The sequence below is a fragment of the Canis aureus genome, chromosome 36, assembly GCF_053574225.1.
Source record: "Canis aureus isolate CA01 chromosome 36, VMU_Caureus_v.1.0, whole genome shotgun sequence".
Lineage (NCBI taxonomy): Eukaryota > Metazoa > Chordata > Mammalia > Carnivora > Canidae > Canis > Canis aureus.
In genome coordinates, this window is record NC_135646.1 from 20939527 (window position 1) to 21045277 (window position 105751).

Below are 105751 nucleotides of genomic sequence, written 5' to 3' on the forward strand. Positions count from 1 at the left end.
GGCAATACTCATAAATTGATCTAACAATTCTTTACTTATTTGAGAGAGAGAGAGAGGGAGCACAAGGAGGGGGATGAGCAGAGGGAGAAGCAGACTCCTCACTGAGCAGGGAGCCCGACGTGAGGCTGGATCCCAGGACCCCGGGATCATGACCCGAGCAAAAGGCAGATGCTTAACCCACTGAGCCACCCAGGCACCTCTAATTATTCTTATCAAAATCTCGGCTTCCGGGACGCCTGGGCATGATCCCGTGGTCCAGGGATCGAGTCCCACATCAGGCTCCCTGTGAGGACCCTGCTCCTCTCTCTGCCTATGTCTTTGCCTGTGTCTCAAGTAAATAAAATCTTAAAAAATCAGCTTCCTTCTTTGCAGAAATGGATATGCTAATTCTGAAATGTATATGGAAATATAAGGAACCCAAAATAGCCAAGAAAACTTTATTTAAGATTTTTATTTATTTGGGAGAGAGCGAGCCAGCGAGTGAGAAGGAGCACAAGTGGGGAGAGGGGCAGAGGAAGAAGCAGGCTCTCCACTGAGCAGGGAGCCCAACGTGGGACTTTGATCCCACGACCTGAGCCAAAGGCAACCACTTAAACTGACTGAGCCACCTAGGCACCCCTATTTAATATTTTTAATAAAGATTTTTATTTATTCATTTATTTATTTGAGAAAGACTGCAGGCAAGTGTGGGGAAGAGCAGAAGGATAGGGACAAGCAGACTCCATGCTGAATGTGGAACCTGACATGGGGCTTGATCTCATTACCCTGAGATCATGACCTGAGCTGAAATCAAGAATCAGTTGCTTAACCAATGAGCCACCCAGGTGCCCCCAAGATAATTTTAAAAGAGAACAAAGTTGGAGGATTCACACTTCTCAGTTCCAAAAATTACCACAAAGCTACAGTGAGAATCAAAACTGTAAGGTACTATCATAAGGATAGACATATAGATCAATGGAGTTGACATGAGAATCCAGAAATCGGGCAAGTGATTTTTGAGAAAGATGCCAAAACAATTCAAAGGGGAAAGAATAATATTTTCAGGAGATGTTGCTAAGACAACTGGATTTCTATATGCAAGAGAGTGGGGTTGGATCCCCACCTCGCATCACATATAAAAATTAACTAAAGCATAGGAATGTCTTTATGAACTTGGATTAGGTAGTGGTTACTTTGATATGACAACAGCACAAGGAATAAAAGACAAAAATAGATAAATGAGATTTCATGCAAATTCAAAAGTTTTTTTGCTTCAAATGATGGCATCAAAAAAAATGAAAGACAACCTGCAGACAAAATATTTGCAAACCATATAAGGAATTATGCCCTTATATGGAGAAAAAAGCTTTACAACTCATAATTAAAGGTAACCCCACTTAAAAACAGGCAACAGATTAGCATAGACATATCCCTAAGGAATATATACAAACAGCCAAGAAGATACACAACATTATTACTCACCAGGGAAATGCAGATAAAAACCAAAATGAGATAACACTTTATACTCATTGGGATGGTAATAATCAAGAAGCCCAATGATAATGTGTTGAGGATGTAGAGAAATTTGCTAGTGGGAATGTAAAAATTGTGCATCCATTCTGGAAAACATCTAGGTTCTTTTCAAAAAGTTAAATGTGGAGTTGCCACGTGGCCCAGCAATTCCATCCTAGGTATACGCTCGAGAGAAATGACATTTATCCAGACAAAACGTTGTACACAAATATTCATAGCATCATTATTCAAATAGTCCAAAAAGTAGAACCATCCCAAATATCCATCAACTGAATAATGGATAAATGAAATGTGGTATATCCGTACAATGGAATATTTGGCCTTTTAGGGAAAGGAATGAAATACTGATGTGTGGTACAATCAGATGAACCTTGAAACCAGTATGCTAAGTGAAAGAAACTAGATATAAAAAGCCACATATTGTATGATTTTATGTGAAATGTCCAGAATAGGCCAAATTATAGAAAGCAGGTTCATGGTTGACAAAGGCTGATGAGATGAGAAGGGGAAATGGGGAGTGGCTGCAAAAATGATTATGGAGTTTCTTCTGAGGATGAGAAAATGTTCTGAAACTAAGTAGTTGTGATGGTTGCACAATTTTGTGAATAAATTAAAAAACAATGAATTGTACATTTAATACATTAGATCTAAAAAACATCTGAATAAACCAAATTCTTTTTCCAGCCTTTTGCACATGCTCTTTCCTCTTTCAGGAACACTCTTCTCCATACTTTTCCCTACCTCCAATAGTATGTACAAAATGTAGTCTGCAGAGTTCCAGCCCCAGCATCCCATAGAACAAAAGAGTGTTTGAAGCTGAGAGATAACAGCTTAATGGCACATTACCACTGGATTTTTTTCTTCTAAGATGATTGATCTATTCAGATTTTCATCTTGTCTATTTTGAGTCTCTTTCACTATTTCTTTCTATTTCTAAACAGCTATTCAGGATTACATTCGGCTACATGTAACAGGAGACCTACCTAGAATAAAAAAAAAACTTAAGTTATTTTATCACTTGAGAGAAGTCCTGAGGTCAGTTGTCCAGGGATGGAACACCGAATAAATTCATGTCATGAATCTATTTTGTTGCTCTGTAATGCTCAGCCAAGTCATTCACTTTCATGGTCCAAAAGCCCTGTTTGAACCCTAGTCACCACACCCATTGCCCAGCTACAGGAAGGAAAAAGGGAACACATGGCCTCTTCAAGGGCACTTGAAATAGCCAGTCCCATCGTCCGGAGTCCGGAACTTAATCATGTGGCCACACTTACAAGGGAGGCTAGGAGATATTTTTTTGAGCAGTCATGTGTCCAGCTAAAAGTCGGAGATTCTGAGAAAGAATCAGGGAATAAACATCAGGGAGCACGATTAGTCTCTGCAACATAGGTGTACAGTGCTAGGAATCTATCCATTGTATTGATTTTTTAAAAAGAGAGAGAGACAGAGATGAGAGAGGCGAGCGTGAGCACAAGTAGGGATGAGGGTAGAGGGAGAGGCAGACTCCCTGCCAAGTAGGGAGCCCGATGTGGGACTTGATCCCGGGACACTGGGATCATGACCTGACCGAAAGCAGATGCTTAACCAACTGAGCCACCCAGTTGCCCTCCTGGTTTTTTGTGTTTTTTTTTTTTTTTTTTTTTTTTTTTATGATAGTCACACAGAGAGAGAGAGAGGCAGAGACACAGGCAGAGGGAGAAGCAGGCTCCATGCACCGGGAGCCCGACGTGGGATTCGATCCCAGGTCTCCAGGTTCGTGCCCTGGGCCAAAGGCAGGCGCCAAACCGCTGCACCACCCAGGGATCCCTCCTGTTGTTTTTTGAATCTTAACACGGTGCCCTCAAGCTTACCTGGGTCTGGTATCCACGTCGATATCCCCCAGGCTCTTTTCTGTAACTTTCTTCTGCAGATGCTGAACCTTCTGTTTTCTGCTGAATTTAAGGGCAGTCACCTGGCAATGTAAGTTAAGGGGAGCAGAGAAGGTGGCTACTCCTTTTAAAGACTCCAATAAAGTCATGTTTTCAGCCTTGCCCCTTACCTTAAAAGAGACCAGTGCCCCCAACCTCTGAGCCTTCCTTGGCCCCGTGATACTGACCTAGGTTAGCTCTCCGCTGCACCACAGGCGCTTAGCCGAACAGAGAAAGCTAAAAATCACACTCACCTGTTGGTCACCTGCCTTCCTTCTTTCAACGTATTTATCACATACCATTAATTCTTTGTGGGTTTATAACTTCTGTGTTATTAGAATGGACTTTTGGAAGACATGGACTAGGTACTTGACCACCCTCACAAAACGTGGCTTCCGTTCTTCCTACTGAGCCCTGGGGATGTTAATTTTGTGTCTCTTTCTACAGTGCTAAAGCAAGCATGATGGTTTGGGGGACTTTTATTACCTTCTTTTAGCTTAAATCAAGCAAGAAACCTGTATTCAGGGCTTTAGCAGTGTCAGTAGTTTTTCGCTCTTCCACAACACATCCTTGGCAAACAAAAACAGCCACAGTTCACAGGTGATTAGGACAGGTGCTGTTTTTAAGTACCTTCCTTTTATTGAGGTAGATTATTTTATTGTAAACTTCTCAATCATTTCATGAGATAGGCATTATTTAAGCATTGTAATTCTTACAGATGCAGTAAACAAGGCTCAGAGGTTGAATTACCTGCCCAGTCACACAGCTAGTAGATGGGAGCTTTCCCCAGCCGCTCCAGGTAGGCATGCGGTCTATTTTGTTCAATGTTAGGGACTGCAAGCCATAGTTGAGTGTAATTGGCCTCCCATGGTGGTTCTAATGATTTACAGATTACCTAACCCTTGAAACCTGACCCTCCAACTTGCCAGTACCTACCATGTCCTTGGTTTTGCCTTCACCTCACTCTTGATGACCTACCTCCTCCTGGAAGCCTGAATTTTGGTATCCAATCCTGCCTGTCACTGTAGTGCTAAATAAAGCTCAGCAGAGTATCTGACAACATGCACTTACAATTTGTTGACTGACAGGTTCTTAACCTAATTTTGGTCACTTGTCATAGCAATCCTAACCATGGAACAGAAATACCTTGGATTTAACCTTAAATTGCTTTTAAATATTTAAATATTTCTAATTCACAGAACTTTCATGGTTTGCAACACTTCCTCACTTTTCGTATCAATTTCAGTATCCTAAACCCACAAGTATTACCATGTTCTCATTTCTTCACTTACCTAATATTTAATGCTTGCTACCTGACAAGCACTATTGGATGCTGGGCATATAGGGGTAAGAAAAAAAGGCAGATCAAGCTAAAGAATTAATCATGCAGGTCCAATCAGACAAAAAGGTCTTAAACTGTTTTATTTGCATTCAGACTAAGTCTAGCTGTTGAGAGATGCTGGTGGCCTGAATTAGAGTGGTGGCATTAAAGTCGGGAGTTGAAATGGACAGAACTTAATCCACAAGATGTGAGGGCTGAGGAAGTGAGCGGACACTTTCCAGGGAGGGTAGATGGCACTAGTATTTTATGAAGTGAAACTTGAACAGTTTTTGACTGGATGATTCTGAGGTATGTGACCCAAAAAACGCAAGTGGCCTGAAGAAAAAAAAGTCTCTGAAGGAACAGGCCTTTGGATGGTATTTAAAACACCAAGGTAAAACTGAAAAGACCAGGAGCCATAACCAACTCCAGCACTTAAAGGTTATTATTGTACAACGACCAATGCAACAACAGTCATTGCTTCTCTCTTTACGTTAACAAGGAGTCTCATGAAATTTTATTCAATTTCAAGGGTACAGACAAGAAGCAGATTTCACAGTTAACACAGAAATAATGCAGCAATGTAATTATTGGTTTGGATGGCTGTACTTGAGGTGGTTCTGAGTGCCAACAACTATTTGATATATCAGCTATCCAGTTTTCTCCGTTCTTCAACTGTTTGCCAGGGCGGGTCCATTACTCCTAACTAGAATGGAAATGAGGTGTATTTACAGAGAAAATATTCTTAAGATGCCAGAGAACACAGAACATCTTTTTGAATAGAGGCTTCAGTCTATATAAATGGGTCACTTATTCCCCCAATAAGTTTACCTCTAAGTCAGCCGCTAAAGCAGTCTTCGGGGTTTCAGCTTTAAAAAATGGTCTAAAACTCTTTCTGTCCTTAGAGATTGTAAAATAGTTACACTGACTGGAAACTCTTGAAATAGAACAACTCAATTGTATTTGACAACTTTGTAACACCCCAAAGTCATTATATACATTTAATGCAGTTCCCAAGCCTGCACTAAACCACCACCAACATTGTCATAGTTTGGACAAGGTACTGGTCCCTCCAGATAGTCTGGGAAATAAGACTCCAGTGTTTCTCTATGGCGCTACAGTGGGCACCACAAGTGGCTGAGCTTTTCATTTAAATAAGGTTATTGAAAATACTCAGTTGACAGTGATTGAGTGCATTTGTAAAGTATCCTCCATCCTTTTTTCAATTCATTGAGGTGAGATTACACTCCCAGAATAAGAAAAAAATTATTTTAAATGCATGGAAAATCAAGACTGGATTTGATATGGCTGCTCACTGCCCAGTTAAAAAGGGGGAAAAAAGTTGGTAAGGAAAGGGTAGTTGGGAAGCCTTTCTAATCCACACCAAGTGTCATACAATTATGCATGCATGATTGGGTTTAGACACAAATCCAATGCAATTCATTTTTAAACAGAAGCCAATTATAGATTGATTATTTTGAAGTCAAAAGTACTTATATCTTCTAGTCCACTTATATAAAGCCTACTGAAAAATTATATTTTAAACCTTTAGACCTCAGTAGGCTGAATAAAAACAACTTCTATCAATACTAAAGGACTAATACTTCACATAAAAAAAAAAAATCAGAGCATGGCAATTTAACCAGAATTCCCACAGAAATGCTTAACCTATTTTGCATGCTACCTGTAAATAGCATCTCAGGAAAATTTTCAAAGATTAATTCAGTAGTCCAAGTAATAAAGCACACTAAAATTTTGACCATGTATTATACTTAAAGCCAACCAATATTTCTGTCAGTTCCTGAATCTCCTGTAGTTTCCTTGGTAAAATTTCAAAACCATTATCCATGTGTTATGCCTAACAACTTTAATTAAACCATCACGTAAGATTTTAATTGATTTTTATAGATTAGGATTCCAAATGATTCTATTTATGATAACATTTACAGTCAAGAATCTGTTAATACCTTTAAAGCCAACAGGAAATGATTTGTCTGTGGTCTATGGTGGGCTGGAGTGTAAAGCCCAACTGTTAAGATTGGCAGAAAAAAATACTGCCTCAGGATATGGATACACAAAAGATAATGTCCGCCGGTGAAATATCATTAGGTCCTTTAAAAAGATACATTAATATTAGGTCACGCATTTGCAATTGGGGTGATGTTATTGCCAAGTGGGGCCAAAAGAAAAATCACCCTTCCTCTTTTTCACATATAAAGCAGATACATCTCTTAGGCACCACCATCACTATGCTATGTCAAAATATCCTGTGGCATTTTTGGTGTTTGGAGTTTTCAATAAGAACAGAATAAATATCTCTAGGACAATACTCCCAAAATAATTAAGATTAAAAAACCTATAATCAACTCTAAATGCACATTTAATTATGACTAAAGAGACTTATCCTTAGAAACTAACACCAAGTTAGGAAAATCAACTAGCATTTATCCAATCATAATTACAAGTACAATTTTAACATCTAGATTAAGCATTACATATGAGGCCATAGGTGGGCACTGGCAGCTGAGTTCCAAAATTACCACTTAAATTCAAAATGAAAATCTGCTGTCTTTAGGAAGCATTCCCTTTCTTTCTACTATACTGTCACAGGTGACTTACCATTTACTGTAATACCATAATAAGTAAATACTACTTTGTTGTTATGAAGAAAAAAAATTATGATCAAAGATCATAATGTAGTTCTGGAAGACTACACACTCTTTCACTATACACAGTATATAATAAAATAGGGTACACTTTGTACGACAGTAACATGCAATGGTTTGGCTGTGGAAGTATTAATGTAGTTTTCACTACATCAGAATTCTGTATGGGTGTTTACAGTTTGGGAAGTGGAAGGATGAGGACAATTATTCAACATTTACATAGTAGAGACGTCTGAACACATAACATACAGCTACTCCTAAGTATTAACATGGAATATATATATATATATATATAAAAATTAAAGAACACTGACCTATAACCTAAGTGTAAGGATGGACTTTATTTTTTAAAAAAAGTCTTTTGAGGACTACAAATTACAAAGTAAAAGCAGATCACTATGTAGAAACCTAGTGAATACATTTTGCCTGTGCATGAAAACTTTATCAAAATTATTCATTTAACAACTTCAACCCATTCACAATGGTATCAGTTATAATGTTCTTCTTTATAAGGTTATATATTACACGTTTTTCCCTCAAGATGAACTTTTAAACACCAAATTCTTGGTGCATAAGAATGGCACCTTTGAAAGGGGCATTATTCCAAGTTAGTTTCTTTCATCAAGGAAAAAAAAAACTTTCGAAACGTTCACTTTTAACATGAAGTATCTCCACCAAAGTGGTCATATCTTCTTTTCTAATGACTACATATATATATGTGTGTGTGTATATATATATAAAATATATATGTGGGTAGCAGCAAGAAAAGAAAAAAGGAAATTAAAAGGCAGCCATTAAAATAAATGGATCAATTATATAGAAGAGATATTTGGCTCATGACAATTTAAAAATGGCACCTAGGGTATGTTAATAATAGCCAGATGCTGGAGCTATAAGTATGTTGAGAGAATGAAGCTGATCCAGTATGATCAAGTGGGAGTATATTACCATAGCACTTCATTCTTTACAACAAATACTCTTAAGCCAAGAGGAAATGTGTTACATTTAGAGTCTCAATTAGAACATGCTGACCACTTAAATATTTAATAACTGGGTTTTTAGGATAGTCATTTCCTTTATGCACATTAACTTATTTTTTAAATAGCAATCTCTATACCCATTGTGGGGCTTGAACTCATAACTCTGAAATCAAGAACTGCATGCTCCAACTGACTGAGTCAGCTGAGCACCCCTAACTCATACTATTTTGAACCTTTCCTTTCAATCCAAGTGCATGACAAGTGTAAAATACTTTAAATGACAAGGTTTCTAAGGTACATTTGAAAATGGTTGTCATGAAAAGAATATCCATCTGTTTTGCTGGGAAAGATACAAACTGAATGCAGAAGTTTCTCAAAGGGAAAAAGCTCAACTTTCTTCTTCCCACCTCTGCCACATATAATTTCCCAAAGAACTCACTTTCAAGCTTGTTCTCCATGGCTTTACTAAAGAATGAAAACCAGAGAGCAAACAATTGAGCTCAAGGACATCCAGGGTTTAAAAATGCAAGAAAATATCAACATGCAAGCAATGGTGCAAATATTCAAGATTCATGTTAATGAATTCAATTACTGTATATGAGATTTTCATCGATGAGCAGGGCTTTGGGCATACCAAATTATCACACAAATCATTGCCTTTTGAGACTTTGGATACTTTTACAGTTTAATTTGCAAACAGAATTTTTGTAACAAATTATTTTTAACCAAATCATATCTTGAAAACTGTTTATATAGAAAACCCAGGGAATAAAGTGAACTGTTCATTGTGGAAGGCCTTAAATTACATTATTACAGTAGAAAATACAGGAGGTAGAAGATAACTGAAAAGACTAATGCAACATTAGATTCAAATCTATAGCTCCTGTAGCTACTTAAAACATGGTTTTAGAAACTAAACCCAACATTTCCAGTAACCATAGAAACAGTTAAAATAAAATTTGCCATGAAAGCCCTTATATCATGCTTGATATAGGGAGGTAGGAAGATGTAAGAACCAGGACACATGAGACATGACATTTTATCTACAACTCCTGTTTGCTTTACTGAGGGTGTAGTTTCAAAATTCAGTCACCTTCTTCAGCTTCAGACTCAGATTCTAGAAAAGGGGAAAAATGCAGCCAAGCATTATATATCAGAAAGCAAAAGTTTCCATTTATAACTTTGAAGCTTTTTATTACAATTAAAAATTTTATTAATAATTCCCTACTTATAAGGGGGGATATTCAAAAGCCTTCATTTGTAAATCTCAAATGTTTATATTAAATAATCTCAAATTTTCCAATTCCCCTAAGTATGTTAGCATATCGGCTAAGCCATCAAAATAATATTTAAAGTCAAATTCTCCCCGCCTGACTTAAAGTAAATGAGTATTTGTAGGTCTACCACAAATGAACAAAAATGTGTACTTGAGGTACAAAATAGTATCTGAATGAAAAAAGGCCACATTAAAATTAGTTCTCAGACTTTACCAAACAAACTGCACCAAGGAAAAGACTTACCTTCTTCAGCATTTTTGAGCCACTCTACAAACTTTTTCATTTGCTCAAGGAAGACACTTTTCCCCTTGGCAACATGTGCATCTTTATACCACTTCAGAATGGGCTCTTCACTCAGGACTTCAGCTATAAAGAGAGCAATCATTACACTTGGGAGTTTTCAGGCAGTCAGAAACCATCTAAAGTGCAGATGCCTGCACAGCAAAAAAGAGCCCACTGAAAAGTTAAGTAAAAACTATTGTATTCAAAATGGCCCAACTGGTTTCTTCAATTTTTAAAGAAAAATAGGAAAGATAAAATTAAGAGCCTTATAATAAGAAATGTTTTATCAACTTGTTGCCCATATATGAACCTACAACTAGGAAAAACTTACTAAACCACCAGTGATTCTCTCAACTGAAGGCAATTTACACCTCCTCCACTGGGACATTAGACAATGTTCAGAGACATTCTTGGTTGTTACACTGGGGAGGGATGCTACTGAATACTCTATAGTAATAGGATTGTTATCAACCAGAGTTAAATGGCCCAAAATATTAGTAGTGCCAAGACTGAGAAACCTTCTGACAAATGATCAGGGATATTTGACTGATTAAATTTTTTAGGTGTGAAAATGGTACTATGGTTTTACTAAAAACAAAAAAAAGCCCATGTACTTTACAAACCTATACTGAAAAATTAGTTAAATAAAGGTTTCTATGGGACACCTGGGTGGCTCAGTGGTTGAGCATCTGCCTTTGGCTCAGGGGCCTGATCCTGGCATCCGGGATCTGGTTCTGCATCGGGCTCCCTGTGGGGAAAGCTGCTTCTCCCTCTGCCTGTGTCTCTGCCTGTGTCTCATGAATATTTAAAAAAAAAATTGGGGGGCGGGGGGGAATGGGGATATAGGCTTTTTCCACCCAGGTGCCCTGGGGATATAGGCTTCTGTTCTAAGTTTAGAATATAAGAACCAACAAAATCATTTATGAAAACTAGGTCATGGAAATACATGTGCACACAAACTGTACTTACTGGGACCAAAGCTGGTCTGATTTATGTAGAACTGAAGAACATATTATCAACAACCATAGTAAACTAGATATTGCAAAGGACTCTCTCCCAACAAAGTTCTTATCTTTATTAACCACTTTAGACTAGTTGCTGAAAAAGGGAATAACATTTTGAACTGATCTTCCAAGACAAGTAAAAGTCTATAGTGGATAATGGGGTAGGGTGAAGGGAAGTCAATCTGTCATGGGCCAAAGACTAGAGAGATGTGGAGTGTGTCTGAGGAAGAGAACTGGTAGAGAAGGGAAGGTGAAGTTTGAGGCTGCATCAAGGTTTTAGGTTTTAACTTATTAAAGAGGTTTAGAGATGTTCTGCTATTAATGCACTAAAAAAGTACCCAATTTCATCCTACGATTACAGTAAAATATTTTATGGAGCTGATGTTCAGACAACTACTCATTGGAATTAAAAGGAGTATTCTAGGATTTTTAAAAAAAGATTTTATTTAGCTGCGAGAGAAAAAGAGAGCTCACACGTAAGCATGGGGTAGGGGAGAGGGAGATGGAGAAGTGGACTCCCTGCTGAGCATGGAGCCCCATGGGGGGCTTGATCCCAGAACTCTGAGCTCATGACTGGAGCAGTCAGACACTTAACTGACTACGCCACCCAGGCACCCCTAGAATTTTTAATCACAAAACTCAAAATTTAAATTACCTTTATAAAAAAGCACCACTATTTTCTGGAAGGCTTTCATGAAATGAATGTTGTCATAGCAATACTCCTGAATCTTCAATAACAGAGTCAGCTCAGACTGACCTTGAGTAGTAAAGGCAGCAAGTAGAGGGCTGTATTGCTTTTAAAGGGAAAGGAGAAAAAAACTTCATTATTTTTTATAATAACCCTTCATTTCAAAATTCCTAAAATATAGAAAATAACATCTTTTAAAATCACTATGAATTATATTCTGTGTAGTGGAAACTTAATAAATAAATAAATTAAGTTATTAAATAAACGAGAAGAATCTACAAAGCATGTAACTCAAATAAACCATATGGCACCAGGGAATCCAGACAACTGTCAATACAATGTTAATAATTTAGAAGATAAAAAAGGAGTGCTCTTATTTTCCAATATTCCCTTCAAAAGCAAACACCAAATTGCAGGCTTATGCTAATTTTAAACATGTATTTGTTTTTAACCTGTGAACCAAAGGAAAGTCAGACTTTTTAAAAGATTACCAAGTTCTTAGAGGAAATTATGCTAAGAGAAATAAGTTAATCAGAGAAGACAATCACCATATGATCTCACTCATACGTGAAGAAAGGGAAAAATAAAGAAGAAATCAGAGAGGGAGTCATCCATAAGACAATCAGAGAAAACACACTGAGGGGTGCTAGAGGGGAGGGGGTGGGGGGTAACTGGGTGATGGGCACTGAGGAGGGCATACAATGTAATGAGCATTGGGTGTTATTACTGACCTCTACCTCTGAAACCAGCAATATATTACATGTTAATTAACTGAATTTAAATAAATTTTAAAAAGTTGAGAACTGCCACAAATAGTTCTCTGTCGACTCACTAGTGGTTATTCCCAGGAACCACAGGATATGATACATCCTCTAAGTACAACAACAGCTTACTTATCCCCACTTAAAAAGCAGACTCATGTTTTGCAAAGGCATAATTCTAATACCTTCAAATGCTTGATGGCTTGCTCTGCTACAAGCTCCTCCTTTTTGTTCCATTCCACGGTGCTCATTACGCTGGACCAGACTATTCCAATGACAACGGGTTCTGGGATGTTGTTTTTTTTCATCTCCTCCTTGACATACAAAATTATCTGCAAAAAGAATCCAAATTTAGTAAAAGAAATCAATTTTGATATGTACACTCTACACACCAAACTCAGACCTTTTATGAATACATAAAAACACCTTTCCACACAACTGGCATTGACCACACGTGTACCACATGTAGTCAGAGAACTTTTAAAACTGGAAAAGATGGACCTCAAGTCCAAACCTTAATTTACACATAGACAAACTGCCTAGGAAAGAACGGAGATGGAAATAGATGATCTACCTATTGGCTTGCACCCTACAAAATCCCCAAGTATTGAAATTTCTGGGCACTAGTAAAGCACTAAATATAAAATATGAAAAAGACTGATGAAAGGCCCCAACATAACATTCTATAGCTAGTAATTAAAAAAACACTCTGGTGAAATACTTTAAAGCTTCAAGAAAATGTTTATTTTCTTCACCAGAAAGAAACCATAAAGATGGTCTAAACAAAAGTATCTTACATCCTTAAATGGATCACCACGGGACATCTGTTCTTGAAGTTCTTTCTGGAGTTCCTTTCGAGCTCCTATGGTTTGTTGATTCCGAACATATTCTGAAAGTTCTTTCAAGCCTGCCTCAGTAAAATACTTTGTGAAGTGTTCAACGCTTTGTTTATTGGCAGGAAAAAGTTCCTGAAAGGAGAACTTAATCTGGTTAAATGGTCTTTAATCGTATCAAGAAAAACACTTCCTCTTTTCACAGACTAGAAATGAGAAAATTCCCTTATTACACTTTAAGTGTTGGCAAGAATGAAACAAGTTACAAACCATCAGTCTGTTATCCATGCTGACTTTCCGAAGACTTGCAGCTACTGCATTGATATCTTTTTCATTTATCCATGATTTAAAGAGCTTTACAGCAAAAGCTGCTGAAACCCCTGTAGAACAAAAGAGCTTACTTAACAAAAGCGGATTTCAACAACTGTATCTCTTCATTTCAACACAAAGAATTATTCATTTTATCCCTAAACTTCCTTCAGCCACTAAGCTGCTTACCATTTCACTCCAATTTCTCTATCATTGGCTAGTTATATATTTTTATAGTGATTAAACTCCTTTTGTTTTTTTTTTTTTTAACTCCTTTTGAATGTGTGAAATGAAAGTAACAGTTCTGACACTTCAGAGGGTGGCTGTGAGAAATATGGCACATTAAGTACTTAGTACTTTAAAAGTTTTAAAAAAGTTAGTTTTTTAAGTGTAACAAATTATTTAACTATGAAAATTACAAGAGGGACACCTTATTTTCTTTTTGGCTTAACATGTCCCCCAACTGGAATTAATCTTTCTGGGTTTCCCTGGCATTTCTCTTTTTATGCATAACCACATTTTGTTTGAACTTTGGACATTTGCTATATGCTTAAAGATAGCCAAAGATATACATGAAATACCTAGTGAATTTTATTAGAACTAAGGATGGTTAAAAAAAAACAAAGACAATTATACAAGTCAAATCTATATGAACAACATCCTAGCTTTTCTATCAGTTCATCTTTCATGCTCTTATCTATCCCCACTCTCAGCTAACCAAAGAGAATTCGTTACCAAAGACTGATTACCTTCTTTAACCAAATTCTCATTATAAAGGCTATTAAGAATGGATGCATTAAGTGTTCCATTAGCCAGAAGAACACCAGTCAACATAGCCAGCTTGTTCCTCTCCGACTCTGAAAAGCCCTTTAAGAACAGCAGCAGCTATAAAAGTAAACAGTTAAAGGTTAAAAGAGCAATTGCATTATATATAAAGAAGTAGTAAGACAAACTACAGTGGTTAAAAGTAGGGGCTCTGGGGTCTAACCATTCAAATTTTTATCTCAGTTGTAATACTGGCTGAGTGATCCTGGGCAAGTTACTTAACCTCTGTGGCTCAGTTTCCTCATAAGTAAATGTGGATAATAAAACTTGCCTCACAGAGTTGGAGTATTAAATGAGTTAATAAAAAAATAAAAATAAAAAAAAAATAAATGAGTTAATAATTACAATAGTACCTGAAACATGATGTTACTATTAACATTACTAGATTTTTTGGTCTGCCTATATATAGAATAACTAAGACTCCAACAGCAAGTGTGCTAAATTTCTTTCACAATATGCTTAGCTCTGATTCTCTATCCCCTATCTTGAACAAACTCCATTTTGATCTTTAACCTTTTGCCACTTGCTTGCACACAAAGCTGAGGAAACAGTGTATAGCAAATTAAACTAAATGATACACCCCAAACTACATTTCAGGCCTAAATAGCTAATCATTTCAAATCTGTGACAGGACTAAGATACAACATTCTCCTCTTTGACCCCAACCTGTGTTTCCACAAAGCATACTGTTCTTCATACCTTTTTTACTTCATCTTCAAAACCTTTCTCCAGGTATTTGTAGCGCCTGATTAACTTGTTAAAAACCTATGAAGAACAGTGAAGGAACTTAATGATAATTTCGTATTTATACATGTCAGATTCCTAAAAGATTTGAGTATCTCATAGAATCTTTAGAACATCGAAGTAAACCTTCCACTGAAGAGAAGAGGTTACAAGAGATTGTCAACTCTCAAACTCTACAGTATGCTGATCTAACACTTAAGCCACCCCACAATAGATTTTTATTGCTAAATATTAAAGCAAGGACTAATTATTGCTTAAACACAAGTCATCTAACCATTTGTAGGATATTAACAGAGTAAGATCACAGAATATAGTTCTACTTTCCTAATGACACAGATAACAAATCTCTAGGCTAGATACACTTGAATTATTTGCTTGCAATAACAGAAACTTAACTATGTATGAAACCTTCAAATGAAATTTTGATTGGAAAGCTAATCTGCCTATAACCCATTCTTCTTTAAAAGTTATATGCAAAAAAAAAAAAAAAAAAAAAAAGTTATATGCAGGGTGCCTGGGTGGCTCAGTCATTTAAGTGTTTGACTTTGGCTCTGGTCATGATCTCAGTCAGGGTCCTGGGATCAAGACCCCCTTGTCACTCTGTGTTCCCTCCTCTGCTCAGCGTCTCTCATGTGCTCTCAAATAAATAAAATGATTCAATCTTTTCTGCTTTGTTTTCCTTAACACATTTCATTATATTGCAACAAAGAGTATCTCTAAACCTTCAGTTCAAATTTCTTCAAACCTATTTTCAACCTCTTAAAAGTAGACTATTCCCAGATAGATAATAGCTAACTGCAATAAATACATAAAATTTCATTTACCTGAGCAAATGCTTGCATGGTCTCTAGGTCTTCTTGTGCTGCGAACACACAGACATCTGTACGCATCATGTCATCTGCCAGTGTACCACCTGGGGCTAAGGTATATATTACAAAAAATTTGCAGTGACTTTCATTTGCAATTAGTAATTGTTTCAATCTCACTTTCTGGAAGGATTCCCATTATAAAATAAAATGACAAAAATTCTAAAAGATGATCTGAAAGCAGTCAGTAAGTATCTCAGTAGGAACATGGTTGGTTCAATAAGCATAAAAAGTGAAACAATTTAAGGGAATCAACCTCCTTCAGCAACCCAATTAAACTTGTAGCATTAACCATCCAACAGTATCAAATTTGTCACTCAAGCAGAGATGTTCTAGGTTGGTTTTGATAATGTAACTTCCCATAGAGAAAACAACCCTTCAAGTTGCCAGAGAGACTGGACTGTAAAAGCCTACAAGATAGAAACTGTATCTTTTACAAATGTTTGTAAGTATTTACGGATAAAGTGATGTTTGATATATACTTTGAAATATTGGGGAGGGGGGGCAAAGTCAGTTGGGACACAGCAAGAGTATGACTGTTAACAATTACTAAAGTCAGGTAATAGACCAGAAATTCATTATAGCATTCTCTCTAGGACAGCTCTGAAAATTTCTTTAGTAAAAGTGTTAGAAAGAATTGTGGCTCAGTGGTTGAGCACCTGCCTTTGGCTCAGGGTGTGATCCCAGGTTCCTGGGATGGAGTCCCACATTGGGCTCCTTACAGGAAACCTGCTTCTCCCTCTGCCTAGGTCTCTGCCACTCTCTCTCTCTCATGAAGGAAGAAAGGAGGAAAGGAAGAAAGAAAGAAGAAAATGGATATTTCTGGGCACCTGGGTGGCTTAGTTGGTTAAGCATCTGCCTTCAGCTCAGGTCATGATCCTGGGATTGAGTGGAGTCCTATGGAGTCCTACACTGGGGTTCCCTACTCAGTGGGGAGCCTGCCTCTTCCCCTCCCCCCTACTTCTGCTCTCTCTCAAATAATTAAATAAAATCTAAAAAGAAAAAAAAAAGAAAATGGATATTTCTTACTACAAAATGATGATAACAGTGGAAGAAATACTCATTTGACTAAGCATTAGAACATATGAACCTAAGTTTCTTGGTTCCACCAGAGTAATTATTTGACTTCATGTAAGTCACCAATGCCTCTCTAAGCCTCCACCCTACAGGCTTACAAAATGAGTTCTGACTCTATCAGCCTGTCTGTGAGGGTCAAAATAGTATCACTGTGAAAACATTTTGAAATATCTTAAAGAGCTATGGAAATAAAATTACCATCATCATTTGAAGATATATAGCTAAATGGCACATTCTCTTAAGATATCCTGAGCTGCTAAGGGTGGAGGTAGGAGTAAGTTAGAGCAGTGCTGTGTGAGAGAAACACATGAGTCACATGATTTAATTTCATGTCTAGTAACTTTATTAAAAGGTGTAATTTTAATATACTCTAACCCAACATATCAAAAATATTGATTTAAACATTTCAGTATTCAAAATATTAATGAGAGATCTTATGTTCTTTTTTATAGTAAGTCTTTAAAATCCAATGTGTATTTGATGCTTATAGAACCCTCAATTTAGATTACCCACTTTCCAAGCGATCAATAGCCACATGCGGGTAGTGGCTAATGTACTGAAGAGTGCAGGAATAGTCCTCAAGCATACAAAAAAAGTATTTCGTAAGACAGAAGAGGTAAGGGTTTCTCCATTAACTCAAGAGTGTTCAAACACAGGGTGTGTTCAAACACAGGCTGGAAAAATTATTGATCGGGGATGCAATAAGGACACAAGAATCAGAAAAGTCATCCTGAAATGTTATGGCTTTGTAAAAGATTTCAACTATAAAGCTAGACAAGGCTTTATAATTTGCTAGATTATGGAATAGTTTGCTACGTTACTAAAATCTAGGAGGAAAAAAAATGGAAAAATTATAAGGAGGTAAAAAGCCAAAAACAAAGCCACCCCAATTTGAGAGGATTCTCAAATAGTTCATATTCTGGATTCCACATAAACTCTATACATAACACTTCCCACAAAACCCAGACACTTACCCAGCATTCCGCCGGCCACCAGAATGTCAAAGAGTGTTTCTGCATATCGGCGGTAATCAAGTTTTGCTCCAGAAGCATCAAGAAACTTTGCTACTGCTTCCAAATCAGTACCAGTTTCAGTTAAGCCTTGAATAATACAGTCTTGAAACTGAGTAGGGTCAAACCTCTCTTTTTCATCTGGGCGGGCGGGGAGAGAAACCCCACAACATTTAAACCGCTTACCAAAATACCAAGAAACCATCACTTTATGAAAAGTGTTAAATACTGAATAAATTAACCGTGTTTAGCACAATCTTATTTATTTCAACAGCTGGAAAATACAAACACAAGAAAAAAGACTAAACATACACTCTGCAAATGCAAGGCATGACAGCCTACTCACAAGAATTGTGTGGCTTTTCTTCCACTATTTTTTCACACAAGTCTCATAAGTGGTAAGTTAAACGAGCTAGTATGTTCCTACTGCCAGGAGAATATTTCTATCCTGAATGCTCTTCTATCACCCCTGGGCTTTTCTGAAATTTAGGACATTCTCTAAATTTCAGGTAAACTTCATTATTGGGTCAATTTTTGCCCAAACACTGGAACTCTTTATTCTTTTCTTTAAATGCCCATAACACTATGTTTGTTTAAATCATTCGATACTTAACAGGGCCTTAGGTGCATACCCAGCCTTTACTGGGTTGCCATCACACACTCCATGACACGGTTTGACCTCCCTCTCTAGGTTAGATGCTATCTTCTTTTTCACACAGTACTAGAGTGACCAACTCTGCCCTGTTTTAGCACTGAATAGCCTATGTCCTGGGAACTATCTTCAGTCTCAGGCAAATTCCAATTAATTGTTCATGCTACCCAGCACCCCATCATCAAGAACTAGGAGGGCATGAGTGATCTCAATCTGGAACTGGGAAGTGGCAGCTCTTCTTGATGCTAATAACAATAAAACTACTTAAAAAAAAACAAAAAACAAAAAACAATAAAACTACTTGATACTACCACATACTCAAGAGAATACAGGCTTTCCTCCATTACTGCTGAATTGCTTTGGTTTCCAAACTCTGTTTCTCCTCTTGAGAAAATTTACCAGGTTAAATCTAAAGAAATCTGCAAAGACTAGAATCTAATCACTCTTCAGCCTCCCCACTGTAAGAGGACAGTCTATGATCAGGGATTACAAGATTCTGTAACATGTATCTCAAACTGTGTTAGCCAGGGTAGAAAAATACAATTTATAACCAGTAGCTGACCCAGTTTCCTCAAAATTTCCTGTAAAATAAGGTCAATAGGTTTTTGAGCAATAACATCAAAAGATTTTGGGGAAAGCATTAAGCCTAATGCAAAATATACCTGAGTTCATAGCTCATTTAACTTTGTATCACTAGTATAGTGCCTTGCTACAGAATTTAATATTCACCTAACCATCCACTAATAGAAGCGGTTAATAACATTCTAGTACTTTTTTTAGTCTTTGAGAAATATGGAACTTCAAAAGACAATACCATAATTAACTTCCATACATGAAGCCTGGTTTTTCTCTCACAAACCTTCACAAAGTTTGGGAGAAATCAGCAATCATGTCAGGAGCTCTCCTTTCACAAGTTGACTTTTTCTCCTCAAGCAAAAGTCTGCTTGGATAAAATTTAGCTAGTGAAAATGCACTCCATATTTAAAAGAAATGTACCTTATTCTCACAATAAAAAGACCATTCAGTAACCTGCATAGAGATATATAGATGTTGGGCAGCCCCGGTGGCTCAGCGGTTTAGCGCCACCTTCAGCCCAGGGTGGGATCCTAGGGCCCTGGGATCGAGTCCTACGTCGGGCTCCCTGCATAGAGCCTACTTCTCCCTCTGCCTGTGCCTCTGCCTCTCTCTCTCTCTCTCTCTCTCTCTCTCTCTCTGAGTCTCTCATGAATAAATAAATAAAATCTTAAAGAAAAAAAAGAGATATATATACGTTGATACTAAAAGCTAAAAGCTTAAAAAACAAATATTAAGGGAACATCTAAAATGGCAGTCAGGTAGAAATTCAAGTTCCTTTCTGGTATTTTCTATTACAATTTACTATTAAGCAGCTGCGCCCCAGAGAAACCAACATGTAAAAGTTATTCCGGGAGTTTGAAGAGAGAGATTAAAACATAAATATTTACCTCTTTTTCTGGTTTTAAAACGCTGGCCTGATAGCGTTGGCTTTTGCTGCTTTTGATTATTCATAAAAGACACCCTAAGAAAAGACAAACAGAGCTTTAAAAACATCAGTGCCGGAACATTGATTTTTAAAAACAAAGCATCGAACCTTGGTCTGCTCACAGAGAGAAGTCAAATATCACACACACTTTCAGCCGGGCACTACCATGAATCACCTGGGCCTGGATGATCTGTAACCTCGAACGCTGCATTTCTCCCCTACGAGAAACCCTTTAGAGAGGTGGGATGGGATTGTACACTTTTAGAGGACCTTACAGCCCCGTAGCGACTGGTGGCAAATCACCCACCACAAACACAATTGTTGGCTTTCCTCCTCCCTCCTCTACAGAGTCCCCTACCTCTAAGCATCCGGGAAGGCTAAAGGAGACGACCTCCACGGTCAGGAGGGATCCAACCCGTGCACGTCAGTTTTCAGACCCCGTCAGAAGCGGAGTCGGTCCCCCAGAGGGGCCCGCAGCGGCCGCCCGCGGCACCCCGGCGCGCACGGCGAGCGGACGGCAGGCCCAGCCTCCTGTGCCCGGGCCCCGCGGCCCACGTCTCCTCCCCGGGCACGTGTCTCTCCCTCCACGCCCTTCCCGCGCCGGCCGCGCGAACGCGATAATCCGCCCCCACCCCGGCCGCCCGTGGCCACCGCGGGCCGCCGTAGGGGCTGCTCCCCGCCCGCGGCCCCTTCCCCACTGACCCGGTCGCCGGCGGTGGCGGCCGCCGCAACGCGCGCACCACAGGCGCCGAGGCGCTCCGCGCCGGGGGCCCGGCCGCCCCGTACATCCGCCCGCCCTCCAGCGAAAGCAGCGGCGGCGGAGGCGGCCGCAGAGGTGGTGGCGGCGCCTCCGCCCCGCCCGCCAGGACCCCCCACGCGTACATCACCCAACAGAGGCCGCAGCGGCTTTGTTACCCAGGCGGCGCAGGGCGGCAGCCGGGGCGGGCGCGGTCCCTGGCCTCGCGGCGCACAGCCGGGCCCCCCGTTCCGCTCCGGGCCGCAACCCGTCGACCTCCCTGCTGAGGCGGCTGAGGCGGCGGCTCGAATCCAGGCCCCGCATCCGGCCTGGCCTCCTGCGGCGGCCTCCGCTCGCCCCCGCCCCGCCGCCCGCCCCGGGCCGCCGACGAGGGGCCCCGGCCGCGGCCAGGGACGAGCGGGCGTCGCGCCTCACCGAATTTAAGGCGAAGAGAAAAGAGCCAGAAATCCCCGATGTGGCGGCAACTGCGGCGGTGTCTCCTCTGCGACCGGAACTAACGCGAGGAGGAGGGAAGAGGTGTCACCCCCGCCCCGGCCAGCCTCCTATCGCGAGATTTCTTCCTCGGGGCGTCCACCCCCGCGTCCCTCGCGGTCGCGGCCTCGAGCCTCCGCCTCGCGCATTCCTTGGGGCTCGGGGGTGGGAAAGCGGGCAAGGGGATGGAGCGGGGGTGTCGAGGCTTCTCTGCGCCTTTCTTGGGTTCCAGGCTTTCCGGGAGCTTATCCTGGACGAGCCGGTCTTTCTTCCGTCTCCGCCCCACGCGGCCCTCCTAGCGCTTGGAGCGGCTGCGGGAGCAGATACCCCGGCGCCCCCCCCGCCGGGCCCGATGGACTTGGGCGCGTCCGCCCGGAGCCCCTCCCCCTCGAGTCGGAAGTGGAGCCCGGGGGCCGGGCGCGCTCCGACCCGTCCTGGGCAGTGGCGGAGTCGGGCCGGGGGCTGCTCCGCTGACCCCCGCTGACCTCCGCGCCCGCGGGCCTCGGTGGCGTTCGCTCGGCGGTGCTGGCCGGGTGGGCCGTGGCCCGCGGCTCCCAGGAGCGAGGGAGGCCCTGACGGAGGGCCCCCGAGGAAGACCCTGCCCTCCTCCTGCGGCCTCTGCTCCAGGCGGCGGCCTTTGTCGTTTTCTGCTGAGTGTCGTGCTTTCGGGCACCTGGAGAGCGTCAGATCCCCCCTCCCCCCAGGACACTTAAAAACACGGCTTCCTGGGCCAGATCACCAGCACAGAAGATGTAGATCTGTTGTGGGGCTTTATTTCTATTTTATTATTTTTTTAAGATTGTATTTATTTATTCATGACAGAGAGAGAATGGCAGAGACACAGGCAGAGGGAGGAGCAGGCTCCCTGCAGGGAGCCCGACGCGGGACTCGACCCCGGGACCACGTCCTGAGCCAGAGGCAGACACCCAACCGCTGAGCCGCCCAGGCGTCCCTGTAGCGGGACTTTAACAGCAAGTTCCATGTGATGCTGATGATCTCATCTACACTTTGAGAACCACCGAGTTAGGGGCTGTATCATTAGGGAGCTGGGGGCGAGGCAGTAAGTGCCAGAAGCACTGTACAAACGGATGTACGACGTCTCCCAAGATCTAGCCTCGTGTTTTTATCTCCTGTTTGCATTAGTCATTTGCCTCGAAAACAACAAACACCAGAACCCCACAAACTCCCGAGTTTGTTTCTACAGGTCACCTTCCCTGGACTCTGCTTCTCTTCCTTACACGTTTTTGGTAAATTAGTTTTTTTTTTTTTAATACATTTATTCATGAGAGACACAGAGAGAGAGAGAGAGGCAGAGGGAGAAGCAAGCTCCACGCAGGGAGCCCAACTTGGGACTCGATCCCGGGACTCCAGGGTCCCGCCCTGGGCTGAAGGCAGGCACTAAACTGCTGAGCCCCCCCGGCCTGCCCGGTAAATTAGTTTTTATTTGATTTATTTTATCTGACCTGCCCCCATCCTCTCACAACTGTTTGGAAAATTACTTTCTCAAGAGTTCTTTTCTGAAATGATCGCCAAATCCAGTGATCTTTCAGTCCTCACCGTCCTATCCTCCTCTGAGCACTTAGGGCATTACCCATGTCCTTACAACTTTGTTCCGGTTGCCTTCCTGATACTCCTTTGTAATTGCTGCCACCTCTTTTTCGTGCTCAAACCTTTTTTTCTCCCATCATGCTTTCTTACATGACAGTCTCAGATATTCCTAGTGATTTAATTTTTAAAAGTGGGACAAATTCTATTGAATCATTAAATATTTGTTAAGTCTAGGCTCTAAGCCCTTCCACACTGAGGGAATAGCAGTGGGAAAGTCCTGAGGTTGGAAAACCCTGACCTGTTGGAGGATCTGAAAGAGGCTAGTGTGACAGGATCTTGGTGGGAGATGGGAGGACTGCGGGGAGAATGCAGAAGTGTCAAGAGTCAGATTTCTAAGTCTAACCCTTTTTCCCAAGTCCCCAAGCCCCACTCTTTGGTACCTCCCTAAATGCCAAATTAAACACTCTTCTTACTATTGATTACTCTTCCTCTTACCCCAAGGCTGTTCTTCTCACTTCAGAAGTTCTGTTAAAGATACAGTGTTTTACCAATAAAAATAAGAGCGACTTTCATGTGGCAGATACATGTATCGTGTATTCTTCTAAGCACTTCACCTTATTTAATCCTCAAAACTAATTTATGATCTAGGAACTATTATTTGCTCCATTTAATAGACTAGAAGGCTGAGGCATAGAGAGCTCAAGTAACTAACCCACGGTCACAGAAGTAGTAAATTGAAGAGCTTCATTTGAACTCAGGCAGTCTGGCTGCACCACTATAGCATGACTGCCTTGCCACCAAGATCTTATTTATCCATTCAACAAATAGTTATGGAACTAAAGACCACGAGAGGTACAGAGGTGACAAGTTAGACCGCTGACCTCACAAAGCTTATCATCTATATTTGTCACATTTCTCAATTCCATCACTTTTTTCCAGTATCATCTTCATCTAGACTTCTATTTCCCCTAAGTAACTGGGACTTTTGCAATAACTTCCTAACTGCTATCCCTTTCTCCACACTTCCAGAGTAACCTTCCCAAATGCAGCCTGAATCATTTTTCTTCACTGTTTAAATACCTTGGTTTGTATTCCAGATCACCCAGGGATAGTTTTGGCCAATGTTTCTCACCTTTACTTCCCGTCTCATTGGTAGTTCTTAATCTGTTATTGCCCTCCATTGTGGGGTATATAGCAAGCAATTTTTGACTAAAAACTGTATTAAATTTAGCAAGTGATTTTCATTTTTTAAAAAGAGTTGTTTATTTGTAGAAAGAGAGAATGGGGAAAGGGGCAGGAGGGAAGGAGAGAGAAAATTCTCGAGCAGACTCCCTATTGAGCGTGGAACCTATGTGTGGCTTGATCCTAAGACCCTGAGATCATGACCTGAGTAGATATCAAGAGTCAAAACACCCAATCTACTGAGCCACCCAGGTGCCCCAGCAAGTGATTTTCTTTTAAAAATTAAAGCAGATTGAAGATTATCTCTTATAAGATCATTCTCACTTATTTACATTCTAATATGTGTTCCTAGAAGTGGTGGTGGTTGGGGATGGGGGTCATTGGGAATTGTATATGGCAGGCAGCCTATTTTATCTATGCTTTCAGGTGTGCCCATGGGAGTAGATACCGTGGGCTTGCAAAGGAAATGGCTAGAAAAGGTTCCAAATATTAGGGCAGAAAAGGTTCCAAACACCTGAACTCTATGCTTTAGTCAGACTGAGATGTCCTCATTTTTTACTGTCAAAATCCTATTTATTGTTTCAAGCCTTATCTCAAATATTACCCCTCCCTTAAGCTGTTCTTAGTCACTGAAGCCAATGTGAACACATTCCTTTATCTGAACTTTGTATTTTCTTTCTGATATTTCATCTACTTTGTATTTACGATTGTCTTATCCTTTATCCTATACTGAAAATGTTGATGGCAAAGGCAATTTCTTACTCATTTTAGTGGTGCCTCCATGTATGGCAAGCAATATGTGTTAGTAAGTATGGAATGAGTTTGATAAAGCTAGTACTTCCCATGAAGGAGAAAGAAGGGTGACAAGGAAGGTTGAGCTGATTTCTTATAGCAATGCTGGAATATAGACTTTAAAGGACGAATCTCGTCCCTGGCTGTTTTTGAGATTTTACTTGAGTCCCTTAACCTCTCTGTAAAGTGTAAGTACTGATGCTTTACATGACAGCTAAGACCCTTCCTGGGGTTCCATATCTTTTTGTAGACTTGTTATTGGTATCCTTAAACTGACTGGAGTTTCCAACAATATACTACATGCCCCACCTGATAAAAGCTGTACTAGTGTTAACAGTTTAAGGAGGTTACAGTGTTAATTTTAAAGTTAAGGAGCTTAAAGTTAATGAGCTTGAGAAGAGGGATAAATCAGATCTTTGAGGAAATGCCTCATAAGACAAACCCACCTTAAATTGCCTTTTGTTTTGTTAGTGCTATGCAGGACTTTGTTACTCAGACTTTCTGTGCTCAGTTAAGAATTCTGTAATGGCTAACCTTGTGAACTCCAGCATGTAAATAAAAAAGGTTTTGGTAAAATATTAACAACATTCAAGGCAGTGTCTTATGATAAAAGTATTTTTGAAATTTTTTCCATCGTTGCTAGGCCAGTTTTGGTTCCCTATTTTTTATTTATCTATCAATCTATTGATTGATTGATTGATCCAGCTGTTTCTTCATCCATCTATTTGTAAGTAGGCTCCACACCAACATGGGGCTGGAACTCATGACCTTGAGATCAAGTCACATGCTCTATTGACTGAGCCAGCCAGGTGTCCCCGAGTTTCCTGCTTTAAATGAAGATTTATTTCATGAATGAAAATATCTCAGTAATCCCTCGTGGTAGTCTTTATAACACTGTGTAGGGTTGGTATTATTTCTTTCTGAAGCATTTGATATAATTTATCTGTGAAGCCATATAGGCTTGGGTTTTCCTCTCTGGGAAGATTTTTAATCAGTAATTTAGTTCCTTTACTTGTTATAGATCTTTTCAGATTTTCTATTTCCTCATGAGTCTGCTTGGGTACTTTGTGTCTCTCTAGGAATTTGTTATTTTGTCTAAATTGTCTAATTTGTTAGCATACAATTAGTTGTTCATAATATTCTTTTATAATCCTCTTGATATCTGTAAATTTAGTTGTGATGTCTTTTGTTTCATTCTTTGAAAATTTGTGTCTTCTCTTTTCTGAGTCAGAATAGCTAATGGTTTATCAGTTTGGTTGAAGTTTTCAAAGAAACAAAATCTTTTGGTTTTACTGATTTTTCTCTTTTGATTTTGTTTTTTATTTCCTTGATTTCCACAAGAGGTGCCACCAACTTCGTGTTCTTATTTGAAGTGTAATAGTTTTTCATGAATAGACACTTGTCAATTTGTTGTTGGTCTTTGATTATTCTACAGTCTTGAAATGGTAGTTTTGGATAATTTTACCTGGTTTTATAACTGGTTTTGGAGAGAGGATTTGCTGACATCATCATTCTGCCATTGTTGCAAGTTCCCCATAGTATTTTTGGCTCTAAATTTTTGACCTACTTTGATGAAAGATGTGCAACATGTGAATTTGATATTACTTTTAACTTTGGTGGTGGAAATAGATAAGTGTTTCTTTTTGCAGGGCAAGTAACAATAGGTCTTTATTCCAAAAATTAGGAAGATGCTGAGAGGCTGTTTCAGAAAGAACATTGCTTTCCCTAAAAATTAGTGGGAAAAGTATTTATATTCTTATGCTTTGGATAGAAGATTGTAGCATATCTTATGAAACTGGCTTAAATATTGTATCATGTATATATATATATATATGTTTATACACACATATATATACATACTCATATGTACATATGAATGTATGTATGTGTGTGTAGCTAGAAGTATTTTTACAGGCTCCACAAGATTTTTACAATGAAAAAGTGTTGAGGTGCAGTGAGCTTTCAAATAATTTCATTTTAGATGAAAATGCGTCAAATAGTTGCTATGTATCTCATATATACCATTAAAAATTTTTTTTTTAAAGTAATCTCTAAACCCAAGGTGGGACTCAAACTCAGGACTCTGAAATCAAGTTGCATGTTCTACTGACTGAGCTAGCAGCCAGGCGTACCTCATATATACAATTGCTTTCATTTGCTGTATAGAATGATTTTATTTATTTGGCTATTAAGAATATTTACTATTCAAGAAGAATATTTATTATTAGTAATATTTGTTAAAATCAAGATTATAAAAAAGCATTGCTAATTACCTGAACATTTTAATAAAATTTGGTAAACAAGTTATTCTTTTAAGATACTTATTTCTCCTCTTGAAACAGACTCTATTATTTAGATTTTTGAGGCTTAGAGATTCAAGAAACTTGGCATTCAAGCTCTCTCTCCACATAGGAATGATGATAGGTTAAGGTTAAAACTCTTTGCTCCTGTCAAATATTTATTCAGAAAATAGTTTGAGGGAACTTGCCAAGTAAGTAATATTTTGGATGACCATAATAGCTACATTCTAAGTTATTAACATTCAAGGCATTTATTTAAAGGGAAACAAACAACAAGGTTACCTGTGATGGCATATAGTATAACTGTTAGTTACAGGATTATTTAGGAATGGCTGTTTATTACTTATTGATTCTTATCTTTTAATATATTAAAATTCATTTAAAGAACAAGAAAATCTTGCTGATGATCTAAATCTAAACATCTCTGTTAGAAAATTATCTCTAATGTATGTTGAACTGTTGCCTGGCATATTTAGATGGCCACCTTTCTTTGCTTTCTTTTTATAAACCCAAATTTCATTTTTTAGGGGCCTATGTATGATATAAAGTTACTAGCCTAAAATGAGAAAGCAACTAAACTGAATAGAAATTAGTTGCTGCTTTATTATTGGTGTTAGTCATAGTAGTAATAGCAGCAGCAGCCACACTACTGGTAGCAAGAACGACTACTGTTACTATTGGTATGTACTACTGTTATGATTAGTAATAGAGTGGTCATTGTAGACCTTACATTTAGAGAAGATATTATTTACAAAATATTTTCATGGGCAGCCCTGGTGGCTCAGCGGTTTAGCGCCGCCTTCAGCCCAGGACATGATCCTGGAGACCCGGGATCAAGTCCCGAGTTGGGCTCCCTGCATGGAGCCTGCTTCTCCCTCTGCCTGTGTCTCTGCCTTTCTCCTGTGTGTCTTTCATGAATAAATAAATAAAATCTTTAAAAACCGAAAAAAACTCCAAAAAACCCAAAATATTTTCACATGGATTTCAGAATTCTTCACATAAACTTTGTGAGGAAGTAGGGCTGTTTTGCTTTCAAAGGAAGCTAAATATAATTATTATTCTTCCAAAAAAAGCTTATGGATGACTTATGATGATCTAATGCCAACTTATCAGATGAGATACTCTTTTACTCATTGTGCATTTCTAAGCATATTTAACTTTTATCTATGCCCCAGATATAGTCAGTTTGTGTCATAGGTGTAGTTAGTTTACATTTGAAGACTCCATATCATGAATCTGCACTTCAAAATTGGTTTCTTAAGCATTTCAAAAAATTTTTTTAAGATTTTATTTAGAGTGTCGTATCTACTCATTATGAACCTAGCATGCAAGATGCTTGGCCTAGTGGAGGTCTGGTGGAAGCTGCAGATATTTACTCCAAGGGCCTGTCAGTTGCTGTATTTGACAGTATGTGACAATCTGATCAGTGGTGGAGACCACTGGAGATTATCACAGTATGACACCAGTGGACTGTCAGCATTTTAGAAAGGTCACTCTTGGTTGAAACAGCCATGGTGGGCTAAAAAGTAAAACCCTATTGGATTCTACTTTATCTAACTCGATATACCCTCCTATAACCTGTGTTTTATATACTCTTACTTTTCTTCTTCTTCCTCCTATAGATTTTTAAACTACACAGATTCTGGGAATTTTTGGGGTGGTATATCAGGATAGGGTAGGTGTGGGTATGGGAATTTTGAAAAAGCTTCTTAGCTGATTCTGACATGTCTACCTCTGCTTCCTCCAGGTGGAGGATGGAATGGCATGGGGAGAAGAATGTCAGGGCTAGGGAGAGAGAGAGAGGACAGGGGCTTTGTTTTTTCTTTTTGTGTGTGTGTGTGTGGTTGAGGGGTTATTTTTGTGTATACATTCTATCGCCTCAATTTTTATGGATTGTTGAGGAGAGATGATAGAATTTAAAATAATAAGCTCCAAACTGTGATTCATCTAGTCTTTCATTAAAAATATAAATAACCAAAAAAAAAAATATATATATATATAAATAACCATTGGTCACAATGGTGTTTGAAAGGCCTAAGGGAGGAAAAAAAATCAAGTACTTAGCATTTTCAATGTACTAGTCTCTATAAGCCTTGGAGAACATTTATATTCCAGTAGTTTCCTGAGCACAACGTACGAAGAGACCAGACAGGTGGGAAAAGTTCTTACTGAAATGGATACAGGTTCTATTTCTGTTTTATTTGCTAAAAGAAGGAAGAAGTTTGTTCTTAGTTATATCCATTCTTAGTTATACATTTAATGTTAATTACATTGGGTTATTTGTTTGAAGTTAAGATGAAATTTTTTTTTAATACCAGTCGACCAAGAAAGATTTATTTACTCTCTTTGAGAAAGACTATAGACTTTTCTTAAAAAGTAAACTCTATGCCCAACAGGGGGCTTGAACTCATGACCCCAAGATCAAGAGTCACATGCTTTACTGTTTGAGCCAGCCACTGTGCCCCAAGACAAAGTTCTTCATATCCTCTTCCTGGAATGTAATTGTCTACTGGTTACAAATTATATTTATTGTAGAATATGAAGTGTATTCATTTAAATTGTAAACTAACTGTTCAACAGATTACCATTGTATAAATGTGTCGGCTCTTTTGACTTTTGAAAAATCTCAAAGTCTTATGTCTGTAGATGCACATCAGCATGTAACTTTTAAAATATTAAACCATGACTATTATTATATATAGCAAGCAAGCATCAGATGTAGTCAATGAGAGAGCCAGGATGATAAAGCAAGTTTGAAGGAAGTAATAAGAAACCGATACGGAAAAAAAGAATGTCAGTGGCAGCTAGGTGGCTCAGTGGGTTAAGTGTCTGCCTCCCACACAGGTCATGGTCTTAGGGTCCTGGTATAGAGCCCTGTGTCAGGTTCCCTGCTCAGCGGGGAGTCTGCTTCTCCCTTTCCCTCTGTTCCTCCTCCCTGCTCATTCTCTCTTTGTCTCTCTCTCAAATAAATAAATAAAATCTTTAAAAAGAGGGCAGCCCGGGTGGCTCAGAGGTTTAGTGCCACCTTCAGCCCCGGGTGTGATCCTGGAGACCTGGGATCGAGTCCCACGTTGGGTTCCCAGCATGGAGCCTGCTTCTCCTTCTGCCTGTGTCTCTGCCTCTCTCTCTTTCTCTCTTCTCTCTCTCTCTCTCTATGCCTCTCATAAATAAATAAATAAAATCTTTAAAAAAATCTTTAAAAAGAAAAAAAGAATGTCAAAATAAGATAGTAAGATTGCACAATTAGACTAAGCCCCCTCCCCTCCCAATCAAAAGCCAAAACCAAAACAAAACTGGTTAAAGTCTTACAGGGTGAAAAAAGTAAAACCTTCAGAGTTTTTTTTTTTCAACTATACAGAAATCATTTGCAATTTATCAATCTTCTGCAAGTTAGTACCTGTACTAGTTTCCTATTGCTCGTACAAAGAATTACCATAAACTAGAGAGCTTAAAATAACAGTCTGGAGTTCATATATCCAAAATGAGTTGCACTGGGTTAAAATCATGGTGTGAGCAGGGCCATGTTCCTTCTGGAGACTCCAGGGGACAGTCCCTTTCATTGCCTTTTCCAGCTTCTAGAGACTGCCTACCGCAAGACCTAGCTTTTCAGAATTTGAACCTTAATAAGCAGTGAATATATAAAGTTACATTTCCCTAGAATAGTATTGTCCAATATAAATTTCTGAGATGATGGTATGGTCTCTTCTGTGTTGTTCAGTGTGGTACCCATAAGTCACATGTAGCTATTGATGACTGGAAAGGTGGCTAGGGCAACTAAGGAAATTAATTTTTTATTTAATTTTTTAAAAAAATATTTTATTTATTTATTTATTCATGTGAGACACACAGATAGAGGCAGAGACACAGGCAGAGGGAGAAGCAGGCTCCATGCAGGAAGCCCAACTTGGGACTTGATCCCGGGACTCCGGGATCACGCCCTAAGCTAAAGGGTCTCGCTCAACTGCTGAGCCACCCAGGCATCCCAATTTTTTATTTAAGTAATCAAAATTTAAATTTTAGTAGGTGCATGTGGCTAGTGGCCAGCATATTGACAGGGCAGCCCTAGAGCATCAGAATACTCTGGAATGGGCTTATTAGATAGTGTTGGAATATGACATTGAAAGGTCACACAGTATTTTTCCCCCTTATTTCGGAGTGTTGGAAAGTTTTTCTTAAAATATACAAGTAAAATAAATAGTGACTCCAACAGATTAAAATCCAATAACAATGTGGAAGCCTGATTTCTTAGTCAAAGAACTATAGCTTCCTTCTTTTTACTTTTCTTAGCTCTCTTGGCTCATTGGTATCTGACACAGTATAGGTCTCACAAATACTTTGAATAGAGCACCTTCATTTACTCTTCCTTAATCAAACATGTGAAAGTATCAGTTTGAGACAGACCCTGTGGTAAAATACAGTTCCTGCCATCAGTCAGTGGGCCTATAGGCAGATAGATAGTGTGATAGAAGAACCAGGTACAATAGGGGTGAAAAGGAGGAAGGGTCACTTCTACCCAAAACTGTATCTGTTAGCTTCAGCTAGAAGGCTTATTGGCATAGTGGGTTGACTAGTGTTCCCTTGAAATTCATGTTTACCTGGAACCTCAGAATGTGACTTCATTTGGAAATAGAGTCTTTGCAGATGTAATTAAGTTAGGATGAGGTCACACTGGATTCAGGTGGGCCCTAAATCCAAATACTGGTGTTTTTATAAGAGAAAAAAGAGGAGGATTTGGATCCAGACATACAGGGAAGAAGGCCATGTGATGCTAGAGGCTGTGTGGAGTGATGTAGCAATAAGCCAAGAAATGCCACAGAATGCTAGGAGTCAACAGAAGAGGCAAGGAAGTGTTCCTCCCTGGCATGGCCCAGCTAACAGCGTGATTTTGGACTTCTAGCCTCCAGAACTCTGAGAGAATAAATATTTAAGCCATCCAGTGTGTGGGAATTTGTTTTGGCAGCTCTAGGAAACTAATACAACTGGGGAGAAATTGGTTAGCTGATGGAAGCAAGTCTTGAGACGCATGGGGCCAGAGGCCCCTCTGAGGACCTGGTAGCAGAGCTTGTGGACTTGCTTTCCACAGCTGGGCCTTCCAGGCATTCTGCTCCTATGGCCTTTGAACCTCACGTAACTTACTCAAGAGTCTCTCACTCTCAGGAGAGACTCTGACCCAGCTTATCCTGTCCTTTCCCAGAAGCCCTCCTGAAACACATGAAGAAACAGGAAACACAGGAAGGCAGGAAACTTCCCAAAGGAAAAGACGTCGAGCAGATGAAAACAACTGACTACCCACAAATGATAGGACAGCCCTTTGGGGAAGAAGAAACTGTCCTGTTGAATGCTACTCTTTTACCTAGTGAGGGTAGGTGGTTATAGATGTTGAGAAAGATTATCCAGGCAGCTATGGGCAGAATGGTTTGGAGGAAGACCAGTTAGACAGCTGGTGATATCATCGAAATCTGAAGGGAGTGTGGGAATGTCCTGCTGTGGTGGCGATGCCAAGGAAAGAACATTCTTGTTTTGTGCTCAGTGATATCTTAGTATCAATTCATTCAAGGTTGTGTAGGGAGACTGAGAGAATGCCTTTATTTTCTGTCTCCAGCTATTTCTGCTTATTTTTTGAAAAAGATTTATTTATTAGAGAGAGAGAGAGCCTGTGAGCACTCAAGCAGGGAGCAGGGAGAGGGAGAAGTAGGCTTCCCACTTGATCCCAGGACCCTGAGATCATGACCTGAGCTGAAGGCAGATGCTTAACCGACTGAGCCACCCAGACGCCCCAAAACAAGTTTCTTATATTCACGTTGGATGACACAGTTAAGGATCTCATTTTCGAGAGCCAAAACTTTTTTTTTAAGTTACTTTCAACTTATTTTGCCCTGGCTACTCCCACGAAGTTCCCCAGCATTTCTGTTCACGTGCGCAGAAGTCTTGCATAATGTTTTGTCCTGCCTGTGACCCTTCTGTTCTCCTTTCTCTTTGCGCCTATGGCCTAGTGGAGTCTCCAAAGTCAGTGGACAGGCCTGTGGACAGCTGTACCCCAGTCCCTTCAGCCCGATGCGCTCACTGCCTCCAGTGACCTACAGCCTCTGCCAGGTGGCACTGCCAGCTGAACCTCTGCCTCCTCTCACAGTCACCCAGGGCTCTCTGGTCAGCCCCACCTCCCTCCTTCATTTCTGGAGTCTGTGGACAGTGGCTGGATGACTTTATCATGCAGAATCTGGCTGACAGAGTGTCAGTTTATATCCTGACTTCCTGGTCAAATAAGGCCCAATTCATATTCTGGTTTCTCCTCTGAAGGCCTCCAAAACTCAGATTGATGCAATATGGTGGAGGGCAGCCCTGGTGGTGCAGTGGCTTAGCACTGCCTGCGGCCCGGGGTGTGATCCTGGAGACCCAGGATCGAGTCCCACGTTGGGCTCCCTGCATGGAGCCTGCTTCTCTCTCTGCCTGTGTCTCTGCCTCTCTTTTGCTCTCTCTGAATAAGTAAATAAATAAATCTTAAAAAAAAATATGGTGGATCCCACAGGTTTTATTATTTTTTATTTTCATTTATTTTTTAAAAAAGGTTTTTATTTATTTGAAAGAGAGAGAGTGCGGAGTGAGAGAGAGAGCATGAGCAGAGGGAGGGGCGGGGGAGAGGGAGAAGCAGACTCCCTGCTGAGCAGGGAGCCAGATGCTGGAGTCTGGGGGGACCCGGAGTTAATGGCCTGAGCTGAAGGCAGCTGCTTAACTGACTGAGCCACCCAGGCGCCCCAGATCCCACAGGTTTTAAACTATAACATTGGGATGATTACAATTTAGAATTATTTTGCTCTGTGGTACCTCTTCAATATTGGGAAACTGAGCAGTGAAGTATTTCTGAAACTGATACTAGATTGGATATTTTTTACAGATAAAAACATTAAAGGGTTTTATGACAATACATTGAAAATGTTTTTACATTGCCTTTTATCTCCAAATTCCAAAAGAATGTTAACCAGTTGAATAGCTGATCTACATGAGTAAAATACCACTCCTCCTTTGCTGTCAAATGCACATGCACAGACCCATAGCTAATCTACAGGAGGAACAAAACCAAACCTTGCAGAACTCTTGTGGTGTCCCTACCTGTGGCCACTGAATCAAACACACCCATGAGAAAAGTAATCACCATTTATTCGCTGAGAAGTGTCTTTCATTTGAGAATTGTAACTTGCAGTACTAGTCGAGTTAGATTGGATGGACACAGAAAGAAAAAATTTGCTTTTAGAGCAATATTTACGTGATATCTTCAGAAACAAATCAAACTTAAACTTGGCTACTGTGGATATTGCAGTGTTTGTCTGGTGGCCTCTAGCCTAGAAAGTCTAAGTAAATAATTTGTAAATAATGATTCATCTTTAACCTAATCAGACTTGAATAATGTTTCTAAAATTTGTGTCACAACACAACAGTATAAGAATATTGGTTTGGATTAACAAATCATCTTTTCACTTGTGAAAAACTGGAAACCTGGAAAAAAGAAAAGAGAATAATATTTAATATTTAATTTTAATATTTCATATTTAACAATAACTTTTGCATGTAAGGAAAACAATAGTTGAAAAATTGGATTGGTAAGCTTTATGGATATGAATAAATACATTTATTTTACTTTTATTGTTTTTTAAGATTTTATTTATTTATTTGAGAGATCCAGTACGTGACATCACAAGCAGTGGGTAGGGCAGAGGGAGAGGGAGAAGCCAGTTCCCCACTGAGCAGGGAACCCAAGGTAGGACTTGATCCCAGGACCCCAAGATCATGATCTGAGCTGAAGGTAGATATTTAACGGACTGAGCCACCCAGGGTCCTAAATATGTACAATTAGGTAGTTATTCTTCCTTGGCCTCCATATCTTCATTTATAAAATAAATGAGAAGCTGGATGAGCTCAGAAATTTCCACACATTTTTAGCAGAGGTTTAAAATGTTATGGGAACACACACATATATGATTTTGTTCTGGTATAAATTTAATAAGGTTGATGTTTGACACTTCCTTATAAAGCAAATATAGGAGAACAACGATGCTACTTTGAAGAAAGCAGAACTCTCTGCAAGTGTAGGTAAGGGATGACAGTTAAAGACTCAGAATGCAATTTATATCTGAATTTTTAAAAATTGCACAGCATGGAAATCCTTCCAACACATAAATAGCTGTAAGCAGTAAAGTAGCAAAAGAGTTTTTTTGGTTTGGTTTTGATTTTTGTTTTTTAAATTTCTCTTACACTCTGAGGATGGTCTTTATTTTGAAGTTTGTACAAAAACACGACAACTCAGTTCATTCACTGGTGGTCTCCAATTTGTTAAAGTTTGGCATTTAACTTATCCGAGTGTGTGTGTGTGTGTGTGTGTGTAGCTTTCCTTTATTGAGTACTAGTGTCAGGCACAATGCTGTGCAGTTTACGGCATTAGAGTGAATTTGTCATCATATACACATTTAATTTTAATACTTGGAAGGAGAGAGAATAATTAAAGAGCTAGGTGGTCTGCCCTCTATAATTGGGTGTATGTTTTTTAATTACCATTTTATAATAATTTAAAAAACAATTTTAAATGCTGACTATTTTGATTTTTGTTGTTATTGTGAAAGGAAAAACAAACCTCATCGATTATGTAATCTGATTTAGCAAAACTATCAATGTGAGTTCTTACATCGAAGCAGGAGAGCTAGGTTCTCTCCGGGACTTGAAGGATGAATCTCGTGGACACAGGAGAGTGAATAAAGCGTTAGAAGTTTTTAAGCAAAGATACAGAGAAAGTCTCAGAAGTGACAGGGGTCCCGGCAGGGTTGCCACTGAGGGCTTGTAGGGTTGGTCTTTTACTGAGAACCTAATCAGGGAGTTTATGGCCTTGAGATTTCTTGTGCTGTCTTGAGTGAATGACATATGGTTGTTTTTGGGTCTGGTGAGTCTCTGTGATTACTTTGTAGCTGTCAAAGGAAGATTTGGTGAGTTAGGTGAGTCTCCCTAACATTTGGAGCCAGGGGGCTGGCAGATTTACTTCCTTGTCTGTTTTTGTTGCCTTAGCTCTGTTTCCTTGGGATCTATGGGAGCCTGACTCTGGGCCTTTCCCTTATCTTTCCCTGCCTAGCCCCATGGGTCCTAACTCAATGTGACAAAGCACAATGAAATGAAACATATATCTGTTAATATGCATAGGTTGTTCTAGACGTTTAATTGGAAAATTAGAGTTTGATGAAAAAAATTTTTTCTCTGAATTTATGATGTAGTTCTCTTCTGCTTTCATTTTTTTTAATGTTGCCTAGTAAGTGTGCAGAAAACCAGTTTAATTTTCTAACAGTGAAAATATGTTTCTTTTTGTCAGCATATATTTCCCAGGCAGTTTTGGTGGCCCTTCTCCAAAACCTTGAATGCTCTATGTTTTGTATTACGCTGTACTACAAAACTGTAGCAGTCAAACCCAACAAATACAACTAGACATCGCTTTTAAATAGCATAATTAATTATAAATGTGGGAACAATAGATTTTTAATTTGGTATTTTACACTCAAGATATAAGTGGTTCTCAAATAAATCAGAAATAGGATCTTTAAAATATCTTAATTCAAGCTTTCTCATTTTAAATTTTATTTTAGTTAAAGAGACAGTCTGGGGCACCTGGCTGGCTCAGTTGATGGAGTATGTGACTCTTGATCTCAGGGTTGTGAGTTTGAGTCCCATGTTGGGTATAGAGATTACTTAAAAATAAAATCTTTAAAAAAGAAAAGAGAAGAAAATGAAAAGAAAAACTGCTATGTTTTTCTGAGATAAATACCCTGACTTTCCTTGTCAGCATCCAAACCCATGCATGCTTAGTGTTAAAAAATTAAAATGTTGGATAATATTTAAAAATGAAACTGGAGGGGCTTCTGGGTGGCTCAGATGGTTAAGTGTCTGACTTTGACTCAGGTCATGATCCCAGGATTCTGAGATGGAGCCCCGCAGTGGGTGTTCTGCTCCACAGGGAACCTGCTTCTTCCTCTCCCCCCATTCCTTCTCTCTCTCTCTCTCTTTCTCTCTAGCTCACTCTCTCGAATAAATAAATAAATAATCTTGAGAAAAATGAAACTAGATTTATACATTTGTACAATCCTAAATTTCCTTAGAACACAATTTATTTTTATTTTTTTTTATTTTATTTTACTTATTAATGATAGGCACACAGTGAGAGGGAGAGGCAGAGGCACAGGCAGAGGGAGAAGCAGGCTCCATGCACCGGGAGCCCGACGTGGGATTCGATCCCGGGTCTCCAGGGCCAAAGGCAGGCGCTAAACTGCTGTGCCACCCAGGGATCCCAGAACACAATTTGAAAGCTACTGGACTGGCTGATTTTTTTTTTCCCTGAGTAATTATCTTACAGCTTAATGATCTTACCTTTTAAGAAATGACAGCAATGTTATGCTATAGGGATAGACCAAGGTTTAAATGTCCTCAGGTCATCTCTTGGGATCTAAGAAAGAAAGCAAATTAAATAATGTCATAATGCCATTACAGCGTCTCATCAGAAAAACTATATCGAGTCTGTAGGTTTTGAAAAATTTTCTGGCAGAGGAGGCAGGATTTTCCTGAGGAATGGGACAGTACTATTCCTCTCATGACAACTCTGAAGAGACAGTGATTCAGTGTTGTGATCTCTGCTACACTTAAATGTTGCTTAAGAGGGCACTTTGATTAGGTAGCTATCTTTTTTGCTTCCCAGATGTGAATTCCAAAGAGAATGATATATCTTATTTGAGAGAGAGAGAGAGAATGCAAAAGCAGAGGTGGGGGAGAGAGGCAGAGGGAGAAACAGACTCCCTGCTGAACAGGAATTGAAGTGGGATTCAATCCCAGGACCCTGAGATCATGACCTGAGCCCAAGGCAGATGCTTAACCAACTGCACCACCCAGGCACCCCTGAGAATGATCGATATTATGAAAATGTTGTGATAGTAGGAAGGGGAGAGTGGTTAGGCTGAGAGTTGTTTGCTTTGGAGCCTACAGACTTGGTCTCCTCTGCAGTGATCTAAGAACAGCCCCTTTACACCTTTAGCCAAATAATTTGTGTGGAGCAGTGTCCTTGCTAATTAGCCCCAGGCTCATTCTATTATCCTGGAATACATGCCCTAAGAATTTGACTTGTTTATCCATCTCCCTTGTGCTCCTCAATTCCTGAGTCCTTTGCTGGGAATTCTCTCCCTTTGGTCTGGTAGAAAGCAGATATTCCCTCCCTCTGCTGTTGTCCTGTTTTTGCTTGAAGACTTGACTTTTAGTTACAAAAGTGTTAAAAACAAAAACAAACTTTCCATAAGTAATGGAAAGTTCTAAAGATCCCCCAAAACTTTTCTCATATTTTTTTTTTCACAGAAATACAAAAAGAAGACAAGGAACCAAAGCAAACAAAATAACCCAATTTCTAACTGTTATCTTTACAAATCCTGTTCTGTTTGCTCTTAATCTGTATTGAAATGTAAATGGGGGGCCTTTCCGTATTCTCTACTTAACTGGGGCTCCAGGAGTTGTTCGCAATCTTATTTAGAATCAGCCAGTTGCACCTGGGCTGGGCCAGACCGGAACAAAGTGCCTCAGTCTAGTCTGAGGTGGTTTCAGGTCAGCTCCTTTGCTAAAGGGAATGGAATTTTTAGTCTTTTCCAGAACCTGCTTCCAATTCTCTTCACCAGACCTGGGCTCCCAGGGTGCCCCTCTGCCTTGGAACACAGATTAATAGTCATTCCCGGCCTTCTTAAATCTTACCAACTTCCCACCCAGCTCTTAGAGTGAGGATATAACCTTTTTTTTTTTTTTGGTCTCAAAGGCCCCATCTCTGGGATTTGAGGTGCTCTTCATTGGCTTTTGGTGATCTTCCCTTTATCTTCTTTGCTTGGTGCCATCATTCCTTTCCTTGTCCATTCTATTCCTCCCTATTGGTTCTCAATAATTAAGACAATATTCACTATGACTGTCAAGACCAATTCTGCTTTTCATTAACTCGCAGCTTCGAGATGTATCTGGTCCAATCTCACCAGTTTCAAGGTCTAGTGACAACAGGTAGTGGCCATGAATGCAGGATTCTTAATCATCATCATTGTGCAGTAAAGGATTCAGTCAGCAGGCCTGAGTTGTCCAAACCTTGCACACTTCAAAGAAAGTTTTAGCCCCAGACCAGCTCCTGGGAGGTAACACCAAAGCCTCTGAAATCCCATAAGATAAGATGTCTTTGTTTACCTGGGGCCTGAGCCACGTGGTATCATTTGATTTCTGGAAGGTCTGGACACTGAGTAGCTAAGGTCAGATGCAGACAGCTTATGCCTACTTAACTGATCTCTAATAAAAACCCTGGATACCAAGGCTCAGGTAAGCTTTCCTGGTTGGCAATACCTTGTAGATTTTCTCAAACACCATTGCTGGGAGAATTAGGCATTATCTATGTGACTCCACTGGGAGAGGACAACTGGAAGCTTGTGCCTGGTCTGTCCTGGACCCTGCCCTATGTTCCTTTGCTCATGTTCACCTGTCTCTTTTCACTGTAATAAACCATAACCATAAGTATACCTGCTTTTCTGAGTTTTGTGAATCCATCTGACAAACCATTAAGTCTGAAGGTGGTTTGTGGACGTTTGACTCTATCATCTTTATTATCATCACCACCATCATCCTCATTATCGGTGTATATCGACCACTTACTACGTGTGACAACTGCGAAATGTTTTTCATGAGTTATCTTAATCCTTACAACAGCACCATACAATAATTAGAATTATTCTTTCCACATACCTCTCCCCTCATTTTATAGATAAGGAAACCCAATGATCAGAGAAGTGACATAAATCACCAAAGGTAGAGCTAGGATTCTAACCCCCCATCCTTCTGACTCCAGGGTCTGTGTCTTGACCACTAAGCTAAAATAGTACATTGTAACTCTGCTCCATTGCCAATTAAAGGCTACTTTTTTTTCTGTTTCGTATTCTGCATTGCTTGCTCCCCTCTCTTCATCTGAGGAATGCCTCCGGCTTCGTCCTGTTCCTTTTTAGATGCTATCCCTACCTTTCTTCTTCCCCCTGCTTCTCTCAACTAAAGGGGTTGCCTTCCAGAGACCAGGTAGGAGAGCTCTTAGATACAAAAATATACACTCAGTAACAGTGTCAGATAATCCCCCTTCAGTGGTAAGAAAGGCCACTGAGTGAAGTGTCACCAAGCATTGCAGGGAACAGATTCAGTCCCTGCACCCTAGGACAGGCATGTTCAGCATGGAACCAGTTTCGAGCCTGTGAGAGTGCCAGAAAAGGCTCTTCCAAGACAGCGTGAGAGGCAGGGAGGGAAAGAATGTGATGAAGAATGAGAGAGCGTGTGCCTGGCTGAGTGTGCGTGCACCTGCACGCGTGTACGTGTTTGTGTGTCTGCGCATCTCACGGGACAGAGTGGCAGACAGCATTCTGAGGAAGGCACCATGGGAGCCTCCACTCCGAGTCATCTCCTGAGTCGTGCAGATTGTGTCCGTGCTCCAGCTCTGGGAGCTCAGGGGGCCGAGGTGGGCCTGTGCTGCTTTTAAGGTCTCCTTTGCCACGTAGCTGTGGCTTAGCTTTCAGCAGAACAGGATGCAGAATGCGTGTTTCTACACGTTACTGGGGTAGGTTCCAACACCATAAAGAAAGAGAATGCAGTCGTACATCTCCCTCTGCTCCGAGCAATGCAAGGAGGTGCACAGGATATGCGGTTGAGAACTAGAGTTTGGGGGCAAACCTGCTGACAGTCGTGTAGGTAAACCGGGCTGCTCAGAGCGCAGGAAATGTCCCTGTGTCTCTCCTTCATCTGGCAGGAAGGGCTCCTTTTACTGAACTAAACAGGTGGCACTTTAAATGCTGCCAACTCTCACTGAGTCTGGGCGTCTAGAAATGCGAAAAGAAGCAGGAAGGGAAAAAGAAAGACGGGGGCTGCAAGGTGCTAGTGATGCAGAGGGAAGAGAGTGGGTGGGAGGAGGCTGGCTGAGGGTTTGCCCAGCGGGGAAGGTGAAAGCCTTCAGCAGGTAGACCTCCGCCAACTGTACAGAACAGGGAAGGGCAGGCATGGGCGCTGGAAATGGGCACTGGTCTAGCAGTAAAGGACTGTCCCCCACGGAGTTGTTCTGAAGTCAGGCTTCAGCCTAACACAGGACACAACCACTTGTGGTTGCAAGTATTCCTTATGAGTCAGCATCATGAAGCTTCCCTTTCAAAATGTGGCGTGAACTGAAACCTGTTTACATACTTGTTTCTAAGCCGAATGTCTGGTTTTAGCTTCCAGGAGATGGAAACTGAATCTGCTCATTGGCTTTATGTGGCCTCCCACGGTGGCAGCTCCCACATCCATCCTTCCTTCCTTCCTTCCTTCCTTCCTTCCTTCCTTCCTTCCTTCCTTCCTTCCTTCCTTCCTTTCTTTTTAAAAGACTTTATTTATCTATTCATGAGAGACAGAGAGAGAGGCAGAGACCTAGGCAGAGGGAGAAGCAGGCTCCCCACTGAGCAGGGAGCCTGATGTGGGACTCGATCCCAGGACCCTGGGATCACAACCTGAGCCAAAGGCAGACACTCAACCACTAAACCACCCAGGTGCCCTCCACACCACGTTTCTGAAGTTACTTCAATAAATACTTTTTTGCTGCTAGTGATAACGAGGGTTTTGATTTGTCCTACTGCCAAATTCTCCAAGGCAGGATTTAAAAAATTTTTAAGGCTGTGGAACTCTTTGTGTCTCTGAATCCTAAAGATTTTTTTTTTTCATGAAATCATTGTTGCTAAGGAAAAGTTCTAACTTGAAAGTATTAATTAGGTATTTTCTCTATATCTTTAAGATAAATTTCCTTTTTTTTCCCTTGTGGAATTTTAAAATGACTATATAAAACACATTTTCCAAAAAACACATTTTTCTTTCTCCCATCACCAAAAAACGAATATGTAGAGATGACGTTTCTGGCCAGGTCTGGCTGAGCCAGGCTGCTCTGCTGGGCTCAGAGCAAACTACCACCAGCAACACTGTACTGACCAGGAGTTAACCACCTAGGAAAGGGCCCATGGATAAAGACAATCAACAACTCTGATCAAGGTAACCATAGCCACAGATGTAAACAGTCTTTGATATAGTAAATGATTGATCAAATAGAATGATATAGTAAATGTTCAAATAGAATTTTTGTTGTTGTTGTTGCTTTTTTGTTGAAACTGGAAACTAATTATCTGTGAAAATGAGGTTTATTAGTCTTAAGATTTTTTTTTCCAGCCTTTAGCAAGTCAACTTGATTTAATGTGGAAATTCTTTTCAAGCCCGTTGGGAGAGGCCTATTTTGAAGAAAGTCATTAATAGTTACGGGTATTTGGTGGAAACTTCACTTTAATATTTATAGAGTGACTTGTATTTACACAGTATTTTTACATGTGTTATTTTATTTGATTCCAAATGAAAAGTAGTGAGGGTTTGGCCATCATTTCTGTTTAAAAATTGATATAGGTAAGCTGTTATTTACCTTATGGTTGTAAGGAGGTTATTAAAAGAGGAGGTTTTAGACTTTCCAATGCTCATGTTCTAGCACACAGATCCTTTGAACCTCTCGGCTTCTTACATGTCCAAACAAATTGTGTTTTGACAACAGAATTCAAAGGCCAAATACTAAGAGTGTTAATATCTATTTCTCAAAAAAAGTTTGGTTTTTGCATAGTAAGAGTGTTATATGCCATTGTGAATCATTACATATAGTTGACTCTTGAACAACATGGGGGCCTGACTCCCCACCATGAAGTTGAAAATCCACTTAAAATTTTGACTCCCCCAAAACTTAAATACTAATGGCTTACTGTTGACTGAAATGAACTATGTCACTGATAAAATAGTTGATTAACAAATATGTGTTATATACTATATTCTGATTATAAAGTAAGAGAAGAGAAAATATTATAAAGAAAATCTTAAGGAAGAGAAAACACATTTACAGTGTGTACTGCAGTAAATTTGGGTATAAGTGGACCTGCACAGATCAAGCCCCTGTTGTTCAAGGGTTGACTGAATTTTGATTAAAATACCATATTGTAGTTTGATTAAATGTAAATCTGATACAGGCTCAGATTTGTTCTAATATGCTTTAAAGAGACTGGTCTGTGTGAGGAGCCAGGCTATGAGAACTTTAGGAGGCCTGCTGTGTGAACAAATCATAATTTCTAAAGAACTCAAGATGTAGACTTGGATTGTGATATGGGATTGTTGCAAGGGAAGCTGGAATAAGGATTATTCAGGTTTTACCCTCCTGATCTGAAGATAAGTGGTATGGCCACAAATTAATTGATTAATTAATTAGTGCAAGTGTGGGAGGAGTAGAGGTAGAGGTAGAGAGGGAATCTTAAGCAGGTTCCACACTCGGCACAGAGCCTGATGTGGGGCTTGATTTCATGACCCTAAAATTGTGATCTGAGTTGAAATCAAGAGTTGGATGTTTAACTGACTGAGCCACCCAGGCACCCATTTTTATTTCTTCTATCTCTATTCTAGGAAGAACAACAACTGTAGCCTTTTAGTTACAAATTTTTTCTACCACTATCACAGACTTAAAAGATAAGGCCATTTCGAGGGCTGCTTGGTCCCATGCTACTTTCAATCTAATGAAACTGCCACAGGACCTTTGCATTAACTATTCTTTTAAAACATTTTAAAAATTAAAAAACATTTAAAAAATATTTTATTTGTTCATTAGAGAGAGCAAGTATGACTGGGGGGAGCAGCAGGACCCTGGGATCATGACTAAGCAGAGGATTAACCAGCTGAGCCACCAGGTCAGTTAAGCCTGTTCACAGTATTTATCACAGTGTTTATTACTGAAATTATATTGTGTGTTTGTTTATTTGTTTACTGTCTGGTTTCTCCAGAATGTAAACTCCATACAGCCAGTGACTGACTGGCTCACTATTTTTTAGTTCCTCAGGACTGCCTGGCGCATGGAAAAATGAGCGAATGATTGGATGATGAATGAGCAAAGCTGGGGCCAAATCTATGACCTCTTTGACTTTAAGAAAAGGTTAAGGCTAAGTTAGAAAAATTTTGTTCTACTGATGTACAGGCATAACCCAGAGTCAGCTAAGCACTTATAATTCACACTAATTGTCTTTCTCCCCTGCTGCACTGTAAACAACTTGAGAGCAATTCTCATGAGTCTGGTTCACCAGTATACTCCTGGTACCTCAAAATATGCAAAAAGGAAAGTAGTGAATTAATTTCTTGAATTTGATTAAAAATATGAAAGGTTGGGGCACCTGGGTGGCTTAGTTGCTTAAGTGTCTGCCTTTGACTCAGGTCCTGATCCCAGGATCCTGGGATTGAGCCCCACATTGGTCTCCCTGCTCAGTGGGGAACCCGCTTCTCCCTCTCCTCTCCACTTGTGCTCTCTCAGTCACTATCTCTTTCTCTCTCAAATAAAAGAATTAAACAAATATGAAAGGTGAGTAGGGATTAGCCTAGGAAAAGGAAGAAGATGGTTCCAGGCAGAAGGCAGAGCTTGGTGGAGGCCTCTGTCCTTGATACGAGAAGCAGAAGGTTGCAAGTGTTCAGAGAGAGGGCAGGGTAGGGTATCACGCATGGCTGCACAAGTGGGTGAGGCTGGCCATGCTGGGCTCCACAGGTTATAGGCTCGGTGGCGCAAGCTAAAAAGTTATACCTTTATCCTAAGAGCAACGGGCACCTTGTCACCTTGAGTGCACGCTGGAGTGACATGATCATATTTGTCACACCACAAATATGTGGCTGCACTGGGGTAGAGGGAAACCAGTGAGGGGGCTGCGTGGACCCAGGCAGGAGAGATGGAAGGTTAGGGTCTCTAGAAAGTGAGCCCCTCAAAGGGAGTGCCTGCTTGCTCTCTGTGTTTCATCCACTTCTGAGTTCCCAGCACCCAGAACAATGCCTGGCACCTGCTTTGTGGTACAATATGGATCACAGAGTATTGCCATGTCCTGTGACAGGAAGTGGCAGAAGAATCTGTGTTCTGTGTCTTTGTTAAACCAAGAGTCAGGACTTCCTCCTTTCTGCTTCCCCTGGGAGGCCCCGCTCAAGGCTGGCTGCTGGTTATCTTCTTGCTCTTGCTGTCTATAGGTCAAAACAGAGAAACTCTTGAATCTCTCCCTGAAGTCTTGTCAAGAATTTGAAGAAGCCCATACTCTCATCATGAAGTCACTCCCAGGGACGCCCAGGTGGCCCAGTGGTTGAGCATCTGCCTTTGGTCCGGGGTATGATCCTGGAGACCTGGGATCCAGTCCCGCGTCAGGCTCCTGGCATGGAGCCTGCTCCTCCCTCTGCCTGTGTCTCTGCCCCCTCCCCCGTGTGTGTGTGTGTCTCGTAAATAAATAAAATCTTAAAAAAAAAAAATGAAATCACTCCCAATTATACTGTTCAAATCTTTTTAAGCATTCATGTCAGGGATATCTCAATTTTGGAAAATGAGTATGTATATAAGGTACATTGTACATATAAATAATTATGAATTAAAAGTTGATTACAAGTGTGTGTGTGTATATATATATATACACATATATATGTATGTGTATATATATATGTATATATATATATAAATACCAAATTTTTTATGGTTATTTCTGGTTAGTGGGATTAGCTGATTTTAACATTCATCTTATTCTTTGTGACATTTTCTTACTTTTCCATAATGGACATGTGTTTCTTTTTTCTTTCTTTCTTTCTTTCTTTCTTTCTTTCTTTCTTTCTTTCTTTCTTCCTTCCTTCCTTCCTTCCTTCCTTCCTTCCTTCCTTCCTTTCTTTCTTTCTTTCTTTCTTTCCCTTTCTTTCTTTCTTTCTTTCTTTCTTTCTTTCTTTCTTTCTTTCTTTCTTTCTTTTCTTTCTTTCAAGATTTTATTTATTTATTCATGAGAGATACAGATAGAGAGAGGCAGAGACACAGGCAGAGGGAGAAGCAGGCTCCATACAGGGAGCCCGATGTGGGACTTGATCCTGGGTCTCCAGGATCATGCCCTGGGCCAAAGGCAGGTGCCAAACCGCTGAGCCACCCAGGGATCCCCGATGTGTTACTTTCATGAAGATAAAAAATAATAGATGTTACTCAAATGAGTTTTATCATAACAAATCTAGATTATAACATAAGATGCTATTTTAGAAAATGTGAGGTTACTCTCACATTGGCCCTGAGCACTTGATTGATGGGTATACAAATTAGTAGATGATTTATATCTGTGAAGACATAATAAATTAGTCTTATCAAGAAACTATCGGACTTATGGCCCCTTCCCACGGACAAGGTACCTGGCGGGCTGAGTCCCAAATGGTAGATGAAATCCAAGTTGTTCACCTCTTACCATTGCATGTCAGAGTGACTTTGCCAGGTAACCCAACTATTAAAAATGGCCCAAAGACTTGGAAATGAAGGAGTTCGTTTTTTGGGAGCCAGGCCATTTGAAGACCAACAAAGTCCAGTGTGGACAAGAAAGGAAGATTAGAACCTGTTCCTGTGTTTGTGGTTTTGCTGATCTGCCCCATTTTGGGAAAGGATATTTATTACTGAAAAAGACAACTGAGAATATTTTTCAAAAGGTAGGGATTGCTTACGCTTTGGGGTAGAGACCATGTGAACCTGCAGTTACCGTGTGATCATTGCTCCTGGGAGGGGTGGACATGGCCCTCTAGGCCCAAGTCAGCTCAGGGAAGGGGTCCCTGCAGTAGAAGTAGAAGTGCTGCTTCCCTGACTGTGGCCAGCTGAGCAGGACTGGCCTGAGGCAGGTGATTGTAACCCTTCTGTGGATAGTGCGGTTAGGTGAGGGGCAGCCTAGGGGGCAGAGCTATTGCTAGGACACTTGGTGGGAAATACAGGGTGGTGGTTGGTACCACTGGAGTATGAGGGATATTGAGTCAGACACGGAAATGGGAAGAGGACTGGATCACGTAAGGGAAGGAAATGTGTAATTATACTTCCTGTTAAGCAGTATTCCCAAATCCTGGGTCCCATTATTCTTTCACTCTATGGCTGGATGTTTTGAAGACGTCAGTTAAGTATTTAAGCTTCTTGTAAAATAGTTATGAAACAGAAATTTCTTTTAAGAGGTAGAAAATAAATTCTTTTCTCTCTAAGAGGGCATATACTAAACTGAAGCCAGACAAGTCTGGGTTTGAATCTTGACTTTGGGCAAAATTTCCTCAATAGTAAAATGAAGAAAATAATACTAGTTACCTGATAGAGTTACAGTAATGACTAATGAAATAATTTGTGTAAAATATTTAGGACAGGGTTCAATCATTGCTAACTAGTGTTATTATTTATGTTAGGATCCTATGAAGACATGGGCACAGGTGGGCTCGGTGACCTCACCAACGTGGTGTATCTGCAATAGTCAGCAGGTTTGGATTGCTGCGTGCATGTGCATCTAGCAGATAACTCCTCAGTCCTCTGTCTCCTGGGCTGGGAGCCTTGTCATGAAGTGGAATGAAGTGGAAAAGTGGAGCTGGTAATAAGATCCTGTTATTTCTAAAGGAAAGGTAGACTGTATTCTGTGTTTGTATAGGGAACGTGGAAAGTGTATTATCAAATACAGCTACATGACACATGGATTATTTTTTTGTGTTTGATTTTCTTGAAGAGTAGGATAGATTAGGTAGGATAGAGGGAGGAAATATTTATAATGGTTCAATGAAATTATCCAGTTGTTTCATATTTAGCTGTTAGTGTTTGAAGCATGATAAATCATCCTACTTCAGAGTTGCCGAGACAATCAAATTAAATAACAGATGGAGAAATGCTTTTCAAAAATTTAAAATTGCTACATTTACAAAGCATATTTGTGTGATTTATTTTTATCCTCTTATAATTTGGTTAGCTTATATTTTATAATTTGACTTTATAATTTGATCAGATTATAAAGTCTACTTTACCTTAGACGTCTAAGAAATGACAGGTAGAAAAATTGCTTTTTAGGGAAATAAACAATAATTCCATACCATCTCTGTGAACCGATCTGCACAGGCCATTCGAATCCATTCTGGCGTTGCTGGGCTCTTCACTGTGAAGTCCTCAGCTATGTCTCTTTCTCTGCGTGCTGCGGCCACAGCGTCAGTGATGGCAAAGAACACAGATGACCCCAAGAACATCCCAGATTCCCCCAGCCCCTGCAAGAGAGCACACTTGTTTTAGAATCTTCTACACTATTCTACAAGCTATGCTATATTTCAGGGCCCAGGTCTTTATTCACCATTTCATGCCCAAATCCTAGCACAGTGTCTTGCTCACAATAATTCTCAATAAATGTTTGTTCACTGACTTATTGACAGAATGAAGCTTGTGTACTCTGAAAAATCCCAGTACCACCTGAACTTCCCCTTGTGTGTGTGTGTGTGTGTGTGTGTGTGTGTTATCCTATTTAGAGAAGCACATGCAATGGCCAACCTCATGAGTAAAGAAAATGCCTCATTATGACTCCAGCATCAGGGGAGGTAGGGTATTCTAGTAGAAGAGTATTGACTTGGGTACCAGACAATGGGTTGCAAGCCTATTATCTGCAAGGAATGGTCAGGTAATATAAATGAGTGATGTGGGCAGTTGGAGGACAGCAAGGAAAAGTGGAAATTATGGTGAAGTGGAGATACCCTCATGTGCTGTCTATAGCTAATCAATGCCTTCTAAGAATGTTACCAAAATGACCAGATCATCTAAGTTTTCAAGACAATTTAGATATTCTTATTTTAATGTACAATTCCGTGATTTTTAAGACTTACTTATTTATTTGAGAAAGAGAGAGAGAGAGGAGGAGCAGAGGGAGAGAGAAAATCTCAAGAAGACTCCCTGCTGAGCATGGAGCCCATCGAGGGGCTCGATCCCAGGACCCTGAGATCATGACCTGAGTTAAAATCAAGAGTTGGTTGCTTGGGGCACCTGGGTGGCTCAGTGGTTGAGTGTCTGCCTTTGGCTCAGGTTGTGATCCCAGGGTCCTGAGATTGGATCCTGCATCAGGATCCCCACAAGGAGCCTGCTTCTCCCTGCCTCTTTCTCTGTGTCTCTCATGAATAAAGAAATAAATTCTTAAATAAAACAAAAAAACAAAAAAACAACAAAAAACCCTGACTTAGGCTTAACTGACTGAGCCACCCAGGAGCCCCTACAATTCCCTGATTTTTAAAAATACTGTGTAGATCCCAGAAAACACATCTGTAGCCTAGATTAAGCCAGTGGGCTCCCAATTTGCAACCCTGAGCTAGAAACATTAAGTTTGAACGCTGGCCCTTACTCTCTCTGTTTCTCTGGGTGAGGTTATCTCTCTGAGCCTCTGTTCCTTTATCAGTGAAATTCAGGCAATGATATCAACAGTTCAGGAAGTACAAAATCACCTAGCATGGTCAGTCCCTGTTATTATTACATAGTACACTCCATGGGGGACCTGTAAACCCATGATTTTCCTCATAGGGTCCACCTCTGAGTGGCTGGCCTCAACCATAGAACTCACAGTCCTGCCTGTTCTATTGCTCTTGGTGGCTTGAAGGCTGCTCTTTGAGTGATTTCCAGCCTAATGAGAATCCAAAGGTGATGCTGATTGTTCTTCCTTTCATATTTGCACGTCCCACCCCTCCACCTCCCAGCTCCCTCACCATCTGCCCAGAGAAAGTTCCTAGGCTGAAAGTGGGTTCCAGTTTGGAAATGATAAAATTTCAGCCGGTATACGTGAACTCATTTTCTTTTATATCAATTTGTCACCCCTAGTAAGAAGTCTCCTAAAAGACGTGAACGAAAATTTTAACAATACATCTCAAACCTAAAGGAAGTTTCTATTCTGAGAGTGATTTTCACACATTCTGCATACAGCAATGGAAATAAATGCTGACTTTTATTTTAATTTGCAACTCCATTACTTTGGCAATTACTAACGGTTTGTGTCTTTGCTTCCTGACACCACTGACATTTTGGGCCAGGTAATTCTTTGTTGTGGGGGCTGTCTTGTGCATTGAAGGCTATTGAGCAGCATCCTTGGCCTCTCTATCCAGAGTAAGAACATCTCCTCCCTCCACAACCCCAGTTGGGACAACCAGGTATGTCTTCAGACATTGCCAAATGTACCCTGGAGACCAGTTGAGAAACACTATTCTAGATCCATTTCTGGGTATGGATGAGGACTGTGAGCCCCCAAGAGGTCAGTGATTCATCTACAATCATAGGGAGCTGGCAAGGCTAGGCTGAGAACCCAGGTCCACTGAGGTCTCAGTCCAGGCTTCTTCCCATGTTGCCACTCCTTCCTAGGATTTCAGGAGTATCATGCCTTCAAGCCCATTTAATATTTTAGTCTTAAGTTTAGGTGAAAATATTATTCTATTAAATCAGAACTTTTCACAAAATTTTAGCATTTCCAGTGAAAGAGGATATTAATAAATAAAGTGGCTGAGGATGGCCATTGGGAAGAGATCACTTATCCTCCCTGAATCTCACTTTTCTCTAGGTGATTCTTCTCCAAATCCCGACAGTCTTTTGTGAGTCAGTCCTAATACAGGTTGACATTATTTTTTACTTTGTCCACCTGCTTTCATTTACCATGCAACTTGACCAATCGCATTGCACAACAGTAGGTTTGGGGCCTTACTTTGGATGAATAGATGGTTAGCGGAGTTTGTGATGATGGCAACAGGGAGACATTGAACTCCTCTGGGATGTCAGTGATGGTTGGAATTTTATACTCATCTGGGCCTCGAGAGTACAGAACGCCTTCTGGGGAATATTTCAGCTCTTCAGTGGTATACAGGCCCATTCCCTGAATAAAGGAACCTTCAACCTGAAAGGGGGAAATGTCAAGCTCTGTGATACTGTATGCTTTTTAGAAGTACTTACCTATCCTGCAATGACTTTTCAGGGAGTGGCATCCATCTCAGTGGGCCAGCACCTACCTGCCCAATATCAATGGCGGGATTTAGGCTGCAACCTGCATCCATGATGATGTCCGTTCTGATTTTCTGCCAACAAAAATGAAAATTACCTCACCATAAAAACTTAAATTAAAAAGATCATCTTAAAGTTTATTGAAAAGGTCTCCAGGTATTTCAGAATGCCTGCTGGTAAATTAACATGGCACTGAACCTCATCAATATTAGGGGTGGTAAGAAATCTGACAAACTCTTCAACTTTAGCACCAGGAATGTCGATGACCCCAGAAGATCGTTTGTCATCATGGTTTTGACCTCTCCTAAGTGACTCCAAAGTCCATGGTATGTTAGTGCCTTTGAGTGTCACTTAGTAAATAATTGATCCTGGTTGTTCATCTGATTGTAAACCTGGGTTTGTTGTTCTAATACAATTAATGAGCTCATCTAGTCCTCATGATGATTTGATGTAGGTGGTATTATTGCTGTTTTACTGAGGAAGTCATATAGCTATGGCATGTATGAAATTGGAGATTGAAAGTTCTTGGAACATATTAAGGGAAAATGTTGAGACCAACTTTGACTATTCTAATTTACTTAATTTCCCAAGAAACATCACACTAATTTGGCCCTTGTGCTTTGGCATGCAGATAGGTTGTTTAGGAGTCACAGAAAGCCCCAAAATGCCAGTGGTCTATCTTGGGAATATCTCTGGACTTTCTTCCTGCCCCCATGTGCTTGTTCTGACAATATCAGCATTCTCTGCTTGGGCTCACTAGCTGGGCTCCTACTTTCTATCTAGCTCTTTGATTATCGGCAGTTCTTTTTTGACTCAAATGTTGACCTCTCAGACAAGCTTCTATGGACATTGGGACCAGCCTTCATTTATTCTCAACAGATAAGGCAGCAGATTGGACACACCTCAGAGCAGGCCTTTACTTCCATTTGAAAAAATGGTATATTTTGCATTAGGGGTGTTGGACAATGGGAAGAGATAGATACGCACTAATGGGATTGGCATATATTCTGGTTCAGTGACCATAAATATCCAACAGTAACAGGCCTGTCATTTAATTTCTCTGATTTCCCTTTAATTAAAGGAAGTTTTGCCTCTTTAAGGAATAAATTATTTCAAGGGCTGAAGTGATACCAAAATGACTGAACCTTAAACAGTAACAAGGAAGGCACAGGGACAACCAGATTTTAACTTTATCATAAATTCTGGAAGACCCCCATGAGATTTGTTTCTTCAGAGATTTATATCAAGGCCGCCAGATAGAATTGCCAGGTAAAATAAGTATGTCCCAACCCTGCACTGAGCATACTTATATCAGAAATTTATTTGTTGTTGATCTGAAATTCAAATTTAACCAGCCATCCTGTATTTTTATTTGCTAGCAACAAATCTGGCAACACCACCTTCAGGGTGGAGGATCAGAAAATTAGTTGATTCCTAAAAACAGCTTTCCAGGGGTGCTTGGGTGTCTTAGTCAGTTAAGCACCTGCCTTCAGCTCAGGTCATGATCCCAGGGTCCCGGAACCAAGCCCTATATCAGGCTCCCTGCTCAGTGGGGAGTGTGCTTCTTCCTTTCCTTCTGCCCATCTTCCTGCTCATGTTCTTTCTCTCTCAAATAAATAATCTTAAAAAAAAAAATTAAAAACAGCTTTCCACTGAGTTTGGAGCCTTGAATGGGTTACAGGTGTGTCAGGACACTGACACTTGGACTTCTGTGGGGTCTGGGGCAGGATTCTTAGGCTGGTCACTTGCCAACATGACTTCCTTGTTTGCAAAAGTGTGCTGTATCAATATTATCATTATCTATGTGTACCATCATGTAAAAAATATTAGGAAACATAAAATAATCATACGAACAATCTATGATCCTAATTTTATGAGTTTACCTCTTCACAATGATCTAGAATGAAAATGGGGATATGATATATCCTAAGGATGAACTCAAGTGGGATGTGAGGCCAACTGCTCTCCAGGCATCCCTTCATTTACTGTATTTTCTATCTTTTTTTTAATTCTAAAGATTTTTAAAATTAATTAATTAATTCATTTATTCATTCATTCGAGACACAGAGAGAGAAGCAGAGACATAGGCAAGGGAGAAGCAGGCTTCGTGCAGGGAGTCTGATGTGGGACTCGATTCCAGGACTCCGGGATCACATCCTGAGCCAAAGGCAGATGCTCAACTGCTGAGCCAGCCAGGCATCCTGATTTTATTTATTTATTTGAGAGAGAGAAAGTGAGTGAGAGACAGAGCATGAGGGGGAGGGAGGGGCAGAGGGAGAAGCAGACTCCCCACTGAATGGGAGCCTGATGCTGGGCTCATGACCTGGGATTCTGGGCTCATGACCTGAGCCAAAGGCAGATGCATAACTGACTGAGTCACCCAGGTGCCCCTGTATTTTATATCTTATTTATATAGAATTTAAGTGATGGACAAATTTACTAACAATGGGGTAATCAAAGATATTTTGATAAGATTTGCAAGTCAGCATTTGCAAATTCATTCCTGTTTTACATAAATTGACTATTTCTAGTTTCAGGTAAGATGGTTCAAGATGATGTTGGAATAACCTGTGTATGGAATTTAGATGTGTCATTGGTCCATTCTCTAAATTTCCCAACAATTTCTATATTTTGGATATAGTATATTCTTTTTTATAACTTATTTGATTTAAATTCAATTAGTTAGCATATAGTGTATCACTGTTTCAGATGTAGAGTTCAGTAATCCATCAGCTGCATGTAACAACCAGGGCTCATTATATCATGTGCCTTCATTAATGCTCATCACGCAGTTACCCCATCCCTCCAACTCCAGCAACCCTCAGTTTGTTTCCTAGAGTTAAGAGTCTCTTACTGTATATACTATATTCTACTTAAGATTTCTGTAATCTCTATTCCAAGAATACCTGGGGTCGATTCATGGGCTTACCTTTTATAGTGGAAGTTGTTAATTTTTTTTTAAGTTGTTAACTTTTGATTAAATATGACTCTCTGCCTTAAGCAGGATGCTTGATTAATTTTAGTGAACTTAAAAAATTATTTTCACAGCCATCCTCCATCTATATTGTTAAGGACAGCAGTACCCTTGGGATAACTGGCTTTAGAGAAACATCACATTGCTATGTACTCAATTGTTTACTCAAGACAATTTACTAAATGACTTTTTCCTTCAGATTAGATAACTTGACCTTACTTTAGGAACAGATCCTTTTATTTTTTGCAAAAACTTTGGAAGGCAATTTTATTGTCTGAAATGGAATTAAAAAAAAATGAAATGGAATTAAAAACAATGCATTTTAGGCTGTCATGAACTATTCTTTTTTGCTTACTTCTTTAAAAATTTTTTAAACTTAACTTAAATTTTTGAGGTATAGTTGACATATAACATTAGTTTCAGGTGTATAACATAATGATTTGATATTTGTATGTATTGCAAAATGACCACCACAGTAAGTCTAGTTAACATAGTTACCATCACCACGTGTAGTTAAAATTTTTTTTCATCTGATGAAGACTTTTATTTATTTATTTATTTTTGATGAAGACTTTTAAGATCTACTCTTTTAGCAACTTTCAAATATGCAATAAAGTATTATTAACTATGGTCTCCAAGTTGTACCTTACATCCCCATGACTTAATTATTTTATTACTAGAAGTTTGTACCTTTTGACCTCCCTACCCCTTCATCAACGCCCTTACCACCTACCTCTGGCAACTACCAGCCACTGTTAGGAGCAATGCCTTCCTGACTACTTAAGTGGAAATTCAGAATGAGGCTGGATTGTGAGACATTCCCAAGGAACTGAAAAAAATCCTATTCTTATTGTACAAGCATTACACAATGAAATTGGCCTACGTGTACAACACAATTTTGTGGTTGTTCTTTTAATTTGCCAAGAGGAAAGTTATATTTGGCTTACCTTGTGAGCTCCCGTCAGGCAGTCAATTTCAACCTCTGAACTGGCAGCTCCATAGACGTAGTATGGAAAAGGGTCTCCTTCTCCCTTCTCCCAGTCCATGAAGGCCTTGTAGCCCCTGATGGGAGAAAACAAGCCTCTCAACTTGGGGTGGTGGTGGTGGTGCGGTTGCAAACAACGTTGACTCATGTTAAAAGTTATTAAAGTTTTATGATAGTAATTCATTTTATTGATATTTATTTCAACTGCTTTTTAAGCTCATTTAAACTACTGCATGTATTTCCAACCTAGCTAATTACAGCACCAGCAGATGCCTCCATTTAAAGAGGATACTCTGTGCTACAGTTAGGATGCCAAGAACAGAGAGAATCCAACTATTTTGATGTGGACCTCCCAGTGTGTCTGTATCCATCATTTAGGGTTTGAGCTTTAGCTCTGTGGATTGAGAACCTCAACTGAATTTTATTAGCATTCCCAAAGGGACCCTCTACATTGTGCTAGCCCAACTCATTGGGGAATTGATGATAATTCAGGGCTTAAAAAAGGGGACACGTAAATTCAATGCAGCAATGTATAAGCTGAAGATATACTCAGCTCGTGGGCTGATTTGCTCTCTTCTTGGGTAACTGAACTCAGAAATTCAGAACTCAAGTACAGGGCACTGGGCTAGGCTGTTGCCTTCTTTTTTCCTTCCTTCTTCATGAGAAAATTGTGTTATTGTTCTCTCTCTGTCTCTCTGTATGTGTATGTTTGGTTTGGTCACTTGTTTCACTAGATTATAAAACTGATGTCATACACTTCCTGAACTTGACAATCAGTTCTCCTTGTGCTTCATTCGATTAACATGAATTGACAGAAACTGCACAAATGAAGATTGGTGATGATCATCCTACTTGTTTCTTCCTGCCCAGAGAGGAGATTCAAAACAGAAAGGTTTTAGGGTAATGGGAGGGAGATTTGTAAAGCTGAGTTGGAAGTTATTTCTAATAATGATATATATTTTTTTACTACTCAACAATGAATAGTAAATGATGATGAGGTGTTCTAAGTCATATTAAAAATTTTCTTTTTACCCAATAAGGGTATCTTTATTATTTAATATTTCTTTGGACATAGTTCAAAGGCTTACATAAAATCATATAATTTTAGGCTTAGAAGGGACCTCAATGATCACATAATAAAAACTTGTTTTACAAATAAGGGACCTAAACCTCAGAGCAATTGGGTCACCTCATATTTTCTCAGCTAAGCCCAGACATGATTGTAATTTTTTTTATTGTAATTTTTTAAAGAAGATTTTATTTATTTCTTCATGATAGACACACAGAGAGGCAGAGACATAGGCAGAGGGAGAACAGGCTCCCTGTGGGGAGCCCGATGTGGGACTTGATCCCAGGACCCCGGGATCACAACCTGAGCTAAAGGCAGATGCTCAACCACTGAGCCACCCAGGTCTTCCCATGATTGTAATTTTTACCTGAAGTATCCAGTGGCCGAAAGACTGATTCTTTGTTCAAAAGCAGCTTCTATCTGCAGAATGGGCATATTTAGTCAGAGTAAAATAGACACATCATCTGAGAGGTGACAATGAAAATATTCCCTGTATCAAAATTGACATTTGATAATTGTTGCTGATGCTTTGTTACCAATAATAGAACTCATTGTCATATTGTTTTCCTCAGCTGGTTACACTAACAATTCCCTTCTGATTGGGTTGAGATGTCTGAATTAAACAAATAAATAGACTCCTACTGCACATCCGTGATGTAGGGGCTTAGTTCACAAGGTATGGGCTTTGTTTCTAAATGTTAGAACTCTTGATAAGTGTACGTGTATGAGATAACTGTTCTAATGAGATAAGATAAAGGACGTTGTGAAGTTGGATTAGATGAGTCATTTCCTTTGAGACATATTTAATAGCAATTAGGCCTTTTAGTTTTCCTCTTCCCCATTTATTTTATTTTATTTTATTTTATTTTATTTTATTTTATTTTATTTTATTTTATATTTTTTTCCTCTTCCCCATTTAATTTTTTTTAATTTTTTTATTTATTTATGATAGTCACACAGAGAGAGAGAGAGAGAGGCAGAGACACAGGCAGAGGGAGAAGCAGGCTCCATGCACCGAGAGCCCGACGTGGGATTCGATCCCGGGTCTCCAGGATCGCGCCCTGGGCCAAAGGCAGGCGCCAAACCGCTGCGCCCCCCAGGGATCCCTCCTCTTCCCCATTTAAAACATGGTTTGTGTGTGTGTGTGTGTGTGTGTGTGTGTGTGTGTGTGTGGCTTAGGAAGGCCAAGTCTTTCCCTCTTCTTTTTTTTTTTTTTTTAAATTTTTTTTTTTTTATTTATTTATGATAGTCACAGAGAGAGAGAGAGAGAGTTTCCCTCTTCTTATTTAAGCAGAGTGGGTAAGGTCTTCTGGGTGTTCTTCACACACTTCCGTTCCTCCTCTCAGTGATGCTACTCCTTGTGCGCTCTCTCACACGTACCTGGTATACAGTGTGGGGGCAGCTGCCTCAACCTCTTGTGATCCTGCCCTTTTGCAGAAATCCGCTCTTAGAAAAACTGCCTGTGTATGGGTGTGGCTGTATGTTGCCATGATGTTCTCAGCACTGCTTTGGATTCTTTTCTCGTTTGTAGTCACAAACAGAAGGCAACACTTACCCAGTCTTCCCAAGTACCTTCTGGATTTTTCTTGATGATGGGTTCCAGGCGTTTCAGAAGGATCTGACAAGCATTCTTGAAGGGGTAAAGAAGTAAAGCCTCATTAGAGAAGAGCCCGGTAGTTAGGATTTTTATGGAAGAAGAGTAACTGATAACTGATTAGGTCAGTGAATGTTTATGGACTGCTTGATATTAATATGCTGGGAACACAGAGACAATAACAGCACAGCCCCTGACCTTGAGGAGAGTATCAGTTACTGCAGGGTTGTTTTGTTTTGTTTTGTTTTGTTTTTTTTTAAAACCTCCCTGGTTCACTTCCTATGAAAATACGGGCTCAACTGAATTTCTACTTTCAGGTCCCCTTTCTATTTGTGCTCTTAATTCCTTTTCTTTTTCTACATTTTTGACTTGCACATTATTTTGTATTTTCCAGCCATTAACATAAAAGGAACAAAACATCTTATTTTCATTCCAATATGTGCTTTCCAATCTGCAACAATAACATGCCAATATCTCTGTGGGTCTGAAATATTAGTCAATTCTCTGTCTATCCTCCTATCAGTTTATCCATCTACCATCAAACTACTATAATGAAGGCCTTAGTTTTGGATATGAAGTGAGAAAATAACTAAGTTTGTCTTTATAATAACCTAGATCTGCAAAGTTTCTGATCCTTAACACAGAAATATAAAACTCTAGAAGATGGGTTAATGCTTAGTTAGGGTTGACAATTCCCATTAACACTGAGCTATTCCTATCTTCGTTTCGATCCTACCCCAAACTGGGTCTCATGAATTTGAAGTGTCCTACGTATTTGTTCTGAGTGAAAGAGCCTCTGGTTTTTAGCCTCTAACAATTGTCTCCATGAAGATCAGATGGATTTGAAAGTGGGTGCTTTTCGTAGCATAAGTGTAGTGTTCTGAGAATATATCCCTCCACAATATCCCAATGGGAAAAAGTGGACAGTATATAGCAGAAACATGACATTGCTTCAAAAGTACATGTGATCAGATATTTGAATTAAGGGATATTAAAGACACAGGCTATTCTGAAGAAGTGAAAATTAAGCAATTAAAAAAATAGTTTGAAAATAAGTACAAAGGGTAAGCATAAGTGCTGTGGTAAAATTCCACTGATGTAGACACTTTAATTGAACCATATCTACTTAGCTGGGGTTCTGCTTGCTTACCTGCTTGCAAGAACTTGCTTGTGTCAGAGGAAACTTGCCCAGCTCTGCATTACTTGGTACCCAGATTTCTTCTTTCTGTGTCTCCGAGGGACAGAGACTGCTTGCTCATCAAACCTTATTCTCCCCTTGTTCCATGGTAGCCAGGCATATGGCATCCTACTCCACATTTCCCCAACCTCCTCTGCAGGTAGACATGACCTGAGACTAGTTCTGCTAGTGGATGATTAGTGGAAGTCACTTGGATCACTTCCAGGTCTGACCTCCAGGCATGTTCCTTGCTGATGATCCTCAGAGCAACCATGAAAGTCACATGTTGAAGGTGGAGGAACTGCCATTAATCCCAGGGTGCCCTGATGACCAAATGATCCCTCTGAACTGTTACGTGTTACAAAAGGGACTTTTGTTGTGTTTGAGCCACTGTATTATGTGTCTATGTGTCACTTCAGTTTAGCTTACTCAAACTAGCACCCTCTCCTGACAGTCTGGCTATCCTATCCTATGTTTAGTGCCACAGATGACTGCCCTGAAGCCAACTGCTTGTGTTTGTATCCAGCTAAGAAAACCAGCAATATGGAAAAAGTGCTGAAGGGAAAGACAGACAGGAGGAAGCACCTGTACGGCTCTGCCATTGACATCAGAACCAATGGAAGCTGCTGTAGCAATTGTATTAGGCACCGTGGCTGTACTTGTTTCACAGATGTGCATAGAAGACATGGGTATTTTTAATTCACGGCTGGCCACCTATGAGAAAAATAAATATTTTCAAGCCCAGCAAAAAAAAAAAAAAAAAAAAATTAAAGTGTTTAGGATGTTAAGGACTTCCTTTTTTTCTGAGTTTTATTTGGTAGCAGTGACAGGAAGAGAGAGATTGGACTGATTGGTTCAGAGGTTGGTCCTGAATCTGTTGGTATAAGCATCAGATGAATTTCAAGTGACCCTGAGGGCCTGTCTTCTCTCTTGCCCTCATTCCCACCTTATCTTTCCATTCTTCCCGTTGTCTTCTATTTGTTCCCTCTCTCTCTTTTTTAAATTTTGTTTTTATTTGTTCCCTCTTGTTTATACTCCTCTTGCATTTGCTCTTCACTGTTCTCTGTTCTGTTCTTTTTCTTGTAGTTTCTCTAGCAGACACATGTGAAAAGAAAGATCTTTAATCACAAAGAACGCAAAAGAGAGAATAAAGGGAGTGAAGGAAGGAAGAGAAGAAGCATTATTTTGGTTTCTGTTGTCTTTTAGTTTTGGCAAAAACAGTTTCTCCAGATGTCTGCAGTTATGTACCTGTTCCTGAGTGGTGATCTACAGACTAATGCTGTTGTAAGACTAAGTTTCCCCAGAAAGAGGCAAAATGAAAAAAAAAAAAAAAAAGGACAGTTTTATTCTTGATGATGAAGAGCCAAAGGGAATTTATTGGGTTCCCTATCTGGGAAGGACAGATGGAGCCAGTGTCACATATATCTGTATCTAAGTCTTTCTGGTTTCTTTCTTTCTTTCTTTCTTTCTTTCTTTCTTTCTTTCTTTCTTTCTTTCTTTCTTCCTTTCTTTCTTTCAAGACTCTGGTTTCTTCAGAGTCCTCTGGCTGCCTCTCACATTTGTTTTTCTTTCTACAATGGCTATATTATTTCCCAGAATAGGCATGCTTTCTTGATGGCACAGGAAAATTGCCTCTGACAACCCCTAGTTTACAGCACAGGAGCTAAACAACCATAAGGGAATGATAGTTCTTTTCTGCCAGCATCTACACATCAGTCCCAGGAAAGGCTCTTGGTCACATGCCTTCCCCCTGGACCCGTCCCTGCAGCCAGTGAGTTCAGGAGCCATGACTAGCTGGACCTGGCACCTGTGCCTGTATCTGTGGCAGGAGCTGGGGAAAGGAGGGAAATGAGGCTAAAAGGTACCAGACTTGAGAAGTCCTCTAGGACTCTAGGGAACATAGCTCCTCTAAAGGAGCTAATGGGCTGGAGAGTAAGAAGCTGCAGATGTGTCCTATAATAATCTAATAAATTTATCATAGTTATTCAATTTAAAGGATTATTCTTTTTTCTCTTGAGCTCATATCTTCCTACTTTGTGTTATGTATGTGTGTGTTAAAATATACCTGAAAAATTATAGCATGATGGCACTTGATGACATACTCGTCCTTACTTGTCCAAATTGTATATAGCAACCTACTGTTATTGCCCAAACTTTAAAAATCGTTCATACTGGTCTCAAAGTAGAAAACCTGAGAAACTCCTACTCTAGGTAAAGCCTGCGTGGGGCACCTACGCAGCACTCCAGGGGCTCATTAGTGGCGTTTTCATCAGCAACCACCTCCACCCATACAGCCTGGCCACACGCTAGGACTATCTATACATACATGGGACTTCTGCTACGTTAGACATTCTATTTGATCTGTAAGAAGTTTTTCAACTAAATAGCCAAGAGCTTAGGGCTTGGATACGAGGAACTATCATCCACCCTAAGATTAGTCCAAATGTCAGTCATGTCCACAATGCACAGAGAGATTAATGACTTAATTTTACGTGGCTTACCTGTAGCATTTTGGTGTGAATACCTTGTCCTAGTTCATTGCCTCCATGTGTGACCAATACAGAGCCATCTGTGTAGATATGAACGAGGGCAGCTGCCTAGTAAAACAACCCAGAAGGCACAGTTCAGTTTAGTGAGGTTCAATATAAACAAATAAGATAGTGAAACCCCGGTCTCACGGAGTGTGGAGGGTCAGAGGGGCAGTCTCTTCTGGTGGAATTCTGAAGCTTAGTTCCATGCAAAAGTCACCTGTAAAGAACATTCGTATTCCAAGGAACCTGGAAAGAGAGAGAGTGCGAGCAAGCATGAATGTGGTGGGGGGAGGGGGGGAGTGGGGGCGGGGAGAAGCAGGGGGAAAAATTTTAAGCAGACTCCACACTGAGCGCGGAGCCTGACGTGGGGCTGACTTGGGGCTCAGTCTCATGAGCCTGAGATCAGGACCTGAGACAAAACCAAGAATCAGACATTTAACTGACTGAGCCCCCCAGGTGTCCCAGGAACCTGATTTTAATAGGAACGTCTTTGGATACTCAGGAGTTATGAGTATTGGTTCCAACTATTTGAAAGTCACTCCCCTGCTTAAAGGCTCTGGCTGACCACTCAGGTAACATATAAACATTTCTTAAGTCCTTGACACATGTTATGTGCCAACCTGTGCTCAGCTCTGGATATACACAGGTGAACAAGATGTGGTTCTTCCTCAACAAAACAGTAGCACACACTGTAAGGGGGGGACAGGTTGGAAAGCAAGTCATTATAATGCAGAATGATCTGTGAGACAATGGGCATGGCATAAGGGGCCCTAGGGTCCTGGGAGGACAGACCCAGCTGCTTTGGAGAGGCTTGGGGAAGGGTTCCCCAAAGGGACAATTGAATGAAATCATGAAAGCGAGGAAGGGTCACCACTGGGCAAGGTGGGCAAAATTCCCCATTGTCTGTCTGTATGGGAAAGCCAAGCTTCTCATTACAATATGAGGCCTTTTAGGATTTGGTCTAGTAGATTTTCCCAGTTCATCACTGTCTTTTCCTGCTTTGTGTGATTGCTGCTCCTTCCTGCCCTGTGCTCATGCTTACGCTGTTCTCACTTCCTGGTCTGCTCCCCGGGCTTCAGACCCACATCTGTGGTCTCTGTTCTGTTAAAGCTTCCTCAAATACTTCTCATTCCCATCTGGGAAGGATAAGTTACCTGCTTCTCGGTGAACTAGGCTGAGTAGTGTCCCCTGCAAATTCCTGTCTACCTGGAACCTCAGAATACAACCTTATTTGGAAATTGAGTCTTTGCAGACATAATTAATAAAGATGGGGTCATAGTGGATTATGGTGGGCTCTAAATTCAATGACTGGTGTCCTTATACAAGGCCATGTGAAGACACAGAGCAAAGAAGGTCATGTGAAGATGGAGGCAGAGACCGGAGTGGCGTGGCCACAAGCCAAGGAACACTAGGAAACACCAGAAGCTGGAAGAGGCAAGGAAGGGTTCTCTGGAGATTTCTGAGGAGCATTGCCCTGCTCACACCTTGTTTTTGAACTCCAAGCCTCCAGAACTGGGAGAGCATAAATTGGGAGAACTGGTTGCTGTAAGACACCCAGTCTGTGGTACTTTCTTATGGCAGCCACAGAAAATGAATACAGGGGGTGACCAGCTCTTCTGTGAGAGTCTCATGGAGAGATTCATTCAGTTTTGTGTCCTGTAGAGAAGTCAGAGCAAGTCTGACTCACAGAGACACTAAATAACTATTTGTTGAACTGGACAAATGGAAATGTGGTAGTTTTCATTCCAAGAGGGGGAGGAGGAGAAGGAGGAGGAATTAGGACTTCAGTTTATTCTGTCTGGAGATGCCTGGAGGCTCAGAGTGGCTTGGAGGAGCTTTGGGGCAGCCAGGCTTGAGATGCTAGTGACAATATTTATCATCATGGGCCTTTTGACTCCCTCTGACAATGCTACCCATGCCTAGTTTGAAGAGTAGGTATTCCAGCTTTGTGAGTCATCAGCTGCCCTGAAATTACACATTTCAACTCCTAGCTTGGTGATTCTTGGGTGCATCAATTTGGAACTCTGTGAAGAAGCTGGAGATCTTCCAAACAGAGCTTTAAAGTCATTGCTTGATTTAAGGATTTGTGTGTGTTTGTGTGTGTGTGTGTGTGTGTGTGTGTGTGTGTGTGTCGAGGTGAGAAGTTGGCTCCCATGGATGATGGCAGAGAGTAGACTGTGGTTTAGGTGAGGGGCAGCCATCACATGAGGGGAAGTGTTGTATAATAAAAAATAAATCTATGGTCTTTGTCCCTGATTTTTGGCACAGTGGTCCTAAAACCCTGGGAATTTACTGTCTTTTGTCTGCTGTTCAGATAATTCTTGGGAGGAGCTTAGACAGCTCCTGGGGACTGGGGATTGTTGCCAGAAAAAATGAACCACGTGGTTAAAGGGTTCCAGCTTTCAGCCCCACCCTCTGACTTTCAGGGAGGGGAGAGGGACTAGAGATTGAGTTCAACCACCAATGGCCAATGACTTAATCAACTGTGCCTATGTAATGAAACCTTCATAAAACTGGGAAACAACAGCGTTCGGGTAGCTTCTGGGTTGGCAAGCTAGAGGGGAAGGGCATGACAGCCCCACACTCCCTCTCACATACCTTGCCCATCTCTTCCATGTGTCTGTTCATGGGTCGTATCCTTTATAACAAACTAGTACCAACAGTAGGTAAAGTGCTTTCCTGGGCTCTGTGAGTCATTCTAGCAAATTATTACACCTAAGGGAGGTGGATAGTCGAAACCCCTGAATTTGTAGTTGCCTGGGCAGAAGTGTGAATAGTTTGGGCACCTCACTTTTGCTGGTGTCTGAAATGGAGGCAGTCTTGTGAGACTAGCCCTTGATCTGTGGGGTCTGTGATAACTTGGGGTTAAAGTTAGTGTCAGAATTGAACTGAATTGCTGCAGGCTTAGTTGGTGTTGGAGGATCGGTGCAGAAAAAACACATTTTGTGTCAGAGAGAAAAACCACACAGGTGGATATCTAGAATCATTTATGCTCTAGCTGCTGAGTTAGTTCAGGCTCGTAGGTATAACGGTTAACCTTTTCGCACCTCTGTATAAAATGGGCATGCTGGATCTGAATAGGAGTGTGACTCCGGCGGCCAGGGAGTCTTATCCTGCCTGTAGGAGTAGCCGCAGCCCTGAGAGGTGTGTCTGAGATCTCTGGGGGAGAGAGATCTAACTATATAGTGCTCCAGGAACCCTGCCAAGTGCTTTACGTTTGTTTCTTAGCTTGTTGAATCCTCATCAATCCTAGGAGAAAGGGTTATTACTCTTATTTTATAATTGAGGAAGCCGAGACTCAGAGAGGTTAAATGACTTGCTTAATATTACACAGTGAGTAAGTGGCAGGGCTAAGGAATTTCTCAGGTCTACCTGACTCTAGTTGCTTAGGGTTATGGGGCATCTGCTTTATTCCCTAAGAAAGATTTCCTTGGACAGGGCAGCTTTTGTTATGTGTGTATGTGTGTGTGTCTATTGGCTGCTTGTAGTTGGGTATAAGTGGAAAAATGCTTTCAATGGTATATATACAAGGGAGATCTAATGTATACAAGATTTTTCCAGTTGTGGAGCCTCTGCTTCTGGTGGACAATAATGGGGAGGCAATAACATTTCCCAGGTTTCTAAACAGCATTCCCATATATGACCTGTTGGGATTGCTAGGAACACTTGTCTGTACCAGTCTTGTGTTATTTAATGGACTCATCTATTTGCTACTTTTCCTGCTCCCTTCTGGATGGGGCCTCTTCCTTTGGCAAATCTACCGGAAGGATTTTTGGACCACGTACCTCCATTTTCCCTTTAGAATTGACACAGATGCCTGGGAGAGGTGGCTGGAAACAGCCAGCTTGTCAGGACAACATGCTAGACTTTCAGGCACCGAAGAGAGCTGAGGTGTCTGGGGCACAGACCAGGCGAGGCCCATTTCCTGCCCAAGTCATAACATCTGGGCTCAGAGAGCTCAGCACCACAGGCCTTGTAGGCTCTTGTTCCCTTTGGGATAGGGATGGTTCGGGGTGGGGTGGGGTAGTGGTCGTGGTCACGCTGCTGTGACCTGGCAGTTATGCTGGCAGCCTGCCTGCTGATGCCATTTTCTGCCACTGAGACATGTTTTCTACTGCGCTGTGTTGAACGTGCTTACAGATGTGGTTACTCTGCCCAGGAGAGTTCTTTACATTTCTCCCAGGTGCTGGGGGAGGAAGGGGCTCGCTACCTGGAAAATATGGCACTCTCCCAGAGTCAACAGGAGCTGATGTGGCTAGAAGTGCATCTGACCTGAGGGTTATTTACCACATAGGAAAGCCTTACCTGATGATAGCTTGTTGCAGCAAAGCCAACTGAAAACTTCATGGGGACGATTGCAATGCCTTTCTTCTTCCAATAATTCTTCTTGTTAAACTCTTCCACTTGCATTCTTCTGCTGTGAAAGGAAGACTTGTCCAGACACTCATTCCAACATCTTATCAGGGTCTCAGGGCTGAATGCTTGTTTGTAGATGGTCTTATCAACTGTTTTGTACATGTTTTTCTCCCTAATCTGAAATGGGTGAGAAGTTGAGTTGATGGTTACAGTAAGACCAGAAACTGACTGTAAAAAAGAGACTTCAAAAGCTTCCCCATTAAAACACAAACTTTGGTGGGGAGAAGACAGGGTGTTTCTTCTTTCTTTGAACAGCATGTGCTTTTGCAAAAATAAGGGAGTTAGGGGTGCCTGGGTGGTTTAGTCGGTTAAGCATTTGCCTTCGGCTTGGGTGATGATCTCAGGGTCCTGGGACTGAGCTCCCTGGTGGCTCCCTGCTGCTCAGGGAGTCTGTTTCTCCCTCTTTCTCTGCCCCTCACCTCCTTTCCATTCCCGACTTGTGCTCTCTCTCAAATAGATAAAATCTTAAAAAAAAATAATGGGAGTTATTTCCTATCTCTTCTTCAATGTACTAATAGGGTTTTTCCCTCTTGAAAGTAGAGGGTAATGGTAGTAACTGGTCCCTGGAGGGCAGTAGGCTGGAGGGGTGAGGGAAGCAGATACTCCTTTTTTCCTACAAGATTCAGAGGATAAAAAAAGAGTTGGTATATTATATATAAAAGCAAGGATTTAGGGCAGCCCTGATGGCCCAGAGGTTTGGCACTGCCTTCAGCCCGGGGTATGATCCTGGAGACTCGGGATCGAGTCCCACGTCAGGCTCCCTGCATGGAGCCTGCTTCTTTCTCCCTCTGCCTGTGTCTCTGCCTCTCTCTCTCACTCTGTGGCTGTCATGAATACATAAATAAAATCTAAAAAAAAAAAAAAAAAAGCAAAGATTTACTGTCCTAACTGAAGATTGGTTCTGCCAAAGAGGAATAGTATTGCTGCCATATCTCAGCTACTGAGACGTGCCCAGGAAGTCTTCATTCTCCCCATTTCACTCTAGTAACAATAAAAGAATTATTATTCTCAGAAGTAATATTGGAATAATACTATCCAGTTTATGAAAACAAATGTTTCAACAAGTGCTAACTCATTTGATTCTTGCAGGAACTCTGTGTAGTGAGTCACATCGTCCTTGTTTTGCAGATAAGGAAACTGAACCACAAAAAGATTGCCTCTCCTTGTTGGAGCCATTCCATTTGCCTAGATTACCTTCCCATTATCTGTGCCCATTATTCTTCAAGGCCTATCTTTAAGTGTTATCTTCTCCAGAAAGTTCTTCCTGACTCTCCTCCCCACAAGTCAAAGTGATGTGTTTCTCCTTTGTACACATAGAACACTTTTTGTGACTTCTCTTAGGATAATTATTATCTTCATTGTACAATATGTAGGTGTTTTCTTGTGCATAGGAAGTACCCTGACAATCACAAACCTGGTGGTCCTTTCTGTTGAACTTAGGGGCAAAGGGGTTCAAAGGGCAATATATTGTGTGCTCTCTAGAGCAGAGGGACTATGCGGAGGAAACAGGGAAGAGAAGGGTAAAAAGTAGGGTAGGGTCTAATTGAAATGTGTAAAGGCTAGAAAGGTGTTATTAACAATTATCTCAATTGCCAGTGTCTGTCTGCCTCTCTCTGGCTTAGCATCCTGTATATGCTGTGCACCTTCTAGGATACTGTACAAAATAATATTCTTGGAGGGTATTCTTTTGGCAGTGTATCTCTCAAAGTTTTCAAGTGTACTGGCAATTCCACTTCTATAAATTTATTGTACAGAGATAGACAATAAGGCAAAAATACATCTATATTTTGGTATTTCTGTACCAAGATGTTTCTTGCAACATCATTTTAATAGCCAAAACTGCATAACAACATAAATGTGTATCAATAGTGGAGTGGCTAAACAAATTACAGTAAGTCCATATAACATAATACTATTCAGTTATGAAAAAGAATGAAGTGGGTCATTCTACTGACACAGGAAGATGGCCACGGCCTACTGTCAAGTAGAAAAAGTAAAGTGCAGAATAATATGCTTATCATGGTCCCATTTTGGTAAATAATTCTCTCTCTCTCTCTCTCTCTCTCTCTCTCTCTCTATATATATATATATATATATATATATATATATATAATACATCCATGTTTATGTATGTGTGTATGAATACAGAAGGCTGGAACAATAAACATAGAACCATTCACAGTAGCTACTCTTGACCAATAGGGATGATGGGATGGAAAAGGGGATGTTCACTTTTTACTTTACTTACCTCAATGTGGTTAGAATTTTAAAAAGAGTATTTTAGTACAAGTTAGAAAAAAGAAAGAAAGGAACAGAAAGTTGTTTGCATAAGGAAGTAGGAAGATAGTGAAAAGTCATTTCTTTTGGGTAGCACTTAATTTATCTTGAAATCTGATTTAGGGCTAATTTGAGTGGTTCTTCTAGGATCTTTCCTTGGGTAGCTAGTTCCCTACCTCATCTGCTTCTTTAACAACGTTGGTTATGACCTTGATTACAACCTCACCTTTTCTGGCAGAAGGCCACACTTGGCTGCCACAGCTGTGATGCAAGATTCTGTTATCAGGGTTCCTTGTGGGAAGCCAAATCCTCGAAAGGCCGTATTAGATGGTAAATTTGTCATGCATGCACGACCCCGGAACCTGAGGTTACGGATTTTATATGCATTTTCCAGCTTCAATATAAGAAATTCTGTTACCTAAAGGGAAAGGAGGTATTAATATATATTGGACAATATGTTTTTTTTCCCCTGTAAAAGTCAAGTACAGAGTCTGCTTGTGGAACTTGAGTAAGTACTTGAAGAAATATATTCCATAAAGACTCATCTGGAAATTCTTCCTTCTATTCACCATTAAGGATGTTGCTGGTTTCTGATGCACATACCTGCTCAGAGTCATCCAGCATGCATCCTCCATTAATGAAGCACTCAATGTCTAGAGCTTTGATTCGCCCGTTGTTCATGAATCCCACCTGTCACCAAATGAAGGAAGTTTTATGATCTGTTTAAAATTTATATGCCGGGCAGCCCTGGTGGCCCAGCGGTTTAGCGCTGCCTTCTGCCTGGGGTGTGATCCTGGAGACCGGGGATCGAGTCCCACGTCGGGCTCCCTGCATGGAGCCTGCTTCTCCCTCTGCCTGCCTGTCTCTCTCTCTCTCTGTCATGAATAAATAAATAAAATCTTAAAAAAAATTTATATGCCAAGTTTAAGTCACAGCCCATCTCTACGATTCGGTGGGACTGAAGACAGACTCTGCTCTTGTTTGTGTGGTTCTTTGCCACACCCGGCCGTCCCCTTGTATCTCAGTGCTCCACTGACAAAGACCCCCTCTGACCTGAATTTTGCTGAGTCCTTCCTTTCAAAGTGTCATTTTCTGATCTCAGTCAGTATAGAATTCCAAAGTCCTTCCTTGCCTCCTGGTATATGATTGCTACCCTCTTCTTCCTAATTTCTGGAAGAGTTTCCTTCATTTTTTTTTTAAGATTTTATTTATTTATGAGAGAGAGAGAGAGAGAGAGAGAGAGCATGCATGAGTAGGGAGAGGGGCAGAGGAAGACGGAGAAGCAGACTCCCTGCTGAGTGAGGAGTCTGACAGGGGCTCATCCTGGGGGCTCAATCCCAGGACCCTGAGATCATGACCTGAACCAAAGTCAGATGCTTAACTGACTCAACCACCCAGGTACCCCAAATCTCCTTCACTTTTTACTAGTTTTCCTTATAATTTAGTCTGTAGCTTGTCTTTCTTATGGAAGTCTCTGGAATTCCAGAGTGCATGGGAATGAATCACAGTGGATCTTGTTATGGGAAAGCCTTGGAAACTGAGGCTGGGGAGGAATGGACATGAAAACTGCTGTTCTTATTTTAGAGAGCTGAGGCTTTGTGATTGATTAAGGGTGGAATAAAGGTGAGCTAGTGCTGCTGTTCTTATTGGGACTCAAAGAAGCACCTTACGTTTTTCTGAAGTTGCCACTCCCTTGTGGCTCATCTAGACCTGTTGGTCTGCACAGCTCAGATTGAAAATTTTCCACTTCCTACTGTAGTCCTACCAGAAAAGGATCGGCCCTGGTCTCTTTGTTCCCAAAAAATGGGCACAACTATATGACTATTATCATCTATGGACATGTTGGATAACAAAGCAGAGCACTTAGCACATGTAGAAAACCCCACAAATTCAGAATTTATGCTAATTTTGACAAATGCAGGGTGGAAGTTTACCTGTGACTTTTCATGAAGAATTGCTAAGCAAAATCGTATAACAAATAAGGTAGCAGAGAGAATTCTTTTTTTTTAAAAAACTTATTTATTCATGAGAGACATACACACACAGAGAGGCAGAGACACAGGCAGAGGAAGAAGCAGGCTCCATGCAAGGAGCCCAACACGGGACTTGATCCTGGGTCTCCAGGATCACACCCTGGGCTGACGGTGGCACTAAACCACTAAGCCACCAGGGCTGCCCAATGTTAACAGTATTTTTAATGGTATTTATGCCATAGTTGCATAAAATGCAATGAGCATGGTTTAAAACAATTTAAAATTATTTCATTAGTGAGTTCTTTTCTTCCTATTTGCAAAGATCTTTTGGGACACTTTCATAACAACTAGGTGGGAACACTTGTAAAAATGATTTTGTAGTTAAAATGGTAAAATTGTGTTTAAACATTTCTACTGCAAAATACTTTTATAGTCAAGGAGTTTTGGTATAACAAGTGCTTGTAGCTTTTTTTTTATCTTTGAGGAACTGCTAATGAAAATCTTGTTCCTTCAATAATGTTTTTATAATTTAAAATTGCATTTTTATCATTCGATTTCTTTATAATCTACACTAGATTTACTAAAAGTTCCTTATAAAATTTGAGTATTTAAATGCACAACTTTTTCATTTAATATTTTAGATAAGGTAATTGTTTTTAGAATTTAGCAAAATCAAAATAATAGAAAATGTTAAAACCACTCAGATAAAATGAGGTAATTTAGTAATTTCATCTTTAATACTCACTTTATATTTTCCAAATAATGGGTGCCTTCCCCCAGTTATTAACATATCATCTTCACGATCAAGAACAAGACGAATGGGACGACCAGTTCTAAAGAAAATAAATCTTACATTCTCCACCCATTCCACCCATCCATTCCCCTATTCATCCCTCTGTATCCACTCACCCATTTATTCATCCTCTCATTTAACTATCTACCCACCCATCCATCTACCTTTCTACCCATCCATCCTCCATTCATTCTCCCACCCATTTATCCAACCATTCATTTAACTATCCATCCACCCCATATATATTCCTTGAGAACATACAATGAGGTAGGCACTGATCTGAATTAATATGTGACCAAATTACTACTGTCTCTTAGCCTATAACTTAGTGGTTGGAGATCTAGCTAAAGTGATTAATGCCACATGGCAGTTAACTTGTATTCTAATGGCTTCAGATTTGATGCTCACCCAGATCTAGTCATTTTGCATATCCCTACCACATGTGACAAAAGAGAAAGCGTGCAAATAGATAAATGCAAACTTAACACAACTGCAAAAACAAGGCCAAGGACTTGTCCTTAGTCTGATGGTTTAGTGTCTTCATTTCTACCCATGAATGCTATCATATTGGCCCCATTGGGCCCTTGGATAGTCAGAGATTTAGCTTTTCTGTATCTCTAGGGTGGAGGTTCCATACTCTTTGGACAAAAGAATCATCTGGTTTTTAGGTAAAAATGCAGATTCCTGAGCCTTAGCACTAGGAGTTTCATTCAGTATGTTAGGGAGGCGCCCCAGAATTGTCATTATTCTCAGTGATTCTTATGCAAGTATTTTCAGGTACATGTTGAAAACTACAATTCTGGCACAAGACTTCTTGTTTTGTTTTGTTTTAATGGTGAAGACTACCTGGAGCATGAGTTAAATATAAAGTTTCTGGGTCCACCCCCTGGTGATTCTGATTTGGTGGGTCTGGGATGGAGAGGCAGGAATTTCTATGAACCTGCAATAGTCTTATTTTCAACAGTTTGGGAACCCTGCTCTGGGGATTAGATTACTTAATGCATGCTAGATGTGTGCTAAGGTAGGGTTGTAGCCTAAGGCATTTGGTTCCCACACTTAGAACACTGGGATAGTTTTAAATGTACTGACCTGGATGGATTGGTATGGGGCAGCCTAGGCATTGGGATTTAAATACTCTCCAGATGATTTTAACTGTGCAGCAATGCTTGGGAGGTCTTAAAGGCACAAAGCCTGGTGGGAGAATGATGAACTGATCCCTTGCTGGTACTTGGTGGGTGTAAATAGAGAGGTTCATAATGGAGAGAACTGGAGATAGGATTCAGATCTTGTGATTTCCCACCTCTCATTGCAGAACAAGACATACATCTGAGTGCTTTGGGACCTAGCTTTGAATTACACAGACTCTGTCAAAGGAAGGAGGATCTTTGAACTTTGCAGGCTGATTGGGGCTCTGACAGTATTTGTTACCACCGAGAAACAGCCATAGAAAATGAACAAGGAACAGAAAAGCCAGCAACTTGAACAGCAAGAACAGCAAAGGAGCAAGCCTTGTGGTTGAGGTTAGCCTGGGAACTTTTTTTGAGGATGGTATCTGTCATTAAGCAAACATTGAATAGCCAGCCCTCCCCAGGTGCAGAGGGGCAGAGGGTGGGAGCCTTTCTTTCCTTAATCCACCCTGTCTGCAGTTAGAGTAGTAAGGAAATGTGGGGGAGGAGCCACTCCTTTGGCTTCCACTTGGGCAGGGTACTTGTTCCACTCCTAAATGGGTCACCTTCCCTGAAGCTCAAGGACAGGGCAGCCTCAGCCTTGGAGCTATTTAACTAATGACATCACTTTTCCTTTTTATAGCAAATGAGCCTATGTGAAGTCCTATGTACATTTGACTTTTCCAATAACTCTAGGAGGGTGGGTATTATATCTATAATTATAAAGAAAAAGAGACAGGAGCCTGAATTGTCCAAGGACACCCAGATGCTTATGACAGCATCCAAGTGACTCTCGGTCTGCTGATTTACCCTTAGCTCTGTACATTTTACACCCTCTTGTATCCCCAAGTGCACTTACTTGATAGCGCCCACAGCTGCAATAGCTCCAAATACAGCCGGTCTTCCTACTTTCCCTCCAAAACCTCCACCTACCCGTTTGACGTGACAGGTGATCCTGTTGATGGGGATGCTTAAAGTAGAGGACACTGTTTTCTGTAAAAGTTGGATAATGGAAAAGTTTTACAAGAAATGGCAAAGAAGCCTTTTGTTTTCTGAAATACCACAGCAATATTCATCCACACCTGGTGTCAGGAAAAAAAACAAAACAAACAAACAAACAAAAAACCCCTCAAAAAACCAAGTCTAAATCGGCCTTGCAGAGCTCTATTCAGTTCATAAACATCGTTAATCTTACAGAACAGCCATTCTAGCAGAAAAACGGTATTTTCCAGAAGGGAAACTTTCTGAATCCTGGATTCCTGTCAGAAGCTGGAATCATAGCCACACGCCTAGACCTCAAGTCCCAACAAGGTGAAAATCAGCAAACTCCTGACAAGTTGCTAAAGAAGATGTTTGTAGCTAAAACCTAGAGCACTTCCTGACTGGGAAATGAAAGTGTGCTACAAAGTGATATGTCTACTCCAAAGGTTATCTGTAATGGTTACTTTAGAGAAAAATCAAGTACAGATATAATTTAGTGTTGTTATCCAATTGTAGAACTCATTTGAGCATGTTGCAAATGAATGTACTCTAAATCTGAAGTCACGGTGACTGTTCTTTTTTTAAAAATTAAATTTATTTTATCTAATTTTAATTCCAGTGTAGTTAACATACAGTGTTATGTTAGTTTCAGGTGTACAATATAGTGATTCAACAATTTGATACATTACTCGGGGGTCATCATTAGTGCCTCTTAATCCCCTTCACCTCGACTGTTCTTTTACTTACCTGATAAGACCAGAAAAAATAAAAGGGTTCTGGTTTCTTAGTTGCTCCACTGATGGCCAGTACCTGGACATCACGTTTCTACAGGTAAAATGGCTGCCAACTGGGAAGCTCTGGGGACTGAAGGCCATCGATGGGATCAGGAAGTTGGGAAGGCCAGGGCGATCCTGGACCTCACCTGCACGTGACTTGGATCCTGTGTTGACACATAAATGTCCAGTTCTTTGTCCTCCGCCTTCGGAATAACAAGCACTCTTTGTGTTTCCATGTAAAAATGTTCCTGTCCTCCAACATGGACCTCTCCTGTTAAGTGCAAGGTAGGGAAATTCTTGAAAGTGTGTGCTAGTTGGAAACTACCATGTTGGGGAATTCACAAATAAGATGTGGACTGACCAGTCTGGATTTGTTCTGACCAAAGAACTGATGGATCAGGCATTTGTCCTGTGGCAACCGAGGGCAGTCTGTTTCTGAGGCTACAGTTTTAGATAACAAGTTGAAAATGTCTGGGTCTATTCCCCTGTCCTTGACTAATCATAAAGTGCTAGGGATTTTTCTTCTATATATTCTGTTGCTCCCTATCCCCTAACCTCTAAGGGCAATACACACACACAAACTTGCAATTTGAGAGGAAGAGATATAAGAGAAATTTGGCAAAAGAGCTGAACCTTTAAAGGATGCCCTTTCTGAGAGGAAATCACATGCTCTCAATGTCTGCTTTGGAATAGAATTGTGCAAAGATTCTATTAAATATGCTTACCTTCAACAATTTGATCAACTTTTTCAAATGCCTCCTCAATATTTCCTTGTTCAAGTTTTTTTTCAGGACATAGGAATGAGTTGTGCTTTATGGCATCCTAAATGATAGGGAAAAAACACCACACAAACCACTTTTAAAAATTTTTTTCATCCAATGGTATTTTTTTTTCTTAATCAAAGGCCAGTAAACTCCCTAGAATAGCCATGAAGGGAGTCATCAAACGGGGAGTACTAGAGTAGTGGGCTCGTGGCAGAGATGAGATGTCAGAAAGATGTCTTCTAGACTGCAGGGAAAACCAACAGGAAGCCTTAGAGAAATGTCAAGAATAGAGATCTGAGGATGCTATGATGGCTCAGGATGATAAACACTCTTTTCTCATTTTCAGTGTGGATGTCCAGGGAACAGGAGATGGATCTAACTGCAATATGGGTAAGGTTCTAGACCCTCCCTCTTTAACCTTTCCCTGAAGAAAAATATTCATGTCAAACTTATGTAGCTCATGCACAAGGACCTCTAACTCAGGGGTTAAAGCATTGAGGCCATGTTGAGGGAAGAGGCTTAAGTCCTAACACATCTCTGGGCAAGAAAGCCCAATAGATGTTGTGGGAAGTTTATTCATTTCTTTGGGTACTTCACACATCTTTTAAGGACCTTTCTAGTCCTTACTTCCATGCTTTCTTTCTGTCAATAGTGTGAACTGACTACACATGAAGACTGGAATCCATCCCACTTTGAGGCTCTGTGGATTCACCTATTGACAACTGATCCTCACTTAGCCTTAAGGCCCAAGGTGATTTTCCATACTTCAGGACGGCACCTGTGTCCTGCATTCTTGCTCCCCAATAGCCTTAGAGTTCATCATCTATCTTGCTAATTATGATAATGATAATGAGAGCAGCCAATATTTACTGAGTACTTGCTTGGTATCAAGCAACTGCACAATACACAGTGTATTTATGTACATTCTCACATTAATTCCATTGTGATCTCCATTTTCCAGACAAAGAGACTGGGCTTAGAGAGGTCAAATACCTTTCTTAAAAGTCATGCTGCCAATAAGTGATGGAGGCAGCATTCAAGTCCAGGCTTGGTTTTTCAGAAGCCTCTTGTCTAGTAAAATATACTTGATTTCTTAAAGCAGCAGAAAATGTATGATATAATTGAATTTTTCATTTCCTGCTACACTAAGATCTCAATGAGTCACCCGAGTTCGTGTGGAAGTATGTTTACTGCCATACTGGAAGTGCATCATAAGATCACATCATCTTATTGTAATATATGCTATATTTAATGAGGATTAAGTATGTGCCAGGCACTGTGCTAAGTGCTTTACATGTATTAACTCATTTAGTCTTATAACAATTTGATGAGGTAAGTATTATTATTATCTCCATCTTATACTTTAATTCACCTAAGGTGATGCAGTTAGTCTGCAGGTGTGCAGCCAGGGTTCAAACCTAGCAGTTTCATTCTAGAACTACTCTGCACTGCTTCTCATATATATGGTCATTTACATGAATGAATGGATGGGTGAGTGAATAAGAATTGATGTGTATGACTATTTTGTTACCTACTTTTGTTCACAAAAGAAATTTTTAGCTGACTCTGGGCAATCTTATTCTGAGAGAACTCTAGATCTCTAACCATTCTGAGTCCCAAGATATTTCATGGTTTTTCTTCTGGGTGCCATTTCACCCTTGAGGAAATGGGATTAGAATTGAGATTTCAAAAACTGACATTTGAATCCTAGTACAAACCAGGGACGGAGATTGAGCCAAGAAAAAGGGCCTGGACTTCTTGCAGACTTGGCAAAATAGGAATTTGGAACAGACCTGATTTGGTTTAGAAAGATCAAGAAACATGGCCTTTTTAACACTTGGAATATTGAGCAAGTTGTACCTTTTAGGCACATTTAAAAAATGTCAAATGGTTCACTGGGGCCTTTGAAAAAATTCTGTTTTCTGTCACATGTGTACAAATAAGAAAGCTTTTCTCAACTCAATTACTATGAACTTGCCCTTCATTGACTTAGAACCTGCGAATCTCAGTCTATATCTGAATTTTATATTCTAACTTCATTCTTTCTGCTTTGGAAATAGCATTAGCATTCCATCAGCTAGACTCAAAAATAAGAGTGGAAGTTTCTGTGGAATTCCATCATGAAAGACTCTGTGTTTGGACCCCACCTTGAAAACATGATTGTTCTCAATATCCATTCTCATCGTCTTCCCTGATTTTTAGTGGATATGTAGTCACCTGGCATAAAGTCTACATTTCGCAGCACCCCTTGCATGTAGGTATGGCATGTGAATAGGTATTAACCAATGAGATATGGGAAGTGTCCTTAAAGGGACAGGATATGCCCTTCTTCATTTTCTCATTCTCTCTGTTGTCTGGCATGTGGACTTAATGGCCAAAGCTTTAGCAGCCATTGTGGACCACAGTGTGACCTGGATGATAGAAACCATGCATGATGGAGCAACTAGATCCCTGACACCTAGAACCCCCCATAAGCTCTGGACTGACCACTTCTAGATTTTTTGAATGTGAGAGAGAAAGAAATTTTAATTCTTGGTGTGTCCCGTCCCCCCTCACCGTTTCTTAGAGCCCAAACTACTTTCAATTCGTACAAGTAATACCTTCCAGAGAAAGCTGATTTTCCCACAACAAGCCAGTGACAAGGAAAAGTTAGAATTAGCCTTGCATTAAGAAATTCACAAAGGTACTTTTGATTCTATAACCTTACAGGAAAGAAGCCAGCCAGTCCTGCTTACATTGATGGTGAAGATTACTGGCTCTATATCTTCATAGGTGATCTTTATCTTTTCAATCGCACTCTTTGCCTGTACATTTGTCTCTGCAACCACAGCACAGATAATGTGGCCCACGCAAAGCACCTGTGGAAAGTACATGCATAGGTAGGAAAATATTGGTAGCAATAGTCTTACCAGCAACAGACCAGTGTCTTAGTTTCTATTGTGAGAATAACCACACTGTGATAATAATCACATTAGGCTTGGGTAAAAAAAACCTTTTTAATTACAAAAATAATTTAAATAATTAAATGATTCCATTGGCCATTTTACTCAATGAATGTAAACCCCAGAGTGGACGTCAAATTGTCTGGGATCTCTGTCAAATTTGGTTCACATAGGTCATCTTCATGGTATCACTTATCATTTTAGAGTTTAAAGATGAGGAAAGTGCTTTTTTGTACAATGTGATTCCTGTTATGAATTGCACTGTGTCCCCTCCTTCTTCCTAAACTGATATATTGAAGCCCTAATCTCCAGTGTGATTGTATTTGGAGCCAGGGCCTTAAAGGAGTAATTAAGATTAAATGAGGTCATCAGGGTGGAGCTCTAATCCAATATGACTGATGTTCTTATAAGGGGAGGAAGTGATACCAGGGAGGCTCATCCACAGACAAAAGGCCATGTGAGGACACAGTGAGAAGATGGCCACCTGCAAGCCAGGAAGAGAGGCCTCAGGAGAAACCAAACGTGCTAATACCTTGATCTTGGGTGATCCGCCACCAGAACTGTGAAAAAATAAATTCCTGTATTTTTTAAAGTGACCCAGTCTGTGGTATTTTGTTATGGCAGCCTGAGCAGATAATATAGCTCTTTAAGCAACAGCTGATCTCTTCATTTGGAGTTCAACCAAAAGAACAGTGATTCCTTTCATGGCTGGAGGAGAAACAGTCTGTGTGACTCACTGAGACGTGACAATACTAGCTAACACTTACTGAGAGCCTTCACTTTAGGTGCCAAGCACTATTGTAAGCATTTTACATGCACTAACACTATGGGGTTGGGGCTTTGGTGATTCCCATTTTACAGATAATGATACCCAAAGGCACACAGCTAGTGAGTGATGGAACTGGAACATGAGCCAAGGTAGCTTGGCTCCAAAAGCAAGATTTCAATGAATGACTGTAGAATTGAATTAAAAGGTCCCAGATGGCAAGAGAAACTTTATAAAAAATGGAGTGTGTAAGAGTTAGGAGGGTGTTGGGGGTCTGTATGTGGGGTTGGTCCAGGAAGGGACGGAGTTCAGTATAAGTAACAGGGAGTGGCTGTATCTTTTTTTGTACTCTCCTATTTAGGTCTTTCTAGGGTATTCTATCCTGTAGGTCAGGATCCTACATTTATTCTTCAGAGGAGGGTAAATTGACTCAAGAGCACACAGTGGGAAAACTAGAACTTGTTCTTCTGTAATAAATGTCCTTTTTACTCTGTAATTTCTAAGCCTGTCTGAATAACGATGTTAGGTATAGAGAGAAGCTAGAAGAATTAGCGCTTCTATCCCCCAGTGGGCGGGTGGAGGGGGGTGGTTGAAAACTGGCTCCAGGTGGTACCTTGGTAATTATCTGCACTAAGTCACTCAGAAGGCATGCTCTGTACCTCATCTACAGCCATCAACTTGTCATCCTCAGCCCCATTGGTGCCTGGAATGTCCTCAGCTGTTATCACATCAACCACCCCAGGTAGTTCAAGGGCCTCAGATGAATCAATTGATCTGAAAAAAGAGAAATATTTATATTCAAAATATAAATTTTGAGGGCCCCAGACCCAAGGAAAGGATAGAACACTGTTGAAAATCAAAATATATAGCAACTGGTCCAGTTTAGGTCCTGACCAATAAGAGTTGACCTACCCCAGGGTCCAGGAGGCTCCCCGCTGCGTCAGAGTAACACTTTGGCTCCTGGAGGGGCGTTGGGGGAGGGGCCTGTGTAGCTGTGGCAAGTCTTAGGAAGCTTAGGACAATGGGCATTTACCGTTTAGAAATATCACCAGCTGAGTATCGCAGTACTCAGTTACTCCTGGGCACCATGCCTCAGGCTCCAGCAGAGAGCTGAGGTACTGTGAGGTTAGAATGGAAGGAGCCCATAACTACTATTTTTGTTCTCTCTTTCTTAATGGTCATTTCCGGATACTCTCCCTTGCTCCTCCTGGGGATGGTGACCTTTTCTTTATTCTTTTAATTTTAGGTTCTTTGGGTTTAGCACATGGCGGAAGAGGCACATTCTTTTGAAGGAACCAGCAGGTGTGTTTTAAAAGTTTTTTTGGAAAGTTTTCTATTTACTTACATGATTTTAGCATGGGCTCTGGTACTAGTCACCAAAACCATGAAAAGTTCTCTATCCATCGTCGGAATGTCATCACAAAATATGGCTTCACCTGTAGCATGTTTAAGACCTGATAGGTGCACGATGGGGCGTCCAACTGGGTCTTGGAGGGATTGGTGAGAATCCACACTCTACAGAGGGAGACAGAAGTTGCCCTGGAAAACTTGATTCTCCAGAAGTGGCCTGGCCAATTACTAACACTCTTGATTCAGAATTAAGAAATCAGTCACCCACAGGCAACAAACACTGGAGTGGGTCAGATGATAAATGTGACAATTTAATGATGTAACTAGACTGGGGAATTGTCCTGGCAGTTATGTGGTCATGCTGACCTTTTGGCAGAATTGTGGAGTAGGTGAAGGGGCCGCCTCCCCAGCTTCTCCTTTTGGCAGCTTTTCCCAAGTCATGCCCATGTACTGCTTTTTTTCTGGAATTCAGTGGGTCTCTCTGCCCTGCTGTCTTAACTTTCCCATGACCAAACCGTTCACCAGTAAAGTGATCACGATGATGGAGCTTAAAGTGATATAAATCCTGATGGTGGGGAACCCAAATCTAAGCCAAAAGCTTGAATGTCAACTTGAACAGGGCCTGGAGCTGCAGAGAGGGGAGGAGAGCAAATGGCAGTGGAGTCCACTCAGATCCAGACCAAGGTGCCTTGGCTGCCCCTGTGAGTGGCCCCAGAACATCACTGGGTGGATAAGGAGAGGGAGACAGTGTTTACTCTGGAAGTTGTGTGTGTGTGTGTGTGTGTGTGTGTGTGTGTAGATGGGGTGGGGGAGGGGCTGTATGCCAACAGATAATAACAGATACTTTCTAAATTGTCCTCCAGGAAGTGTGGGTTCAGGTACGGGCAGGGCTCTTGTTTTGCTGCCTGGAGATCAGATTTTGCAGTCAGGGCTGAAGGCTGAACCTTGCTACTTCTTGCTCAGTCCTTCCCACACACCTGACTTAGGTGCTCTTCAAACAAAAGCCCAAAGAACATCAGTTTGAGGAGTATCATCAATTATGAGTCACGAGGCTGGTTCGGCCTCGAATGTGTGTAGTGGTAGCTCAGGCCTGATCTTAGATCCAGAGTCTTCTTGGCTAGGCCCAAACAAAGGGCAACGTACAGGCCAAAGCTAGAAAGTCAGAACTACAGATCACAACCCTGAAATGCTTGCTTTGTTCACATAGCTATAGTTTATCTTTTAGTTTCTAGTTTCCATTAAATTACCCTCACTGACCTGGTACCTTTGGACTCCCTGGGGTCCTGTGATGGGGAAATCTTCTAGAGCACTTAGGAATCCGTCTGGAATTTCAGGATAATGATGGCTGTCCTGAGAGACAATTCAAAACAATAAAGTTGAACTGATTAGTCTATGGTTAAACTAGGTTTTAATTTGTGTGAAATGACGTGGCTAAAGTACCCAAGAAATTGCAGGGCCCGGGTAGCCTCGAGGACCAAAATCCACATCACCTCCCAGGATCTCCCTTGATGAAGCTATCCTGCCCTCTTTTCCTTTCCCCAGAAGGAGGGACGGCACTGACTGCTTTGAATCTGATTCTCAAGTCACCCCAAGGAGAGAGAGGCCTGCCAGTGAGCTGGGTAAAGGCAGAAAAGACAAGAAAATTGGGGGCTGGATAAGCCATCCCAGAATGAGCTAGAGTTCACTGTACACAAAAGAAACCATGTCCTGATTGTTTTTCTCAGCAACTGAGCAATTCAGCAGTAAAACTGGGAGGGCTCTCTGGGTGTCTGAACACACCAAGTGTTTGGATTCAGAAATTAAATGGCAGTGATGATTCCCTTGGTGGATGTGGTTGGTGAGGGCCTACCTCTGAGTAAATGAAAATTGGACACTTTGGGTGACGTGAAGAGTGTTGGAGTAGGATGTGGTTGGAAACGGGGGGACAAGGTAGGGAGAGAGCTATATTCATGGTCAGGGAAGGAAACAGAGGGAGGGAAAGAGAATGTTTTACTTTGCTTAATCTATTCCAGAAGTTTGCAATCAGAAAGTCTAGAACCACTTCAATATTTGCATACAAATAAATTTTAGTATTTTTTTTGAAAAATAAAATTTTATTTTGTGTTTTATGTTGAATATAAAATTTCAGAACAGGCCAACCTAATCCATAGTGCCATGAAGCAGATCGGTGGCTGCCTGGGGGTGGGGGTAGGAGGATTTACTGCAAAGGGGCCAAAAGGTACTTTTTGGAGTGTTGAAAATGCTCTATACCTGGTTTGAAGGTGGCTACATGGGTTTGCACATTTGTTAAAACTCATTGAGTTTAAATAAGTGCATTTTATTATATGTAATTATACTTCAGTATAAAGTTGATTTTATTTATTTATTTATTTATTTATTTATTTATAGGTTGACTTTATTTTTTATTTTTTTTAAATTTTTTAAATTTATTTATGATAGTCACACACACAGAGAGAGAGAGAGAGAGAGAGAGGCAGAGACACAGGCAGAGGGAGAAGCAGGCTCCATGCACCGGGAGCCCGACGTGGGATTTGATCCCGGGTCTCCAGGATCACGCCCTGGGCCAAAGGCAGGCGCCAAACCGCTGCGCCACCCAGGGATCCCTATAGGTTGACTTTAAAAGAAAAAGGGACTGCACACTGGAGGCAGGGCGCACCATGATGCTGCATTGCTCAGGGCACAAGGTGGATATCTGTGAAAGGAAGACAGCCTGGCATCCTGAGCCTCATGGAGCAGCCCCTCAGGGCTGGATCCCTGAAGGCGGGATGGCTGGGAATGGACGAGGTCCGGCTCAGAACAGGTGACAGATGATGGCACAGGCTGCCCACAAGATGGTTCTCAAATGTAGTAGGAAAAGCTGGGAGTTTTTGGCTGCAAGGAGCACATAAGTACCAGACCACTTACAGGCATAAACTTTGCCAGCTTCTTCAGTTCCTGTAGAACTTCTAGGTAGAATTTGAAGAAGAAACTGACCACCAGAGTCCTCTTGAATTCCACTTTCCCCCCTGGGGCCCAGCCTGGGAGGGAGACTTCTTCCAGAAGCAGCCTGCAAGCTTCCTCCAGCATCAGCTCATCCCAGGGCCTGGTAGGGTTGAAAGGCAGGGATGGGACGAGTTCAAGGGCAGTTTCAATCGCCCAGTAGGTGCTAGATATTGGATAGTGACAATTTAGAGAACCCAGGGTCTCCTTTTATGAGTTGGAGGGGAACTTAGAAATCACCTAACCAAGTCCTTCAGGAAAACCCAGGCCTGCGAGACTGCACCGAGTGGCCTGAGGGTCATGGCAGGGTGAGGATGGGACCCTTTCGTTGCAACGTGAACCAAGGATGTTCAAGAGCCAGACCGTGCTGGAACTGGGCACTTAACAAATAGACAAATTGGGGACAATTCCTTTATGAACTGGACAGGCCTTTATTGAGGAAGAGCTAGAGTGTAGTCAGGCAGCAGCAGCAATAGGTGCCCTTGGACACTGCCTGGTGTGGGTACTGGAATGCTGATGTGTGTTCGAGAACCAGGGCTGGATGCAATCCTGGGCCAGTAGCCCTCACTCCTAATGAAATCAAAGTCCAGTGAGGTTTGCTATTAGGAAAATTACAGAAATAACAGGCAGTGGTTCTACAAATAGGAGTTTCCATCTTCCCAGGGTGTTAACAACATTTGCCAGAGCCAAATGTCCACCTTTTTTTTCTGACATCAAGCATCACCTTTGGGGTGCAGGGCGGCTCGTTGCTTACCTCCCTATGAGCCGCTGGCAGGATTTCTGTGCACTGACCATGACAGCCCCAGCCCCTCCGTAGGAGATGCTCAGGTCCTCAATGGTGCCTGTGCCTTCCTTGAGGAGGACTCGCATGCCAGCATTCACATCGGCCAAGGCATTCTGCTGGCACTGAGCCTGTCGGAAGGCTGACACAAATTCCCACTGTGGAGACAGGAACCATGTGTGTTGTTCGACATGTCAAAACAAAGAGACGGTTTCTGCTTCTTGGTGCCACTAACTAATCACTGAGACTCAATCTAAGGGGACACAAGAGGCACTTGGCACAATTAGAGGATAAGTCGGCGGCCTTCCCATTTGAAGTGAGAATGGGGTTCCCCCAAAGGCCCATCCCCAACACCCAATACCCTCAAGGACCAGGGATCACTGTGCATTCTTCCTGAGGCCAAGATGACTGGCTCGTGTCCAGCAGCTCTCTCTGCTAGTCTTCAGATGCTTCTGTCTTCGGGAGGATGGAGGATCCCTGCCAGCACAGGTGCTTTTAAATGCGATTTGCTTCAAGTGTGAAAGAGACCCCCCACCTTCCCCAGTTTGTAGAAACGACTATGTTTCCACTATGCAAAGGTCATAAGGGAGTTGAATAGAACTTTCTGACAGTGAACTAGGAAATCTTATATCAGGAACAAGAGTCAGGAGGGTGATGGCTGCCCCACTGGGCCCTTGGGCATGGTGACTGTCAGTGTTTTGACATTATTTTGACATGGGGTTGATGGCAATGACCTGTGACTCAAGTGTGTTTCCATCTGTGCAGCCACCGAGGGCACCATGCTTGAGTCAGCCTGGTTTTCTGTCTTGGGTCTTTACACAGATGCACATTTGACTAGAACACATTTCAAAGTTTCCATTCCAAAGGAAAAATAAATGAAGGTCATACATGGCTGGAAACATGACTTAATTTAAGACTTCCTGCATAACCAAGCTAACTCTTGGCTTTTGATCAGTGTGCGGGCGTGTGTGTGTGTGTGTGTGTGTGTGTGTGTGTTTATTAAATTGCCTCTCTCTGAGAAGACTGTCCTCCTGGATTCAGGTACAGTTTTGGGGAGAGACACAGAACACTGAGTGAGGACAGAGGACCCACTCCATAGCCAGCTGGACCCACTCCATGGCCACATCACCCCCAGATACCCCGCGTTAGCAAACCTCCGGAGGCCCCACGTTCCCATGAGCTGTTGGAGTTAGCTAGAGTGGGAAGTGGGGAGGCCCTGCCCCAGCTTCCACCTCTTTGTGGGTCAGGCAGAGAAACCCAGCCCGGAGCTGGAGAGCTTTAATTTCCGCCTCCCGGGTCGGCCTGTAGACCCGAGGCGAGGCGAGGAAGCACGACGGCTGCCCTCAGCAGGCCCCACCCCGCAGCTGAAACAACAGCCCGGGCCGCGGCCACGTCCACACCCGGAGCTGCTGGCTCGAGGCTGTCTGCGGGCTTTGGTGCTGGGCCAGCCCACGGTGGACGGGAAACAGGTTTTTAGGGCAGAGTTATTTTCCTTCCATCTGTTTTCGGATTTCTAAAGATGACTGCATTCAGTCGTGAAAAGGGAAAAACAGCTCTCAGAAGCAGCCAGCAGAATTCTTACCGCGTGAGAGTGGGGGACGTACACAGACTCCAAGATCTCCTCTGGCTTAAGGTCTGCGCTTGCCAACCCGGCAAGAAAACGTTCGTTCAGAGGCATCTGCCGCGCACCTTCTGGTGAAGAAAGTGACATTTCTGCCCGGTGCAAGGGTGCGACGAGGAGTCGCTCTGCAGCCTTGAGTGTCAGCAAGGAAGGGGGAGAGGCCGCCTCGGGCTCCGTGTGCGCCCTCGGGGCACCGGGTCCTCTGCAAGCGCAGGGCTGGTGCGGCCTCCCAGCCTCCCCGCCTCCCGGCCTCCACCAGCTGGGCCTCTGCCTCCTCCAGGCCCCGCAGGCAGAGGCTGGTCAACGAACCCCACCTCGTCAACGCTCTGACCACAGTGGGGGGAGCTTCAGGGTTTGCTGCCACCAGTGGCCGAGCCCAAGTCCCGGTGTTTGCTTTGCCTTCTCGCTGCTGCCTTTGGCTTCTAAGCTGGACACCCTCACCTTTCAAACCAAGTGAGCAGCTCACGAAACCTCCCTTGAGCCCAGTTGTTACCAGTTAGTGGTGAGGACTGGCCCCCGCTGCTGGAAAGCGTGCTCTGTGGCCCCTCAGCAGGGGTGACGGGACCCAACCGTAGTCTGAGGGGTTCTGTCCCCGACAAAGGCGGCCAGACGCTGGCCGGATCTAGGGGTGGTCGCGGGGGAGGCAGGAGCCCCCGAGGAGCCCCCGCTGCCCTTTGCTGCCCCGTCCTGCTGCCGCCACCTTGCTGGAGCGGGGCTGCGCTCAGGCTGCGCTCAGGCTGCAGGTGGCTTTGGTCAAGCGGGGGAAGCAGAGACCTTAAGCCAAAGGTGACGACCAACACCCGAGTAGAACCACACTATTACTAGTCCCACTAGTACTACCAGTACTGGTGCAGCAGAAGGCTCTGCATGGGGGCCAGGCTCTCTTCGCTGTCCTGATGCCCAGAGTCTCGGCTTCTTCTTTCCTGGTCTTTGGGGGTCAGGCCGGGGTTGTCTCGGCCCACAGGCAGGGAGGACTCAGGAAAATGGCTGACAGGGCCAGGCCGGGGGAGGCCTTTCCCTTCCTCCCTCCTGGGTGGGCCCCATACTAGGCTGAATAGGGGCAGGAGAGCTTTTCCTCTGCACAAAGCCTCTCCCAACACTTCCTACCAGCTAGGGATGGGATCATATTATGGCCAACAAACCCCTTGGGAGGGTTACGTTGCCTGTGATATAATTCCTGGTTGGACACACCCCCAAAGTTCATGTGGGGAGCAGATTGGTTGCTTTCCTGCACCCTAGTCCTTGGGTCCAGTCAGCCCATAGGAGGGGCAAACGGCAGCTGGCCAAGTGAGATGGATGGAAGGGGGAGTATCTGATGGGCCGTGGGTGAGGACTGGGGAGGCGTGATGGCAGGGAGACGTAGAGGCCCCGGAGAGACGGCTTGTTGCAGACAATGGTCCCCGCCCCCCCGTGTCTGTCTCTATGAGTGACCTTGGCCAGGAGGTTGGATGTACTAGACGTGCTGTGTGTACAATGTCCAGCACAGCCTGGCACAGTTAGTGCCCAGCAAAGGGGCGTGTCGGCATCCTTGGAGCAGTGGAGGCACAGGAGGTTTCCAGGGAGACGAGGGTGGTTCTGCATGGAGCGGCCCCCAAGGAATGATATTTTCAGCCAGTGTGTAAAATTAATCATTGCCTTCCTACCCCCCCCCCCCCCCCAGAGGGCCCACAGTGTCTGCAGTGTGTCTTCCCGAGACTTGTGGCCTCATGCACCACAGCTTAGAAGGGTGGGCATGGAGAGGAGGAGGGAGCAGTCCTCAGGCAGCAGAGGGCCTCCAGCTCAGTCTCTGAACACCACCCCTGGCTGTCCCACGGCTACGGTGCGGTGAGGGCTGTGTGTGTGCGGGGTGTGGTGCCAGAAGGAAGCACTAGCCACTCCCATGCCTCAGTGTGTCTTCCTCTAGGATCCTGAGTCGTGTCCCCCCCTCCCACGTGGTGGATTAAGAGCTAGAGACCAGGGCTTTCACTTACAATAATTCCCTAAAAGAAAGACGGAAAATCTTAGGTGCAGTTCAGAATGTTCTGGGGTAGCTTACCTACTGATATCAGATTGAGGGTAGTGTTGCCCACAGCCAAAATTGGATTCAGATCCGAATAGCAGTGCCGGCTTATAATATGTCCCCCTAAGGACTAAAGAGAGAGAGTTATAGCTTTGGTCATTTTATCCCCATCCTGTGCCCAACACCCCACATGCACCTGCTTAAGGTCCTCTTGCAGTGAAAGTGTCACAAGGAGTCTTGGTCTTCCTCGCAGAGGGACAGGAAGTTACTCACTTCTCTCAACAACCCAATGAAATTGATGCCATTATCCCCATTTTTCAGATGAGGACACTGGGACACAGAGAAATTATGAGCCTTGACCACGGTATCCTAGTGAGGAAGGGGCAGGACTGGGATTCAAGCCCAAGTAGGGGGCTCCATGGCCCATTCTGAACCAGCGCCAACTCAGGCTTGGCCACGGCACAGGGGGCTGTGGTGTCAGCTCCAGAGGTGCTCTCCTGCACCCAGCACTGCCTCCAAGATGGCCAGAACCCATGTGGCTGTGCTGGGGCTCTGGGGACCACACTGCTGAGAGCCAGTTGCCCTCTTGCTCTTCTTGGATCTTGTTGAGCCACTAGCATCTCAGAACATGGGAGGGAAATGACTGGCTGTTCAACTTCGTACTCTCCACCCCACATAGCGATGGAGCCTCCGGGGACCACCCTGGCTTGCCACGGTCTGGGCTGGGACGTGGATGAGGACGTTCCCAGTCTTCCCAGTCCTCTGCGAACAGCTCTAGTTTCCGCTGAGCTGACTTTGCCTCCCTGGACTCTCCCCTATCATACATCTACCTTTTGTGATTATATGAAATAAATCACATCTGCCCTCATGAATCTATAAGCATTTGAAGGCAGCTCTCATGATCCCTCTGATGTTCCATCCCCCACCATATCTCCTTCTGAGGTGGTTTCCAACCTCTTACCCTCCTGCCACCATCTCCTTGCCAGGCTGCAAGGTGTTAGAGTTCTTGGCAGGAGGAGAGACTATTTTGGAATCACTTGAAGAGCTTTTTCGAAGGAAGTATGTCCTCCCTTAATTCCCCATATCCCAAGGATTTCTGACACCCCATTTGGGGTACGTAGCAGAGGGAGCAAGTATATTTTGAAAACCTAACTGTGCCTCTTCTGCTTTTTTTCTGAGGTCAGAAACAGCTAGACTTTAAAGTGTGACTCTCAGATCAGAGCTGCGGTCTGAACAGTATGGAGTAGAGAAGACTACCCTCCTTGTTTTAGGTACTAAACTTCTGTTAATGTCTTCTAAAACTAGATTAGGTTCTTTGATGGTCTTATCATGAAAGTAGGAAAGCTATGACCTCCCTTTCCCACCTGCATTACTACTTGGCTATTAGATTGAGCTTGACTCAGAGTCTTTTAAAATATATTTTTAATAATGCTTATTAAGTATTAAATATTTATTTATCGTGCCTGTCGTTTCAATCTGCTGAGACCTTTGTGCATTCTGATTCTGCTGATGCTTATTTCAGCACTGCAGTGAGATTAAGAAATAGGTGCAGCGTGTCGCGTGATTGGCCCACGGAACGTACTGCCATGTTCCGGATCTGCTGGCCCGCCAGACTCTTCAGCTGCTTCAGCAGGGCTCGGTATGTCTGAGTTTTCTCCTCTGGAAGCTCAGAAACTCGCTCAGCCAAAATGTCTTTCACTTGGGCCAGACTGCAGCCAGCACCTATTATCAGTCCTAGGAGGCAAATTGTTTTTTATAGGTGACATGAGAGGAGCAACTGAGTTATAATCATGGTGCCGGGGCCTTAGTGCTCCACTGGTACATTTGCTCTCTACACTGGTTGCACGGGGAACCACTGGGAACGTAAAACAGCACAGATCCCTCACTCCCAGATCAATGAAGTCAGAATTTTTGGACATGTGGCTTTTTCAAAGACTCCTCAGGTAGTTCTCTTGTGTAGCCAAGAGGAACCCCTGGGATGGTCTGTACTCTTCTGTAGACAAATGCAAGGAAATAGAGGCTAGAAAGAGGAACTCACAGTGACAACTAGTAGGTAGCAGACCCTGTTAGAACCTTTCTCTACCCTCTCCTGACTGAACACAGTGAAATTATGCAAAACTGTTTCGTGATTAAGGGGAATAAATTTGATGGCATTAAAAAATGACAAAGGACTTTCAATTGCCTAGAGCATTGTCTGTAATCAATAATGCTTAAAATTTTTTTTTTTTTTAGATTTTATTCATGTATTTATTTGACAGAGAGAGCATAAGCAGTGGGGAGTGGCAGAGGGAGAGGGAGAAGCAGAGTCTCTTCTGATTAGGGAGTGTGACACAGGGCTTAATTTCAGGACCCTGGGATCATGACCTGAGCTGAAGGCAGATGCCTAACTGTCTGAGCCACCCAGGCGCCCCTCAAAAATGCTATGACTGGTGATTTGCACCTCTACAGGTAGTGTTGATACTCAAAATCCTTGACAACCAGTTCCAAGAGGATGCCAGCCAATCAGAATGAAAACAGCTCCTGGATGCAGGGAGCTTCCCTGGGTATTATATTAGGTGTTATTGGGTGTGGGAACACTGGGGTGGCCAGGGCAGTGGGAATGATGGGAGAGCACCCAGGAGGATCAGGGCAATGTTATTTGCTACTTGACAAGGAAGTAATTAAAAATTTACAGGTGTTGCAGGCATACTTGTGAGTATTGGCAGGATATTAGTACCAGCTTTGGGGTTTCCCTACAGTAGGGATGAAGGGTTTAGATCAATCTTTGAAAGTGAAGAAGTCACCCAAACCGTCAGGAGATCACTTAGTTGGCCTTTAAAATTAATCCTTGGGGGGCAGCCCCAGTGGCCCAGTGGTTTAGTGCCGCCTTCAGCCCAGGGTGTGATCCTGGAGACCCCGGATCGGGTCCCATGTCAGGCTCCCTGCATGGAGCCTGCTTCTTCCTCTGCCTGTGTCTCTGCCTCTCTCTTTCTCTCTGTGTCTGTCGTGAATAAATAAATAAAATCTTAAAAAAATAAAATTAAATTAATCCTTGACTTCCCTGGGTTTGTAGAACGAATAGCTCACACATAGAGTCTGATTTGACATCACTTTGAGGGCTGAGTTCTAACTTCAGTTAGTCTGTTTTCATCAGGTTTCGGGCCAGGCTTTGATTTTCCTCTTGTGGATTAATCTTTGAGAATATTTTACCCTCCCACCTAGCTTTATCTTTTATCAATATTAAAAATGTACTTGGCACAATACTTCCCCCACCCCTGCCAACATATCCTCATACACATAACATACCTGCAGCTTCAATAATCACAGCTAACCTAACTGATTAGGGAAACCACTATCTGTTCCTTATTATCCTTATACTAAGCAAATCTTGTCTAAAGGTAACTCAACTTCTCCTCCTTCCTGGAATATCTCAGTCTAGAGTCCTCACCCTGTTACTGCCCAGGGTTTCATAAAAGGCACTCCATAACGTGGGAGCACATCCCAGGCCCATCAGTGATGGTTCATTTCTTCCTATCCAGGGTCCATTACAGCTTGGTTTTTAACTTCTGCAAAAATCCTGCCATGCTTTTGCTTTCAGGAGCACTGGGAAGTCCAAGCTTGCTTCCTGTCATGCAATCCCTCCTGCCCTATAGTCCCAGAGCCTTATTCATGGGGAAGAAGTCAGAAACAAAAAAGATGTTGTTGTTATTCTTTTAAGGTCAGAAGCATCATATAGACCAGCATGACCATCTCTTATCTGACACAGGTAAACAGGGCAGTTCAGCCCCAGGGGAGAATAAAATGCTTGCTGTCTGCTCTGCTCTATTTCTGCATTGCTCACATTACCCCCTGACTTTGTGCCAGGCTTGACACAGCTATACCGAGAAAATTCTATTTACTATATTCCTATTCCTATTTCATTCCATCTTTGGTCGCAAAACCTCGCTTGTCTTCCAATAGAATTAGAAAGAGCTTCAACTTTGCTTAATTTTCAGAATGTGGGTTTTAACTTCATGCTTTTCAGAGCTCATGGGTCTACGGGATAAAGATGTAGGGACTTTCTGGAGCACTTATTACACTAAAGATTTTTGAGGGGGAAAACGTACACTGATATGGATCAGCATGCAAAATTTAAACAAACATAAGCCTTCACAGAAATTTATCCAGGGAGGGGTCCTGGGAAGGGGGAACACACATCTGGCTCCAATGTACTCCTCCCTCAACAGTCCCATCTGTTTTGGCAGTCTTCTGGGCCTTGGGAAAAGTTTGAGAACCTTGGGAAATGTTTTTTGGGGAACATTCTGCCACTAGAGGGAACTCACACTTTAATTTTAAGAGGGCCTGAGGCTGGCATACGGATTCTTCAGATTTCAGAATCTGGCTATGCTTTGTTTGCATATCCAAACTGAGCAGTCTGTTCCAACAACTGCAGGCCGCAGGGTGGGCCTGGGGGAAGGCTCATCAAGTAAGGAAAAGACTTCTGAGTTGGAAATGGGAGATGTGTGGCTTGGTGACCTGGCCACCAGCCAGTTTGGGGACCTTGGGCAAGTCTACTCTCCTTTTGCTTCTTGGATTCCTCATGAGAAATTCCTAAAATGAGGGATTGGGGTTACACTGGGGACTCTGAACTGTGCTCTGAAGCATCCTCTCAAGCACAGACATAAGGGGGCTCAGTGACAGGGTGATGGTGAAAAATCTCCCCTCTCCTCCAAATAGAACAACATATTTTCATTTACTTATTCTGTTTAAGATTTGTTTTGAGGACACAGTTGTGCTAGAAAAGTCTGAAAACTGTGGGCTGATACCTGGGGTGAAGATTTGGGAAGGGTTTTCCTGCCTTAACCTCTTGCTTATACTGGTTATCTCTGCTCCCAATCCACCCATTCTACTACTCTCTCTTCTCTCCCTTCTGTTATCACCAAGATTTTGAGGGAATCTAAGCATATTCCCCTCATTTTCTGAGTGATATTCAGGTGTGCTGTCTGAATTGTCCTGAGGCTGAAGCTGTGAAGCCGCAGTGCTGGGAAAACCAGGAAGGGTCCCTTCCCTGGCAAATGGGTAGGGTAATGCCAGGGACGGGCATGCTTGCTGGCCTGCAGCACAGTCTAAGTTCGGCTGATGATGGTTAGAAGCCAGGAAGGTAGGACTCCTGGATGACAGTGATACAGCCAAGGCAAGTCCCCTCCCCTGGCTATCACTGATGCCCACGAGCACACAATGGCCCACAAGTTAGTCTTGACTCAGCTCTCAGTTCAGTCCACCATCTTGTTGCCCAAGATGACTTAAGAAAGTCATCATTACCACTGCATCCCAAATTCAAGTTCCTAATCCACTCATTCACTCATTTTTTTTTTCCCATTAATTCATTAGTCAGTCATTGAACTGAGCACTTCCATGCATGTATTTATTTGCAGGTACTTACATGCCTGGAGCTCTGGGGGATGAGGAAAGGAATAAAATAAGGTTCCTTTTATCAAAGGGTTTACTCTGTATCTTGAAGGCAAATCTCACATGTTTTCTTCCTACTTTGTGAGTTCCACCTTGCATGATCAGTAGTATTTGCTTGTAGTAGGCCCTTAAAGACGTTGTCAGGGACGGAGGGTGCTCACCTGGGCAAGTCTTTGTCTCATTTTACCTCTTGCCGTTGTCCACATGAAATAAGTAGCATTCAAGTGTCAGATAGTTCTCTTACTTTCTCCTTCCAAAATCCTCCCTCCTGGGAATTGATTATTCAACTGATGGTTAGCACTAGTTCTCTTGCTATCTTCCTATCAAAATTTCCCTGTAAATTTATTGTCTTTAGATCACTATGGCATTTTATAGGCAAGAATCCTGCAGGTGACTACAAGGTCTTGAATGATATAATCTGAATACCTCATATTCTATGCAAAAATTTTGATGGTAAGGTTTTATAGTAGGGATATTATATCACATCAGAAAAATGATGAAGAATTAGAAATAGGCCAGACAAGACAAACATATAAGTAGGTTCAAAGCTCCTTGGGAAGTGTAAGCTTAGTGCAGGGATTAGTTCACTAATGTTTTACTAAGAATACCAGGAACTCACCCTCACTTGTTTTAGATACCACACTGAGCTCAGAAATCCTAGCAGCAGAGAGGAGAATTGGGTGAAAATGTCCTTGAGATTTCATTGCAGGTCCTGAAAAGTAAATATATATATTTTAGAGAGATTTAGGAAAGATAAATGCCCTTTTTTTGGTGTTGAAAGTTTCTCATAAAAATATTCAGATACTAATTTAAAAAATGAATAATAATATAGATGTATATAGATGTAAAGGCAGTGGCTATATACCCTTCAAAGTAAATTTATGAGGATGCTCTCCCAGTATATGTATTTACTTATTTATACATTCACTATATGTGAATAAAAATAGAAAACAGAATGGATGGGAGATTATCAGAAAGCTCTGATACATTGGCACCAGGAGACATACATAAGAATAGTCATAATAAGAAACATATAACCCGGGACGCCTGGGTGGCTCAGCGGTTGAGCGTCTGCCTTTGGCTCAGGGTCTGATCCCAGTCTGGGGATCGAGTCCCGTGTGTAAGGGACTGTGTAAGGAGCCTGCTTCTCCCTCTGCCTGTGTCTTTGATTCTCTCTCTGTGTCTCATGAATAAATAAATAAAATCTTAAAAAAAAACAACAACCATATAACCTACCAAAAATGAAGTAGGAAGAAAAAGAAAATTTGAAAACACTAATTACAAGCAATTTGATTCAGTAATCAAAAAACTCCCAACAAACTAAAGTCTCGGACCAGAGAGCTTCACAGGTGAAATCTACCAAACACCTAAAGAAGAGTTAATACCTATTTTTATCAAACGATTCCAAAAAATAAAAGAGGAAATCTGTGAGGCCAGTATCACTCTGATACCAAAACCAAATAGAGGCATGACTTAAAAAGAGAACTACAGGCCAATATCGCTGATGAACATAGACGCAAAAATCCTCAATGAAATACTAGCAAACAGAATCCAACAATACATTAAAAAAATCATTCACCATGATCAAGTGGGATTCATTCCTGGGAAATGAACGGCAAAGGTGGTTCAATATTCACAAATCAATCAACGTGATGCATCACATCAATAAGAGAAAGGATAAAAACCATAAGATCATTTCAATAGATGCAGAAAAGGCATTTACAAAGTACAACATCCATTCATAATAAAGACCCTTGACAAAGGTTTGGAGGGAATATATCTCAACATCATAAAAGCCTTCTATGAAAACCCCATGACTAACATCATACTGAAGGGGGAAAAACAGAGCTTTTCCCCTAAAGTCAGTCCACTCAGTGGACTTTTATTCAACACAGTACTGGAAGTCCTAGCCACAGCAGCTAGACAATGAAAAGATATAAAGGGCACCCAATTGGTAAGAAAGAAGTAAAACTTTCACTATTTGCAGATGACATGATACTATTTATAGAAAACTGTAAAGACTCCACCAAAAATGACAACAACAACGTAGTACTGATAAGTGAATTCAGTAAAGTTGCAGGATATAAAACCAATTGTATAGAAATCCATTGCATTCTTATACACTAAAAAAGAAGTAGCAGAAAGTGAAATTAGGAAAACAATCCCATTTACAATGACACCAAAAATAACAAAATACCTAGGAATAAACTTAACCAAAGAGATTAAAGACTTGTACTCTGAAAACTATAAAACATTGATGAAAGAAATTCAAGATGACAAAAAGAAATGACATTCCATGTTCATGGGTTGGGAGAACAAATATTGTTAAAATGTCTATGCTACCCAAAGCTAACTACAAATTTAATGCAATCTCTATCAAAATGCCAACAGCATTTTTCACAGAACTAGAACAAATAATCCTAAAGTTTGTATGGAACCATGAAAGAGCCTGAATAACCAAAGCAATCTTGAAAGAGAAAAGCAAAATTGCAGGTATCACAATTCAAAACTTCAAATCACATTACAAAGCTATAGTAATCAAAACAGTATGGTAGGGGTGCCTGGGTGACTGAGTTGATTAAGTGTCTGCCTTCAGCTCAGGTTGTGATCTCAGGGTCTTGGGATAGAGCCCTGCATTGGGCTTCCCTGCTCAGTGGGGAGTATGCTTCTACCTCTCTCTTTGCCCCTCCTCCCTGCTCATGCTCTCTCTTAAACAAACAAACAAACAAACAAACAAACAAATAATCAATCTTTAAAAAAAGTATGGTACTGGCATAAAAATAGGCACATAGATCAATGGAATAGAATAGAAAACTCAGAATTATACCACAATTATTTGGTCAATTAACCTTTGACAGAGGAGGCAAACATATACAATGGGAGAAAGACAGTTTCTTCAACAAATGGTGTTGGGAAAACTGAACAGCTACTTGCAAAAGAATGAAACTGGACCCCTTTCTTACACCATACACAAAAATAAACTCAAAATGGATTAAAAATCTAACTGTAAGATCTGAAACCACAAAAATCCTAGTAGAGAACATAGGCAGTAATCTCTCTGACAATATCTGTAGTAACATTTTTCTAGATATGAATTCCAAAGCAAGAGAAATAAAAGTAAAAACAAACTACTGGGACTCTATCAAAATAAAGTTTCTCCACAGCAAAGGAAACAATCAACAAAACTAAAAGGCAACCTACCGAATGGGAGAACATATCTGTAAATGACATATCCAATAAAAGGTTAGTATCCCAAATGTGTAAAGAACTTATATAACCAAATAATCCAATTAAAAATGGGCAGAAGACATGAACAGATATTTCTCCAAAGAAAACATACAGATGGCTAACAGACACATGAAAAGATGATCAGCATCACTCATCATCAGGGAAATGCAAATCAAACTACAGTACGACATCACCTCACACCTGTCTGAATGGCTAAAATAAAAAACACAAGAAACAAGAAGAAAAAAGGAATACTCATGCACTATTGGTAGGAATGCAAACTGCTGCAACCACTGTGCAAAACAGTATGGAGTTTCTTCAAAAAGTTAAAAGTAGAACTATCCTTTGATACAATAATTTCATTACTGGGTATTTATCCCCAAAATACAAAGACACTAATTCAAAGAGATACATGCAGCCCTATGTTTATTGCAACATTTTTTACAAAAGGCAAATTACGGAAACAGCGGAAGTGTCCATCAATAGATGAATGGATGAAGAAGATGTGGCATATATATAATGGAATATTACTCAGCCATAAGAAAGAGTGAGATCTTGCCATTGCAATGACATGGATGGAGTTAGAGGGCAAAATGCTGAGTGAAATAAGTCAGTCAGAGAAAGACAAATAACATACAATTTCACTAATATGCAGAATTTAAGAAACAAAACAAATGAGAAAAGGCAAAAAAAAGGAGGAGGGACAAACTGAGAAATGATTTTTAACTACAGAGAACAAACTGATAGTTACTACAGGGGAGGTGGGTGGATGAATGGGTGAAATAGGTGATGGGGATTAAAGCTTTATTTTAATATAACACTGTATGTTGACTGTAGTGGAATTTAAATGAAAAACTTAATAATAAAAAAGAATAATCATAATAGCCCAAACTTGGAAAACACTCCATGTCCTTCAACAGTGGAATGGATGAACAAATTGTACAGTCATACAATGGAATCCAGCAGTCACCTGCAACACTGAGTGTATTTCAGGTCAAGAACATTAAACAAACAAAACAAACTGAAGAAGAATAATACTGTGCCAGTCTATTTATGTGAAGTTCAAAAATATGCTAAAGTAAATGACATATTGCCCAAACACTCAAATACATGTGGTAAAATTGTAAAAACAAGAAAGTGACTGACCACCGCCACATTCAGACTAATGAGTGCTTCTGAGAGGAAGGGAAGGGAAGGGGATGTGGTTTGGGAGGGCTCATGGGGCTTTCAAAGTTTTTGGTAAAGTTCTCATTCTTAAACTGGGTATAGGTGGTAACTGGGTGTGCACTATTAATGTGACCATACATATTTTACAAACCTCTATTATATCTACTCACTATTTAACAAAAACAAAATTAAAAAGGACAAGATAAATTAAATGTTAAAAAAAGACCCTCTAATATTTTTCCCCCACATCTCGGGGGATCATGCTGCATACTCCCAGGGTATAGGCATCACTCATCATTATTATAATACGTAATATATATTATTATATTATATATTTTATTATTCTAATAAAACTATTATTCTAATAAAACTATTCTATTATTATTCTAATATATAATATATACAATATGTATATATTATTTATATATTAAATTATAGAAAAATTAGATAATTATATCATATGATATGTAATAGTATATTTTGTAATATAAATATACTATACTATATACTAATATAATATATATTTTATAATATACTATTATTATATATATTTTGTAGTATACTATTATAATATTTTTGTAATAAAGGATGAGGCTTTGTCCTTAAAAAGTAGTTTTCGTAGGCTGAGGGCAAACTAGAGGACAGGAAGTTCAGCTCGGCGTTAACGGTGGCGTAGGAAACATTATAATCACTCACCCAGTGAGGTGTTGCCCAAGATGAGAGGGGCTTCAGGATGTTTTGCTTTCAGCTCCAGGAGATCCTTGAGGGTGCCAGGAGAGATCCAGGTAACCCTCTCTCCATGAAAGGTCAGAGTTTGTTTTTCTGGCTTCTCTGCCATTCTCTAAGTGCAAAGGACAAGTATGTATGCACAAGTGCACACCTGTCTTCCAGGATCCCAGACGGAGGTATGGTCCTCTAGAGAGATTTCAGGAGTACCTGGGGTCCACTTGACTGAAAAGATACTCACTACACCCATTGACTAAAGCCTGTATTTCCATAATTAGATATTAACTTCTTTAACTTAAGATTTATTAGTATATGTAGCTCTTTGCAGGCAAGTGATGATATAGGCTGGCACCTGTCTCAGTATAGACTAACTGAACACAATTCAGTATCATGGCCTTAAAAATCATAATTATACTAATACTCCTAAATTACTATCATCAGTCTGGACTTTTCCTCTGAAATCCAAACTCATAGCTCTGAATGAGAACTTGATGTCTCTTCTTAGATGTCTAATAGGCATCTCAGGTTTAACATATCTCAAACTGAGCTCCTCATAGCCCATCCTTTTCAAAGCCCCATCAAAAAAATATCCTGCTCTTCTTGAGGTCTTTCCCCTCTCTGTAAATGGCCACTCCTCTTTTCAGCTGTCTGAAGTCCCAGAGTCAACCTTGATCTCTCTCTCTCTCTCTCTCTCTCTCTGTTCCACACCCCACATCACATCCAGCAGCAAATCTTGTTGGCTCTCCTTCCAAATATATCCAGAATCCACTCTCTTACTTACTTACGTGCTGGCAGCCTGGTCCAGTACCACCCTCTCTCAGGACAGTGTTAGCACCCTGACTAGGCTCGCCTTTCTGTCCTGTGCCCCTTGGTAGGCTAGTCCCATCCCAACAGCCAGAACAATCCCATATCCCATCACAGAATTAATAGGAGCCTGCCCCTCCCCTGTCCAACCTCCCTAATCATTTCTCATTTCTCGCAGGGTGAAAGTCAGCAGCCTGAGTCCTTATGGTCTGTTCCCCAGTGGCTTTCCAACCTCGTTCACTTGCTCCAGCGGGGCTGGACACTGCTCTGCCCCTGGGTCAGGGCAGGCATTCTCCTCTCCTTAGCACCTTTGCTCTTGGTGTGTGCACTGCCTGGAATGCTTTTCCCCATACCTTCGAGGCTGCTCCCTCACTTCTGCTAGAACTTCTATCAAATGTTGCTTTCTCAGGGAACTCTTCCCTGGCCAGTATTCTAGCTCCCTTCTCTGTTTTATTATTATTTTTCTTCTTACCACTTCTCACTGGTTAATACACTATATCTCTGATCTGTTATCTTGGTTATTATCTATCGTTTCTACCAGGTTACAACTCCTCGAGGGTAGGTTTTTGTATTAGTTTTATGCATTGCTGTATATTTAGTCCTAGAACAGTACCTGGCACGTTGCTGGATGATTGATATCTGTTGAATGAGTGAATAAACACATAAGAACCCCCTTTAGAAATAGATGTTTTAAAGGATGGAACCACTGGAAGTCAGAGAGGAGAGAGATGCTGACAGAGGGAAGAGGGGGGCTCAGGGAGGGCCCTGGAGGTGCTCCTTGGGGTCAATGTACCAGAGCGGCTGGAAGACCAAGTTAGAAGCTGAGCAAAGTTGGATGGCTCGGACCGTCAACAGGGACACACTACAGATGACAACGATGAGACTAATGACCAAATCATCCAACAAATAGCCTTAGCTGAAGCTTCAGGGAGTGTGTCCAGGGCATCAGGCAGGGAGGGCTTGGTGAGCTGGGTGAGGACAGGCTTCTTGATGTGATTAAATATTTCCACAGTTTGACAACTTCACAGGAAGGAAAGGGTGGTTCTATAAAGCTGACTATAACCAGTGACATTTACATAAACGCATAAAGCACTCAACTTATCTTACCAAGAGTTCCGGGGGAAATATGAGCTCCTGGGTAGGGTCCAGGGGTTGGAACTCGTCTTCCGCAAATAACTCTGTGCAAATCTTTATAAAAGGCAGAAGATGGCCTTGTCAGCCCAGCTGAACTGGAAACAGCATTGTAATTCTTTACCTTAATTAGGAAAAATGAGCATAGTAATAACTCTCCTACTCTCCTAATACGAGAGTAATGGGAAATGGTTCAAATGCAATCAAAGTGTTAAATAAGAATTTTGTTGTAAGAGAAATACTGATTTGCTACTGATATAATACTAAAGAAAAGAGTGTTCTCTGAAATAGTTCAGAGTCCCCTACGTCACACTACGGCAGTATATGAGAAACGAACAGGGGTCATTAAGTTTGGGGACTTGTCTCCCCTGTGCCCCAGCCACTGTCCTCTCACCTGTCAAGTCAGGGTTCAAAATGCTAACGGCTCTGAGAAATCCTGAAGTTTAATAAAAATGACTAGATATACATGCCTATGCATGAACACCCCCTCACACACTAATTTTAATAACAATAGCTAACATTTATGGAATGTTGCATTCCAAGGGCTTTTACATGTATTAATAACATGCTTAGTCCTCACAACAGTTATATAAAGAAAGTAAATTATCATCTTCATTTTTACCAATTAGGAATCAAACGCACAATGAAAGGTTACCCAAACTCTAATCTTGTCTAAAAGAGACCTGTTTTAGCTTTGGAAACACTTATTCCCAAAAAACATTCCTGAAGAGGTAAGGCAAACTGGGAGAACCATGGGAAGCAGAGCTAGAGGTCTGTGTAGTGGAGGAGAGCATGGGTAGACACTGGGGGTAAATCTGGGTTCATTTTCAGCTTTGCCATGACTTGGATCCCTGACCCTCCCAGTGGAAAGGTACTTAACCTCTCTAAAGATTAAATGGAAATAATGCATATTTTGAAAGGTAATCATGACAATTAGGTGAAATAGACCTGACATTTGTCCAACACTTCCTCTCTTTTTCTATTTGTCTGGGGTCTTCCCAGGTTCCAGAATGGAAACTTGCAACTCTTCCTTATAAAGTTTCTTAGTAAGACTCCAGATTGAGGAATTATAGGCCAATATCTGAACGATCAGTTTTTGCATTAGCTACAATTAGAAAAGTAGGCAGTACCCGGGGGCAATTATGTGGTGTATCTCTAAAACCTAGAAATAAGATCGTGTTTGAGAATGAAAATGTAAAACAAGCATAATGAATCAGATCTGAGGAATTAAAAGTTCATCCAATCAAGTGTTAGGCCAGGACTTAATAATAGAAGATCTTAACAGAGCTTTAAGAGAAGGGAGAGTCATGGGGCAGACACCCGCCATCCAGCGGTCTACCCTGGTGGAAGAGAGGGGTTTTCTATATTACCCTTAAAATTACCCAATTTGCTCTGAATCCATGCTCACTGAGCAACCTCATTATAATGTGGCTTCCTATGTGTGTTCTCCTATAGGGAAAGAACATGCAGCTCAGTGACCATAAGATCCACTTTAAAATTGTGTTTCTGTAAATAAATATTAGGGCACATTCCAATTTAAATATCATGTTTTTTCAAGTTTGGTTAAAGTGAATCACATGATCTCCAGAGCCCAGTCATTGCCCAGATTGACTCCCTGAGGCTGCAAAATTGAGAACCAGACTTTAGAATGTACGGACTTCTCTGAGGTGCACTGATCCTCTATGAGGTAGTTGTGGGGTGGGGGTGCAGCCAGCCTTCTTTGGCAATAACGCTCTCTATTTCACTGCACACTTTCTTCAGACCAAAATGAGTCACAGTGGGAGCCATGAATGGGAACAAGGTAGGTGTGTGGGATAGAAATAATTACAGCAGGGGGATGATGGGCTCAGTTTCATCTAAGGACAGCTCTGTTCTCAGATTTCCTCGTCTATAGGAAGTAGACTATTTTATCCTTATTCCAACTTCTCTAAGTAATTCCTTTAAGAACTTGGCAGTGAGCCTTTTTAAGAAACTAGAATCTCTCTGAGAGCAAAGCTAGAGACTACAATGTTTCAGGCTAGTTTTCTCAGCTGTGATGATCATGCCCTTGCCATGTACCTTTGGACAGGCTTCCTTCCTGAGGTTGCAGCGCCCTCTCTCTGCAAAGGTGGGGGGGACACAGTGATAGAGGACAGCTCTGGGTGGGTGGGTGGGGCAGGCACAAAACCCCTTTCTCAGCCAAGGGTGGGACTCCTCATAGCTGGGACAGGTCTTTTTCTCTTGTCTGAGTGGTTTTATGGTGTTTTTTTTATTTTTTATTTTTTTTTTATCCTTCCAGAGACTTGAAAGAGAAAATCAGAGCCTGGCTTTGAATCGCCCCATTACTGAGTTCCAAATGAAAAGTGCTTTATTCATGCATGTGCTTTGGAGTTTTGGAAGTAATGCAGAGTATGACTATCAACATTTACAAGCAAAGTCTTAACATTGAGCCAGCATTAAGCAATACTCTCAGGGAGAGGACAAAACAAAGAGGGACTCACGTCACTTTCCCTGCCAACTGAGGAAGAATCATTTCCTCCTGGATCCAAGCAGCATTTTCCTGTTCCTCTCTGTTGACAGCCATTTGACTCCTAGGACAGTGAAATAAATGCCTTGAGATGAAAAACTTTTTAATAAAAAAGAGAAAACCTTTTTATTAGGTATATGGGTGTGTGCCTTGAAAGGCTTGGCAATACAAGTGAGACTCCAGGCTTTTGGTAGTTATTTTTGGTGGTTTTTGCTGGAACACGGCTAATCACAAGATCTTTCTTCTTTGCTTTATTTCAAAAATAAAATGATAATATAGACCATATGAAATGTATAACATTTGTAATATATACAAAAAATATAATATACAGCATAATAATAATGTATATAATAAAGAATATAAAGAAGCATAGAAGACACTATTATTACCCTATTCCATCAATAATATATTATATATTATATATTTGTACTATATTTATGGTACAGTATACTTTTTATTTTGCCTTTTTGTTCATTTATTTGCTTATTGTTTTGTTCATTTATATGTTTATTCACTTATGTTGCAAATCTTCTTCTGTATCATTAAAATGTCTTTAAAATTTAATTTTGCCAATCATATATTAGTCAATCTTCTGATTTGTCTATAATATATTCATAACATTTGCTATTATTATACACAGGTTTTTTTCTCTACATTGTATAATTATAAATAACATAATGGACATTTCTGTTCATTACATGGAAAGCTTTGTGTATATCTTTTTTTCTAGGTGAATTCCTAGTGGTAGAATTAATTGATATAATGCCTTTTAGGGCAATGATGATTTATTCATTCTCTAGTATTTGTAAGATTCAACAACATTGAATATTATCATTTATATAAAGATCTTTAAAACAAAAGAAAAAAAAATAAAGGCAGGAAAAAAGAAACTATTTTGGAACCAAGTCTTCTAAACATATGTGATCTGTGTGGGATTAGCTGGGAATGAATGGACAATTGATGAATTTTACAGCAGGTTTCCATTTACTAGTTCCTTCAATTCCCATTTCCTCCAAACTTATCTCTAGTATTTTCTTCCTTAAAAAGTTTCTCCGCAGTGTCTAGTAAAATACTTTTAGACACCCCAGTTCTCTGCCCGAATGCTTCAGGGTACCATCTTCCTAACTCTGTCCAAGAGGCAAAACCACCTGGGTCCAGTGATCAGAGCTTCCTCTCTTACTCAGAGCTCTGAGAACATTCACAATGGGCCATGAGCTAACTATGACAGAGGCAGCCAGTTTTTTCTTGACCTAGTAGATATAAGCCTCACATATTCCTGCCAGGGCACAGTTTCTTTCACCTATTAAAGTCCCTGGGGCCAGCTGGCTACAGGGTAGGTCTCCAACCACATTTTTTGCCTTTATTCCCAGAGTCTGTGCCCAGAAAGGTGCATAACATCCATATTCCAGAGGGAGAGAGGTTTCTTTTAACTTCCTTTATTCATATTTGACAATTTAATGGGTTTACAAGCTATTGATTTTCTCAGCTCATCAACTTTGGCTCCCCCATGTGGCAGTAGAAGTCTGGGACACGCCTGGCTCTGGAGAGACGGATACACCTGCTGACCTACGTCCAGGCCCACCTCTTCTACTATTTGTGGAACTAGGGCAAGAGTATAAATGGACGCCCCGGCCTTGGCCTGCTGCCCTCCTCTTCCTACCCTGGCTCTGTTCTGTATCGAGGAGCCTCAAACATGTGGGTGTGCATCCCAGTCAGAATGCCTCAGCTGCACCCACTTTTTCCAGAAACAGCCAGTTTGTTGGCTACCATTTAACCTAGGGGTACACACACTGGCTATCATTATGATCTTCCCTAGGAAGATGGGCTCAGGAAGACGTTGGTGTCAGGCCTGGGAATGGGGTCAAGACCATATCGGGAGCATGGTCTAGAAAAGGGTGAAAGGTCTAGCTGAACAACTCACCTTGGCTCCATGGTCTCCCGAGAATGGCTAGGGGAGGACCAGCAAAGTGTCCTCCAAAATATGGAGTCCCCCTTGCTTGGGCATAAAGGCAGTACTGCCCACATCCATCCCGCCTCAACAGCATGGTCAGTAAACAGTAGCAACTAGGTGCCAGCCAGGACTCTGCTACATGCTTTGCCCATGGTTTCTCATTTGATCTTCACAGCAGCCCAGTGAAGTACCCAGTGTTATGGAGGAAACGCCCTGTATTCTTGTACTTAGGGTGAATTGTGGATTCCACTTTGTATATTTGGTTTCTTTACTTGCTTACACTTTGCCAGCCAGTCTGGATTCTTGGAACTAACCTTGCCTCTCCAAAGTAAATTCCATACCTTTGCTCATCTCCTTGGGTTTGCTGGAGCCCTCCTACTTGTTCTGTTCTGATGCTTCGCTTAATGAGTCATGGAAGATATCTGGATGCCTGGTTAGATCACCCAACTTCCCTTTGTGATGGGATGTGGAACATCAGAGGTGGTGTAACTTTCGCCCTAGCCTCAACAAATAGCTAAAATTTTCATGAGTCAGTTGGAACTAACACACTTGGTCTCCCTTGTAGTCTTATTAGATGATTTAAACAATTCAACCCCTGTATTCCCAGCCTTGACCAGCTGTCACTGTCATTCTTGCTCTGTACGGTATCCCCAGTCACCTACTCACCACACAGAAGGTCCTTCCACTTGCAAGAATTGGCCGATACCCAGTGCAGCGGCAAAGATTACCTTACAGAGAAGAAGCACACTTATCAGTAGGCTTTATTTTTACTGGTTTCTTTTGAAAGTTAAAACAGATCTAGGTTGAGTTTTCTTTTTTTGAGAATGTTTAAATATCTTCCAGATTGTTCAATGCTTTTTTCCTCTTCTTAGAATATGAACCTTTCTACCATATCAATTCCAGTTTTATTCTCTGTCCTAAAGAAGAGGATCATCTATCTGGTAAGCTCATTTGAATTCATTCTATTAGTTTATTCGTTCATTCAACATGTATTTATATAGGATACAGGGAATCTTAAAACAAGAAAATATAGGCCATTTCTAAGGTACTGTATCATTTTCTGTAATGGGGCCAAGAGAATAAAGGAAGCAACTGCCAGCAACTGGCAGATTATGAGGGTGTGTCTGTGCTCACTCTTCAGGTCTCAATCTAAGAATTTGTGTTTTTAATAGATGACTTGTTTAGAGATTGTTGAGCTTGAAAATGGTATTCATTGATCCTGCAAAAGGGATATGAGTAGGCAATCCTCTTTAGTAACGTAAACCCACTGGAAAATTTAAAGCATCTTTTCAAAATGTGAAGGGTTGAATTGTTGATATGAAGTGAACATATCACTTGCAGTAGATATGTTGCAGTTCTAACACCTGGAACCCATGAATGTGATTTTATTTGGAAATAGGTCCTCTGCAGATATACTCAAGTTAAATTGGGGTCATATTGGATTCGGGCCAATCCTAATCCATCCTAAGGAAAATTTGGACAAAGACACACAAGGGAGAAGGCCATGAGAAGACTGAGGCAGAGACTGTAGTGACGCATCTGTAGGCCAAAGAATGCCAGGATGCCTATCAACCACCAGAAACAAAGAAGAGGCAAGGAAAAACCATCCTGCTGACACCTTGGTTTCAGACTTGTAGCCTCTAGAACTGTGAAAGAATAAATTCCTGTTGTTTTAGCTCATCTAGCTGGTGGCACTTTGTTATGACAGCTTTAGTGAAGGCAGCCAAATAGGTCACTGCGTAGAGAAG

At 41.4% G+C, this 105751-nt stretch overlaps 2 protein-coding genes and 2 long non-coding RNA genes across 12 annotated transcripts; 2 read left to right on the plus strand and 2 right to left on the minus strand.

Annotated features, from left to right (window-relative positions):
- Positions 1–5228: 5228 nt before the first annotated feature.
- On the minus strand, positions 5229–21544 carry BZW1 (basic leucine zipper and W2 domains 1). Of its 3 annotated transcripts, none has more exons than XM_077885119.1 (12): positions 21387–21544; positions 20178–20251; positions 18027–18203; positions 15934–16028; positions 15065–15130; positions 14290–14425; positions 13502–13611; positions 13196–13366; positions 12584–12730; positions 11605–11743; positions 9907–10029; positions 5229–9503 (listed from the first exon to the last, which is right to left on the minus strand). In XM_077885119.1, the coding sequence occupies exons 2-12, from the start codon at positions 20239–20241 to the stop codon at positions 9472–9474; spliced, it is 1260 nt and encodes a 419-aa protein (XP_077741245.1). In that variant the 5' UTR covers positions 20242–20251; positions 21387–21544; the 3' UTR covers positions 5229–9471. The 3 variants fall into 3 exon arrangements, with proteins under 3 accessions (XP_077741245.1, XP_077741244.1, XP_077741246.1); XM_077885118.1 differs by lacking the exon at positions 21387–21544 and adding an exon at positions 20918–21051; XM_077885120.1 differs by lacking the exon at positions 21387–21544 and adding an exon at positions 20574–20644.
- Positions 20855–23570, plus strand: LOC144305952 (uncharacterized). Its single transcript, XR_013372983.1, has 2 exons — positions 20855–21488; positions 22266–23570. It is a non-coding gene; the product is annotated as an uncharacterized LOC144305952 (long non-coding RNA).
- A 10832-nt stretch (positions 23571–34402) lies between these two features.
- LOC144306260 (aldehyde oxidase 2) lies at positions 34403–97738 on the minus strand. Of its 7 annotated transcripts, XM_077885716.1 has the most exons (28): positions 97582–97738; positions 93110–93202; positions 88646–88797; positions 87100–87193; positions 85026–85135; positions 83417–83601; positions 82588–82765; positions 80941–81033; positions 79679–79848; positions 78993–79107; positions 77361–77483; positions 74587–74683; positions 74008–74132; positions 72964–73097; positions 70891–70978; positions 68776–68862; positions 68399–68590; positions 65785–66012; positions 61450–61545; positions 59534–59662; positions 57733–57807; positions 56545–56597; positions 55071–55185; positions 51158–51223; positions 50857–51045; positions 48233–48400; positions 37661–37736; positions 34403–34756 (listed from the first exon to the last, which is right to left on the minus strand). In XM_077885716.1, exons 1-27 carry the CDS (start codon positions 97721–97723, stop codon positions 37683–37685), a joined length of 3351 nt encoding a protein of 1116 aa, XP_077741842.1. In that variant the 5' UTR covers positions 97724–97738; the 3' UTR covers positions 34403–34756; positions 37661–37682. The 7 variants fall into 7 exon arrangements, with proteins under 7 accessions (XP_077741842.1, XP_077741843.1, XP_077741845.1 ...); XM_077885717.1 differs by lacking the exon at positions 68776–68862; XM_077885719.1 differs by lacking the exons at positions 88646–88797; positions 93110–93202; positions 97582–97738 and adding an exon at positions 87260–87576.
- LOC144306262 (uncharacterized) lies at positions 73715–78141 on the plus strand. The gene is made up of 3 exons (XR_013373332.1): positions 73715–74146; positions 74972–75015; positions 75278–78141. It is a non-coding gene; the product is annotated as an uncharacterized LOC144306262 (long non-coding RNA).
- Positions 97739–105751: the final 8013 nt, after the last annotated feature.

Bases quoted from the DNA above. Each gene is read 5' to 3' on its own strand.
- BZW1 (XM_077885118.1), bottom strand. From the start codon at position 21,003: ATGTACGGGGCGGCCGGGCCCCCGGCGCGGAGCGCCTCGGCGCCTGTG. The intron at 18,204-20,177 runs GTAAATATTTAT...CCGCCCGCCCAG, and splicing joins TTTTAAAACCAGAAAAAGAG to ATGAAAAAGAGAGGTTTGAC. The intron at 16,029-18,026 runs GTAAGTGTCTGG...TATATACCTTAG, and splicing joins GGTGGCCGGCGGAATGCTGG to CCCCAGGTGGTACACTGGCA.
- LOC144306260 (XM_077885716.1), bottom strand. From the start codon at position 97,723: ATGGCAGAGAAGCCAGAAAAACAAACTCTGACCTTTCATGGAGAGAGG. The intron at 93,203-97,581 runs GTGAGTGATTAT...TTTACTTTTCAG, and splicing joins CTTGGGCAACACCTCACTGG to GACCTGCAATGAAATCTCAA. The intron at 74,133-74,586 runs GTAAGCATATTT...TGCACTTAACAG, and splicing joins AGTTGATCAAATTGTTGAAG to GAGAGGTCCATGTTGGAGGA.